At 41.2% G+C, this 116236-nt stretch overlaps 4 protein-coding genes and 1 long non-coding RNA gene across 24 annotated transcripts; 3 read left to right on the plus strand and 2 right to left on the minus strand.

The window, feature by feature from the left end:
* Positions 1-1240: 1240 nt before the first annotated feature.
* Positions 1241-2883, plus strand: LOC125772324 (enhancer of split mbeta protein-like). Its single transcript, XM_049443897.1, has one exon. It carries the CDS (start codon positions 1645-1647, stop codon positions 2371-2373), a length of 729 nt encoding a protein of 242 aa, XP_049299854.1. The 5' UTR covers positions 1241-1644; the 3' UTR covers positions 2374-2883.
* A 5211-nt stretch (positions 2884-8094) lies between these two features.
* Positions 8095-26493, plus strand: LOC125771605 (hemicentin-1). 15 transcript variants are annotated; one of them, XM_049442392.1, is made up of 20 exons: positions 8095-8474; positions 12412-12789; positions 16296-16619; positions 16707-16874; positions 16937-17095; positions 17159-17235; positions 17302-17400; positions 17477-17636; positions 17774-18064; positions 18132-18949; positions 19033-19162; positions 19242-19496; positions 19661-19921; positions 19994-20134; positions 21128-21185; positions 22785-22912; positions 23291-23518; positions 23859-23953; positions 24877-25674; positions 25779-26493. In XM_049442392.1, the coding sequence occupies exons 2-20, from the start codon at positions 12726-12728 to the stop codon at positions 26451-26453; spliced, it is 4929 nt and encodes a 1642-aa protein (XP_049298349.1). In that variant the 5' UTR covers positions 8095-8474; positions 12412-12725; the 3' UTR covers positions 26454-26493. The 15 variants fall into 15 exon arrangements, with proteins under 15 accessions (XP_049298349.1, XP_049298340.1, XP_049298347.1 ...); XM_049442383.1 differs by having other exon boundaries at positions 8095-8468; XM_049442390.1 differs by lacking the exon at positions 8095-8474 and adding an exon at positions 8836-9202.
* LOC125771607 (uncharacterized) lies at positions 10339-10703 on the minus strand. Its single transcript, XR_007419330.1, has 2 exons — positions 10612-10703; positions 10339-10444 (listed from the first exon to the last, which is right to left on the minus strand). It is a non-coding gene; the product is annotated as an uncharacterized LOC125771607 (long non-coding RNA).
* A 6209-nt stretch (positions 26494-32702) lies between the features above and the next one.
* LOC125769365 (UNC93-like protein) lies at positions 32703-35171 on the plus strand. The gene is made up of 7 exons (XM_049438060.1): positions 32703-33389; positions 33460-33752; positions 33834-34065; positions 34152-34311; positions 34387-34651; positions 34737-34899; positions 34983-35171. The coding sequence occupies exons 1-7, from the start codon at positions 33136-33138 to the stop codon at positions 35074-35076; spliced, it is 1461 nt and encodes a 486-aa protein (XP_049294017.1). The 5' UTR covers positions 32703-33135; the 3' UTR covers positions 35077-35171.
* A 982-nt stretch (positions 35172-36153) lies between these two features.
* LOC125769359 (POU domain, class 6, transcription factor 2) lies at positions 36154-100586 on the minus strand. Of its 6 annotated transcripts, none has more exons than XM_049438046.1 (11): positions 99216-100585; positions 91888-92145; positions 43488-43722; positions 43114-43392; positions 42218-43025; positions 41698-42137; positions 40546-40726; positions 39740-39796; positions 38539-38622; positions 38171-38307; positions 36154-38104 (listed from the first exon to the last, which is right to left on the minus strand). In XM_049438046.1, exons 2-11 carry the CDS (start codon positions 92077-92079, stop codon positions 37968-37970), a joined length of 2550 nt encoding a protein of 849 aa, XP_049294003.1. In that variant the 5' UTR covers positions 92080-92145; positions 99216-100585; the 3' UTR covers positions 36154-37967. The 6 variants fall into 6 exon arrangements, with proteins under 6 accessions (XP_049294003.1, XP_049294002.1, XP_049294000.1 ...); XM_049438045.1 differs by having other exon boundaries at positions 38171-38319; positions 91888-92142; positions 99216-100584; XM_049438043.1 differs by having other exon boundaries at positions 38171-38319; positions 99216-100582.
* Positions 100587-116236: the final 15650 nt, after the last annotated feature.

The raw sequence follows: 116236 nt of genomic DNA on the forward strand, positions 1-116236 counted from the left end.
GACATCCGAGCAAAAAACGGGAAGCTCGTGTCAAACACACGCTTACGGTAACGGGGGGCCCAGGAGGAGGGTTGTTTGGTGTGGGGTGGGCTTAATGGTGGTACGGAATGGATGATCGAAACGGAAAATCGTGTGTTGGTTCCCACCGTTTTTCAAGATCGGAAACTGGCCAGAAAGAAGCTAGCTGATCTAGGCAGGGCGAAAAGGCATAGGCAGCAGAAAAGGGTGGCCCGCAGTGTCTTAACGCGCACGCGGAGAGTTTTTGGCCTGTGCCGCCTGTGCGCCTCGGCACTTCCTTTTTTTTTCGTTGTTGTTGTTGTTTTGCTCCTTCCCCATCCCACGGAGTAATTCAAAGCCGCAGCAAACAACAACAACGGCAACGGCTCACTGCAGCAGAAGAACGGCAAAACAGCAAAAGGAAGTTGGGCCGAAAAGAAACCCCGCGCGGGCGCACAAAACTGATATGAGAAAAAAAAACGTACGGCCGGGTTTTCGGCTCCCACGGTCGAGGCAATCGAGCACGCACTCAACGTGCCCAGGGGGGGTTTGTTGTTTTGTACGGGTTCCTTACTCGTTCCTGCAAGACCCGTGCGCACATTCAGCGGACGGCCGACGGAGCGAGAACGGACGAGCAACTGATACATATATTTCCCTTCCACCCCTCTATCCCATCCCCCCGGACAACAAACCACCCCGTAGCCATAGAAAAAGGGGGTTGAAGAAGTCGGAGTCCGAAGAAAGCATAACCGAGAGAGAGAGGGAGAGAAAGAGAGAAAAAAAAGCACGCATGCATGCATGCATACATTCATGTCTGGGCTTACCGACTCTCTCACCCCTTGGGTAACCACCACCACCACCACTGTTACACCCTTCCCGTTTTTGGCAGTCCCACAAACAACGGACCCGTGCGAACGAACGAGCGTAGAATGAGAGGGACCCAAAACATAAAAGCGACAGATGGTTACGATTCCACCGTGTATATACACAGCAGCAGCAGCAGCAGCAGCATAGCAGCAAGCAACACATTTGCAGGTGGTGCCGTTCCAGCGTGTGGGAACGACGATGCGAGCGAGTTTCCCACGGATCCGAAAACAGCTCGGGCACAGCAACCGGGACCGGCAACGGAGAGGGCGAGAGGGGCGAGCGGGATCGGAGCAAACGGTCTGTGCCGTTCGTTTCCACCGTTTCCACCTCGTTCGTTCGTGCCTTGGTCTACGAAACCGTCGGCAGTATATAAACGCTCGGTGGTGGAAATTTCGATATCATTTCCATTCAGCCCGTCCGCACAGAGAGGACGCAGCTCAGCTTCGATTTTTTTTCTCAACAGAAAGCTTACGAAATCTTACGATTGCAAAAACGGTTCAGAACGAAAAAAAAAAACAAAACCGCATCAAAACAAACTAGTGATCGACACATTTTAAGGCGCGCGCATCGATCCGTTGACAATAAGAGTTTTGCAAATAAGAAGTTGTTGCGTGAATGTGCATTTGAAACCAAACAAAAAAGGAGTTGCAGTTGATGCAAAGTGTTTTTTAAAAAGAGAACTTTGAGTTTTAAACAGACACTTCCGACCATCCCAGTGAAAGTGTCCGAAGTGCAAGTGTGTGTGTGTGCGTGGAAAAAAAAAAACAAAAGTAACACAAAATGGATTACGCAAATATGGTGTCCGAGTCGGCAGGACTTAACGGCAAGCTACAGTCCTCGCTGGAACCGTTGTCCCGTACGTACCAGTACCGGAAGGTGATGAAACCGATGTTGGAGCGTAAGCGACGAGCCCGCATTAACCGTTGTTTGGATGAGCTGAAAGAGCTGATGGTTTCCGCGCTACAGTCCGAGGGTGAGAATGTGGCCAAGCTGGAGAAGGCCGACATACTGGAGTTGACCGTACGGCACCTGCACAAACTGCGCCGTCAGCAGCGTCTCGCCGCTAATCCCGTGCTGGATGCGGACCGCTTCCGGGCCGGATTTACCCATGCCGCCAACGAAGTGTCGCGCTGTCTCGCCTCAACGCCCGGCGTTGACATTAAGCTCGGTACCAAGCTGATGACGCACCTCGGCCATCGGTTGAACGATCTCGACAAGGTATCGCCGCTCTCGGTACATGTGGAATCCGGTGCCGGTTCACCCGGTGCCTCCCGTAGCCCATCCGCCTCGCCACCGATCTCACCGTTTTCGGCCGCTTCATCCACGTCGGGCGATGTGCCCATGTACCAGATGCCCCTAACGCCCCAGTCGTACCGCAGCGAAGAGTCTGGCCTGCTGGCACCATCTACCACGCCATCGCCGAACCCGAGCGAATGTGACGATCATCACCATACCGGCGGTCTGCTCAAGATCCAGCAGTCCGGCGAATCAGTATGGCGGCCGTGGTAGTTCACATGCAAATAACCTCCACAACACACATGGAAAGGACACCAAATCACTTCGTATCCATCGATCTCAACCTGGTACCGGCGTGGCAAGCGGCAGTCGGACGTTCTTTTTCTTTTGGCGCAATCAAGCGGACAACAGCAGAAAGACAGGAGTACAGCAAAAACAAAAAAACAAACAAACAAACGGTTTGCAGCTTTAAATAGTGTTTTAGGGAAGTTTTAGTGTGTAAGTACGGTAACGCGATTTACTTAGGGCCAGTGAGAAAGTGTTTTTTTTTGTGTGCTTTATTTGTATCTTCGATGGGGTGTTTTTTTTTTATTAAAAGCATTTTGTTCTTGTTAGTTGAATTTGTTGCGAAGAACAATATTCATATGTGATATTAATGTGTACAACAGAGGAGAGAAAAGAAGCAAACGCAATGAGTGGCGAGATGTTTGTTTCTGTTTAACGATGCATTTAAAAGACGTTAACGGTTGCGATCGACGCACAAAAAGCCCCCAGTTTAGATTTAGAGGCAGCGAAAAAGAGAGAAAGAGCGAAAGAGAAGAATTAGACGAAAGACTTGAACGGAATGATAGGAGAGTTTTGTCTTTTTTTTGTAAACTAATGTTAGGATTGTGACAAAAATAATTGCAAAGATTTCCCTTCCGAAGTTTGGTTAGTAGGACGGCTTCGGAGTATGATGCAATTTCTGTGATTTCAAACAAACAAAACAAAACAAATCAAAAGCAAGGAAGAAGGAGTGGCTCGCAATGTCGCTCGAAATCGCAGCTACAATATGATGTTGATCAATCTTTAAAACGAAAAAAATAATGTTGAAAAAAAATACATTGCTCAAAATCATTCTACAAAACTTAATTCAATCTTGTTGTTGTGTTGTTCTTTTATGGGATAAAATTGGGGGGAAAACAAACATATATCACAAATTTATTTAGCCGAAAAAGGATACTATTTGGAGAAGAAATATGGAATATATATTGGGAGAAGAAATATGGAATTTGGAGCTACCTGTTGAATAGATTAATATGTCAGGGTGAAGAAATTCATCTTTGGAGAAGGATGATTGATTTTGTTTGACATCGTAATTTAGTTATCAATCTTTTTTTTCTATTCATTAATTTATTTAAGAGACGTAATTACTTATCCGGCGCTATAATTGCTTACCTTTTTCTACTTTAGCCTACTGAAGGGGTCCTGCGAATCGCTGGTGCGTTGGAATTCTTCAACTCCATAAACAACCATCACTCCCCATGGGCCTTCCGATGAGTTGAATAAAAAGATAGTTTAAATCCCAATTTTAAATATGACCGATGAATAATTTGTTTTCTTGATGTACTATTTTATTTATTATAATTGTTCATACAGAAACAATATTCTTTGATGTATATATATATACAAATTTAAGTTTTCACTTTACAAGATAACTGATGAAAAAATGAAAGTTTTTGTTAAACACGTGAAACACCATTAAACCGTTACGCAAATAGATTTGTTCTTTTGTGGAACGAGCCAAGCTGATCTCTATTCATTTCTAAGTTTTTTTTATACGTTTTTCGTTAACCATAAAAATAGTTTTTTTTGGCTTCTTCAACAGAAGCTTATGAATATTTTATCTTTGTGTAAAAAATATTAAATTCAAATTTCGCAAATTCGTTCCAGCATAAGGCTATTGCAGCGCCATCTATTGGTGTTCCCAAGACACAAACCTTAAACAATTGAAATTGTAACGTTGAGCGATTCTCTTCGTTACGTCGTAACAGTGCCTAGCATAAGTTTAAAAGCGTAACGTTGTTTGAAAAAATAGTTTTACATCGACCCATATTAAATTATGGATTAATAATAATTAATATGGATTAATTCCCGATTCAATATCGGGAACTTAACATATTTATCACCTTGATCGATATAATCGAAAATGGTAACAAAAGTACTCAAAATATGTAACTTACTGTTGTATAAACCAATTGTTTATTTATTGAAACAGTTGCAAGTTCGATATCTAAGTTTTATCATTAAGTGGAGTTTTTTCCTTTCATGTAAGCTAATTTTAAGACGTCCGTGCATATAAATATGATTATAGTTGTATGAGAATTAGTGAAACGACTTTAAAAATGTAAATAAAAATTATTTTCAATTGTGTCAGTAAAAAACACCTTTGAATTTTATTTTTACAGTCTTGCTCGAAGTTTATTCATCCTTGATCACATGTTCATTAAGTCTAATTTTATCGATCGGTCGATGTTCTTGGCTTCATCGATTTTCGCACGAGAACGATACGCATAGCGCCCTCTATTGCTAAATACACGAAACAAGCTATATTACACGCTATATATCGAGTGTTTAAATTCCTCATAAACATGAATAAAATGTTAAAATGGGTATTTTGGAATTCTTGTTTTAATAATGAGTTGTTTTGTTTATTCATTTCTTACTATTATATCTTACTATTATATCTTCAAAAGTATTATTTGGACTACATTTTTGATTGCAATAATGCAATCTTATGCAATTACAAAATAATATGGCGCAATGCGGTCCGGTCGTTCTACGCGAAATTTAAAAAAAAAACCTAAAACATTCGTCCTTAAAGTGGTGGCTTTCAGCATCAGCATTCATCTACTTCCAGCAACTTGCCTCTTTTCCTGAAATGCTTGGCCTTAGTCTAAAAGGATTTATTACAATCATCAACTTATAATGGGAAGAAAAATAAACACTCTTTCCCCTTGATTGTTATTTTAACCAACAAAAACCTTATCTGACCTGTACAAAATAAAATAAATCGTGCTACGTGCCGCCGGTTGGTGTAATTAAAATATCGGAATTCTAATTGCAGAATGGTTTACTTTCACGTTTGTACCGCAGACAGCTAAGCTGTAGCAGAAATTCGATTGAGAGAACAATATTCATTGATAACAAACCGAAACACTGATGAGTGGCGTGGGGGTGTTCCAACAAACCCTCCACAGAGAGTGACGCCAACGATCCGATGCGAGCGTGAGCTCATCCAGGCAGAAAAAGGCGCGCGTTCGTACCGCCAAAGACGGGCTGTGTTCTGTGTGTGTATTTTTCTTGTAGTTTTACATCCCTGCTCACCCCACCGTTGGCATTTCGTATGAAGTGTCCAGCCGTCACTGTTTTTACGTCAGCGGGTCACTGTTACGGTTGGAAGGATTCCAGAATCTTCCCACGCGATAATCGTACCCAAAAGAAAATGTGTAATAAAGCGAACCGAACCGTAGCAATTCTGTTGTTTAATACTTCCTTTTTTTCCAATATGATGCTTAATGAGCAAAGTCTAGAATAGAAGAAGGATGATTACCCGCAAGAATTAAATCCATTGTATTTGGATTTGGAATGAGAAGTTTTGCTGCAAGATGGCAAATAACTTCTCGACGGTCGCAATCAAATAAACGGTCGTTCGCACGTTCGCTCTCCAGCAAAGGTATCGCCCAATGCACCCATCGCTCAAAGTCGTTGACATTCCAGGTTGGGATTTTTATTTATTGGACTGTCTCACCTTTTCCATTTATGCGCTGGTGAAGGTGGTGTACCAAGGACCGATTTTCAGTCAGTCGATCAGCGTGTCAGGCTGGCTTCGAACTTTGGAGGCACACTGCCCTGCCCTGGTCTCGTTGTCCTTTTCGTGTCCTTTTTTACGTGCTGCGACCAATGAACCCCCGGTGACCGACACGCCATAACCAGACTAGCGGGCACAGTTGCAAGGTGCGGAACAGTAGTGTAGGGACGTCGTGGAAAAAAGGGGGGGAAAAAGAGCATTTAAACAGCATTTTGGAAGGAAAAGCGCATACGAAAAACAACAACGCGAAGCAACAGCAAGCGACGAGACAAAATAAAAGCAACGGTTCGGTTGTTCTTGCGCGCGCTGCCACCTGTAATGAGGGGAGCATTGCTTGCGTGAGAGAGCGAGCGAGCGAGCGAGAGAGTGAGGGTGTTTGTTCCAAACTTATGCTCGCAGGATGCGATATACTAACGTTTGCTCTGCGTTTAACTCACTATGGGCTGATCTGAATATGGATAGATTTGAAATAAAATAAAAAACTGTACGTTATTCATTTGTACGATCATTCATTTGAAGGGCGAAGATTCTTGTTCAAAAGTATAAAAATATTTCATTATTTAATAAAAAAAATAGTTTCATTGAAGTTATATTGGCAGCAATCAACATTTGAAAAAGGCTAATAATTCGAATTAAACGGTCAAAAACGATCGATTTTTAGTTGTGGTGATAGGAAGGAGAAGGGCGGTCCGGTGGTGCATGTGATAAACGGCGCCAGTCCACACGGCCGGACCGGGTTCAAATCCCATCCGGACCGTCTCCCCGTAGCAAGGACTGACTATCCGGCTACGTGGTAAAATAAGTCTAGTAAGCCAGAAATGGCCGGCGTGACCTGTAAAGTCGTTAAGCCAAGAAGAAGAAGAAGATAGGAAGGATCTTTTCGGAAAACGGTTACAGTCAGTAAAAAAAGCGATCACGACAGGGTTAGGAAGGTCAAGACAGCTTTTTTTCCTCTCCATCGTTAGTGCTTGTTATTTTCCACTGTTGTCTCATCTGACTGGCACATTTAACAGCTTTAGCAGAAAAGTGAAAGACAATCTAGATTCTAGAACATCTTCAAATGTAGGTAGGTGCCTTTTTACTCGTAATACTTAAAAAAAGTCCGGGGGCGGCCCGGTGGAGCATGTGATAAACGGCGCCCGTTCAAACGGCAGGACCGGGTTCAAATCCCACGGATGGTCTCCCCGTAGCAAGGACTGACTCTCTGGCTACGCGGTAAAAAATAAGTCTAGTAAGCCAGAAATGGCCGGCGTGACCTGTAAGGTCGTTAAAAGCCAATAAGAGAGAGAGAGAGACTTAAAAAACTCATGGGACATGCAAAAAATGATGCATTGTTCAGGGAAATCGTGTCTACTATTGCACTACTACTGTGCAACACCGGTAGTCCTCTACGGGTGTTGGTGTGTGCAAGCAGGGCGTGTGGAGAAGGAAAATGAACCACGAGCTAGCTGAACTGTTTGCCGATACAGATATTCTGACGGTTGTCAAAGTTCGAAGCATACGATGGCTGGGATAAGTCATGAGACTGCCGGACACATGTCCCACCAGGTAGGTGCTCGTCAGCGACCTGTTCGACACGAAACGTAGAGCAGCACATCGAATTCGTTGGCTGGATCAGGTGGAGTCGAACCTGTCCGAGATCGAATGCAGCTGCGGATAGAGGACAGCAGTCCTAGACCGAGTTTCCTGGAAACGGATTGAAGACTTGGCGATGTCTTCGCGACGTGCTCGTCCCTGATCATGCCGAAAAGAAGAAGAAGAATATGTTATATTTTTTTTTTCGAAAAAAGTATAGTATATTTAATTTTATTCTACGCAAGTATAGTATATTAACGCAAGTATTATAGCATTTTTTCAATCATTTTTTACTTTAAAATTCATCAACAAATGACACCATTTCGACAGTGTGCCCATAGTGAGGTGCGCGCTAGGGCAACACAGGGGAGAACAAAAGAGCACAAAATGCAGTGTGCTCATTGAGGCATGATTTTCCACGCGCACTATATCTAACTTATTCGCATTTTCCTTGGACCATTTCTCCCCCATTTGTTTTATACCCCTAGTGCCCACTAGTGTCAGTTCCTATTCTCACGGCCCATACTCTCTCCCTCGCTCTCTCTGTTCTATGCTCACGTTCACACGGTACACGGCCACCCGTCTACCGAACCGTACAGAGACGGGACACGAAACCCGACCTTTTCGGTGCGTGCGTTTTCAGTTTATTTTCAACAGTCGATTAAAACGAAAGTAAAATATACATGCAGCGGGCCACGGGCACTGTACTGCTACTACTACCACTGCTGGGATTACTGTGAGGGTCTGCGAAAGCCAGACCAGTCGAAGTGGCGTTGTGAAGTTTGAGAACGAAACGAAGAAAAGTCAGCGCGTCAAGCTAAAAAGCAACAAAAAAAAGGAAACAAAACGAAAAACCGTGCGTGCGGTGTGTGCAAGCTATTTTCACCTGTTTTTTTTCTCCTCGCGATAGTTACTTATTGCACGAAAATGTTCTGTGTTTAAAGTAAGTGTAAGGATATATCCTTCGTTTTCTCTGTGTTCTGCTTATTGGGGTGTGAAAAATGTTCCGAATGGATTGTTCTGAGTAGCGTGATAACAATGGTTCTAGAATGTGTGTTTTTTTATCTAGACTGTGAAAAATTGGCAACCCAAGCTCGAGAGCGCCGAAAAAGGTGTATCCTGTTTCAAGGGACACTAGCATCAAATAAAGCTCCACAAGGGACGAATATCCGTTATACAACAGTGAACTTCATAGTAGATCCTTGCAAAAATGGCAGTACTTTCGGGTAGTTCGGTACATCAAAAACCCTAGATGAGGGCACCACAAAGTGAGGTCGTGTGTGAATTTTTGATGCTCATAAAATCAATACCGAGCATGGAGATCTTGGAGATAGGGAGCTGAAAATTGATTTTATCTCAATTCCGTACTCCCATAGCGCGCGCGACAGGACTACACAAACAGCATGCACACACAAACACACATACCCACACACACACATACATTTCCCACCGAAACCAGACTGCTAAGACTGTAACGCTGAGCATGAGCACGAGTGTGGGAAATGAGCGCCATTTTCCGAGAGAGTGTGAGAATGAGAGAGTGAAAGCGCGATGAAGCGAAATGAAAGTATTTAGTGTGCCAGTGTACAGTGTACCTAGTTGGAAGGAAATTCTGATTTTTATTCTCATTACCACCAGCTTACCCGACTTCACCCCACACCACACTTGTTCCTGGGGGTTTGTTGGAGTTTTACTCCCTGTTTTTTTTGCCAGAAATTTTTTAGCAAATAAAACAGGCTGGAAATCTTTGGTCGTCTGGCCGCATTTCTTTACCCGCGAGGGTTCTGGAATGCGTAAGTATTCCCTCTCCTACAGTGGCATAGAAGAAAGCACCAAGAAAAAGGTGATTTCCAATCGGAAAACCGATTGCTACGGCACCTAGTGAGGAAAGGAAATTTGATTCGAATGAAGCGGATGTGAGGATTTTATTTTTCTTCCTTTTTTGTACCTAGTGAAGGGAAGCGAGAGAGAGAGAGGAGACAGAATGAATGGATTATTTAGTAGAATTTGCGTTCAACACCAACAGTGAAGGAATGTGCCAATGTGTCTAACTCTATGTCGGTGGCCTTCAAGATGTGCAATTTCCTCGTGCGAATGATTGAATCAGCATCACACGTCGATAGATTGTGCGATCTAAGCAGGACATGCAAAAAACCAAACATGCACCAATCCACACACCAAATTCTCACAGCGTGGAAATTCGATCTTATGTATGCTTGCGAATAAATAAACTCGCGGTACCAGTAGGCCAGTGAGGAGGTTTGGGGGAGGGGGGGGGGAGGGGGAGGGAGAAATAAAATACACTCATCAACCGATTTAGCGCGGTGAGGCAAAAGCCGCTGGCGACATACAGTATAAATAGAAATTTTCTTTTTGCGCGCCGTGGACAAAACAAAAAAAATCGGAAACGACGATGAGCTAACCGTCGCCGCAGCGGCCTCGCGTGTGTGGACACCGGTCCTCCTGCATTCAGTGCAGGGAATGGTTTTCGGTAGTAGATGGCGTGCGTGCGTTATATTTAGACAATCCCGCTAACTTGGTGAATAACCCGTGCGTGTTGTGGAGTTGGAAATCATTCGGAAAAAGGGAAAACCAAAGGAAAAAAGATTCAATTGGAAGAATTCCCTTCTTTTGTGGAGGAGAAGAGTTCCGGCGGACACGTCCCCCTGGTCAGGCTGGTTAGGCAGCTAGGATTAGGCACAGCATCCGGTCGGTTCGCGGCTTCGGGTCATGCTCGGAGTTCATGTGCGACCAAAGTTCGTGAGTGGTCAACGCTGTCTAGCGCGTATGACAGTTGGGAAGATTCGGTACGATACCTGCTATTTCTGGTCTGTCCGTCTTGGACACTTTGTCGATACGTTCTGTTTTCCGCAGTACCGTTCAATGACCGACGATTTCATTTTCCTTTACAACATACCACTAGGGGGTATTCAAAAACATAAAAAAGATCAGTGATAAAAAAAAGAAAAACAGAATTAGAAACGTCAAAAAGTATGAACGTCTGCAGTAGAGAGGATGTTTTGAAGAAATGACATCCTTTAGGGCAGCAGTGCGCGGCGAAAGAAAAACAAACTTCTACTACTCACACTACTCTACCGATCAGCACTAACTCAATCTGTCACCAGCGTACAACGGAGAATATTAGTTGATGTCATTTACATGTCGCCTGGCCGCTAGCGGACAGCCCTTCACTTCACTCCACTTAGTAGACTAATGTTAGTCGATTAGTACCGATGTACTCGAAGAAAAGAAGAGGGAAAAAAACGAAGCATAAATACTAGCCTAAAACCAGAACAAGTGTCTAATTCGGATTAAAAACTGAGAGCGCTATAGGGACAGTGCGAGACAGTGAAGTCGTAATCCTAAAGAAATCCTCTCACTCTCACTCTCATCACCTGTACACTTGTGTGTGTGTATGTGTGGGTGTATCGTGTATGTGTGTGTGTGTGTGTAAGGTCAAAGAAATTCCTGGTGTTTTGTGGCCTCTTGCTAGTAGTGTGTCGAGAAACCTTACAACTGCACCACGGCACACAGTCCGTGCGACATAACAACGAAACGAAGAACACGAACGAACGATCATCCCGTCAGCGTAGAAGAGAAACCCGTCGAGAAGGTCGGTTTGCTTCGATTGGGGACATGTTTGCGACGCTCGCGATATAGCCCAGTGTTCTTTGGCAAAACTGATCGAAGTCCCGGTTCTGATGTGGGCCAACTGAAATATGATACTGTACGCATATGAGCGGAAGTGTGGTCACATTCTTGATCGTGTTGTGTTGTGAGTGCACTGCAGAGGGCGAGTAGTGAATTCCGGTGACTTATGGACATCTTACCCTGAACAAAAACCAAAAAAAAATGTGGGTTTTTGACAGATGCGAATGCTATTGTTGAGGCAGGTGATGACCATGGTCTTCGATAGTGCATTCAAATCGAAAAGATGGAAATCGAAGCAAACCATGTGCGGGTGGGAAAACAATTTTCCAGTGACCATGAGGCTACATAAACACATCTGGCGCTACCAAACGAATAGTTCAAATCCGACGACACTCGTCCAGCTTGGATGTTGAGGAGACAAGTAAAAAAAAACAAGTGAAACGGCAATGGGGAAAATGTTTCTCAACAATTTTCCTCACCTGTATATGTGTGTGAATCGTGCGTTCGTGTGTGTGTGTGTGTGTGTTTGATACTAGAAAATTGGGTGAAAATTGGGAGCCAATGTCTCTGTGCTGTATGCGGTACGAATTTTTCCCTAGCGCGTGAGAGAACAATTTTCCCAACTTTTCCGCCACATACGTGGTAATTGTGCAGTGTGCGAGGGAGCCAAAACCGAAATTGTGTCCGAACATTTGATTCCGAATTGATTGTTGTATGTGTATGATTTTTTTTAAATATCGTACCATTTAATTGTAAAATGTTCCTTCAGTACGAAACGAGTGTATAAAGGTTTCGTCGCGTTTCGATTGCAAAGAGCACCAGCGAGAGAGGGAGAGAGAGAGAGAGAATAGAAAAACGGATGAGAAATGAGAAAAGGAAAATCACACTGCAACCGAAATGGGGAGAGCACCCAATCTCAATGCAATTCATCAGAACATTATCCTTTTCGGAACGGAATTTATTTCATTCGATTTGTCATGTCCCTCACTCTCCCTCTTCTGACTGCCTTCTTTTCCCTCAAAAAACCCCTTGTGCTACTCTTTCTTCGTCATCGTACCACATTGCCACATTATCCTTGAAATTGGTTTTCCCCCCATTTGGGTTTCCGACAGCCAAATCAAAACATCGTTTCGCCGTTTGGTCACCATCTGGGGAGGACGCTCGTTATAGGGTACCGATTTGTGATAATTTATTTATTTTCTGTCATTTTTTTTGCCCCCGGTCCATTCTGGCAGCCGTCGGTCGCTGCTAACGGCTGATTATTTTTAGGAATGACAAACTACTGCTACAATAATTACCACGACGAGCGCAGCAAACAACAACAACTACTACTACTACTGCTACTACCAGTACGGTCCACTACCGCTCAAACAGCAACAGCAATAATACCCGTTCACTAATCTTATTCGTGCGTGTGCCGGAAACAATAGTGTGTGCGTGCGTGCGCGTGTGTGTGTACGTGTAAACCACGGCGCAAAGTGCAGTCGCTAGCGCATAGATGTATTTATTTGTTATAGATTAAATATTTGAATTTGAATAGTTGGTAGATATGAATAGTATTGTTATACTGAGTTTATGGATACTCCTGCACATTAGCAATACATCTTGTCAAGGTAAGTACTCACTCGGGGAAGGTTTATCTCACTATAAAAGCTCTTGTCCGTTTCTTGTCTTGATAGTCTTTCTTTGATGTTTTTTTTCTAGTCTAAACTAAAACAGTCTTGAAAAGATTACATTAAAGTCTTGATTTACCGGATAGAGTTTTCCAATTTTGGAGGATGACGTTTAATATTTTATAGTTTTGCATCCTTGTGTTATTATGTTACCTCTTTGACGATTAATGGATTGCAACCTCAAAAACCTTGGAAGTATTTGAGTCAATTCAGTTGAATATTCAATATTTGGTCTCTTTGTAAATACGAAAGTCATCAATACGGCCAGGCCGTTCTATCTGAACAAAAAAAAACCAAATTGTTGATAATTTTGTTTAGAGAGTCTTTAGGTATTCGACTTCCCTTGTCTCTAGAAACGAAGTAACTACTGGAACAGGTCAGTAGGTCTTGGAACTTACTGTACTGACCTCAAGTTTTGACCAAGAATGTTATAGTTCACCATTTACAAGGAATTCTTCTTTTATCATTGATCTCAATATTTGATGGAGATCTGTTGTTACGATTTCAGCAGCTCATAATAGAATACAACAAGTTGATCCCACCAGATACACAGTAATACCCAGGAGCTATGTATTTTTAAGTAAAGTCTCATGACTTTTTGGTCTAAAATGGACAGATGGACTTTAACATCTTAGGTTGTACTTCACTGTATAAAAACCTTCCTTACACCTCTTTAGATTAGCTTTATAGGCTGCGTTGTAGATTAATCGTAACAATGAAGAATTTTTGTTAGATATTCAAATCCGGATTGATGCGTGGCTAGAATGACACCGATAACTAATGGGTTTTTCCAGTGGCATCTATTCTACTAGATATAAAATGCCAACATTAGCGTTTTTGCTTTGATATAAACATTCATAAAAGAAGCTCTCGACTGTAAGCTATTTTCTATTGACGCAGAGAGTTTCGGTTGAAAAAATTAAAAACAATTCGAAGGGAAGTTACGTTTGCATAATATTATTACAACACTAGAACTTGCTTACAATGAAACAAAAAAATGCATTTAGAATAGAAGAGGAAACTTCCCAAAATAGTGACAGGTGAAAGTTTGTATGATAATTCTTCATCAACAAAAGCACTCAGTTGGGCAATGAACAGTTATGATCATCACATTATTCACCCTCGGGTTTTAATGGTCGGTGCTATGTTACTACAACCTGTTTACACCGTAAAGGGGAACCTCCCTCGGGAACAGTTAAGCGAGTAAAGTCCTGTGACGGATTCATGACTCAAACCGGGTAGGAACGTTTCCTTGTCCTTCTGCCTAGGGGTGGAGTACCATTTTCGGTCCGGTAGTTAATTATTTGAACTGTGGCAGTAAAAGGTGTCGTGGCAAAATAAAACGAAATAACCCACAGACGACGAGCGTCAGCATGAGACACTAATGTCAGGGGTCCAATCGGCGCGTATGTTTGTGGGTGTGTGTGTGTTGCAATGGTGCAATCGAGACTGTGTGTTGGCTTCTATTGCCACTCGACTTACTGGGATGAGTTGGTGTTCCTGTGTTACCATGGGTAAGAGCAGCAAACAACGCAACCCCCTCCGAGCCTCGGTGATCAGTGGAGCATAAACGCGCTCTTCCCTCACTGCTCGGGCTGTTCGGTTGCCGCTTGTTGCTAATGCTAAAGAAACTGTGGGAACTTGGGCGACGCTTTTGCGTGACCCAACGCGAGCACGTCTTAACGAGAAGGTGGCCGTTTTCTACACAGCTAACAAACAGACCAAAAAAAAATACAAGTCAAGAAAAACAACCCTAGTGGGTGGGACCGTGGTTGGAAAAGCTCCCACCATTGCATTGTCTTTTTGGCTAGCTTAAATCTAGCGTTGGTTGGATCAGTGCTGCGTGGATATCCGGAACAGTGGATAACTTCAACAGCACCCGCTCTCGTTGGTGGAAGATATAAGCAAACTAATGAGTAGTGCAAGCAGAATTAAGATCACTTGCAAAAGAAAAAAAATAACATCCAAACAAACGTTTTATGAAATGGAAACACATTGATTTCCGGTACGAAGGTATTTCCAGGAAGGTATTGAGCACATGAGAATTCGCTCGAGGACAATAGCCACACGCATATTCAGATGCAGATATGTTTTAGCTAATAAATAGTGTCCCACTCTCAATCTACCTGCAAAAAGATGGGTTGAGAATTAGAAATGGGAACATACATATAGTAATATGCCTCCATTCCACACATGAATTACCATTCCATTGGGGGGCGAAAAACACACTTTCCATCGAAATTGCTCAGGAAGCTTTCCCTTTTGTTCTTCTGTTTTTTTTTTGTTTTGCATTACCCTCCCGGGGAATGGGCCTGATGATGCGTGGTCGTGAGTTTGTGTAGCTTCCGCTTTGAAGTTTTCCGAGCTGCTTCCGGAGCTCCAGCGGAAGCGAAGTCGAAAAAGGGCTTTAATCATCTGGAGGCGTTAGGGCTTATCCGGGAGTTTGGCTTCACTATTTAGCAGTCAAAATTTGGTACGAAACGTGCAAGTTGTGCACGAGGATGTGAGAGTGTTTTTGTTTGCGCTTAGTGGCTGGAGCACCACTTGCCCCACTGTCTAGGAGCAGGTACGTGATTCGAAAACTCCAGTTCCCCGGGACATGTCAGCTGACGCTTTGCTGGAGGTGATGTGAGAAAAACGAAGTGTGCTCTTGACAGGTTTTCCTTCCCCCAAATTTTGCTGCTAGGGAGCCTGCTAATGCCATTAGATTTCCTGTGCTTCTTGCACACCTTGCACGGAAGCTTGTGGGGGTAGTTGTAAAGAATGAGCCTTAATCACGTTCTCCGGCTTCGCATGTCTTTGCATCCCCCAACCTGTGCCTTTTTGTATGGAAGCGACAACTGAACGGTACCACCTTTAACACTGTTGACGAAAGCGAAACCAACGCCACCGATACCTGCCACACAAAACGCCAACAATATGTTGACAGGTCCCGGAGACTAACAGGGCTCGTATTACGCGAGAACCGAATGTCGAGCTATGGCATAATTTTTGATATCCTCACGAATACCGCTTGAAGAGTTTTGCTCTGAAGGGGGAGGTTTTGGGGGTATTTGTGTGTGTGTGTGTGGGTTACCGGTTCCACTTGACGTGATATTATTAATGCAAGGGCGTTAAGGCTGCACCTGAGACGATCAGTCCAGTGGAAGTCTCGGTTATTGCCCCAACGGCATCGGCCGCTGAAGTATTCGCTGAAGTACTTAGCAAAGAATCGCCCGAAAAGATGTATCTTACACCCGAATAGACTAGCGTTATCTGAGAACTTAAAAGCTTACCAGATAAACATATCCATAACTCTCTCTCTCCCCCCCCCCCCCAACGCGTTCTACCCACGCGTCTTCCAGTTGCGTTAACCTTAATGTACCGATTATATGGCAAAATGATATTGATAATATATTCCACCCACCCACGGGGCCTTTACCTTTCGTTTCGTTTCGTTTCGACAGATGAAAAAATATCCGTTCTAAGGGGCGAAAAGGTGGAGCTTGCCTGCCCGATCGATATAGCAACCTGCGGTGAGCTGCACTCGCTGAAATGGTTCAAGGGAACCGAACGGATAGCGGTCGTGTCCGGTGATGGCGAGGTGGCCAAAGTCGAGGGCAGCTACAACGATCGGCTCTCGCTGTCGCACGAGGCACAAACGAGCCGGCTCATTTTCCGCAGCGTTGAGATTGCGGACGAAGATACATATCTGTGCGAGACCACGTTTCTCGAACCGTCGGAGCTGTGTGAAAATTCGGGCGCATACAGCGTGGCATTAAACGTTTACGGTACGTACCCTGAAGATGCATCAGGTGATGTGTGCAAATGGCATTCATATTGGAATGGTGCCTTATTTTTTGCTTATTTTATTACAGCTGTGCCATCGGTTATTACGCTGCAGGATGGCAATAGAAATAGTATTAAAAATGGTTCCCACATTGGACCGATGCGCGAAGGACAGGACCTTCAGGTCGTCTGTGAGGTATACGGTGCCCGTCCAGAGCCTGTGATAAGTTGGCATCGATCTGGTCGAGTTGTTCGAGGTAAGTGCCGATTGAAGTCATCAAATTTATGCTCTCATGCTAACAAATATCCTCACTTACAGATAATCTGGTTGTGGAGGAACATAACGGACTGTACACAGTGAAGTCGACGTTGTCGCTCACGCTGTCCCGACAGGAGCTGGGCGCTACGTACAACTGTCGTGTGGAGATGAAGGATCTTCACCTGTCCGTAGACAACCAGTTTCACATCGATTTGCAAGGTGAGTACAACTGAAGTGAAGTGAATTGCAGACAGTACTAATGAACTTCTATTCCCACGACAGTACGACCTACGAAGATCAACTTATCCGGTGTCGAACATCACACGGTTCAGGGGACGAAGGTTTTGCTTCAGTGTCAGGTAGATATGGATGCTTTGGATGCAAAATCGGTTGCGATTATTTTACTGACCGTTCTCCTATTACAGGTCAGCGGAGCAAGACCAGCAGCTAATATGACCTGGTACAATTCATCCAAGCTCATCACGGAGGAATCCAGTGAGATGACTTCAATTAATACCAAAACAGTGAGTACATCCCAAAACTCTACCGTGTGATTAAAGACTTCATCACCTCTTCTCACAAATTGAATCTGTTTTGCAGTATCTTCAAAATGATGGAACGTTTGAAACGATCAGTCAAATGATCTTTACTGCAACGCGCTTCGAGAACGGTGCTTCCATGCGCTGTGAAGCCGACAACATTGTGATGCGTGAGGATATGGACCGGCCATTGCATGACACCCTCACGCTGGAAGTGATGTGTAAGTGTTCCGGTAGTGCCTAGCCATCGGAGTCATCGTGTCACTAATGTTTGTTACACCTTCATTTTTCGTTCCATTTTCGTGCTCACGCTTGTACGGTTCCGTTTCCGTTGGTTGAATTGTTGGAACATCTGCAGATCCACCGGTGGTGTCCGTAAAACCGGAAAACATAACCGTCAACGAGACGCAAGATTTTCTCATCTTTTGCGATTACGAGGCAAATCCGGCATCGCTCGAGAGCGTCAAGTGGTACCGGAACAATCAGGAGATAAAGCTGAACAGCGTGCGTTACGAGGGTGGCAACCCTGAACAGACGGCACTGCTGATAAAGAACTCTACGCGGCATGATATCGGTGCTTACACCTGCGAGCTTTCGAACTCGATCGGGTTCGATGTGTCTGATAATGAAGTTTATGTTGATGTTATATGTACGTTTGCTTTTTGTTTTGTTTACATGAGTTAGAGATTTGCTAATATGTTTATATTATATTGTAGATAAACCGACGGTCATGTTAACAATGGACCCGGATGCGCCAGTGGTTGAGAATGATCAGGCGAACATAACGCTGCTTTGCAATATTGTGGATGGGAATCCAATGCTCCTAACAAGGGTCCGTTGGTTCCTGGACGGGGAGTTCCTGAAGGAGCTGCCAGAGTGTGAGGAAGAAACGCTCGGAACCGATGAGAATCTGTGCGAGGTAGATCCGAGCAAGATGCTACTGCAGAACGTTGGCCGAGAGTTTATCGGCAACTACTCGTGCGAAGGCTTCAATGCTGCTGGCTGGGGTGATGTGAGTGATGAAAATCCGTTGGACATTTACTACGAGCCGGGTAATGCGTCCATGGTGCACTACCCGTACATTGCGATCAAACGACGCAGTGTGACATTTAACTGTTCGATCGAAGATCGAGGAAATCCAGCCGCAAGTCGATATCGTTGGTTGCGTGGTGGCAAACCGGTGCTGGATGTGGTCACTCCTTCCTGGACGGTGGACCCGGTAGGGTTGGATTCACGCACTACGTTCTCCTGCTTTGCATACAACGAAGGTGGCGAAGGTTATCCGGCGGAGGTAAACCTGGAAGTGCACGCACCGCCAGCTTTCATCCAAAAGTTACAACCCTACACGGGAGCCCTATTTTCGACGACGAACATGTCGCTGTCTTGCCGTGTGGAATGCGTACCTTCGTGCACTATCTCGTGGTTTAAGGATGGCATTGGAATTGAGGAGAGTGATGAGCGGTACTACATCACCAACACGTATCTACCGTCGGAACCGGCAACGGGTGACTTTGAGAGTGCATACTCTGTGCTGGTAAGCTAGCGGGTCTTCTACTTTGTTCTTATCGGAGGTTCAGGCTAATAATTTCAACATACCATTGTGTGCTCTCTTTGTAGCATTTCAACATGTCCGCCTGGGCGAATGGAATACTGGATCGGATTAAGGACAGCTCGAACTATTCGTGCGTATCCACAAACAACTCTGCAGGACCGGGAGTTCGCAGTACAACTTACTTTGGTGTTGAATGTATGTAGTTTTCTAGTTCATTTGGGTGTTGAGGAATTTGGAGCAGAAGTTAATCGTTGCCTGACTTCTCCCATTACAGATCCACCCGAGAACACGAGTCTTTCGAGCACAACCATTTCTGTGGAGGAAGGCAAAATTCCTCCAAAAATTGTATGCTCTTCGCGAGCCTATCCCGAGCCAGCTTTTTATTGGGCACGCAACGGTGAGATCATTGCCAAGGGTAGTGCGCTCATAGTGGACGAAGGTTTAAGGCGTTCGGATGCTGGCAAGTACACCTGTACTGCATTCAACAAGCATGGAAACCATTCAACTGATGCGTACATCGATATCCATTGTAAGCAGAATGCAGAGTTCGATCTCTTAGTATAACGGATCCGTCATTTAATACGTAACGCAACATTCAGCAAATTCTCCCTCTATCAGCGTTACGTATTAAATGAAAGGTCCTTAAGAGAAGATGTGAATTGCTAATGCCTTTTTCTGTGTTACCTTTTGCAGATAAACCCACGTGTCAAATCATGCGGAAGGAGATCGAGGACGAAGAGGTGCTAATCTGTGTTGCTACTGGTAGTCCACGGGAGTCCGAGTTTGAGTGGAGCGTAAAGTATGCGAATGACAGTTTGCAGAGTCATCGCATCAAGAGTGATGCGTACGAAAGCTACCTTACGCTGGACGATGCTGTGTCGGCGATGCGCATTTACGTGTGCGTCGCAAGCAATAATGTCGGCATGGGTACACCGTGCGAGATGGAGGTTGCCGGTAGGTAAAGGAATGTTGTGTGATGGCAATGACGTGTGTACAGGCACCGCTTACCTTCCGTTACGTTTGCAGGGTACGTCGCCTGGTGGCTTAAGGGAGATGTACTCACGCCGTACATTTTGATTGGGGCCGTCGCCGCGCTGCTACTCGCGGTCATACTGGTCTGCATCATCATCATTTGCATCTGCCGAAGGAAGCGACGACAGGAGAAGTGTAAGTATAGGCAAATTACTAAGCGCTACACTACAAACACACGAAACAGATCCACATTGGTTTGAGATCGTAAAAGAAAATTCAGAAAACACAAACTGGCAACGAATGTGAACAGGTAGTACGGCTTGATTTTCTTTCCGTTTTATGGTTTTCCAATTATTTCGTTGGTACGAAATTTGCAATTTTTCTTAGGGCTTTGTTTTCTATTTGAATCACTTACTAATCTAATGTGTTAAGGAACCAACATTTGTTTGTAGAACGATTTCCCCGAATTTCTCGTTCGGGGAAATCCTTCCAGGCAAATGTTCCACCACGTAAAATGGATCAGTCAAGCGTCAGTCAAACGGGGAAATTTTGTACACTCAGCCGAATATTTACTTCACGAGCCGGCCGTACAGTGGATTCCGTTTGACAGACGCTTGAAACCAAAAAACACCGTACATCTTGATACCTTTTACCTCTAAATGTCTGGACCACTTTCGACTGCAGTCGTAGTAATTCTCAGTTTTGTGCTTTGTTCACTATCAACCATTTCCAAACTAGTCAGTGTTTAGTGTAAAAAAAAAGTATTTCGTTTGCCAATTATGGCTTCCCGTTTTCGGTCCACGTGTTCTGGCTGTTTTTGTATACAATTTCACTACCCTTTTTTGTATACTTTTATTGTTGTAAATTTGAAACAATTTTTCCTTCTTTCTTCATTTCCATAAACTTTGTGCTGTTCATTCATTTGGGAGCAAAAATCAAAATGAAACAAAAAAAAACGTTACATGCTGTTTGTCTTTCGTTTTCTCTGTTAATGTTATATCGTTTCTTGTTTTTTTGTTTTGTTTTGTATTAATCACACGTTTTGAATCTCACGCCTTCCTGTGTTTTTTGTCATGTGTTGTTTTGTTTTCTTAAATTGATATTTATTTTTCATAAATGTTTGTTAACTTCTTTCTTACTAAAACTTTCAAACCGTTCGTTTACTGTGCGCGCGCCTCTCACTAATAGCTTCTATGCACATGGAAGAAATCGAAGATGCCGAATTCTCATTTATGAAAGATCGCAGGTAAGAGGATTGGACATTCAACACACTGGTATTATACATTGGTATCGCTATTTGTTTTGGTGCGTAGTTTGTAGTAATGATGTGTAGTAGTATCGTGCGGTTGAAAGAATTCGACCGATTCCATGCGTTACGTAACGGGTAGATGCTTACCTTGTGTCTAGTTATGCATGTTGGGATATATGGTGCTAACTAAAAACAATGGAGACAATGGTTCAACGCAGCAGTTATAACATCAATTGGCAGAGTTCATTAATTCCGGCTAACACTAACGTCCTTCATCGTCCTGCCTTCCAAATCCTTCACTTTGGTATACATTTATATGTTGGCTGTTGGTGCTTGGTTTAATTTTATATTATTATTTCTATTGCCTTATTTACACTCTTTATTTGAATGCTTAGAAAGATCGTACCTTTTGGAGTTGTTTGGAGTCCCACGATTCAATGCTGGGATATTTTGTTCTACGGCATTGAATACGGAAGACGTATTCCTATTTGACCGAACAATAATACACGGCTGGAAATAAATATATGGTTATGGTCACATTATTCTATGCTGGTATTACTTTGGTAGTAGTAGATCTTATGTTAATCTGAATTGGAACTCAGTAACAAGGACTGTATAAATCCTATTGGTCATGAAGATACTTAATCCTTCCGTATTCTTTCTTCAATTTGGCTGTGGATAACATACTGGCTTTTAATGATATGAATGTTTAGAACCGGGTTTGTAGGCTCCGATGAATAATGAAATGAAATTACTTCGATGAAATTACATTCTCTAACTTCTGGTAAAGCTGTTAAGAAATATGAAACAAATGCGACTAGCTAATCTTGTATCTGATTTTAATTCATTAGATTTATATCTAATTGGATTTACAAGACAAAATAATCGGTCAAAGGAGTTTTCTTAGTATACGGTTTATTTTTTCAATTTTATAAAACTCTCAATAAATGCATAAATAATTCCGTAATACTAGAAGTAATACTTAGAAAAAAGGCCAAATAAACATAATTTATTGGAACTTTCGCACAAGTATTTTAAGTAAATTTGTTTACATGATTTGGTGTGAAGTAATGTCAATAAGTGGAATATTTACTGAAAATAACAGATTTGCTTCATATTTATTGCTATCACTGTATGTGTTCATTTTGTACTAAGTAAATGAAATGAACACATTATTAATTTCCGATTCGATAGAAAATTTTGAAGCTAATCTTACAAAAAATATTCAAGTATAAAACAGAAATAACTTTCTCAGAAATTAAACAAAATAACATGGAAAAGCAAATAAATCTTTTTAATGCATTTGCTTTAAACTGTTACGCGTTACGAAAAGTTAGGTATTTATTTTTCCAAAAACAAAAAAACGGAAATCAATTATAAACAATAGGAAGCATTGGTGATGGAGACAAGCTTCATTGGTTCCAGTAGACGTAGTTACCAGTGGGGGTTAAAAAAACAGGTGGTAAAATGTATTAGTTCCGGTTGTGGGTGAAGATCCCCGGTCACCGGTTGGAATGGTTTCGATATTGGAAATGTGAGTTTTTTGTTATTTATTTCTCATCTTAAAACTCCCCCACCCTGCCCCCGCTTCTTTAGGTGTCTGCAACGGGAGGCGGATGCTTCCGAAAATATCCGGCACTACGATCAATCGCTCCGGTGGCGCATTCGACGATTTTTCGAAAAACGTAACAGTATTGATTTGTTGCGCATCTCCACGAGCAATGGTACAGTTGGCTTGATTTTTATTTTTATTTTTATTTTCACCCTTTATGTGTGCGTGTGTGTGTGACTGAGTGAGTGTGTATGATTTCCTACTTTTCCCCATTTGTTTCCCATGTTTGTGTCGTTTTATTGTGCCCTTCCTTTAACTACATTCCCATCTCATCTATCCTTGTTTTGTTTGTTTTAATGTTATCGATTGTTATCTCATCTTGTCATGTGTTTTGTTTTCTCATCATGCTTTCTCGTTTTCTTTTGCTTATGTTTTTCTTTTACTTAATATTTTACGCTGGTTAACTTTTACTTTAAAAAAAAAACCTTACTGCATTTGTCGCTGAAATGGCCTCGCTTCTGTGTTTGGAACTGTTTATTTACGTGTTCAGTTATTACGTATGTTAAAAAGCCTCAAACCATACCCACCGAAGACCCGTCGTCCCCCTCGTCCCCTTCAGCAGCAAACGATAACAACACTACGACCAACACAACCACCATCGGCACCACCGCAACCACACCAGCGTCTGCTACGGCCCCAACGGCAGGAACAGCAGCGCCAAGGGGGGTCGATGGTGGAAATGCAAATGTACCGGAAGCTGGTACGGCTGTAGGCGGAGGTATGGAACAATCGCTGAAACATGTTTTTCTTCCTTCCGGCTGTGTGTTTCTTTTTGTATTTTTAGCTTTTTTTTAGCATTTGTTTTGGTTGTTGTTGTAACCCGCGCTCTCTTTCGCGTCTCGATGATGGAGTTGCTGGTGCTTTTACTACTTCACCGGTTCGCCACCGAACAGCCGGGGTGAAGTAGCACATCACACCGAAGATGATATATGAAACACTTAAAACATTCTCTTAATGGGTTTTTTTTACTTTTGTTTATTGGAAGACACAAACACTAACGTCTCGTTTTGTGATTGTTTCTTTTCAATCTGGCGCGTTGCGGAACCTTGAAACATCAGTTACTGGAGAATCATCGACTGCTGGCGGATCCCAGATCGAACCAGGAGAATATGAGAACCTACCGTTCCATGGATTGCAAACACCGCCGAAAAAGGTAGGATTGAGACGAGGTTGCGCTGTGGAATGTGTGTAGTTGTTTTTTTCTTGTTGAAAACCTCAAAATGTGTAGTGTTTACCTTACTTACTTGTAAGAAGATATACTCGAAGTCTCAGTAACAAATTCTTACAAATTTAAAATAAAAAACAGACCAAAAACGAAGTAAGAGCTCAAAGATTGAACTCATGTTTATTGTGAGATGTTTATTCTTTGTTTTTCATATACATTTTCCGCTCGTTCGCTACAGATTCGTTTAATCTGTAGTTTTTTAAGCCAGTACCCAGGAAATTGTAAACTTCATTTTATTTGTTTAAAGTTTTCTTTACACTTGTACATTTATTATTAGTCTTTTTAGATTTTCATTTTTTTTCTTGTTTTTTTTTCGTTCGATTTTTGTAAATTATTTTTGTTATTGTCAGTAATTCCTCGTTTCTATATTTTATATTTTACAGTAAAAAAAATATTTAAAAACAATATTCTAGGCGTTTTTTTACATTGTTTTGGGTGAATTAGAGTTTTGTTAAAAGGGGTTTTATGAGAAGATACTTTTCTTTCAATGTAATGAATCACAACAGCCATACATACTATTCGGATTAATTAATAGAATTTAGGAATAAAATCTTTAAAGATTAATGAATTTTTATAACGCACATTTTTTCCGGAACGGAGTCTGCATCAGATTCATCTTAAAATCATCGGAAATTTAATATAAGTGTCTTTTTAGAACAGGAAAAATCCTTGATTTCACAAATTTGGAGTGTATATCTCCGTTTAAAACTACACATTTTGAGGTTAATTGTTGGCATTTGTATAATTGCATTATATTGTGTGATTATGTTTTTACAAACCCCGTGTGTGTGCGTGTTCTATGTTGTTGCGTCCTATTTTTTTGTGTTACAATTTACACCCCCTAACCACAGGCTATGCTGTGTAAATCTAATCTCGCGCCATCGCTGAAGCATCATAACAAAACGCTCACCCCGTCCTGCTTCCCAACGCATCCGTACAATTACATCAACTATCAGAAGGACAGCCAGAAGGGTGGCTTACAGGCACCCCTACATCCCACCCTCCAGCATTCCGGGCTCCCACAGCCTCCGACCGGTGAGCCACCGAGCATGGACGATTCGTGTAAAGGGGGCAAGATGGCCACACTGGACAACAGTGACACACTGTCCTCCCACAGCTTCACCATCGGTGGAACGCGTTCCACGAAACGTTCCTCCGAGAAGAAGCTGATAGATCTGGAAACGGTAACACCACTGTACGAGAACTTGACCGACTCGATACAGATACATGAGGCGACCACACCGACACTGCTCCCAGCAGCGATGGGAGGAGGTCCAGCACCACTCATTCCACCCGGAAAACCGCTTATCCTCGAAGGTCCCCACCAGGAACGGTATCGGATCAGCTTGAAGAAGCCGGGTCGTAAGGGAGGAAGCAGTCGCTCGAACAGTGCCGTCTCGAATAGCTACTACGATTGCATCAAGCCAATACCGGCACCGCGACATCGAAAGTATGCCTCCACTAACTCGCTTGTATCGAAGACACATTCCGCTAGTGGACATGGCTTGAAACCGTACGGTGGTGGTAGTAGCACCCGGCTGGATCCGATCTACATGAACCTTCCGTTCGGTAATAAGGGACACGAATCGTCGCTCAGGCTTCACTCGGACACGGAATCAGGCTCGGAGGGTCACCGGGGCATCAATGAGGTAGGTATTACCCCGTGTGACACTAACACACTGTGTTCCATTGCTCACTAACGCCTTTCGTTTGTACATCCTTTAACCGACCGACAAACCGACAAACCGTAAAGTACCCTGGGGCACACGATAATCACTATCTGGAGATAACGCAGCACCAAACGCGGATAGTGATCCCGCGGGAACTGTTCCCGGTGGATAGCCGTGAGCAGCAGGCCAAGATTAATCAGCTGCTCCGCAAGAGTGGCGCACCGCCCGTACCACCTGCCCTACTGGCCGCTTCGCCCAGCACCAACACACCTTCATCGTCATCCTCCAGCAGCACTAACAGCCGGCGCCACATTAAGCTGCCTTTACAGAAACATCATAGCTTTAATTTCCAGTCGTCGCAAACGGTCGAGGCAACCGTGCGCGATCTCAAGATCAAATCGCACTCGATCAGCTCGAAAACGTTGCGCGACTATCGGGGCAGCAATCAGCGACAGAGCAATGGCACCGGCAGCAGCACACTGAACCACCATCATCACCATTCCCATCATGCCGGCATGCTTCACGAGCACGACAGCGAGAACGAATACTACGACCAACAGGAACAGCAGCAGCAACAGCAGCAGCAGCAACAGCAACAACAGCATCGCCATCGTGCGGCGTCACACTTACCGTACGACACTAGCACCGTAGCCTTTAAACCCATAACTCCCGTGCCAACGAGTACTACAGCAATAATAACTACCACTAACAGAAAGTCGGTTAATATGTGTAATAATGACAAATTTGCAATCAAATAAAACAACAAAATCACCATCACCATCTTCTCTGACTTCAAAACTGGTCTTGGCCGTCTGGTTTCGATTGTGTGTTTGTTTGCTTACTAATTAACTAATCCTTACTGCATGTCTATCTATTAAGCATGGAACAAGAAAATTTGGAAATGTTGCGTCGACTTTAAAACAAGCATAAAACATTTGGAACAAACAAACATCGAACGCAAGACAGTTTGGGTTTTGACGGATACATCTCTAAGATATAGGATAAGTGAAACGTAACGCTCGTAACGCTTCGGAACCAAGCTCATTATCGGCTACTTATATTCTAATGATTCTGAAATGTTAGATAGATTTTTATTTTCTTTCATTGCAACTAAGCTAGTCAAGAAAGCAAACACTATTTTCATCCTTTTTTTACTGTTGTTTGATCCAAATTGAAAGGATGTAAAGTGAAGCGTTACGGAGCGTTACAATTTAGTAATTTCGTCAGGATATGGGTTATTTGGCTAGTTTGTTTTTGTATGCGTTACAAGTGTGTAAATTAAAATTACAGCAAGACGTAACATTAAAATTTTTTTTTAATTTAATGTTAAAATTAATTGTCTGACAGACATCATCTTATTTTTTTTAGCTTCTTAACTTTAGTCGTTATGAACCCCAAACAAAACAGTCGAAGCTTGTTTTGATTCTTCTATGACAGTTCCATACAACAACCGACTTTTGACAGAAAACTCTTCGAACATACTAATGTTTGTGTTAAATGTTCCATGCTTGATAGATCATGCCATCACTAAACGGAATTACAAATGTAGATTAGAGAAAATCTTGAATGTTTTCGAATCGTTAACATCCCAACAAAAGGTAAGTGTGTACAATGAATGTATTTTTTGTTTGTGGCATACAATTGGCTCCGCTCCTAATAATCGCTTTGTGTGGTTGTCTGTGTTTGATGCGCCTCACGAAAACAACAAAACAATTGCAGAATAAAAATTGTAATTTTAGCCTTTTAAAAACACTGAAACTCTTGAACTGTGGCATACCAAAAACAACAAAAAAACCATAGCTGTGTGCTGATTTTGTCCTGTACTAAACTTCTGTGTCTCGACATCCTTTCTCTTTCCGTTTTAGGCGAACGATTCGGTTACAGCCAAAAGCAATACGTACATTTTTTAAACGGACGGTGCACATAAACTTTAAAACTTTAATTGTTAAATTTAAAACATCTACTTACCTTCACGCAAATAGTTCAATAACCAAAAACCCGTTAAACGTAAGACAAAGCAGTATAGATTAATGAAAACGTTACGCTTGCAAGCAAACAAGCGAGCAAACGAAACAAGTGAGAACACGTACAGCTTCCGTGCTGCCGAAAATAAAGTTGACAATTTTTATTTTGCAATATACGCGTACGCAACAGAGCTATTTCGAAAAAACCCAAAACTCAAAACAAAAACCCAAATAATGGATACTTTCCGATACGATGACGCAGAAGGAAAATGGAGGGGAGGTAAGTATTCTTAAGGGGTAAAAAATCGTTTTTTTTCTTTTCATTCACCAAACTGTTGCCGCTTTTGTGTCTGCGCCCTGGATGATCATGTTGTTTACACTACTACTACCACTATTACTACTTCGGGTGAATATGGTTTATGGTAGAGAGTTGAGTGCTTGTCACTTACTCGTTTGCTCGTGAAACACTAACCCGAATGTGAGATGTTGTTAAATGTGTTGATCTGATGCACCACACAAAAAAAAACAAAACGCGCGCGCCCAACGTTCTACAACCCCTTTGCCGATCGATCCCCTTCATCCACAGGACGGTATCGTTTATCCGGAGGACGTGATCTATGCGGATCTGGAGGAGAACAATTACGGTCCGATCAACTATAAGGCTGCTTCGATCTACAATATGATGAAGTTTAAGCGCAACAATGAATAAACATGTGCGTCAGCTGCTACGCTACGTTGGATTGCTGCTTCCTTTACATACACACACGTGCGCTGTTTTTCTTTTCTTATATTCAATGTTTACGTTTACGATACTATTCACCATGCAGAACTGCATCTGTCATTTCGTGTAGTATACGCGCTACTTGTAAGCTGTTGTTGTTAAGGCGAGCTTTCTCCATTATTCATCAAATAAACATGATAACATAGTTAAGCATATATATCGTTTTTTATAGCAAAAAAAGAAGTGATGGTCTTTTGTTTCATTACTTTTCTAAAGAATCTATTAAAGGACACAAAATGGGGGGGTAAATACTGTCACTCTGATGCTCACCATATGGCTGTTGCAATTGTTGTTTATTCGAACGTGTGCAGCGACAATTCAATTTGCCTTCTCCTAATGACTTCTAATGTACTGCACAAGTATCTTGCTTCCAGGGACACTTGTTTCGATTTGCTTCCCAACCCTCACAATCTCTTTCACACACCGAACAAGGACACACTTGTTCAATTACTTTCCCACTTTCCAACGTGATACAGTTTTCCATTTCCCTTGAGGGAAAGAACACCAGATACGATCAATCTCCGCCCGTCTGTTTGGCTGGGTGGATGAGTACTGATAGAGTTATAATACGGCACCCAAATGGGAAAAGTGTGCCGTCACCTAGCGTCAAGGAGGGTTCGAAGTAGCCGTAGAGTACATTACCACAATTGCAGATTTGTTGCCGTCGTTGTTGTTGTTGTTGTTGTGAAGCAGAAGGCTCGAGGAACTTAATTGAACCGGCTTGTATAAAGTGATGCTGACGTGCCTGGATGGAGTGTGGGGTAGGAATTGGCTTTGTGATGATATCTGGCACTCGACTACTTTTAGGAGGCCATTAGGGGATTTCTGGCTTTTTGGAAGTGTAATGAGATTAGCATGCTTAAAACTACCGCACTTATGGTAAATTTGCATCAAAACAAGTTATTATCAAGGTAGGAAAAGCGGCCTCTGGCCTTAACGAACATGGTGAACGAGAATTCATTTTATATTATTGGTATTTTAAATAAAACCCAAATATTTAGATGATCTGTTATAAAATAAATAAAATAGTTGTAGTTCAGTTGGATTTGCTGACAATTTTTTTTTCTTACTCATTCTCATCTTACTTACACAAAATTGTCTATTTTATCAATTTATTTTTATCTTTTTTTCCTTCTTTAATTTATTCTCCCTTCAAATATAATTAGCTATCTAAGCTAATTTAGTTTTTTTGTTGAATTAAAATGTTTCATTCAAATTATTATTTATTTTCAAACAAGTTACTTCATTCGAATTTATTACTTCCTTACGCACCTGATAAGTTTAATTTTTTTTTCATTATTTAATTCACCAGGCGATACACGATTCATTACTTTTTAATTTACTTTGATTACGCTCTAAGATTGTTTATTTTCTTCACATATTTGTTTTTGAGTTTTTTGTTCTTTGATTTCTACTGATACAATTATTTCAATTTCAAATTTTGTCTTTTTTGTTTGCTTTTAAAAGGTTATTCGTGTTCTTTATCAATCACTATATATCAATCAATCACTTTCTTATTCACTTATTTACTTGTTCCTGTTTGATTCCTCCTCCTTGATTTTTACCTTTTTTTAACATCTTTCATTTTTTTTACTCACTTACTTATAAATGCAGACTACATCCTTTTTCTATTTTTTCTATTATGTTTTACTTTTTCACTTTCTCTCTGTTTCTTTTAAACTCACTTTTTCCACTCGAACCATACATTTCTTTATATTTAATGTATTAATCAGTTCTGGATGTTTTGAATTTGTTTTTTTTTTGGTAATTGAAGCCTTTTGCAAGGAAATTTAATTCACTTCTGCAAAATGGCACAAAAAATTTAACTAATGTTTGCTGAAGCCCTTGGTTTTCCCGTGCCGCAATCGCGAACGATAAGCGACGACGAGAAGTATCCAATTGCTGGCGGGTTTTTGAGCTCGACTCGCGCCAACCCTGGTGCTTTTATACTACATCGAGCCGGCCAAGGATAGTTAGCGCGCAGCCTGGTCGGGCAAACCAGTGCAATTTCTTTAGGGCGCAGTGACATTTGTAATTTTTCAGTCCGCCCCGTTTCTTAACGGTTCGGTGACAGCAGTTACATTTATGTACCCATTGCCTTGCAGAAGAGATTTCTCCGGGGGATTCCGGGCAAAAGAGCAGTGCCGTCTTATTATGCACCATATGTCCATGTTTTTTAGATGTTTCACGAGGGTTAGAGACAGACAATTCTACCGCTATAAGGGAATCCACTGTTTGACTCTACTGCAGGGACGGCTTGATACCGGAAATGTCGTGGTGATTTCGGATCGTCCTTTAAGTGACCAGTGTGTTTGAGAGCGAAATTTCATTGGCTGTTGGGACGAACAGCTCAATAATGGATAGGCAATCGATAGGCAATTTATTAACCCTAGCACTTAAGGAAGGGTTTGTATTGGGGTTGGAAAATATGGGAGGACAGGTCATGAAGTGCTTAAGGTTCGATCTTTGTGCGCAATAAATTCTTGGAGATCAACCATATCGAATCACACACTTGGAGTAGCGCTTAGTGGGATATTTAATTCTTAATATCCAAGTTTTATTGAGATGATTTTTATTCTGGTTTAGAATAATTTTCTGTGTAGACATATCTGGATGGTATAATAAAAAATTCAAGACAATAATATTTCTTGAATGTAACTAGTTTTTAAATAAAAACGAAAGAAACCAAAGTCAAGTCTCAATCCCAACCCGCGACAAATTGGATCTCCGTGACGAAAAGTCACTTCCATGTTGCCAAGTTAGCATTATCACCACCAGAACGTTAATAATTGTAAAGTATCATGACAAAAAAAAATAATTGGAAAAGAATTGCAGTTGGATTTGCGAGGCATTTTCACCATCGAACCCAACACCAGCACGTCAAATCCCTGAGAGGATCCATAGCACCACCATCATCTACCATCGCTGTGGTATAATATTTTGATCTCCCTGCCAAAATGGAGAGGGTATGCATGTGTCTCAATCCATTAATCTTGGCGACGACCTTCGCCCGGCCGGAACACGCAGTGTACATCCTGTGGTAAGGTTAATGCAGAATTATTCACGCAAAGCGGCGGCATAACGCCAAACAAGAGAAATGTTTTGCCCGCGCACGTGTCCGAGGCTTTCCTGCGCTACCGTTTCCGGGTAGATGTGTCAACGTGTTGGGTTGGGATTGAAAGGATGTTTTTGGGGAAGTTTTTTTTTCCTTCCTAAAGAGGAAGTTTTGCTCTTTCCAGAAAACTTAGGGCTTCCTGCGTGTGCAGCAACATTTATCCACACCACATCCGATCGATGTTGTTGCGTGGCGTTAGCAATGGTGCTAGAAACGGTTCAACGGTTCGGATTTGTTGGCATGAGTTTGCGGAAAAGTGGGGATTACAATAATCAGTATAAAAAGCTTAATGTCCTTGTCTATAATATGGTTCAAACATATATTTTTGTCGTTTAAGACATTCTTTGGAAAGCAAAATTTATATGATTTAGATAAAGAATTATATTTTTTATGTTAAGCGTAAATTAAATCCCAAATTGATATTTTTAAACAATCCTTTACAGCATTTATTAATGTATTTGAAAACGATGCTCGTATTAGTTCGTAAAATTTGTTGTAATAAAAAAGTTATTCAAATGATTATTTTTTTTTGAATGAATAAAAAGTATGTATAAATTGATAACAAATTATAAAAATGTATAAATTATCATCTAATGATGAAAAAGAAAACTTGAATGCTATCGAAAACATAGCATAAATTGCGTGAATATCTATGTTTACGGCCAATTGTTTATGCTTGAGAAGTGGGCGTGGCTTAAAGATTTCAAACGAACTTATAGCACCGACCACAAGAGGGCGCTTTTCTTTATGAAGGGATGATTTTTGTTCAAAATCGTTCAAAGAAAGGATTTTGCTAACGGATTCAAATAAACATAAGTTAGTAAATATAAAAATTTTATTAAAAAAAAATTTAAAATAATTCAAATACAATTATTACCAATAAATAAATGCCTTCGAATGATTGTGGCATAAATATTTGCTTTGTAACATTAATTAAAACTCAGTACATTAACGGTACATTCAAGGCATACCTTGTAAATGAATGTAATTGAATTAAAATCACTCTCGTGCAACCGTATAAATAATCACGTCAGGAAGTATTCCGGTTCGATACGCGATTGATCTTGGAATCGGTTAATATATTCTAACGCTACTCGCTCTCGTCGGTCGAGAGCGTCGTCGTCCAAGTTCCCGAACATAACAACCTGTTTGAGAATATATTTAAATTCTTCATCAATCGAAGTTGATTCAGTTTCCTTTTTCCCCTCGTCCTCCTAACCGGCTACGAATATCGCACGAATTTGTTTCCACCGGATTAGTAAAAGTCAAGTTGTACCGGCATGACCTTGTCTGGTTTACAAACCCCCGAGAGCGCCAGTTGGTTCGGGAGACCCTAAAAACCGGGCCGAGAAGTTTTAGAAACCTGTTTTAATCAGTTGCATAACGTAACGTGACGGTCCCCGGGACGAACGACGGATTGGCTGCGAGCGAAGAACTTAAGTTAGTACGATCTTAACGCTGCCTCCGGTTGGATGGTAATTAAAGTGACTGCTTTGAGTGAAGGCCTGCTTTGAGTGCGCTGAGGCTTAGGCTAGTGGGTGGAAGTGTTTACCTTTTTTTTGGTTTGCTACCAATCTGCCATGGAGGAAGGTGTTGCGACGGACAGTGTTGCGCTGGAAGCGATGGAAAAGTTAGGTCCGCGGGAAAAGTGGCGCATTATGAAGAATATTGCAGTGCTTGGGATTGCCTTCATGATACACTTTACCGCATTTCACGGGACATCAAATCTTCAGAGCTCGCTGCACAATGACGGTTCCCTGGGAGCGTACACCTTGGCCTGCATCTACGGATCATTGATTCTGTCCAACCTGTTCCTGCCTGTGTTGGTGATAAGGTCCGAATGAAGGGTGAAAGTTTTGGGAAGTACTTTTAACGAGACAATTCTTCTCCACAACACTTGACAGGCTTCTGGGATGCAAGTGGACGATCGTGGTTTCGTTCGTTGCCTACATGCCGTACATTGCGGCACAGTTTTATCCGAGCTTTGGCACACTCATACCGAGCGGTTTGGCCGTAGGATTCGGTGGTGGACCACTGTGGTGTGCCAAGTGTACGTACCTTTCGATCATAGCGGAAGCCTTCAGTATCTCCACCCGGCGGAAGGTTCGCACGGACTATCTGATCGTGAAGTTCTTCAGTCTGTTCTTCGTGTTCTACCAGCTGGCACAAGTGCTGGGCAATCTGATATCGTTCACCGGTACGTTTTGTGGTTCTCGTGATTACCTTGAGCCAGAAAACAGTCGCAAGTACACCCAAGTAATTCCCGCTCTCTTTTCAGTACTTTCCTACGGGGAGGTTGAATCGGTGGTGAATGGAACTGTTGACGCGAGCATTAATATATCGGTTACATGTGGCGCAAACTATGCTGCACCAATTCACCAGCAGGCAAAGAGTGCAATTGACCTCAAACGACCCGAACCGGAGCAGCTGAACCGATTGACCGGTATCTTCCTGGCGTGTATGGTGGGTGCGTGTGTTTCCGTTGCGTTGGGTGTTGATTCCCTTAAAAGGTATGGCAACACTAGTAAAGAAACTGAACTCTATTGATATTAGGACATACAGTACATCTTCAAACCTATGTCTCTTCTCACCTAAGATACAATATGGCACGCAAAGGGCCCGAGAATAGAATATCCGGTATGAACACACTCGTGATTACCTTGCGGCAGCTTAGTCACCGATATCAGCTGCTGCTGCTTCCCATCGTAGCGTTCATCGGCGTAGCACAAGCCTTCATAACGGCCGATTTCACAAAGGTAAGTCTTACCGCACAATTCAACGTTACCGTCCCAATAATGAGTGCCAATTTTATAATCTTCCATTCGTTCCAGTCATTTGTGGCCTGTGGGCTTGGTATCAGCTACATTGGTTACGCGATGATAAGCTACGGGCTGGCGAATACGGCTGCAGCCGCTTTAACCCCGTACGTCACGAAACATTTGGGCCGAAAGTTGCTCATTCTGCTGACGTTCGTTTTCCACGCGGCTCTGATCGTTTTCATGCTGTTCTGGACACCGACGAATGAATATTACAAGTATTCCATCATTGTCGCCTGCTGGGGTTTGGCCGATGGTGTCTGGTTGATTCAAATTAATTGTATGAAAATCCTTCTAAACGATCTTCACTAGCAAAATTTTTCTTATGACGAGAGTTTTCTTTCCCTTACACCGTTTCGTTGCAGCACTGAGCGGTATTTTGTTCCCGGGAAATGAAGAGGCTGCGTTCAGCAACTTTCGACTGTGGGAAGCGTGCGGTTCCGTCGTGATGTACTCAGCCAGTTCATTTTTTCCCACCTTCCACAAGCTGCTGTTTGTGCTGGGAATAATGACTGTAGGCACAATAGGGTAAGCAACAGGAAACGCAAAAAGGATTTTACGTGTGGTTTATTGTAAAGAAAAATGTTTTCTTTCCCTTTTTTACATTGAAGATATGGAACGATCGAATTTATGGAGTATCGAGCGAAGCGCATCGATCAGGAAAAGCGGTTTGAAGTCGTTAGCCAAGAACCGAACGACAGTTAAATAAGTGAATTTATTTTGTTCCCCCCCCAAATTGTTCCTCCTTTTCCTGTTTAGGCAAGTGCAGAAAATAATAAAGTTAACGATTTACACGAGAATTTAGCTCTGCCTAATGATTAATGATATCAAATGGCTGCGTGCGTGACAACGTGCGATGCAGCCAATAATATTTGAAATCACCCGTACGCAGCCGTTTGCTATAAAATCATTCTAAATTTAAAAATTTTAACGGTTTTTCTAGGATTGCGGTTCTAAAATAGAGTATTTGTTACTATTCAAGCAAAATTTAATATTTGTGTAAAATTCTGTCTGTTAACACGTTGTGTGCCACGCTTATTTTGGTGATGTTTCCTAGCAGGCCACGGCGTTTTTGTGTACAAATTGACTGTCTATCATTTTTGATAGACATGGCCCCCCAGGAAATGTAAATTTCAAACTGTTATTTCTCCGCGGAGATACCACATTTTTACAAAAAACCTTCGGCAAATATGTAGATTAGACTTTAATGAACCTAATTATATAGTTGGTTTTCGAAAACCCTTAGTCAATTAATTTATAAAAGTATATTTTTGGGATGCCTTTTTTCGAAAAATCTGACGTTTTGTTCATATTGCTATCTCTTGTGAAGCGCCGTTCCACCGTCTGTTGTTCAAGCATATATTTGTCTCACTCGCACTGCAGACGATCAAACGGCGCGGCATAAGAGATAGCAATATGAACAAAACGTTAAGATTTTTCGAAAAAAGGCATCCCAAAAATATACTTTTATAAATTGATGGACTGAAGATTTGCGAAAACCAACTATGTAATTAGTTTCATAAAAGTCTTATCTTAATATTTGCCGAAGGTTGTAAGTAGAAAAGTGCACCCACCGCGGAAAAATAACACTTTGAAAATGACGACTACTGTCTATCAAAAATGATAGACATGGCCCCCCAGGAAACTTCACTGTCTATCAAAAATGATAGACATGGCACACAACGTGTTAAAGGCTTACCTTAACTAAAAATAATAAAAAACGGTATATCCCTTCGGACGCGTGTTCGGTTAGCAACACAGTACAGCAATGTCTCACAGGAATTTTACAAAAATGTTGCATTGCAAAAGTGTATTTTTCATAGTTTTCGCTTATTTACTCTCGTACAGGGGGTTTTTTTAATACCTTAAATATTACATTATAACGCTCGACTTGATATGACGACCCGCCCAAATGACTGTTGTACACCGTGCTTTTATTTCGCGTCACCCATGACAACGGTACGATAATAATGGGCTGTACCATAAATTCTCGCCCTCTTTGATTGGTATGTGTTAGAATGTGTGTGTGTGTGTATGTGTGGGGGGAAATTTTACTTGTTCCTTTATTTAATCTTTTGCGATAGAATTAAATGCATTTTGTTTTTGTTTTTTCCTGTTTCCATTACTGTCTGACCATTTCAACCCCTTGTCCGTTCGCATGTGATGTGGTTTTTGTTTTTTAAATTGTTAATATCTTTTTGTGTGTATGTTTTGTGTTTAATTCACATCTTAACCTTATTCGGTGCTTTTAGCTTTGTCTCTCATTCTAATATGGTGTGCCTGTGATTGTTGTGTTGTGTTTCCTCTGTTCCATTAATCTATTTGACACTCAGTTTTGGTTTTGTTTTCCTACCAACAGATATAGATTCTTCACGTTGCACGGAATTCGGGACGAACGTTCGTTTAACATAAATCCATTTACATTTACATGCCTTTCCACTGAGATATAGTGTGTTCGATAACTGTTCTATCGGGTGATTGGTTTTTTTGTTGTTGCAATAAACCGATGCTATAATTTCGCGCACTGACTTTTCTTGTCGGTCCACTACATAAATGTCTCTCTCTCTCTCTCTCTCTGTGTATTAACAAAACAAAATGTTGCTTGTGGGCATAAAATATTCGCAATGTCGTTCTCACTAAACATTTAGACGATGAAAGGAGCTTCTTGTACAATCTGTGCTGTGCTGCTGATACAAAACAATATACACAATTTGTATGTGTTACGATTTGTCCGGTTTTTTTTATACAATTATTACACACTCATGGCTATGGTTCGTTATCGTTTAAAGTGTTTTTGTGAGCATTATTTTTACAACGAGGATCACTTCCAGGGGTAGAAAGGGGAAAGTTCAGATTGATATCCTGTAATTTTATATCGTGTTTTTTTGTAAGTTTCCTGGGTGCTCTTGTAGGATTTTTTGTATTTGTTCAGGGTTTTTGTTTTTGCGGAAAATTCAAAGGATGTGTTTGCCTTTTATTTTATTTTTTTTGCTTGTGTTTGTGTGCTGGCTGTCTTACTATAAAGATTAGGAACTTTGGTTTCACGAGTTCACACAAGATGAGAAGCAATTATTCGAAAAAATGAACGCTTGGTAAAGTTTGTTTCCTCTAACCAAAAAGTCTAGTTGGTTTTGAAAGGGAATAGTGTTTAAAATTTTATCAAAAATAGAAAATAGTGTTTTAAAAAGTATTTAAATTAATTGCAAGCAAAAGAGCATAAGAAAACATTTAGCTGAAACACAAACTTTAATTCTATCTTCACCTTGTTCTCATCCGCCAACTCGGAATAACGCAAAACAGAAAAACATTTTTCTTAACAAGGATTTTACCAATCTCCTACACATACGTTTCGTACAGATGCAAAGCTATTTGTCAGTGTGAGGGGTCGTCGAAAACACAAAAGAATATGAAAACAAATAAAACAATCCTGCCTTCACAGTATCTCACCATACATCGTTACGGTATCCTAGTATCATGCTACGTATCCTACATATGTATACATATTCAATATCGGAATGGCACCTTATTTTATATGGCTATGGGTTGGCGCGAATGAAGCCGTGTACGTTCCGCGCCACACTGCTGCTCGTATCGGTTTAAGTATTTTCCATCTTGAAGCTTTTCGACATCATACGCACGGTGTTTTTGAGCGCTTGGCGTTTGTTGCAGAACCAGATGCGTATGACTTCCCGCTCGTAACCGAGCTGATGGGCTAGGCCGGTTATTTCAGTTCCTAAAAAGTATATTTTAAAGCACGATTAGTTGGGCTGCAGTGCTGTAATGGCTCATGTCCACTTACCGGAAGGATGTGTGTTTCGTTCAAAGTGACCATTTAGCAGTTCGAGCGCTTGCGGTGTAAAGGATGTCCTTCGTTTCCGCTTCTTGGACGGTTCCACACCGATAAAATCTGGCACATGGTTTTGACCCGATTTGTACCTAGATGAATGACTGAACGGGTTTTAGACAGGTGGGAACGAAAGGTAATTTTTCCCCACAAAACAAGTAAGCAAACACACCACACGCAGTTGATGGTGAGAGAAAGAAAATGGAGACAAAAAAAAGAAGAAGAAAGCGTGCAATTAAACATTATGCAGTTTTTGGCAACACTGTTCCGCTGGATGTACCACGTGCGTTCGAACTCTAATACGCTAACAAACAAATTCTTACCTTTCTTCCGCTTCCTTCATCCAACGCTCAAGCACTGGTTTAATTTTTTGTGCGCTTTTGGGAGTTATGTCTAACTTTTCAAACCTTGTGTGTGTGTTTATGTTTTTTGTGTGTGAAGAGAAAAGAATAAAAAGTAAGAGTAAACAAATGGTATAAATATACAAACAAATTGAGTCAAACGGAATGCAAAAACGGAAACGAAACAATAATACCATACCATGTACCAGGTATCAACCCTAATGTTTAGTTAATTTAAAGCCAATCAATCAAACAAACAAAAAAACTGGGAGCAACAAGGAGTGAGTGATAATAGGAATAGCAGAGAGGAAGAAAAGGTACAAAAGATTGCCAGGACATTGATCAAATTTGCAAAAAGTGTTTTGCCTTTTTTTATATTACTGGTGATTGAACGTTAAAACAAAACAAAAAAACAAAAAAATAAAGTAAAAAAAAGAAAGAATAATTAAAAAAAGACAAACAAAAAAATAACACAAATTAAATGTACAATGTACTGGCCAATAAAAAGAAAAAAGAGAAAAAAAACATAAAATAAAAAAGGAGGTAAAATAGTTAATAAAAAAGAAAGGAATTAATGCGAGAGGAAAAGCTTACCTTTTTTGTTAGAAAGTCAGACAAAGTTAACAATTTCTACACTTTTGTACAAACAGCTACTAAACTACAACTATTTTAAGTATCTTTTATTTTACATTAATTTATGTAAGTTTTGTAAGGCTGTAGCATCGTTTGTTCTGTCTTCCCTATTTATTGTTTTATTGTTTAACAGCCCCAGAAGGACCTTCAATTGACAATTCATGGTTTAAAATTAGAAACATTAGAATGTTAATGGTTTTTAATTTCGTTCGTTTAAATGATCTACAATGTAGGGGTCGGTCATTGTGCAACTACTGGAAGGGCACATTGGTTGATAATTCTTACCTTGGGGAATGTCTCAGTGTGTGTATGTGTGTGTGTGTGTGTGTTTCTGTCCATTGATTTCTAGACGCATGCTTAACTACTTCTACTACTGTACGTGCACGCATAAACCAAAGCCAATTGAACGGAAAGTAGGTTAACAATGAAGCAAGTGTTGTAGTGCGGGCACGGGGAAAACAAAACGATGAAGCAACACAAACAAGAAAAACAAAGAAAAGAAAACAAATAACACAATATTGCTACCATATTGATATCAATTAATACATACATTTGCTGCTGCTGCGATGAAAGTTGCGCTGCACAATACATCTGGGCCGCAAGAGCGCTGGTTTTTGGTGTGTTTTTTTGTTTGTTTGTGTTTAGGCACGTGTATGTGTGTATGTGTGTGTATGGAAGGCATTTGATTTTGTTTCATGATGTGTAATCATCATCGGTACCACATTCGAAGGGTTCGAAGTTTTTAGTTTTTGGGCAGGATTGGCAACGATCACGCGATTTTGTTTGGTGGCAAAAACCGAAACCGAAAGAAAGGAACCAAGAAAAAGGAAGAAACAATGGTAAGAAACAAACGATAAGTTTACATGAAACGGAAACTGTGCGTTGCCAAGAGCGGGTTAATTTATTATGCTTGATTAACCCATGAGATGGGGCTTTATGGTTGATCGTGTCCGAAACGCGCTATGCGAAACGAAACAATGTCCTGGCAACGTGTGTCCAACCTTCGTTCGTTCATATGCGATTTGGTTGGTAAATGGGGGTAATTTAGAATTTTGCAAAGTGTTTTTTTTCTGTACATGAATATTTAGGAATTTTTCTTTTATAAAATTTTTAATAAACATTCATCATCAATATCGCTACCGTGAGAAGGCATTTAATCCTATTAATTCTCTCATTAAATTGATTTTCACTAAGCTACTAATTCATCTCAATCATTTTTAAATCCAATAAAGCTTTATAGCTCGTTATTTAAGTTGAAATTTAAAAATTGCTTGAATTTAAATTATAAACTGTTTTAAGATTTTCTTGAGCAACCCCTTTTTTTATTGTAACTAATCCGAAAGAAAGGTATATTACCTGCAGATCGCACTCTGGCTGTAAGCAGGTCCCTCGGTTACCGACAGCGCTTGGCCGACCTGTGTTTGCGTGAGTCCGAGCGACAGTCGCCGCAGTTTGAACGCCTTGGCGAACTCCTTGATGTCGTCCAGATCGATACCGTCCACCACGTTGCAATTAGTTTGATTGATTGTTAACTCATCTGCAGCACGGCATCGGGAAGAGACGAGAACGAGAACGGGTATAGAAAATTAAACCAATATAGAAAGACTGTTGGCTGAAGTCAATAGTTGGAGGCTGTGACAGAATGACCGGGAAGCGGGATGGGGGAGAGATATTATTGAACTCGCTTTTATTGGCAAGATGGCAGGAAGCAACCGGCAACCCACCACCATTACCCATCGCACGGTCAGACAGTTAATGTCGACCCGCTGTGCTTCAGCCTGGACCCGAAAGCAAAATGTTCCAACAATCATGTATAATGTGCAAGAGGCAAAGCGTGCGCCGTCCGAAAGTACCAGGAACGCGACTAATAAAGCACATTAAGGGAAATGTTTAGCGTAAATTAAGCGTTAATAAAGAATGTCAAATTAATTGACTCGAAGAACTCGGTCGGTAGTATGCTGGAGCGAAGAGAGAAAAAAAAACCCCAGAAGTGCTGTAAAGAATTGAACACGAATGACATATGCTTCGGTTGAGTATGAGGGGCCCTTGTTGCTGGGAGAGGGTTTGGTGGAACGAAAGAACGCGAGGAACTAAATCTTTATTTCATACCCAGCACGAATGTGCGTCCGAATGGAGTAAATTATGGTGGTTAAAGTAGGGAGGACAACAAAAAAAAGGTTCGAAAAGGAATTCGTCCAGAAATGGTGGTTGCTTTGATGTGATCCACGCCCAATAGTAATGAGGAACTCCGATCGAGATTGACGATCGTGTAGTGTAAAAGACGTTGGTTCACTTGTCACCCTATCTCTGATTATGATTGATTGCAAACAAATACGGATGAATGAAGGGATCTTTAATATTTTTCAATTTTTCAACTCAATTAAGTTCACCAATATCCAGTTCGAATATCCCCGGGCCCAATGCGCCTCCGAAGAGTTGAGCAAAATTTTCAACATAAACTTTAAACAATTTACAGCTAAAATCAGAAGAACTAAACCTTTGGCTTACTTGGATGCTCTTCCAGAAATTCGTGGTTCGATGCGTCATCATCATCGTCATCACTGTGCGATAATCGGCCGGCAGAACCAGCTGGACTTAGTTTGGGCGGTGGCGTACTGGCTGCACTGTGATGCGGGCGCTTTTGTAGCTGATGTACCGTACCGCTGCTACTGCCGACGGTGGATGGTTTGTCTAGCTCCAGGTCGTCTACCGAAGGTGCTCGGTGATGCTGCTGCTGCTCTATAAGTTCCAGATCGCAAGAGCCGGGTCTACCGGTGGATCCCGGTGCAGACGGCCCGGAGGAAGAATGATGATGTAGCGGTGAGACGGACGAGTGTGTATGAGTAGACGGTTGCTCCTTGGGTAGTGCTAGGCCAGAACTGGATGAACCGGCAGGTGATAGCTTTGACTTGGATGTGATCAGTTCGCTGCCACTCGGTAGACCAAGTCTGATAAAAGAGTTCCAAGAGAGTACACATTAAAGAACGTCCCAAAGAAGAATGATCATATCCTGGAGAATGAAACATACCTGTTGATTGCACTGTCCGATGGAGAGCGTGGACTCGTTGCACTGATGATGGCACTGTGGACGTTCACCTGCAAATGGCCATTGCTGGAATGGCCACTGCCGCTACTGCTGCTCGGCGTGGTACAGTTCATGGTGGCCGGTGGCGAGAGGGTACGTTTCAGGGGCATCGATTTTTCGTATGGTGATGACGAGCAGGAAGCATAACTAGCCGGCCGGCTGAGTGTTGACACGGGTGGAGAAGATGTGGCCAGCGAGATCCGCTTCGGCGATTCGCCAGATTGTACCTTTGTCCGATGCATGTCGGGTGTCATCCGACCACCAGTCCCATGTCCAAGGGAGTTAGAGCCGGCGGAGGATGACAGTGAGTGGGAGGATTGATGCTGCTGCCGATGGGCGTCGTGCACCGAGGGCAAACAGCTCGAACCAGACACCGAGCTGGCCGAAGCGGACGTGGAGTTCGGTTTAAACTTCACATCTCCATGGTGATGGTGGTGATGATGGTGATGGTTGGCGTAGTGCAAACCTTTGGGGGAATGTTGTTGCGATTGCTGCAACGGATGACCGCCGGCGGATGCTAGCAGCTGTGTCGAAAGCAACCCACTGCTAGTGGATCCGGTCGTGTCACGAGGAGTCGCGAAAAGACCTCCACTAGCGGCGGCAGCAGCGGCGGCTGCTTGGGCCGCCTGTGAGTTAAGCGTTTCGCTGAGAGAGTTATTAAAGTTCAACGATTGTAGCAGGGCCTCACTACTCATGTTCGATATCACCTGCTGCCCGACCGGGATCGTGAGGATCGTTTGAGTGGCGATTCCTGTGATCGGAAAAAGGCGTACAATTCAAATTAACCATAACTACGTCCAGTAATCGACGCGTTTTCAAAGAAGAAACAACAACCTTACCTTGAGATGTCGGTATGAGCAACTGAGCACCTTGGATTCCCTGCATTATTTGTCCCGACGCTAGCAGCAGCTGTGGCATCTGGGGTGCGGCCGCTGCAATTGGAGCAGCCGGCCCTAACCCCAATACCTGCGGGCTGTGATTTTGACCCGACAAGCTTAAATTGAGTGGTGAATTCCCCAGCAAGGGAGACGTTGGCAATCCCAAACTCGGCCCTAAAACGCTTGCCCCCGTTAGCTGTGCTAGACTTTGCAGTTTCTGTAGATTTAACATGTCTTGCACTGGGAAAGGAAACATGCAGAGAAAGTGTGTGCTTGCGTTAGCTTCACCGCTTGTATCACTGCTACAATCTGGATGGTGTTCGATATGTACTCACTAGTTCCATTCAGGTGTACTTGGGCGGCAGCTACGGCAGCAGCGGCAGCAGCTGCCGTCGTCGAGGTCGCGCTCGGACCGGTAGGCATCGAGAGGGGAGACATCTTGTCCTGAGCTGTCCGCAGGATGCCGGCCGTTTTGTTACTGCTGTTACTGCACCGACCGTCTAGTTCGGTCGGGGTCGGTGTAAGGAATGGACTGTTCGATCGGCTACAGTGATCACTTCGTCTTCTATTCTGCGAAGTAGAAATATCAGAAGAGTTGAATGAATTAATAAAATTTCTGACAAGAACAATAGTTAAAGCTAAATAAAGTATCACTCCAATTTTGCGGCAACATTGCATCTTAATGGAATTGACATAGTCACTCCTTTAACTATATATATCTATGCAAGCATCTTGCATATAGCAAATAAAAAATTATCAGTTGATCTTTGACTGCCAGAAGGCAGAACTGCCGATTAAGGACATTATTTTATTTCAAGCTAACTCAACAGACATCTCGTTATTTACAAAACATACAAATTTCTTGGGAGATATTTTTCTCTTGTACAAATAACTTATGAATAATCACCTCCATAAAAAGAAATTTTTCAAAGTACTAAGAAATTGAGGCTTCGGCTAGCCCGGTGTTGGAGATGCTAGCGGCGATGGTCTTTACACGATAGGACCAGTGATAAAATCCAGTCAGGGCCAAACACCTGTAGGCAGGACTGACTACTCCTACGGGAAAATAAAGTCGAGTAAAGTCAGTAATGCAGACCTCTTGAGGTTGTAGTGCCACAAAGAAAGAAAAAAAGACCGTCGAGTCACTGATGGAGCCCGAGTTGCGAAATTAGAAGATTGTCTTTTAACTGTCACAAACAAGAAGCATTGTGAAATTTGACGCTATAGCCATATACATTGGAGTTAACCTGTTATATGAAGGTATAGATGTGCGCTTCATACGAAATAATTGGACGTCCTGACATCTTTCAAACGATTCAGTGATCTCTACAAATGTCTTAAAACGAATACCTCAAGGATAGTGATCATGTACAGTGGAGACTGATCATGTACAAACATTTTTTAAGTACCTTCATTTAAATGCTAAAGATCCAAAGTTCTTCGTCTTTTAATTGTGATCTGTCTCTGGTTTTCCATGTTTATTCCAAGGAGAAGACAGCTAAACAAGATGTTTTGCTTTACGATCTTCAGTATTTCTTTCTCCAAATAGTGTGGACTCTTTAAATGCCAGTGTTCTTAGTTCTTAGTGAAGTGTTTAGTTAATCATATGGAAAGATGCATCCGTACAATCACTAAATTCATTTGCAAATGCTAACGGTTCAAATATTCATCATTATTAACATCAATTTTGAAAATTTGTCCTATACTTAAGACTTTCAGAAATAGATCTAGCTTCCTCTCTCAATGAGTTATCTCCATAGAGAACTGATTAAGATCAATGCAGCAGTAGTAACATTATAGAATTTCTTTGACTTTGAATTTATGTCCTATCGTTTGCAGTGTTTGACAATTTACAATCACCAAGAGATATACACCCCACACGAATTCTACACTAGTTTCACAAAAAAATAATTCATTTTGTGCAAGTGTTTTTTTTAACCAGAGACAGATTGCACATAATGTATTCCTCATATGTGATGGGCGAGAAAAAGAACAGTGCTGCCACTTGACCTGTCTCTAATTTTCGACTTGCGCGATGGAAGGCGTGACTTCATATATTATTTTCATTGTGAGATAGTAAAAAGCCGCCTGTCTCCTACAGGGACTTGGAACGAACACGAACCTCAATGATAATGCACGATGCAGAGTATTTTATTTATTTATTTTAATGATAAATATATTATTCAACCAGAAAGAATAAATTGATTGAGAAATTATTAATCACATTTTGTTGATCTACAAATTGCACTTTAGAAATAAAACTTTTACCAATTTCAAATAAAAAAAAGTAAGATAAACTATAAAATTTTTAAAATTGTCATCCATACAGTATGATTTTCATTTCATATCCTAATATCGATTAAAATCGTTTTAAAAATCACAAACAGCAAAAACAACCTTCAACGTGCTTAAAGTCGATTAATTTTTATTTCCAAATTTTCATAACCTCCCATCCACAGAAAGCGGAAGAGACACACCAAAAAAAAAAAACATACACAAATCCAACTACCCCATAACGTACACAAAGTGCCATATTTGGTTAACACCGGGACGCTGGGTGCCAAATTTTACCCCGAAGGCACACCACGAACGGGGTCGGTCAAGATCCATGCACCGATGTGCGGTGAAAACCAATTGGTGGAAAGTGAAGGAAAATCTGCAATCAAACGTCAGCGAGCAAACACTCATTTGAAACGCGGGGGGTAAAAAAATGGAATCGGTTCGAAGCGATAATATTATTGACACACACAAACTCGCTCCCTTCGGCCCTTCTTTCTTGCTCTCTTAGAAATAAATAGATTTAAAAAAATACACACACACCACTCTCATATTCCAACACATAGAGCATAGCTCACCCAGAACAAGCACATGTTTATCGACCTTAGTTAGTGATGAGTTGATTTTTAACTTCAACGGTCATTCCCTACCCTACCCGATCCCGAACTTCCTCCCGGAATGATCCTTACGCCTTGCTTCATCCCCTCCTCGCCATTACCTCTTCCCTTTGTCACCTACGCCATGCTCGGATGACGATGGTCCAATCTATTTTAATTATTTCACCAAATTAATGAACGAACTGGCCGGGGCCGGACCAGTTGAAGTGAACGGACGACTCGAGAGCTATGTCCAGCGGCAGCATTATTAAGTCTCCGGTACGTCTCGCCTTTCCCCTCCCTCTAGCCCCTTTCTTCCCCCTAACAGCATGTATGTGTGTGTGTGAATATGGGGATAATTTTCCTGCCGCTTTTTTGCAAATTTGCAATATTCCTGTTTTTTTTTTGCTTGTTTGTTGTCCATTCCCCTTTTTCTTTCGTTCGTAACCTCACGCGATCAGCATTTGCATTTGGTAAAAGCGGGAGTTGATGGAAGGGTTACACAAACTTAAGCCGCCCACGATAGCTTCACGATGCATGGTACATGGGCCATGGACTTCTATTGCAAGGATACAGCGAAAAAAAAACAGGACGAAACGGCCAAGGTCTATACTGGATGCATCGCTGGATTGCAAAACATCGATAAGTTGCCGATGTAATAAGGGTGCAAAAAATGGAAGAGTTAAAGGGGGGAGGATAGGAGGGGTTAAAGTGGGAGGAATGAGGGATGATTGCCTTCAAGCAGTGAGCGGTATGTGTGTGTGTGCGCATGTATGTTTGTGTAAAATATTTTCGCAGCAGCAAGCGCCTAGAGAAATATGATTATCGTCGGTATGGCGAGAAAATCAAACTTCAAGTGGGAGTGAAAAACAGAGAGAGAGAGACAGAGAGATACAAGAGAACGAGAATGATAAAGGGTGGGTGGTTTTTTTTGCGCTCGTAATACTCCCACTCCCAATGAGCTGTCTTTTGCTGCGAGTCAGGAATCATGATTACTGGCTCAGTGTATGCCACTGACGATTTTCGTTTTGGATCGTTGTCCCTGCCATCCTGTGGATCCTGGAGGTTGTTATGGGAGAAGTTTGAGGATATCAGGGGAAACTGTGTGTGTGTGTGTGTGTATGTGCAAAACCCCACTCCCCCCTCCCCCCTTCCCCGTTATAGCTATCGGCGGTATATTGATGAACGATGAAGGGGACGCGATTTTCTCCCATTCCCTAATCGCCAACCCTTTCCCTATTAACCCAGATGGACACCGTCCATCTACGGTGTGGAAATGAGGTAAGCTTCGAAAAGATCAGCGTACAAGATACGGAACATCGAAGAACGGCAATGGTAGAGCGAAAGAGAACGACTGCTAGTAGATGTAGGGAACGAACCTTCCTTTACCCCGCTTATAGCCGCGGCGCGCACCTGTTCCAGTCGCCTTTTATCCAGTCGCATAATAATCGCCATAATGATATAAGGCGTGGGTGTTTTAAATTCAGTTACCAAACGTCTCTCTTCACATACGCGCCTCTGTGTGTAGATTTTTATTTTTTCCCTTCTTTTCCGTCTGTTTTTTGTTACCTCTTTTTCGCTTGCCACACGAAACCCATAAGCTAGTGAACACACGAACGGAGGAGATGAGTCGATGTTGATGTTGATTACGATCAACAATAAAGTCGAACTCAACCTAGCTTGCCAAAGCATGTTTGGTGGTACGTTATGTGAAGGTGAACCGAGCGGACGGTGTCCATATGCCACCCGAGGGAGGGAAGTAAAATGAACGCGCGAAATTACGCGCGCACATTGAAGGCAATTGGTGAAGGGAACAAAAGCGAGCTAGAAGGAGTGTTTTATTGCCCCAAAAAGGGAAAGCATGGGGAGAAAAGTACGAAGAGAACGAACAAAAAAAAAAGCAGAAGAAATAGTGTCGTACATAGAGCACGGGAAAGAATAATCATTTTGCTTGTGCAGGGAAAAATTCAAATGAGTAAATTAACCCTTGATTGGGGATGAGACAAGGAAGGTGAAAAATAAAGTGATAGATGGGACGGGTAAAATAAAATTTTGTTATATTTATGCTGTCCGTAACATAACTATACTACTTTTTGTTTGGAAAATAGAAAATATTAAATAAATAGTAAAACACTAAATTGTAAAACAGATTTATTTAACATAACTAGATAAATTATAAAATCATTGTATCTTTCTAAACCATTGTTTTTTAAAATAACTTTTAAAAAATGCTAGTGGTTTACACTTTAATGTGGTTACACTTTAACTGTAGGCATATTTTGGAACATTTGATTAAATACCGGCAATTATTAACCCCGATGAAAATTTTTATTTATTTGCATTTTTAAAAGTAGAATGGAAATGATATTCAACTGTTAGGTGAATCTGATTCAGATTCATTTTTTTCAGCCTCAATCCCTAGATTCATGAATCTGAATATGTATCTCTGACGATTTATGAATCTCGATTTGAATCTGTTACGATTCATTCAACTTCATTTGAATCTATCACGATTCATAAATCTCAATTTGAATACCTAGCGATTCATGAATCTCTTATAGAGTCTCTAACGATTCATGAATCCCAGCTTGACTCTAAAGATTCATGCTACTCAGCTTGAACCTCTAACGATTCACGTATCTCAGTTTCAATCTCCAAAGAATAATTAATTGCAGTTTGAATGTCTAACGATTCATGAATCTCAGCTTGACTCTGGCGATTCAAGAATCTCAACTTTAATCTCTTACGATTCAAAAATCCCAGTTTTTATCTCGAAAGATTCATGATTCTCAATTTGAGTCTCTAACGATTCATTATTCGCAGCTTCCTAAGAAATTAAAATTTTAAACACTGACAGTGTATGAATCTTTTGACAGTCGAATCATGATACACATGATTTATTGCCAAAGATTTATATGAAATTATAATCACAAATGATTGATGGAGGACAAAACGAGTTAGCACTCGATGTAAATCGCTGTAAATGCGTCGACTTAGAAAACTGAATGTTAAAAATGAACCAATAATCTGTTATAATTATTTTACGTCTTAAAAATTAACATTAAAATCATATTTTAAAGAGTTGTTCCGTAGACTTAATCATGAAATAATGAAAAAGAGACGCTTTTCTAACCTTCAAAACTTTGTAAATTATTGATGTTGTAAATGTCGTTTTAAATTATTGCTTAAAATGTAACTAAATGAGAAATGAGAAATTACTAGCATTTTGATGCTAGTAATAGAAAGGATGGCATCTTTCAAGCTGTAAATCAATCAACAAATCGTACAGTTGCAATAGTGAATCGTTTTCAAACGATTGAATGTTTCAATTGAAAACACTTGAGGGTTAAGAATAATAAAAAAACACAACCCCCAGAAGAGTTAGGGATGCCCGGGTGCGAACAGGGACGCGATTTACCTTGCCATCCATCTGGTTGGTTTGACATTCGTTTGTTCGCTCGTCCGTTTCGATGGACGACGATAGAACGATGCGTTTAGTCTGCGAACCAGGCAGCCAGCTCCGATCGCAAATGACCAGATGTCGGACGGACATCGCGGACACCGTTGTCGCGAAATAGCAAAACTCTCCCCATTGCAACTTTTCCACGTTTTGCAAACGAGTAGAAAACTCAATTCAATATGTGTTCCTCGGATGGGGTAGACGAAGACGATTAAAAAAAAAGAAACAGAATCCTCCACCCGTTGACAGGACACGTCCATCCGTCCGAAATGGGAAATGGTCGGGGCCGCACCGGTGCATGGAAGGGATGAATTTGACTTTTTCATTCCATCCAAGGGTGCCGGAATGGTCACCTCTCGTACGCTTTCCTCGGGCTCGATGTTTATAATGTGTGCAATGCTAATGCTTTATTACGTTGACGCGTTTTTTGTTTTGCTTTGTTGCTTTCTCTTCTACCTTATTTTCCTCGCTGGGTTGCATTTTTCCCTTGTGTGATTACGCTTTATTCCCTTCTAGTGACGCTTTTCTATGTTCTGCTCCACCACGGGACATCGAAGCGCAGTGAGTGTGGCCGGTATAATGTGTTTTTCTCTTTTCTACTTAAAAAATACCGGACATATTACAGGAATGAAGCGTTTGCGCGAACTTTACGCGACCAAACTCCACGCCGGGGACGACTATAAGGGGGTGATAGTCAGGTGAGTGTAATTGTATGTACGTGTGGAAGAGAAAAAAAGGGAGACAGGTGGAAACGGGCTGCATAGCAAATCACTTCAACCTCATCCCATCACATTACACTTCATCATCTCTTTCCAACGTCGAAAAACGACTTAGTCGATATGAACGATGTTGTAAAATGCAATATGGATAGCACGATCCCTCACACCTCTGCGGTTGGGACAATGGCACCTGAAGACCATTGGGTGCTGCTTCGAAAACAAAAAAATGTCCTCCTCCTTCCCCTCTTCTACCGATACCCGATATGTGTATGTGTGTATGCAAATAATAATAAAGAACGAAAAAAAAATAATAGCATCATCAGTCTCTTATGCTTGTGTCCCTCCCTTCCCTCTATCAGCATCCCTCCCTCACCCTTGATTTCATGTGAATCGATTCTTCGCATTTTTCTCTCTCTCACTCTCTCTGCTTTCTTCTTTTACATGTACTACCTTTTTAGCGTGGGGTGAAAATTCCGCAAAAGCAGCAACAAACCAACCCGGCCACGTGGTTTTAGTTTTCTTTTGCCCGCGCGCGCGTAAAGAGTTATGCGCGATGGTGTTTTAATTTATATCTGCATTTTTTGTTTTGTTTGGAGTTTGTTTTGGTTTTGTAGTTTGGTTTGTGCATCGTCCCATTCCGGTCGGGCGTTACTGTTTTTCACTGTATGAAAGATGGGTTTTGGGATCGTAATTCCATTTTTTCTCTCTCGCTCCATAATTTCTTTTCGGCTGCTCGCGCTTTGTACAAAAAACCATCGTTGCACCTTCGAAGGGAAACTGTTGGCTCACGTGTGTATATTATTTTGGGAGTTTTTCTTTTTTCTTTTTGGTTTTGTTTGTCTTCTCATACGCTAGACAGATTTTCATTCGATTTTCCAAACCCCGATACCATTTTTCCGAAGAAGCAAAAAAAAATCCCTTACCCCGTCCTACAGGTAGGGAAATGGGATTTTGCCATTTTTTCTGCCATGGCTTGTTTGTGTGTCCTTCGGCGTGTCCATATTTCACGCCTGCAAAAGGTGTGATTCGGACAAAATATTGCAGCCGTTATCAAATTTTATCCCCCTTCACCCTCCTCCTCTCCAACCCACCAAAGGTACTGCAGTTACCTGGTTTGAACTCGCTGGGTGGCTTAGAAGTTGTTTCCAACTCATGCCGTGCGGAATGCTGTTTAAGTGTGTATGTGTCCGCGAATATTGATGGCAGCTTAGATGCACCGTGTGGGCTAGATCGTTTGGCTAGAAGTTTCAGCATCCATTTTGTTTTTTTTTGTTGTAAAATAAGACTATTTTTTTATTCCTCAAACAAACTGAAAAATATAACCTCCAAAACCATGCAATGTGCGCGAGTTTGATTGGATTGGGCTGTAGTGGGATTTTGGCTGTTTTTTCCACCATTTTTGGTCCCCATTTCCCTGTAGATGCTTTGCATGAATTAATATCTTCGTACGGAAATTTGTGCCCCTGTAAAATGTAACATCGTTTGCATCGTTATGGGGTTGGAAATGTGTGATTTTTTGTTTTTGTTCAGGCTATTTGAATTTAGAGTATATAGCTTGTGTTATGGGGCACGATAAAAACGAACACAAATTCTCTTCAGGTTTAGGTAGTTGATCGTGTTTAATGGGCGCAGTTCTTGCGCATGTTTTGCAAGCGAAAAACATTCGTATGCCAAATGTGTGCCATTTTGGTATCAAAAGTATGGAAATGATCATTAAAACAAATGGTATATAATTTGTATTAAATTGTTATTTACCTGAAGTGGCTATATTAATTTCATTTCTAGAGACTCTTAAAAGATATATGTCAAATAAAAATTTTAAAAATAGATCACTTTTGAATTTATGATTAAAATGAGAGTTTATTTTTATGTTACAGTGTATCTTATATGAATTAGGTTAGTATACGATAATTAGATTAATAAGTCCTTGATTATTTTCTAGTTGAGTGGAAACATCTTGAGAAAGGAAGCGGAATTGTCAGGAATTTTTCAGACACTATTTGATATGACGGATGCGTGTTGTGGGAAAGATTTTACTTCTACGTCTAAAAATTTGACTTCAACTTGAAAAACTCCTAAAAATGGATCCAACTTTAATTATTGGTGATGGTGATGGCAGATGGTGATCTTCACGCAAAAACTATATTACTCTAATTTTCATGGTTGACACGTTTGAAGTTACTTCTTATAACTTCAACGAGGGTTTCTACGTGAGTGTGTTTGCCCTTCAAAAATTCTCGTTACTTCACGACATGCAAAATTCAAATCTAGTGTAATAATAAAAAAGAATCTACGGTTCTGCGACGTTACAGTTGCTTAAATATGTCCCAGTCGTATAACAGGATGTTGAATCTCAATGTCACAAAAGAGTTACTTTTTGTACCCCAATTTGAATTAGAAATGTTTTATTAAAAAAATACAAATTGTAAAAGCAGTTGTAAAAAAATATTTGAAAATAAAACTAAAAAGCGAATGTTTAAAACATATCTAAAACAAAGCATCTAAAATGTACCACAAAGTATCCAAAAATAGACTGTCTATTTAGTCTAGTGTTTTTAAAAGCAAAAGAAAAAGTTCAAGACTTTTAAACAAAATATTTTCAACCAAGTTGGAAGATAAGAAGATTGTTTTTTCATGAGTTTTGAAGTTTACGTAGCAAGAAAAATTCATATTTTAAAAAAGGGGTTTTTTAGATGTTTTCGTGTTCCAATTGTATTTAACTAAAACGATTACAGAATTTTGCGAGTCATGCAATAATAAATGTAGTTTAGTAAAATAAAAGATCCTTAAGTATTGCTACATTGGTGATTCGAAAATGTGATGTACATTTCAAGTCAATCAACTCACAGGTTTTGAGATAAATTCAAAGTACCGATTAAATAAAAAAGGATTTGGAGAACTTGTTTGAACATGGAATAGCTATTCATTTATCGGATTGTATTTACTATAACCTTATGTTTTGAGAAAACTAATATTATTAATTGTTTTTAACAGTTTATTTGTATGTCTTCTTTTAGATTAAAATATTACATTATTTTCTCTTATGAAATACACAAAAAATACGATTCCATGAAAACCAAATTCGCTATGTGCCTGGAATAATATCAACACTGTCGCTCAGCTTGCACAGAGACCTCCGTGAGTTGATTTACCGTTGGGTGGAACTGTAGCCAACTGAAGCCAAAAGGGTGCAAACACCACGCAACGTGCAAGAAAAGGAAAAAATTAAATCGCATCTCATTGCCTGACGAGAGCTTTGGCTTTGTCGGCGGGGGGTGGGTGCGACTGTTTCGATAGGTCCTTTAGCGATTGGACACTCGCACATGTGTGTGTATGTGTATGCGTATGTCCAAACACTATCATCCCCCCAAAAAAAACCGCTACCGTTTCCCGCTTGGCATCGCGTTGTTGATCGGAATCGCTTTTTTCCGCAATTTCCGCGAACCACATAAAGAAGGAGAAAATCAACTCGAACCCTCTCCCCCTTCTCGAACCCTCCCCCCCCCCACTCCCTGTTTGAATAAAAAAGAAAACATACGAACGAAGGCAAACTGGTGCAGGATGGACACTCCCCACCAACTCCTCCAAAAGACATGAAGAGGAACGCGGAAGCTGAGAAAACGAAAAATGAAAAACGCATACACACAGACATGGTGCTCTCACCCTGCCTTGGTTTTATTTTCTCACCACAAAAAGAAGTCGACGGGCACGAGTAGAACATTCCCTTTGGTTTTTTGCCTCTTACCCCACCCCACAAATTTTTCCCCGACCCCCCGAAGCTCACCAGTCATGGTGGAAAATAAAAATCCGCGGCACATCCACTGCTCGGTTGATATATTTGCAGTCCGCGCGTTTGTTATGTATTTTCTCAACCAGATACTCGCCCCCTCTCCCCTCTCCTGTGTGCATTGGGCAGAGAAGAGAAGGAAAAAAAAACAAGAAAACACCATTGGAAAAATGGTGAAACTTCAGAAAAGCTGTCCCCTGGACATGGGAGTCGCAGGACATCGCAACAACACATACGCGCGCGATGTGGAATTTCTGCCCACCCCCACCCTTGTCTGCGTGTGTGTGTGTGATTGGTGTAGTTTGAACGTTAGAATTTCATCCCTATGCACGACCGTTTGCGTATTTTTTCCAACTCCTTTCCAGCGCCACAAGCTACGGGGACAAACGGACAGGAAAAAAAAAACTCCTCTGCATCCCCTATTTTGGGGATGGAAAAGATGACCAATGGATCGATGGATTGGGACACGACTAGGAGGATGAGGCAGTATGAGAGTGAGCAAGAGCGAGAATGAGTGAGAGTTTGCATATTTTCCCGATCTCCTTCCCGAACCCATTCCCACCCCACACACACATCCCAAACTACTAGATGCGGTCATATGAGCTTTTCGCGAGACCAAGACCATTTGAGGATTTTATATGTGTGTGCGGCTTCTTTTTTTGGTTGTTGCTTATTTTATCGTACTTTGATAGAAAACCGGGAAGGGGGTGCACCTTCTATTCGTTTCTCAATTCCACCGCTTATGCTATCCCCCCATCACAGGATGCAAAGTCATAGAACGACATGTGTGTAGGTGTATTTTTGCTATACTTTTCCATTTTTTTTATTTCGATCACCGAAAAGTGCAAAGTTAAGCGCGTATGTGTGGGGAAAAAAATAAAGCGTAGTACGTGGAACCAAAAAAAAAACACACACAGGGTGGAATGTTGCACAAAAAACAGCAACAACCAAAACTAAAACCTCATACAAGAAAATACACAATCGAGAAAATGAGAAAAATAAATTGAGAAACGAATAGAACGAGAAAAAGAAAGAAACAAACGAAAAACTAGCAAACAGTCCCAAACGCTGACTGACACTGGAAAAGAAAAACAGGAATGTGAAGATAAAAAAAAACAGAATAACACACACATAAACACACATACACATGTATGTGAATGAGGCTCTTAACTTTGGCGTTCGCGATTGGGTCCGTTCGAGGGGATTTGGTCTGCGAGAAAAAGTTTCGGTTGGCTGTGTGAGTTAGGGAACAAACTCCCCCTATTCCCCACAAAAAAAGGAAATAATGAAAGATAGCCCTGGTACGGAGAGGCTAGTTTTCCCTTGTTGAATCGCCGAAAATTACGCGCAATATCAGAATACCATTGAACAGGAATAGGTCCTGGCACCTAGGTGTCCTGCTGCATGGTATTTTTTGCTATCAAACCCTTCCCCCCAAAACCCCCACCATCCCTCCTTCTGCAAACACTTTGCTCACGGATGCTGTTTAGTCGATTTCGCCGTGTCCTTTTCCCGGGAAAAAAAGAAAACCCGGAATGAATAGGCCGTACCCAAATTGACGCACAAACTGAACGACGAACCGTTCGGTATTAGGTTCACTGTGCACTTATCTGTACGCGTGTGTGTGTGTGAGGGTAAATTTAGCGAGGCAATGCTATTTTTTATTGCGATTTTCTTACTCTTTCACTATCGCGAAAAAAAACCCCACCTCGCGCTAAGCCCGGACCCGAGAACATTGGATGCATTTCGTCCCGATATGTGCGTGCGCGCGTACGAAAAGCTGTCCAATGTGTATGGCCATGTGGAATGTATTTTTCCATGCAGCACAAGAGAGCAAGCAATAATCATCTAGCAACATATACACACATTTGCGCACGGTGTTCCTTTCCTGCTACCGACGATAGAGCAGCAATAATATTTTTATTTTATTTTTTTTCGTTAGAGAATTTTAGGCAACAAACGACGAACCCCATCGTTCGAGTGGTGGTCATTTTTCCAAGTGGCCGTTTCGCATCTGCACAAATTCGGTGAACAAAAAACAAAATAAAACGAGAGAAAACTCGTTTCCTATACATACACCCATACAAATATATGCATTAACAATAATGGAAAGCAATTCCGTTGCTTGGTGTGGAGGGAAGAAAATAAAAATTAGAAACTGCAAGCGACGAAACTAGTTCTCATGCTTTCTGGTGTTTTTGTGTGTATGGTCTCGTTCGCTCCACCCTTCCAAAAGTGCATTTATATTTAAATAAATGTTTATATCGAAATTTCTTCCACTTCTTCACTTCCAAGCCCCCTTGGAAACATCCTGAACACTGACCACCACCATCCCAAAAGAAAAACCAAAAACTTGGTGCTTCGAGTCTGGAAGTTAAGTTCTCGATTCTCTCGGGTAAGGATTTTATGTGTTTTTTTCCCAGCGGTTGGAGGTTGGGAATGTGTGTTTTTCAACGAGACCTGAGAGTGAATTGAGCCACACACGTATATGTGCTGTGGGTAAAGTGGACTACAATTTTTTTGCGCTGGTTCTCTATCTTATGAAAAAAAGGAATATCGTCGTTGCATATATTTTGCACCACTTTCTATTTTCTATACCAGTGTATATTGGCGCTTTCGTAGCATTTCCATCGACAAATTCGAACTGCTATCCCGATCGACGCTGTAAGTATGATGGGTGGCTAGTAGCTTAATTCTTTTTTATTGGATTGCTTTTTTTGCTGAACCGGATTGGTTTACACTTTGGTGGAAAACGTGGAGGAAATAAAAAAAAACGGAGCATCGGAACTCTGTATTGAAATTTTGGACCACCAATTCACCCCATTCCTTACCGCTTTGCCTGACCCAGGGTGTGAGGAATAAATACAGTTTGATTTAGCTTTCCAAATGAAAAAAACCCTTCCCCTTCTCCTCCCTCCAGAGTGGACAAAAGTGTTTTTCGCGAGACAGGGGAAAAAAACACGTTCCAGCTCCGTTTCAGTTTCGCGGAAATTGTCCTGCAGAGTATTACAGAGTGGAGCGAACTTCAAACTTCGGTAGGCGGATGAGCTTTCCCAAACAAAAAAAAAATCACCCCCGTTTTCCCACTTCGATAGTCGATCTTTTTCGAGAAAAAAAACAGGGGATGTAATTTTAACATCGCGACCATCGCGGAAAATTGAGGAAAACCCGAGGAAGCAAAGCAGACTGTTGTTTTTATTATGCACACTAACCGATACGCGAATGTCATTTTTGCGTAAGGATACGTTGAGGAAGAGAGCAACAAAAACCACTCCTGGGGAGTTGATGATCATGCCTTTGCTAGCAGGGAAATCCTGTAGTCGCGCTCGCGTATGCGACGAGATGCATCACAGTTACGCTTTATGGCGAATTTCGCGTACGACATGGCGCATGTATTTAGATTAATCTTGGTGTGGGGGTGAAGGGGGGGGGGGGGCAGGTAGGGAATGAAAGAGAGGGTGCTAGTATAAAGAAAGAAGGGTAAGGGAAGTACAGAACCGTGCACATTTTCGCGGTAGTTTTTCTTTTTGTTTTCCACCGGAACATTCCATTCCACCCACCCAAAAAAAAAAACCGTATCAAAGTAAGTGCTGCAACGTTTGAGATACGTTATTCATTTTGCTTTTTGGTGCCCGTTTCACCCTCAACTCACCCCCCATCCTCTTCCTCCTCCTCCTCCTTTTATTTTTTCCAACCACCAACTTTAGTGAGCTCGTACGCTTGCAACATTCGTTCAACTCCTTCTCTATCGTTCTTCAATTTTGCTAAGGGTGATGGTCACCATGTACTGACCGTAAATGGCTTTTTCGCGAAAGTGTACTGGAAGTGGCCATCGATGAGCGTTTGTTGTTTCTTTCTTTTTTGGCGTTATTTTTTTTAATTTTTTTTGGATTTCTTTTTCACATGTGTACCATCCGGGAAAATGACACGAGGAGCAGCATTAGGGGAGGGTGATTTTTTATTTTCCCCCCATTTGCAAGCGGCAATGGCAAAATAGATGATGCCGGGAATGGAGTTTTGCACACGTTTTGGATTTAATTTTAATTACTACGCCATCGCGCTGGATTGTATTCGGTTTTACGTGCGGCATCGTCCGTTTCCGTACCGTGCGGAAGGGGTGAACCGAATGTTCCGCTCGCTCGTAGAGCTTCCCTCGTGCCCGCGTCGTTCCTTTCGCATGTGGACAAATCTTTGTTCAATAGACAGTTTCAAAAATTCTCTGCAGAAACACCATCACCTACCTCCCCTCCCGCAATGCCGTTTTTTTTGGCCAATCGGAAAAAAGAAAACCAAAACAAACTCCCAAAAACCATTTTGAATGTGTGTGCATTTTTGCTTTCGTTCTCTTCAGTTGATCTCATATCGCGGATCCCGGAAAAGTTAGGATCTCTTTTGCCACCTCCCTCGTATGAGGGAAATTTGCCGCGATGAGGCGTTCATTTCCCAATCCCCCTGCCCCACTCACCACCGTCATTCTCCCCTATCTTTCCCCATCTCCAGTGGATCGCACCTGACATCGGGCACATGGCACTTGGGAACCTGGGTGGAACTGGCTAGATAATAGAATGAGTTTTCCGAACAAAAACCGGAAGCGTCATTGTGCAGCATTTATGAGCATTTAGATTAGGATCGATATTTTTCTTTTTTTTTTTTGGCCAACTCCATTCGCACTTTTATCCATCGTATGGCACATTTCGGGGAGCGTACGAGGGCAGCAAGATGGAAACAAATATGCGCAAAAGACTGACTGAGTTTGCCAAAATGTAGAGAAAAAAAACACATATCGCCAACTGGTTCTATTCTATCGGCCGCATTTGGGGGGAGTGATGGAGGCGCCCGGTGGGGGTGAAATAGAACAAAATAAATGTAAAAGCCATTCGGCGAATCCATTGTGCATTATTATTTGCGCAAAGTGGAGCATAACGGATGAAAGATTTATACGCGCAAACATTTTCCCGACCGGGTTGAGTCCATTTTCCCAACAAAAAAAAACCCTCATGCTAGAGATAGTCCGGAGTCTGAGTTTACGGAGAATTTTTGCTGGTGCTTCCTTTTCGATGGAATCCCGTTTTCCCGCTGCTTATTCCATTTTTGTTAAATGTATTTGCAAATCAATGATTTACGTACGTCGGGGAAAAATGAAATCGCGAGTGACTTTGTGTTCGCTTCCATACCGTTGGTATGGTTTTTAGAAATAGTTTATTAAGCGCGAGTGCATTTTGCGAAACCGAAAAGCAACCATTAAAAGGTAGCAAATTAATTCGATTTTGCATGCAGATGGATTGTCTAACGGTGACATCAAACCCGTACCGGGTATTGAGCAAATATGGAGAGGTTTCGTGGAGGGAATATCTTGCTGGCATATGGGGAAATATTTGCATACGGTGAGTGTAGCTAATTTTAATCGAGAAAAGATGTCACTTTTGAGTTTTGTTTCTAGTTTGTTAATAAATTATGTTTTTTTTTTATTTTATTAAATTAATAATCAATGATGACGGTTTTTACCCTTTGTTAAATTATTTCAATCTCTTCTTGGTATGACGAACTCTAACTTCTTACAGGCCATTTTTGGCTTACTAGACTTAGTTTTGCCAAATAACTGGATAGTCAATTCTTACGTATCAAATTATACATTTTGTTTAAATATATATACTCATGAGAGATTTTTTTTATTCGTATAGAACGGCCTGGCGGTATTGATTATCATGAGGAAATTATTATAAATAAATTATTTTGAGCTTCTCAGCTGCGGAGGCCATATATTTGTTAGTAATAATAAAAATGCTTCAAAAATTTCTATGAACATTTTGAAATTAGCTCTTCAATGCATCGTACAAATATATAATAAATAATTTAGAAGAACAAGCATTTAATTAACAATTGTTTGAATAACTCTATAAAAACATAACCAATACATTGCATGTAGAAATGTTAAACCATTAGAACATATTTACTCTTACTAATTGCAGAAAACATAAATGCAAATGAAGCACTTTTGCAATATAATTCATGATAAGTCGCTCCGCTTCTCACGTATATTATCAACATCTACAATAAAAATCGTATGTTTTTCCTCCCCGCAATAAGCTAATGCACATCACATCTGGTGCAGCCAACAATTTGGTTTATGCAGTAACGTTCACATTTCTTTTTTCCTCGAGAAAGCAAAAAAAAAATGGCAAAAGCAAAACCACAGAATTACAGCCATTCGCCGAAACTAAACTATTCCACGCCCTGCCTGTTAAAAGGATACAGATGAAAGTGCGGCAGCAAAAGCGAACCACAATTCCAGAAGACTTTTGCGCTAAAGTTAAGTAAGCAATTCATTAGTGACCACCTACTTCTGTACGGGTCAACTGGTTCCGCGCGTGGCAATAGCAAGTGTCCAACAAATGCCCGAATCTAACCGTGTTCTTCAAGTAGCGTGAGCGAAAGAGCGAGAGCGACTAAGAGCGCGCGCAAAATGAAAAATGCGCCCACCGATACGGAGAGCGCGATGGAAAACACGTGGACGGGTTAGAAAAACAAAACAAAGCAACAGAAAAAAAAAATCGTTGGTTGGGGAAAAAATACAACCGAAGTAGACGGAAACGATTTCGCCGTCCCGTCGCCATCTCCATTCGTTGGGTTGGGTTTGGTTAAAATAAATATGAACCATTGGCATAAGCGGAGAGATGACAAATCATATCGAAGCCTCCGTTCTTCTCCTCTAAAATAATACTTTCCCAAAGCGACAGCAGTCACTTCGCGTGTGGCACTCATCCTTGGTTCGGCAACAGCAACAGCGTGGTCGTTTTTTTTTTACCTCGTCTGTTTTGTTTTTGTTTTGCCGTGTTGCCGCATATTATCTCTCACCAGTGCACTAAATGTGGGGGAGAAAATCATCACACATATACAGCGCATGTATGCATATATTTTCCATCCCCGTTTTCTCAATTTTCCCGTTTTTTTGCACATTTCCACTTGCTAGGTTTTTTCCTTCTCTATCACACACACACAGTTGCATAGAAAGATGGGGAGCTTTTTGACATGTGTGTGAATGCTTTGGTTTGTGTTTTTTTTTGCGAGGAGGATTGTTGTTCAGTATGTTTTGGGTCATTGTTGTTTTTCTTTTTACAATTTCTCCTCCATTTTTAGTGTGCGGCTTTTATGTACGCGAACCCGAAACATGTGCTCGCGAGAAACTTTTTCTTTGCGCTATTTCACCGCCAGAGAGTGAGAAAGAGCACGCGAGTGAGTGAGTAAATAAAGTGCCCGTGTGCCCGTTGGATGCTGCGCTCGTACATAGCCGATGGGATGGCGTGGATAGCGAACTCGGAAAAGTGAAGCGCCGCGAAGATGAAAACGGAATCTGACGAATCATACCCCACCGGGGTGTGGGAGCGAACTGTAGGCTGAGAAGCCGGTAACAAGTGTGGGGCCGTGGGGGGATGCGAAAGGACGGAACCGTAGCTGTGGGAGGTTTTGATAAAAAAGACTTCAATGCACGGTATGTGACGAAATGGTGTTTTTAGATTTATCGCGTTTTTTTTTGCATTTTTAAGTGAATTTGATTTTTTTTGTTGGTGCACAGGATGGAAAGTGTCACATGTGTTTTCTAAAAGTGAGCATTAAGTCAGCACCGTGGGTGAAAATGTGTCCATTTTGAATAGTGGGTTTTAGAAGTGGGCTTTGTCCGGAAATTGACCTTTGAGTGTGGAGAATAAGGAATAACCCTATTGGAAGGTGGAAATGTCTGTGTCAAATATGTGGTGAAACACCTACTCGTTTTAGTTATTAATATTCAGATACCAATAGATAATATGATCAACTCAATTGAATGTAGCGGTTAGGGATGGACTTCATCATCATGTTCAGAAAATCTTCGCACTAACGATATTGTTTCTGGCGAACATGCACTGCCAGGCCGTACATTTTAATAAAGTAAATTAATACTTATTTAAATTGCTATACGAACATTAATTTAAACAATTTTTACTTATTATAATTTGAAACTAGCACAGGTGTCAATCTAAGAATGCGTTATGTGTAAGGGGACCACGATTCTGTCAAGATTTCAGCCCGTAAATCGCGTTTTTTGACACTTGCTGAGTACTATACTTAGTATGTTAGTAAACGTTCTTGAGCTATTTGTAGCTGTGTGATCGAAAACGAATCAAATAAATCAAACTTCTAATCGAACATTTGTTTTCAATAGGAATCGTTCTCAGAGTTTACTAGTTCCAAAGAAAAGTTTGATACCATTTCTGGATTCTTTTCAATTAGAAGTGGAACATGGAGTAGTAGGAACTTCGGAATTTCTGTACTTTTCTTTTAAACTTTCTCAAATGTCACTCTGGTTAGAATGTACTGCGGAAGGAAATATGTGCTGATTGTTTTAAAACATAAAAAATGATATTTCAATTTTATCCTCTCTTAAAAAGTAGCTTCACATGCTTAAACCTATTTCATTTCTCTAAATTCTTGTTATTAACAAGATCATACGCAGGTTGTTCAGCTGTCGAAGCAAACAATTCCTTTAAGAAAATGTTTACTAAAAATCATGCAAAAATGGTCTAATGTCTATAATAAATAAGTAACAATATCATAATAATATAATTAATTTATCATTTTACGAGCAATGGAAATGATAAGGAACTAATCTTAAAAAAAAGAGTAAATAAAATAATTTTCGCGTGATTGTTTTGTTGACTCATTAGAAGTATACAAGGAAAATAGCTGTACCCGATGATTGAACCAAAGAAAAAAGTGCAAAATAAAACTATAAACATATTGCCATAAAAATCCCGCCAATATTCTCCGCTGCAAAAATATAACAATAATATAATTCTATCTTTAAAATCACTTCACTCCGTTAAAGACCGTATCATTCCGTAAAAAAGCCTAGTAAAAACATGCAAATGAATGTCTCTATAAAAACGATACACTTCCACAAAAGCCCAACTCCACTTGAACTTTCCCAATCGGAGATGGGATTGAGCAGCGTCAGCATTCCTCCGTCACTAATCCAAACCAGAGGTCGTACATCCAATCGTAGATGCGATAAAGCTTTGCTCAAACGCATCTAAACAACCACAATTCGACCCGATGACGACGACGACGACGACGACAACAAAGTGTTCCGTTTTCCTTCTTTAACCCAAAAGCCGAAAGTCGACAGTGTATAGTTTTAGGACGTTGATATTCGTACTGATTAGTATTGATTTTATATATGAGCTCCTTTATTTATATGCACACCAGGTACGGTGGGGGTTCTCTCTCTCCCCTTTCCCCCTTCTTGATCTGCTGCATTGATGCCTTCTGGAAGGAAATCGTTCACTTCGGTAGAATGCAAAGCCAACCAAGGCAAGGACCATGCAGATGGTAGGACATGGTAGTCCCCTCCGCATGGTACTTATATATTATAATTTCAAATAACGTCCAAAGAGTGCCCCAATGAGCATTCTTCTTCCACACTTCTCTGCTGCTGCTGCTGCACGGAGAATGAGACCGAATGAAATTGGAATATTGAGGAAAAAGGTTAAGTTAATGCATATGCACTCGTACGGTCGCCTTACTCACTCGTACACACGCACACCACCTTCCGTGGTGTGTCTCCATCGTCGATCGTTGAAACTCATCCGTTTTGCCAAACCCGATTCGAAAATGTAGAAATATTTGCTCTCTAATTGTACACGAGCTCGAGCCCGCCTACCGTGAGGGATGGAGATGAAGGTGAACCTGCTCCTTGCACCTTCGTTCGCACCACAGGAAAATGGTACACAGAATCGAAGTGCATATAGAATGCAAGAAGGAGCAAATACCTCCTTTCACAAACCCGTAACCGGAAGCACCGGCTTGGCTATAGCTGTAGTTGTTGTTTATGCATTATTATGTATGACCAGCGGGGGGTATGGGGTATGACCCCACCGAAAAAAGCGATGGTGGGAGGTAGGCATTTCGGGGATGGATTTTCTAATTCTTACACTTTCAAGCACCGCACCCTCCCAATCGTCAACCTACCTACCAACCCGGTATCCATCCATTGCAAATTATGTACATTTATAATTGCACCCATATCTGCAATACAATGCTAATATCAATTTGATTGCATCTGTGTGCAAGTTTGTGCTTTGTGCGGTTTACGTGTGTGTGCGCGTGTTTGTGAGACGTGTCTCTGTATGTTCAACACCTCTACTACCCCTTTTCTGATGGCGGGTTGGGGGGGGGGGGGGGGGGGGGGGGGTTGTGTTGGGCAATTCGTCTTTCGGAAAAGGCTCCCGTTTTGTTCGGTTCGGGCGTTTTTTGCCGGCAGACCGAATGGCGCAATACTTAATTACGGTACCGTATCGCCGTAAGAAGTGAGTGCATTTCATAATCAGAATAATAATGCAATCGATGTGAGAGGAGATGTGTGGGAGTTTTTTTGTTAGTCGGCCATTTTTTATTATTTATTTGTGGGATGCGTTTTATAATTTCCCCAAATACGATACAGCCGGTGCTGGCGGCGGAAGGATTGCGTTGCATAAAACACATCCGTGTTACGATAACGGATGAAATACTAGAGGAAAGGATAAGTTTTACATGTATTTAGATTTTTTAAGAACATGCCACATGATAGAAATAATAGATTTTGCTCATTTTGTTTCTTTGTCAACATAACAAGAACTTATAGAAGCAGAGAGAGACAGAGAGAGATATTATATATAAAATTTGTTTATTAAAAGCTCATTGTCGCCACGTACTAATAAATTTATTCATTTTTTATTTTTAAATAATATATTAAATTGTTTTGCTCACTTCATCCGTCAAATCCGGAATATGTCGTCTCTGTCCGGATAAGCGGGTAACCCGGATAAAGGGTTTGCTGGTAAATATTAGTACAAAGTAGAATGTTTAATCGGGTGTCATTTGAACTGGTGTCGGATTATTGGTGCAGCCTTCAGAAATGATAGTTTGACATATTAACTGCAAAATCGATTGTGGCAAATTGTAAAAGCCTTAATAGTGCATGATAGAACTTGCTCAAGTTCGATCAAAATTTACATTGTTTTGCAACCATGCATTACACTTTACACAATAATAATTATGGAGAAAATGAAATGTATCTAATAGCTGTGTGATCTACTTATCCTGCAAGAGCTATGTAGATGAACTACAATTTAAAGTCACTGTTTAAATTTATTCAGTGCGTTATTGTTGAAAAAATTCAAATATGAAGAGTGTAATCGTAATATGTAAAATTCAATAACAGTACGGATAATCCGGCATCGGGTTAAAAGTCACCTGGATTGACGCTGTTCTGCTGTATTAAGATTTTTTTTAAATTATTTAAAATAATGTTATGATACTTTATTATTTATTTAAATAAAATATTAAATATTGATTAGTTTAAATTTTACAAAAAAAATGAAAAAGCTTACAAAGAAACATAAAATAAAAAGAAATATTTCAACAAGATAAATGAAGATAATAATGATTAATATAGTTGTACAAAAAAATACTATTTACAGCAAACAATTTAAAATTATTAAAATATTCCAGACTGCCACTAATATTATGCGTCCACTGTTAATTAAGAAACATGTCTCCGGCCAAATCCGACACAAAGTATTGTACCGTCGGGGTTGGGATTCTTATTTAAAATAGTTTCATTATCTACAGTCGGCAACTGCCAGTTGCAGCTGCACAAGTACGTGCTACATCGGTGCATCGAGTGCATCAAAAATCGCAATAATGAATCTAGCATTCGAAATCAGGCTGTGGGACCTCTTACTGTGTGCACTGCCAGTTCGATGGGTCGTCCACTGTTCTCGCCTGCTTGCATTGTACCACCAAGTGTGCTCAACTGTGTGTCTGTGTGTGTGAGTATATGTGTGTACACACACCCATACGTTCTCTCATTCCATCCTTCCCCGTGCCAAGGATGGTTGCCCGAAGACGCAAAATGCATCTCTTCCAGCAGAATCCGGGAAAGGAGCTTTATGCTAATTTCACAACACATCCTGTAGTATTACCCTATCCACTCCACCCGACACCCAAAAACCGGGAGGGAAAGCTCCGCACAACTATCGCATAAAGAGTTGGCCACTCACAAGCTCCACTGAATCCCTTCATCCCCTTATACTACCAATCGATATGGTCATGGATGTGGCAAAAGATATATTTCGCATGAAAAACGAGCAGTTCGATCTTTCCACAAGCTTGAGCACACACACACATGCAGATGGCATGCTCCATCGAAGCATCGGGAAAAGTGCGCGACGTCAGCTAAAAGGATGGAAGAAAGGGGTTGCAAAGTGCAAGTTGTTGTGGCGATGTGCGTATTGTGCGATTGTAGTTTATCCCCGGCACACATACAGTGTACGTGTACGTGCTTCACGATAGCGCACCGTCCACCGTTTGGTCTGGGCCAAGAGCGTCGTACGAAGTCCTGTCTTGCAGTACGGTTCTGCTTCACCAGCGCACACATGAATGAGCGAAAGAAAGCGCAATATACGTAGGAAAGAGAGAGAATGAGAAAGAATCGACTATAGAGGGGAAGGGAGGGGTGGAGGGGGATGGAAGGGATGGAGGGAAGCAGTCTCCATCGTCGTAGATATAATATTGAACAAGTTTAATAAGCTTGTTTTCTAAACATAATTAATGCATTATAATTTATATCGTATTTTGCAACATGCACACATGATGGGGCAGCCATGTTCTGGGGGCCTGAGGTTGACCACATACATACACATAAGGGTGGTTCGATCCCGGTACCAAAGGGGTTGGGGACAAGCGATGTAGAAGTGCCGGAAGAAAATTGAAAACTCACCAAAAATGTTGAGCCACCAGCTATCAAGAGGTCGTTCAAGTGCGGAAGTGTTGTGTCCCTGACGCTACAGGGGTGGAGGGTGAAGGGTGGAAGAAAGGAGTTGGAAGATGCAGACCAGAGGAGAAGCTGACTGGAACTGGGCAAAAAGGATAGTGTTTGCCGATAGTTCCCACAATATAAGGGGGAGGATGGGGGTGGAAGGAGTGGGGGTAGGGGTGGAATCTGAAGCACGGCGATTGGGAAGGGTTAAAAGTGAAAAGCAAGAAAACCATACAGCGAAGACCAAGTGACCGGAACTCGGGGAGACAGTACCACGTTTGGGTGAGTGAGAAGGGAGAGATTTTCCGCATCCCCCATTTTATGCACACACACACTCACACACACAAAGCGCCCATCAGGTATTATCATGGCGACTGTATTTCTTGCGCGTCCAATGAATCGAACAGGTCGAGCTAGTTTTGGGGCAAGCTAACTAAGGGGTGGGCCAGAAAGCCCAAATGCATCGTGTGGAAGCATGGGCATGAGAGGGAAGTAGGAAAATCCCTGATGGAAAACTATGACGAACATCGACGACGACGATGGTGGGGTCGAACTTCTGGACTTTTGCTGGGTCTGCCCCGGTGCGTCGTCACCGCCGGCAGGAGTATGGAAAATAAGTATTTATTCGCCAGGTTGTCGGTCTATAATTGATAGGGAACGAAAAATACATGCGTACGAAGATACATTTCTATGGCTTTTTCTGCACGTGCACGACGGCAGACGGAATTTCGCTCTGTTGGTCGAAATTGGTGGTTTTGCATTGAAATGAAATTTATTAAATTCGCCTATCAAAATGGAAAGCCTTGATAAATTATTTGTTTTTTTTTTTTTCAATAAAATGTAGTATTTATTATAATAATGGTATTTATTTTTCTTTTTTATCTTTCCGATTTGGGAAAATAATAAAATTTTGGGATAATATAAAAAATAAAACTTGTAATTTTTTTTAAATTTAAATCACAGTGTTTGAAGTAACCCTGTACTGTTTGTTGCACCATATCGTGTTGGTTTCATTAAATAATACTAAAATAAAAACACAAATACAAATAACAAATTTAAAATAAGTAAAATTGAAGTAAGATTTCGTTCGATAGAATGAATAATTTTGAAACAATGCAATTTTCAAATGTTAATCAACAATTAACTTAAAAGATAATATTAAACTGAAAAAAATATATAAAATGTAATACTGAGCTTGAAAATAATAATTAAACTTATGGCAACTGTTTTATTTTAAACTAACTAATGATAATAAATTGTTCTATTATTTAGGGACTTTTTGAAATAAAAACGAAAGTAAAAAGAAATTGTAAATGGATTTACAACATCTATAAACCACACCAAAACAACCATAAACAAAACAACGATAAAATGCTAGGTGTAAAATAATTTGTCAGTCACTGTTTAACACATTACAGCCCGCCGAGCGATTGCATCGGCTCAGTGCTGCTCCCATAATCCCACCAAGCACCGCCCCCCACCCCCCTCCCTCCACACCCCCGTCAATCCATCCCGGTGTACTGTCTTCCAGAAACCAGCAAGGCATCACATTGTAGCATATTAAAATGCCTAACCGGATGTAAGGATGGAAGGTCAGCACACGGAAGGAATTGTTTAAAACCATGCAAAACGTGCCCACCGTGTGGAAGTGGAATTTGAAGAAGTGCATGTACTACTTTCGCAGTTGTTTCACAATACCACAAATGCTGCACAGAAGTGCACGCAGATGTCCACGGCGTCGTCCGTCCACGGACCGTAGATCTCCGTTTTGCCAAAGGAAGCCCTCCCATATACACGGGCACACGCACAAACACATTTGGAGAATGGTGCGTGTTTCTCCACCTTTTCTGCTGATGAGTGCCGCACCGCACACGTACGGTAGCTGATCTATAAAATAATTTTGTGTTTAATTTTAAAATCGTAAGTAGTAATGTCCATCCTCATCAGGTGCAGCACGATACCAACGGGAGGATTTTCGTCGTCGGCAAATGGCAAATGAAATTATAGTGTGTGTTCGGTTCCAAGACCTACACTCGAAGCATATCGAACGTGGGTGGAGACGAAGGGAGGGGGGGGGGGGCTGGCATGCAACGGTGTTGCAGGGGGAATCATTGGCAACAACCACCTTCACAACGGGCATCCATACGGGCGTTAGGAAGGACGCATTGCACGAGGGACGACACGTTGTCGGCTGTTTTTAAATGCAACACCCTTTGCTTCTGCTGTTGCAACCCTCATTTATCCTTCTCCACCCTCCCACCCCACCCCCGCCATTAATGCAGTAGGGAGTGACAGCAGAAGAAGAGGGGGGGGGGGACGAACCCCGGTAAGCGATGGTGTGGAATGCATGAAAATACATAACACTCCAGAACGGACACTCACACAAGAAGAAGTGCCGGAGCGCTTGTTCGAGACGGACATGTTCGAACGACTCCTGTCAGTGTGGTGCGGTGGGTGGGTGTGGTACTGAGGTGCCTGGAAAGTAGTGCGGGCCAATGCTCGAATCGAATCGAAAGGATACGGCTGGCCACCGATGAAGCCCTGGCACACGTACTCCGGTCACACACACATACACACACACACACATACACAAGAAATCGCTCACATGGGGCTGTGTGTGTATTTGTGCATGCAGGCGGCTTCTCCGTCGTCGTCGGATGGAAGGACTTGCCTTTTGGAGGACTTACCTCCAACTGCTACACATAAAATGTACGATGAGACATGCACACAAACACACACACACACACATACACGTGATAGCTACACACGAAGGTAGCATTAATATTTCGAAATGAAGCTCATTTGCATTTAAATAAGGTGGCGAGGGTTTCGTTCGAATGCGGACTTCTCGATTCGTGAGGCCGGGAAGACCTTGGTCCAGGACGGGAGGCGTAACACTCCCGTGGACGTGGCGATGGGAGGGAGGGGAGGGGGGAAGAAATGGATCGGCAGAGTGGTGGAGGGGAGTGGAGAGTTGGAGTGTGGCGAGAGGTAGACTAATTACTGTAACAGTATGAAATTTAGGGTAAAGATGGTAAAAGATGTGTTGGCTGGTCGAAACAGGGACTGCCTGGGAGTGGTAGTGAGACGAATTGGTGGAAAAGAAATAGGTGGCAGGGAGTGGGGGTTTCGCATAACAACATAAACCATGCATCGATTCCGGAAAACCTTCCAGCACCACAGCCACCACACACCACCACCGGAAACCCGTTCGACCATCCTAGACCTAATGTCTAATCGATTGGGAAAAGTTGGACAGCCAGCTGGGTGAGTGTGCGAGCACCCACAAAGCAATGAGGAACTTCCAACCAACCTTGTGCCCGTGTGCAACACTTGGTTACTTCTTCCCTGAATCCTGCCACGATTGTCCGTTGATGTGTACGAGGGTGTGAGTGTCTGTGTGTGTGCGTAGGGACAAATTCTTCGGTCGGAGTTTTATATCGGTGTATGTGGGAGAAATTATTGACCGGCGCCTTCCATTACTGAGAGCACCTTTTTCGGGGGCCGAATGCACATTTGCATTCCCATTTCCCCGGGAGAGGCTTTTGCGAGTGCACCACACTAATTAAAAACTTGTACCTTTTCGGTTGGTTACCTTGTTTGTGCTTTCGAACCGGGATGCTGAAAAGGACCACCAGCTATGGTGCCTGCTTCTTCAAAGTGAAGATGTCTTTCGACACCCCCTTTTTGTTTGATAAAATAAGAAAGAAGCCTAAGGAATTTCTGGGACATCCACAATCGCTACTCACGTCTCTGGAAAGGAATACATTAACCATTCGGTTGTCCTCTCTCTGTTGTAGTTCAATCTTCCATCAAGTACTCGTCAATAGTTCATCTCCAAAAAACGAAAACAAAAGGAAAAAGAACCCAAACGATGCCCTTCGCGGCAAAAGCGAGAATCTACCTCCAGGAAGTCTTAAAGCTCCGCTCACAATCAGAACCATCAGCAGCCAAGCACACCAACACGGGACTCGAGCGACTATTTATTTCGATTTATTTCACTCTGTTTTGACCTCTTCGCCATCTCCAAAACGGGCCGGGTGAGGGGAAGCTCAATCGCAAATCGTTCGTGGAGTTTTCTCTTGTTGTGTGATTCGGAAATTTAAACATTCAAATGAGAACCAAATCGCTGTACCGCGTTCTCCGGATCGTACGGCCAAAAAGGGAGGAAGGAAGTTGGGTGTCACGGTGCACTTCTTCATGAGCGGACCAAGAAGATGAAGAACCCCAGGTCCACGAATATACAACCGGAGCTTGGGGCAAAAAATCAAACAAACTTTTATTCCAATTCGCCCTTCCGTTTGTGGCCCTTCTCACACTGAAGCCCACGACGTGCCATTCCAACCCATGCTTCCCAATCCTTCATTATGTTTGAGGAAGAATAATCAATTTTATTGAATTTTAAATGAACTAATTAAAATTTTAAAAGTTGCTGCTCGCTCCAGCCCCGAATGTGTTTAGTGTGCATGTCTTTATTTTTCCCTTGCTTTCCCCCAGCACTGCAACGTCCCTCTACGCGATCTCAGTGCTGTGTCTACCCGGTTCCCGGTTGGGTTGGTCGCGCTAACTTCTGGGATGCTGGGTAGACAGACAGACGAGGGAAAACTATGTCTACCGTGGGTCTCCACACCACAGATACAGAACCGAGAGGGGCTTATCTGTTCGCCTTATGATGCTGCTGGTTTTTCGCCGTTTGCGACTGTAAATCTGTTTCCACCGATCGGTACCATTCGGCTGTGTGGTACCGTGGCACCCTCCACAAAACCGGGTGTGTTTTCGGACTCGTCGTCTTTAGTCTCTTGCCTTCACTCATTCTGCATTCAGGAATCAATTTAAATTAAATCAACCATTGACAAAACAGTCACAACACGGCAATGGTAGTAGCAGCAGCAGTGCCAGAACATCATGACTTCACGATAATTCTTCATCTGTAAGCGTATGCGGCAATAAATTACCCTTCCATACCTCTGGCGAACCACCGATGTTTGGGGAAGGGATGAAGTTGCGGTGTGAAGTTTTCGAAAACTGGAAGTTCCTCCATCATTTTGGTTCAGATTCTCGGATCGAATCTGCTCACGTGTATGTACATCTTTTGCCTGAAGCTTCACCATACCAACACCATTAATACTCCGCACGCTTTCCTCAAGCGTTTCCACACACCTTGGCCACCGGGAGTTGGGGTGAAGAAACTTTAAGAAATGGACCATACGAAGTAAACGGTTCGATATGTACACATACACAAACTCAAGACATCTGATTTCCTTCCTGCACTGACCAGCCACTAACTGGACAGGATGCAAGATCTGGGAACTACATTGGTTCTGCGGGCCGGATCTCTACACCCATTGTTCACTATCCCATCCCTGGCGTTGCTATATATATAGGAACCGCAGCTAAAGTTTCAACGCTTGCTGTATTAGAAAACTGCCCCAGCAAACTATCAACTCCCAGCGTTATCTGGGCAAATGGTCGAACCCCGGGAGAGTGAGTCCAGAGCTGCGTCCAGTAAAAGGCACGACGGCGGTGGGAAACCCGAAACAGTGAGGGGAAGGGGAGAGGCCTATAAATTGAGACGAAAATCAAATTATACAAAATCGTAAGAAAAGGAAATTTTAAGGGGGATTAGTATTTCTCATTAATGCAAAACTATGGCTTAATTGGAAGCCATACACAATATTTCCTCGGCCTGCTGTGTCACACATACACGTGCCAGGCCTGCTGTATGTGTGCTGCCTGTGGCATCGCTTCCCTTACCTTCATCCGCTTCCCCTTTTACCGGTGCTGCTTTATGTATTATCGTTATCATTATTTTCATTATTTCCTATGTAGTACACCGTCCAGCGTTTAAGATAGTTCCCATCACCTTCCGCATCATCATGATCATCATGCACCATCATCGTAGTCATCGTCGTCTAAAGTAGGAGAACTCTAGAAGAGTCCGGTGTTGTAGTCCGGTTCGATTCCTTTCACCCCCAGAACATGCATCTCTTGCCCAACCCATCTTGCCTTGACTTTCGGGTGAAGATTCCAAACAAGGACGACGACGACGACGACGACTGCTTCCTCTGTTGCCCTACTCCGGACTCCAGAAAGACTCGACTTGGTTTCGGGCGAGATCATCTTTACTCTTTCCCAAACTCCCGCATGTCCTGGAGTCTTTGCGGCGGCAAAGGGAAAGCCCTCCGCGTCCAAGTGAATCCTAAACTTTCCATACCAACATTCCTTGCCCGATTTCTGTCCGAAATATCTCGTCGCTTTTCGGAACAGTGGTCAGAGTCGGAGTCCCATTCCTGGGGACTCCTGCTTCCCATCCATCCGAAGGACATTGTCCAGCTAAACACACTTCCTTGCGCTCCCTTTCCCTGCTCTATCGCCCACCGGTCGTCTTCGAAGGAACCAAAAACCCGGCAAGCGCCACCTTTTCGCTTGAATGCTTCCGTCGTCTTCGTGACAGCCCCCTGTCCGAATGTGGGAGGCGGAGGGAAAACATTATCTAATTTCCAGATTTGCTTTCGCTCTACAATAATAATATGTAAATCTGTTTATGGGCGCACGAAAGGCCCCTCCCGCAATACCCAGAGGTTCTTCTGCCTTTTGCAAAGTCCAGGAACGGGAATAGGGGCACCAACCAGGTTCGCCTGCAAAAGCTTTGCGGTTTTCTCGAGAAGAAGGTTCGTATCATCGTTCGAGACGAAGGTTCATTCAGAGTTCAAGGGTGAGAAAAGTGGTGTGATGGATGTGGGGGAGAGAGTGATGGTGGTAAAGATTCTATGATAACACTCGTCCCCAAGAAGGCGAAGGAGCCTCGAATCGCAACAAGGGTATGGGAAACACAGTCAGACAGACCGATGCCTGGCCGTACCGTTGGACGAAACGAAATCCTGGTACAGGGCAAAGTACAGGAAATGCTTCATGTTCTTCCATCTTGGTACCAGTGCGGCCAACATGGGCGGCGTTGGAGGTGAAGCGGGATCCGGGAGTGGAATGGTGCAGCGGTTGCAAATGCTTAAAACCCCGAGACAACGTAATTGTATCACTGATTAGTAATTTAAGGAGGAAGCGCACCGAATCGTAGACGCTGGCACTCACCGTTAGCACCGTTTGACAGTTTTATTCATTCGGTTGCCCTTTTTTCACCTGGCAACGGAAAGGAGATTTATGCATCACTTTACCAGATATATGCTTTTAAATCTCGCTCACAAAACAAATGAAAACATTTTGTTTAAAACATTCTTAAAACAAAGGACGAAATCATATGTTCTTTTTATTACCGTCTCTCTTGAAAATCAGAAGTTCTTTAAATTATTTGACGATTGATTCTACTTCTAATCTTTGGAAAGACGCAGTAAAAAACTCCAGAAAAACGGTTTAAATGTCTTCAAAAAAGCAATAAAACTACTTTTAAAAAGGGTTGTTTAAATGAGAAAACTGTTTAGTTTAAAAAGAAAATTAGCTTCCTTCCTACGCTTGACCGATTTGAACAATCCAAATGTAACAATAAAAATAGATAAAGTGCACTGCATAACTATTCAGAGCTTTATTTGAATAAATTACAAGAAATCAAATATTTTTTGGAGTTTGATTTGTTTTCTCATACGAGTATTGATTTATTTTCGCTTTAATCAAATCATATAAAAGTCCTGTTGGTTAATCGTTCGCTAATGAGAAACAATTCGAATGGGAGTATCTCGCGTAAGTTGCAACAGAAATTTCCAAGAATAGTTTCATAAATATCTTTCAAACATTCGAGATGCCTAGAAATCTATTCGTATTTTTTTCACAAATTCTTAAAAAGTTATGTATCTAAAAAATCGTTTTTGATTTATTACTAATAACAGTTCTTTGGATTGGTTTTTAAAATGAAAGAAGTGGATTTAACTTATGAAAAAATTAAGTAAACCTATACAAAATCATTAAAAAGAATTTCCCAAAGACATTAGTTTTAACCATCTTCGAAATTATCAAAACAGAAGAAAACATTAGAAAACAGAAGAAAAAGGAAATTTTAAAATAATATAATTATTGTATAATTATTGTCTGATGAAAGAAGACATTCGTCTTTGAATAGTTTTGCACAATAGTATGATAATTAATATTAAGAATGAGAAATTTTCTTATGTTTAAGTTTTTGTACTTCTTTTTCTCTAACATTCGATAAATACCCAAAGAACGTTTTTATTTACAGTACGATCTTAATCTTAATATCTTAACACAGCACAAATTCGAGTCAGTTCAGAGTATAATTTATTAGGAAAAAAATAAATGTTGAAACTAATAGGTAGTTTGACATTATATTACAAAAACTTTATACATTTCATTCTATTATTGCAATATATTTGAATAAAACATTTATTACTATTAACTTTAGAATTTTGCATAACTATTTTAATGGTAAATTATTCGGAAATTTAATACTTAACACTTGAATATAAAATTACCACAAATGAATCGTAATCGACAGTTACACAAATCCTAACGATACAATTTCCAAAACTATTAAGAATAAAAAAAGGCAAAGCAAAAGAAGAGGAATATATAAATATAGCTAATAACTCGCTAATCATATGCTTTGTAAAGACACCAAAGATCAATCAAGCCCGAAACCCTCATTTCCATTTCACGAAACGAATGGGCATAAAACAAAAACCGATTCCCCTTACCAATTCTCTTCCTGCGTACGAACGCGCAATTACGAGCTCACCAGAACTGTGTCAATCTTATCCATTTCGTACCATCATCGAACGGTTTCTTCGTCTAACTTAATCCTGCACATCCATTGATATTCTGCCCATGAGCATAAGCTTTCGCATCAACACACGCAAACACGGCCGTAGCTCCGATCGGTTAACCCCGAAAACATATCAACCACCGTGGCACATACAATGTGAATATGGTAGACAACACGAAATGACTTGATCGAGTAGCGTGTTAATCGTTCGGCAAATACACATATATGCATAATAAATAAAAACAACCGCATAAACTCGGGAGCAGCAAAACCGGAGCGTAAAAAAGGAGCGATTTTAAGATTCCTTTCCACCGTATTGCGTTTTCTAGCTGTCAGTACAGGGACAGAGAGAGAGAGAGAGAGAGAGAGAGAGAACAAAAAAATCAACGAAACTGGGCTTGGCTCTGGGGCGTTCGGTGTGTATGTGTATGTGTGGTAAATAATTAAAGCACCCACTTACATTCCATCGATGATCGCGCATATAAATATGTTACATGCACCCTCGATTTGGCAAAAAACCCCCAGCCACAGCAAGCATCACTGTTCGCATTCTGTCCAGGCCGTGGATATGTTAAACACAAAAGAAATAAAATCCAAATTATCATACAAACCCCCTACTCTTCGCCACACACGCACCATCCCCTGTTCAGTTCATCCCCCTAAACAACCACACCTCGTGTCAATCCATCGTCGTCGTCGTCGTCGTCGCTGCATTAACTGCATCTTTGAACCCAGTGCAAAATTTTCCACCCTTAAAACCCCTCTCGCGAAACCATTCTTTCGGCAGTAAGTGCCGCTCCCACATCATGCAAAACCGCCCCCCCCCCCCCCTTCATTCCCTTCCAATCGAACGGTATCAGGCTGCATAATTGTTCCCGTGAATGAAATGCAGCACCGGCCCCAAAAAACAAAATCCCTTTTGCTCGTAAAATGGCTTAAAAATGGGGCCACAAATAAGAAGGTGAACCGCGAGTCAGAATGAATTAAACAAAACAACAACAACAAATAAACGGCTCAGAAAGCACAACCCCGAAACGGTCGGATCGTTGAGACAAAGCGTTTGTAAAACCTAAATGAATACAGAACGAAACAAAAAAATCACAAAACCATCGCACAAAAAAAAACGGACCAAGTCGCGCCTTCGCGAGCTTCGCCAGTGCTCGAGGAGATCGAGCAAATGCGAACATATTAAATAATTAATTTTCTAGAGAGCAATAAATAATTTGAAAAATTCGCCTGTCAAACGATGGACCTCATTCGGCAATATTCCCGGGTGCCCCGCCTCGGCTGGGTGTCAGAATTCATTTCTCGGGCCCGAGAATTCGCTCCTCGGTGTGGTGAAGTGGAATGGACATTTTGGCCGCGCACCGTCTAGGTAAAGCCAGCCGATTTTGTGCGATCAGCGATGGGGAGGATGAATCCTGTCCGGATGACAGGATGATGCGGACGACGTTGTGGAGTTGAAAGAGTTGAAGCAGCAAAACAAGACGGGAGAAGGCAAAACAACGACTTTAAAACTTCACAAGACAAAACATTAAATCATCAGCCCAAGAGGGAACGGTCTGCCGTTGGTATGGCTGTGTATGTGAAGCTTATTTAATTAATACTTATAAAAGTTCACCTATAATAATTACTAATTATATTAAGCAGCCTTCCCGGAATCCAGCTTGTGTGCCGAAGACGAAGCGAAATGGACGGGCATGAAAGGCAAAAAAAAACGGCTGAAGAAACATAAATCGCAAGAATGGCCATGCATTTATAATTACATCAAAAGCGAGAAAGAGAGACACGCACGCACGGTTTGCGTGCATTGTGGATTGCATTCGCGCGACTTGCATTTGCTAACCCTTTAAGGTGAGGCAACGAAAAACAATCATCATCACTATTGCTATAATAAAAATTATGCATTCGAATGCATAATGATACAGAAATTATTTATAATTTTTATATTGGAAAATTGATAATTAACTAAGTGATAGAAATTGAATTAATATAAATATCTCGTCGCTACAAAATTACTATATTTAACCCTTGTTAAATGCTTTGTAGATAAGCACTACGCAAACTAAAGTTAGTTATTCTATATATTAAGTCTTTAAATTATAATACAAAAAATCTGAGTTCTACTCCCAAAATCGCACGGGTGAGTTACACGAGTAACTCAAATCTCAAATTAGACTTCAGTTGGAGTTCCCCTCAAATTAATTTAGATAGTTTAACTGAATATTAGAGTCTCCTAAACACTTGAATAAAAAGGATATCTTAAAAATGTTGTAATATTTTAATAGAGCTTAATTTGATCTATCTATTTACTGATTTTTTAAAAATTATATATACTTTTACATAAAAATTTAATTATTTAAACATTTTTAAAATATTCTAAATATACCGTTTACCAATGCGATCACCTTCAAATCATATTTGAATTTCGTCAGCCTGTACATACAGGGTGTACTGCAAGTACAGCCTACAAGATAGTTTCTATTCACGAATTGTTTTCCATATTTGGTTAAATTGTTTTAAAAATTGGAAGAGTGAATGTTTATATGTTTGGCATTCATTTACCTTCTCCAGAAACAGATAAACATGGTAAAAGCAATATGTTTATAATGTTGGGTTTATATTGATTTTAATTATAGTATTGAAATTTTAATGTTTCTATTTTAAACATTGCTGTCAATATTAGTGGAATAAATAAAATTAAATTCAAATAAAATTAATTTAGAAGAACCTAAAAACCAATTTCTTTTTCTAACTTTAACTGAAAGTATTTATAAAACATTTATGTTGAATAAGGTGCACACTGTTTATTAAAAAGTATGATGCATTTCAAGTTCTTCTACCAGGAATCCAATATATTGCTTCAACATCTCTGTATATTGTTTCATACCGGGCTCAAAATTGTGAACAAAGCACAGAACAAACACACAGCCCATCAACAGTCAATCGTTGCACTAACCCCCATACTTCCCCCCGCTGGTTACGACACAACCTTCATACCCGATGCATCGCACACCAAGCACCATCAACGCCATCGTTCGCTCAATCATCACGGCAAACACACGGCCATAAGCTAATAAAAGTCGTCTGCAGAAACACTGCACAGCCCTACCTGTTCATCTGCACGGTAACGCATCGATTGAAAAGGGGAAAAAAACATTAAACGAACAATACACGAAAATAAAAAGTAAGAAAAATCTCTTTTAATACATATAACTCAAACACAACAACATCGAAAAGAAAGAGAAATAAAAACACATAGAAGAAAAAGCATCAATCTGTTCGAAAACAAAACAAAAGTTGACAAATAAAAATCAAAGCAAAAACAATACGCACCAAAAATAGAAAACAATCAACCAGAACAAACAACAAAACGCGCGTACACACACACACATATATTCGCATCGTTTTCGATTGGTCGGGTTCATGTGCGATCGGCCGACAAGGCCGTGTGTGCGTCGTAACGTGGGTAACGTACAGACTTGGAGCGCTAGAGAAATACATTTATGGATATTATATTTCTACCAAGGGTGGAATCAGCTCGAGGATATCCTTTGGTTACAAAAATGGTGCTGAATTTGGAATTTTTATTCGTCGCGTACATTTGTTTCCTTTTGTTTCCGGCGAGAGTCTTGCAATGATGAGGTTTTTGGTGCGGTAATTGGTGGAGTTGGATACAAATTGATTGATTTTTATAGAAAACACAGAAAATGCATTTCAGAGGATTTTATATCGTAGGCAAATGCGTTTGTTTACTGTCTTTTGGAAGTGCATTTCTATTAAGTTAACACCCATAAGTATGGTGCTGGAAAAATACATTTTATTGGAGGGGGAAAAAATTCAATTTCGACGCCACCAAAATTATCGTAACGAAGGTAGTTTACTGCATTAAAAAAATTCCCATTGGACAGAGTTAAAAACAAAACTCCACAAAACTTTAGTGTCCATCTATACACTGCGAGAGGAACAGAAAAATGCATTCCATGCCCTTCCGGAACACAAAAAAAACACACAAAAAAGACACAAAGTGAAATGAAAGGGAAGCAGAAAAGGAGAGTACAATATGGTACGTTTTGCAGTTGGACTACAGCTTCCTTCTTCGGGCGTGGAAAACTGCATACTTTCCACCGTATACAGACTTGACGATAGGAAAATTGGTTTGTTTATAAAACCGAAACGCAGCAGCAATAGAAGTGGCTCGATTTTCGAATTCCATCCACCAAGTACTTCCCATCCCATGTACGTGTGCATGTATGTGTGTGTGTGGGTATGAAAACTCGAACTGGGAAAACTATTTCCCGAAGTGAATTTTACGCTGTGGTACGATAATGTGCATTTTAAAAAATATATACACAGAAACACACCGAAATACGGAGCCACGTAAGCGCGTCCTCTAATGGGAACTGATTCAAATAATAACTCGTGTGTGCATCACGTTTTCAGGATGTGTACAGCGATCGCAACGATTGTGAGATTATGAGTACGCGTGGAAAATTGCCAAGTGAGAAAGTGTATCCATTTATTTTGTTGCTGTTCTCGTTCGGCTGCCGAGTGGTTTGAGATGGAAATTTGCATTTTAATGTCCTTCGATTATGTTTTCCCGGAAGAAGACGAAGTCATGCAATGTTGTAACAAAAGATTTTAATTTACTTGCCGTTGTAGAAGTTGTAGAGGAAAACGTAGCGTTAAAAAAAAATAAAAAGATTTTTTTAACACCAGAAAAAGGTTAGCATTTGAAGCAATTAGTGATAAACAAACTATTAAAAAACAGGTCCAAAAATTGAATATTTTTAATAAGTTTTAAGTTGTTGGTGCTCAAGTTTTTCAATCATCTATCAAAAAACTTTCCGATCAAAAAACGTTTCCGGTCGAAAAGTAACAATTAGTTAAGTATTAATTCTAATCTAATTGAGTTAATAAACATACATTAGTTATATATTAATTTTACTCTAATTGTTTTTTTCCTCATTGCGACTAAATGTTGATGAACCGAAAAACAAGCGTTACATAGCGTTACATGAAAGGATTTTGTCAGCGTCAGCATCATGAAAGGAGGAAAAATTAGATTAGATAATATCGAACAAAGAATAATCTGAACATCCACATTAACATCTTTCCTATTTGTTATATGAATATTTTTCATTTATAATTTACTGTACAGAATTGCTTCAACGGCTACGGATAGAATGGCTAAAATTAATTATTTATTTTTTTAACATGAATATTCCAGTCTTCCGTCATGTTTTATTATCGTAGAATGCACAAATGTATCCCAGAACAAACAAATAACCAAGCTTTGTTGTCTTTTTATGTTCTAAGTAAACATGAACCTGGTCAGGTAATTGACTGATCGGATGGATAGAAATTATTCTATTTCACTGATGAACGTTCCGACAGGCTATTTTATTTATTTTCCCAATAAATGCATCTCGCTATTTTCTACCGTTACGTGTATTGTCTGTATTGGCTGCATCCATTGGGGTGAGGTAGGGTGATTTTTTTTTCACCGTCATTTCATTTTCAATACTACAATCAAACGTCCCGGGCGCTGTAGTGCCGAGTTTTTGGCCATCAAAAAAACTCTCCTACTGCCCTGCCGAAATACAATCGATAAAAGACAAAGAACCCGAAATTGGAAACAAGTTATATACTGCCTGTTTGTTCACGCAGCAACAAAAAGAAACAACCGAATCTTCAAATAATGCCCCAAAACGTTCAACAACAAAACGTTAAAAACGGAACCAACAAAAAAACGACAAGAACGACAAAATAAATATCCAATTTCAACGGCAAGCGCGATTTGTCGCCTGGACTGGTCGCCTTTCCTCTAGGAAAACTGGACTCTAACCCCGACCACTGGGCCCCACCCCACTTTCCACTTTTCGCGGATGCCCTTATGCACATTTGCTAACGAAACGCAAATGTTCCCTCTCGAAGCTTGGCCTCAGAGTCAATCAGTCGTTTCACCGGGACAACGGAGCACACACACACACGCGCTCTTGTACGTCCAGTTGCGTAGTAAATCAAACGGACCACTGTCCAGCGAGAGATGTGTGCATATCCTGACGCCCAACCCCAAAAAACCTGGCGAGAAAAAACAACCAGTAAAAGACAAATGTCGGTTCTCGATTCCGCATTCTGCCGATAAGGGGGACTGAAATGATGAAAAAAGAGGGAGGAAGAGTGAGTTGGGTTGCGGTGGGGGTGAGGTGGAAAATAAAGAAAGAAAAGTCCCGAAAAATAAAGGCTCCTATACCCGGTGGCCGGTATAATGCAAAGCAGTTGCACTCCAACACACACACACACAAAACGCACACACTCCAAGAGCATCGAGACTTCGATCGGGCAATATCGACGATGAATTGATGAAGAAAATAAATGTGCAAAAAAAAACACACACACATTTTTTAAGCACCCAGCACATGCAAATCCGACGACGAGAGACTCATCCTAGAGGCACACACGTGGAATGTACACACATACGTACACTTGGCCAACAAAAAAAAATCATACGAAAAGAATAACGCCATTCGCGATTCTCCGGTGCACACGCGTAGGGTTACTGGAGGATGCAGACGAATATAAAAAAAAGGAAGATCAACTCACAGCAAGTGGACACCACTCAGGTCCACTGGACTGTCGTCTCTCGATTGTGTGTTGCTTTGGCACATTGGGGGGAAAAAAATCGCTAAAATCCACCCCCACCACCCCCTGTGTTCTGTTCCACCCTGTCCAGTTTTGCCATTTGGTTGTTTTTTATTCGCGCGCAAAATTTTAAACCCAGCCCAGCTTTTCGCTGTCCCCAGACATTTTCCACACACACACACACACACACGTGTGCTCCTGGCACAGGGGAACCATTGTTAGCCTCCACCTGCAACCATGCTCATCGTACTCATCCGACGAATGAACGAGAGGGTTACGGACCTTGATGACGAGTACGAAGCCGGGCCCGGAAAATACATAAATTTCTAGTCCGTGGAAAACAAATGCAGTACCTAAACATACACACATAGAAAAACCCGGGTTGTTTGAGGGGGTGGGGGGTAGGTGGAAGGGGTAGAATTCCACAATTTTCACCCAAGCCAAAATATGCGTGTTTTGTGCTGCATTCCGTTTCATTCTTCCACGTTCCACCAAACAATGCCTACGATCGACCTTACGGGATGACTTTTTTGACCGTTCGACTAGGCAACCGTACACGGGTCGGGTGCCGAAGAAGCAAAAGCAACACAAAATAAACCCTCCTCCCTCCCCCACCCACACACTTCTCTCAAACGCATTTAAACCTCCAGCCGTGGAACAGTTCGAAAAAGAAAATAGAACAAATTTTGGTAATCAGTCGATTTTCTTTTCTTTTTTGTGTGTGTGTATGTGGAGAGCAAGTCGCCCAGTACCCGATTGGGCGCTTTATTTGCGACCCGGTCATCAGGCATCTCTATCGGAACGATTTTCACCGAACACCAGGACAGTTTCGGTGTTGTCCATTCTGGTTTGCATGAAGAGAAGATATGTTGCGTTTTTTTATTTTTGGTTTTGTTTTTTATTTTTTTGTTTGCACTTCTTTGCTCGCTCCCGTGCCTTGTGTGCGTGCTTTGAGCCGATATAACATCACCACTCGCACCGCTGCAGCTTCCTTTATCATCCCCCTTTTTGGCAGATAAAGCAGGGTGGAACGGTGGCGCGGAAAAGTCAACTGTCGGTTCGGTCTATTTTCTACCCAAAAACTCGAACCCCACGAACCCGCACTGCACTGTTGTGCGCAGTCATATATAAATTGGAAAAGCACACATCGAAGGGAAAAATCGCATTCAATCGAATGAAAGACTAGGAGGGTTGGATGGAAAGGGAAAGAAGTGTGAAGTAAAGGTAAGGAAATTGAGTTACGTCAGGGTGAGAACACTCAGGGTGGGTTGTAAAGGGGGGGCGGTTGGGAAATGAAATCGAAAAATTGTACATGAATTCGCGAAGAAACGAAACAAACAAAACATTGCAAAATCGCCAAACGCATTCCACCCCTTTTTCCTTTCGTCCCCGCACACACATACACATACGCGCGCGCGCGAGTAGCAACGATGAAACATCATCTGCGTTGCTGCGTTGCGTTCGCAATACATTTGCCTACTTACATACACACACAATTCTCCAAATCGGGTAGATTGTGCATTTCAAGAATGGGTTGGAAAAGCGGGAAACCCTTTTTCGCGAGAGAAATAAAAAACCTCCCCTCCCCCATCCCATTGCACAGTTTCCACCACCCGATAGAAAAGATGGTTTGAATGTAACGGGGATGGACACGTAAAAGGGGTTGATTTTTTTCTTCTCCCCTACGCTGAACCCTTCCCCACACGGCGACGCTCTCTGTCGCTCGCTCAGTAACGGTGTTGAGCGGTGGCGAAGTTCCTTTTTACCATGTGCTCTCTTAGGATGGGCAAAGGGTTTTTTTCCTGCCAGCTATTTCTTTCCCTTTTTTTGTTGTTGTTCTTCCCCACCCACACTAGATGTCGGTGTGTGAGCGTTTGACCGTACGGAGACACCCGCGAATGTGTGTGGTCATTCGTGGTGATTTTAATGCTAGATAAACATTTACTGGGGAACGCGAGAAAATTTCGAATATTTTGTTTTTTTTTGTTGCGACCAAAATTTCAAGTTGATTTCCTGTTTTGTGTTTTGTTTTTGCATCCTCCAAAAATGGATTCTGTGAGCGATTTTTTTTTCTGGCGCCATTCGAAAGGAAATGGAAAAATAAAAACGGGAAATACGGTGAGCAGAAGATGGAGGGAAGCTGAAGGACGATACAGGCGAGTAGTTATTATCCTCGTGCTGGTGCAATTAAATCTATCATTATAAATAATGTTTAGACGACGTGGGGCCGCTGTTAAGGATCGGTTAGGGTGGTTTTTTTGTTCGTTTCAAACTGCTGCTGGCGACAGTTCCGACACACCGGTGACCGTATGTCGCCAGACATTTGTGGGGAGTATTTTTTTTGCATCTTTTTTTTCTATTACGTTACATCGCATTTACACACTTCAGCGTGGTTTATCGGGAAGGTCAATTTCAGCAGGTTTCCTTGGAGTTTATATATGTAAATTGATCACGAGATAGTCACCGTTTGTTGAAACTTGCACGTATGGATAATAAAATTAGTTTTTTAGCAACCCTGTTACTAGCCACATTTTGAGGAATTTATCATTGGCTGTGAATACACATTTAATCTAAAGGAAAACATTGCTTGTTGCTTGTTGTGCTTTTTGTGTAATTTTAATATTGAACGATTTTCTGATTTAAGGTGATAAAGATGGAACGATCCTGGGGATTTACAGTTTTACAGCTGAGAATTTACAGAATTAAGACTTAGCCAGTTTTCCTGGACCTTAATTGCTGATACCAAGGTATTAATTTTTAGGTAACATAACGCAACATTTTTCGAAAGTGACAGTTACATAAGAAAACTTTCGAATAAAATTAAAATTAAAATATTAAAATAAAATTATTTCTCCTAAAATTTCATCATTCCAAACAAAGAGATTGTAAAGATGTAATACGCACTTGTACGTAACAAAATTCAACAAATCCAGAAGTTATGATTTATTGAGCTTCTGCATCCTCAAGAGGTTGTTGGGGTCTCTCATTTTTGGACATTATTTCCCTATTAGCAGGAAGAGGTACCTTCTTCCCCGGATCCCCGGATGGGATTTGATACCCAGTCCTGTCTTGTAAAACCTTCCCCAGATGTACCATTGACTACCAGATGTACCATTGGGCCGTCCCAGTGTTACCTTACTAGAATTCTTACGACACTTCTTCCAATTTTGTCCGTTCGATCCATTATTCAGTTCCTTGAAGCTAATATCCCTCATCGGATATATGGTTATTTGATCGGTTTAGCTATCAGTTGTTTGGTTTTGTGGTTAATCGAAGGTGGATTGCTACTGTGGGAAATTGACAGACAAAAATTTCTTTTTTCCAAATTCTCTTTAATATCCCTTCTAGAATCCTTTGTCCGAATTCCAATACCACGAATTTCTTCTCAGTTTACACGTTATGACTTATTCGATCTTTTCATTCGTCGTTAGCATGAAGCCTGATTTGAGTGATAATTCTGTGATTTTATCGATGATTTCCACGTATTGTATTCTCACATTATTGATACATTTAAAAGAGTTTTACATATACATATTTGAACAGAATCATTGGGCAACCAAATTTGAATTATATGTAAATGGATCATGATCGTACGTTTATGTACTCAAATTTGTCAATGTAAAGTCTCACATTCTACTACATTCACAATACCCGAAAAAGAAAATCATTACTCTTGTGAAAATCGATCGATCCCTACCAGAAAGCAGCCCTGTACCACACCTCACATGAGCATGTTATGTGACGTTATGTGAACGTGTCGATCAAACAAGCACAACACAAGCCTGAAATAGATGCATACAATGAATTAAAAAATACACACACACACACATGAGCGAGAGGCCAAGTGTATGTGGGTGAGTGTGCTTAATTATGAGTAAATTAGAAGACACAGTATATGCCAAGTAATGCCAGTTTGCCAAGTGTACGGTGAATTGTGCGCACACGTACAAAACTAGACCGCCATTCCTTCGGACCCTTCAACGTGATGTGCACACTAACGTCCCTGCCCCCTAAAACTGAAACGAGATGGCCGAAAGACATAAGATAGATAATATGCAGATAACTCGACTCTCGGCCATATTTCTTCTAGCCCGCATACACACAGGCACAGAGGCACGAACACACCCTCGTGTTTGGCCTCATCGATCCACAGTGCACAGGCGAGCGGATAAAATGATATGATTCGAAAGATTGTACAGTTCAGTTCTAAAGTGAGTTTCTCTCTGTGTATGCGTGTGTGAGTGTGTGTGATTGTAATGTTGTTAAGCTTATTTAAATTTTAAATTAAACCCAACGTCGCTGTCGTCATCCGTCGTCTTCCGTCCGTCCCACCGCAGCCTTGGCCGACAAATGCACTCCAGCTGCAGCACCGTGCCCTGGTGTCTAATGCATTGCCGATGCAAGCTATAGCAAGCGGACCGTCCGGACACTAGATATTGTCGTTTAGAGCAAGTTTGCTGATCTTATTATCATGTACCGAAATCTGCTAGATATTGTTGGCAGCAGCTTTCTGCTGCCCGACCGTAAATGGATACGGCGTTTAATGTTTAATTTGCTGTTTTCGAGCGGCGAAAGGGGGAGGGGGGGAGGTCCGGTTGGTGGAAGGGAGGAAGTTATTTCTAAAGCTGAAGAAAGGTTCACATTCTCACTCATTGCAATAATAAATGATAAATTGTAAAGCAAAATGGTGTCTGTTTTGGTCATTAATGTACGAATATCTATAAATATAGCTTCACTTAAATTGTGTCTACAATACTTCATTTTAATTAATAAAATTATTATTTAAGTTAATGAGATGAATTTTAATTGAATAATTTCTTCAATCTAAAATAAAATTTGAAATGAGAAAAATGAAATTAATTATTGATTATTTAATTGCGTGCAGGCTTCGCCTGTATCTCCACCGTGAGATACAGACGAAGCGGGAAACACAACACGTGGTACATGTTTAGAATGAAAATTCAAACCCGCTACACCCATCAACCTAGTTCTTCGGAGCCTAGGGTGTGTCACGGTGCAGAACAAAAATTCCATGACACGGCGGTCCACGGCAATGAGGCCATCAACACCCAATCGAACGGACGGACGGTCAATTTTGCGACTCGCTTATGGTTATTTGCCATTCCGTACAGCTACCTTGTTACGAGGTGGCGATTGGCTATTTATTTTATGCTGCGCGTACCACCAAATTCCCATTCCACACATCGAAGACGAAAGCATGTAAGGAGGAAGGTAGGATAAAAATTTTAAAAAAAGAAACCTCCACGAACGGGTTAGCGACAATGTATAATTCTAAAATAATTTAACGTACCCATTTAATTCATTACTCATTTTCTTCTCTTTCTTTTCATTATTTATTATTTATTATCGTCGTGTATAATTTTCTTACCGATTGCAAATCGCTACCTTCTGCCCGCAGGTTTCATCCCTTTTCCGCTCGGATCGCGTTCGATTCGCGTTTTGTTTTCTTTTTTGTTTTTTGTTTTCCTCTCCCAGTTTTGCCTTTTGTTTTGCGGAGTGAGATTTTGCCGCGAGATCTCGATCGCGATCGCGCAAAGAAAAGGGGGGGTTTGGTTATTAACTGTACCAGCGCGTTTCATTACATTTCTGTCGTTGAATGTAATATGGCAACATATAAATTAGCTATCGCACGGCGAGGGTCAAGGGGATGGCAACTGGCAATACCGAAACCCAACCGGCGACCTCTACGCAGTTGCAGTGCCAATGTGTGGACTCCCAGTAAACCCGATTCGCGCAACACATCGAGACTCGCAACTCTCGCAGTACCGAAACGGAACGGAATGGACGCGCGAGTGGGCTCCCTTTTGGAGCTTTTCTTCGAAAACCACCCCATCAAAGGGGGGTGTGGAGGGGTGGAAAGATTGGAGGAAACTGCACAAGAAGCAATGAAAACAAAATACCGGCCCAAGAAATGACAGCAAACATCGGCACTGGGGACGGGACGCGTGTGCCGAAGGAAGGAAAGCATAAAAATTATTTAGTGGATGAATTAAAATTATATACATACACACTCACTTCTGTTCGCGAAACGAATGGCCCTTGCACTGTCTACCCTTTCCCGCCCTCCCCAACACCTCCCGACACTCCGTTGCCACTTCTCTGGCTGGTTTGTGCGAAACGAGGCAATGAAGGAGTAGCCGTATGTTGCAGTTATAAAAATTTATTGAAGAAACGTAGGCGTGTGTAATTTGTAATTAATTATTAATGAGATGCATATGACGTTTGAAGACAAGCGTACGAACGATGCCGGACTGCGAACCGAGCCAACCGAACGCGTGAACGAGATGGAGTGGGTAATGACAAAATAAAGAAGAGAAGAAAAAAAGCACAAAACATCGACTAAATGAAAATAACATTTCCAACCGGCGGAGGGGGCTAGTAACGCTATTCACTAATACCGTGATATCGTCGGTAACGCTCGTGAACCAATACCAAAAAACCATCCAGGTCCAGATCCGAATACAAACTTGCGTATTAAATTATATCTTTCGACGCGAACCCTCGCGACAACCCCCAACGGCAACCTTTCTTTAATTGTCCCGCCCGTAGTACATCGAGCTATGTCTACCTTCCCAGTGCCAGCATACATGGAGCATGAGTCAGACATGTGGCAGAGTGTGTGTATGGGTTAGATATTCATTATGCGACTTCAGTTCTGGTCCGTGGGTCGCATTTAAGCGGCTTCAAAACAACACATTTTGTCCTTTCTTTTCACTTGCCAATCGGTGAAGCCAGAAACGATCGGAGCAGGCACGAAGAAATAAAAGTAATTTGTCATTTGACACGATTATCGATTAACGCGCTTACAACAACCGGTGCTGGTAGTGCGGCCATCATCGAAGTCACCGATCGTCGATCGAACCGAGCGGTACGATTAATTGATCGATCGGTTTTTGTTGGTGTGTAATGAAGGAGCGAAGCTTTACGGGCGGAATAGTTTTAAACGCGCTGAATCAGCGGAACAGCGAAACACGTTACTTGTTATGTTCGCTACTTCATTTCCGACAATGTGCCGGAATCGTTAGCGTGATATGAGTCGTTGAAAGTGCTTGGAATTGGGATGTGCTCATTGCAGCGAACATTATAAACTATAATTGAAGTCTCTTTAAGGTTTAATGGAGGATATTCTACTGAACTCTTATCACGAAACGTACTTGTTAAGCAGAATGCGTAGCTCAGACATACACGATCGATTTAGTACTTCTTGCAAAGATTACGCGAAGACTAATGTGGGATCAAACTAGACACAACAATCATTATTCATAAGGTCCTCCAAAGATAGTGGAAGGTTTTGCCTAGACCCAGTTCACTAACCAGAGTTTGACAGCTGAATTCATGGAGCCGTTCAAAGATATACAAAAACATGTTGGGCAAAATGGCGTTGGGATATTGGGAAGTATTCTGCACGGTGTCAGAGATTTATATTAAACGAATCATTACTAATGTTACTATTCATAAAATGTTTAAGTTCTCTGGGTTCTAAGTAAATTCATATGCCCTGTTGTTAGAATTACAGCTCGCTCGAAATAAAACACGTTGAAATTCAAGAAATAAGAATCTTGAAGACAACCGGATTTGAGTTTTTCAAAGTTTGATTCGTATTCAAAAGTTTAAGTATATAAAATTTGAGTCCCACAAACTGATTGCAGCCACTCTTCACTGAAACTAGAGAGTACCTAACCTCTTCTATCAATGGTTTTAGACTCAGGCAGGCTTTAACTCAAGACATCTACATATGTTATTTAAATTTTGAAGTTCCATAGCTCTCATTAAGAAGATAATGCTTAAACATATTTTGCTATGTATAGAAAAGAAGAATACACGAGATCTTTACACTATGTAGTACATCGTCATCACTTCAGTAGTTAAAGTAGGATCTCTCGCTGAATGAAAATGACACCAAACGGTCTTCCTTGCTCTCTTTGCCTTATTTAGTATTTTATTTTGACCACATAGCTGGACAGAAAGATCATCAGACTTTGAAACGAATTCCCGATTCTGATGAGACCTTCTCTCTCTCTTGTTGGCTTTAACGACCTCTAAATGTCACGCCAGCCATTTCTGGCTTACTAGACTTATTTTTACCGCGTACCCGAATAGTCAGTCCTTGCTATGGGGGGACAGTTCGGATGGGTTTTGATCCCTGGTCCTGAGGTGTGGGCTGGCGCCGTTTATCACATAAATTATTTGCATTAGACCGAATGAAATGACATTACACCATATGAAGGATAAGGTCCACAAAGTTCTTTTATGACTTTCACAAGCAAAGAGACCCAACACAGTATTTCAAAGGAAGTAGGAAGTTTGAATAATACTGAGTAAATCATGGTTGTAGAATGTCCTGACCATTTAGACTTCTAGCAGTGTAGCTTAAATAACAAGAAATAAGCTTATTCTTCAATAAAACTAGTTAAAAATCAATAAATCTCACAGTGTCAAATGAAAATTCTTGTGTTACGCTTGATTAGAGCTGTTTTACGGGACATCGAAGTTGTGATTTCCATCTCTAAAGGTGAGTAGTTAGAATTCTCTTTACTTCTTTCGCCTACTTTCACCTTAAAAACTGCTTCACTTTCCAAGCTTAATAAGCAAACTCGATACAGTTTAAAAGTGGCCAAGAAACACATATGTGTAGCTAAACACAAATGCGCTAGATTATATAAATTCTTCACAAAACTCCGCACAATGGGAGGTGCTCTCCGCATTAGCCAAGCCACTTGCCTACATCATCGAGTGCCTGCATATTATCTATTATCTATGGCCAACTTCTTCGACTGCACCACCGTTACTCTGCCGCACCAAAGTGCTAACTAATGTTTCTTCTTATTGATTTGCAAAAACTTTTGCGATACAGACACAATACGGCGCACACACACACACCACAGCACATAGACACGCACAGACGTGCGCTTGCGGGAAGATAGTTTATCTTTCAAAATTGCAAAGTATAGTATAACATTTGCTGTTTTAATTATAAATCAATTGCATTTTGCTCTTCACTTTACATGCACACAACAGCCCGGCCCGGCCAGAAACCGAACGATACCTCGCTTCCCTTCAACTCCACTCCAACCCACCCTCCCTTTCAAGCATATTTTAGTTGCAAAGTTGCCACACAAACCGTTTTCTGATGTGTGTTGCATACAGGCACCAACGCCACAGATACATATATTGTTTCTCTTCCGGCTTTGGCCATATGTGTACCGTTTCCCTCTCACGGTGTGTATGTGCAGCACAATAGGTTGGGGTTTTTCCGGCTTCCTGTTTCCAGTGTTTTACTGTGTTTCTTTTCGAAAAAACACAAACCTCCTGCCACCCGCAACCCGAACCCGAGTGGCATTTAAAGAAACGAATGGAAATTATTTACTTTTCCAAGTGCCATCGTCCTGCAAAAAGTGCAAGGCTTTTACCTACTGTTTGTGTGTGTGTCTGTAGGGGTGGAATGGTGCTTTGAGGAGCATGTTCTAATTTTGTGGTAATTTAATTTTTAATGAAGACCTGTTTTGCCGACTGAGCGGTGTGTGTGTGCTACCAAAGAAGGGGGTAATTGGAACCTATTGCTTCGTTATCAACGAACATTAATGAACCGAGCTTTTTTTTACGATCAATACGACACAAAAAACAAACTTGATACTGTATCCATTTCGCTAGGAAAATTCATTCAACTTACCTCTATTTTATAGCTAATGATGCGATCACCCTTTTCCGTCGCACCGTAGTGGGCGGCGATCGCGTTCGCGTACTCCAGCTCCTTCCGGACGGTGCTAAAATCATGACCGGCTCCTTCGCATGGCATGCTGATTCCTAACATTCCACAGTGGCTACTATTGTTGTTCTCAGGGTCCGCTCCACCGTCCTCCATATTCCATCGTTTCGTCTCAGCAAAGCATCGCCGAAAGTGGGTACATCATCGCCAAAGGAAATGCTGCTGCAAATGGGATCGAAAGGAAAAGGGAAAAAAACATTGATCAGTATAGGTGAGGAATAATAAACCAAAACAAAAAAAACTCTTTTTAAGAAAATGATCTTAAATAAAGCAATTAATTCCACAACTACCGCACACAACCGTGGACCAATTTTCGCTTACATTCACAGTGTACACGGAGGGTTTTATTCGTCCCAAGAGACATGATTCGTAACTCGAGCATAGTGTCTCAACCGGACAAAACATAAAGCAAGCGACATATATATGTACACACCTCCCAGAATGCGGTCACCACGAAACTGGACGTTAGCGTCCGTACGATGTTTGACCGACGACGCGGTGGTGGCAATCAGAGAGCCCTTAGCGAGTGCGCTAGAACGACAAAATAAAATGCAAAATGACACAGGCCAGTGTCATAAGCGTGTGGAACAAATAAAAAAATAATACATTAAAACCAAACCAAAGAAAAACAACGAAAAAAAAGCCACACATACTCAAGCAGGAGTGAGGAGACTCCAGTTTTAAAATTAAATCACATTAACGGTTGAACATGCGAACAGAGTCGCGAACGCACACACAGACAGTGACGCGATAGGCAGCAAAATGCACAGACGTGGTAAGCCTATGCACACGCGGTCAGTTGGTGTTTTGCGCGTGGGCAGTCCCGGGGTTTGGAATGAATTAAGAATATGTGATTTCGTGTAGCACCTTCTCATGCTACCCTTGCAGTCGGTGACTTTCGCGTCACCGGGCTACAACTGCAAGCTTCTGAGAAATGGCCCATGCTAATGGGAGAAGGGGGTGGGTCGAGAATATTGCTGCAGTTGCACGTAAAATGGCAAATTAAATTAAGAGACAACTTTTGCTTCCTTGTCGATGCATGTTTGAGCTGATGAGAGGCAGTAAGTAAGAAGCTACTCAATGAAAGTTACTGTGTGCATCGGGTAAGCAGGTCGAACTGCATAATGAAGTAGGAGTTTGCGGAAAAAAAACTTCAATACATGGAGACTATTACAGAGGACTTTACATTGTAACAGACTTTGAAATATTTTTGATAAGTATGACAAATCAACTAAAACCCACCCCCAAGGGGGGGTTTGCAATGTTGCTCTCCATAAATCAACAAACCGTAATTTAATGTTGTCCTGTAGGACACAACGCGTTAGATCGAGACGCTTGCAAACATTCGCTAACACTTGGTTGTCGAGGACACACAACCCCCCTCAACCCCCTTCGAACGGGCAAAAAATCCAGCCCGAGATTACTGATCAATAAATCAGCGGCTAATCACATGGAAACAATGTGCTAAAAACCGGCATTCCGAAACCGGTAAAGATAGCGAAGTCTTTGACGCACACGCGAGGCCAACGCTGCACTTTTGTCGTCTACCCGGGCGTATGTGCAGCTGTGCTGCATTCATTTGCATGGGGTTTTGCTGTAATTCGATCTAAGAATGTGTACGAGTGCGAGCGCCCGTGCGTGTATGCGCTTGCGTCAAATGTATTGCTTAATTACGCATCGTCGTACGTCACCGTAATGAGCTTGGATTGTAAGTGATTAATATTGTTTTACCGTCCAGTCCTGGTTCTAGAACGAACCCCGACAAAACTCGACAGTCGATAGGTGTGCCCATCGTCCAAGAAGGGGTTACTGTTGCTTTGCAAAAACCAGTGGGGTTGTGAAAGAGAGAAAGAGAAATAAAAATAACACTTTACCAAAAACCCAAAAGAGGGTTGAAACAGTACGCACAAACACACACACTGCTGCATGGATTTGGAAGAGGCGTTTGAATTAAGGGAAAATTCGTTTTAAATACGAAGGGTGATATGTCGGCATGCCAAGTATGGAAGGGGTTTAATTTTTAATACATTTCATACCTTTTACTGGCGATGATTAGATTAATTATACGATAATGTATAAATATTAGTTAGGCACGACAAAATTTATAATGATCTATTGCCAGCTGTCGAAGTGGAAGGAATTTAAAATATATATAGCTAGATATGGTTTGATTTAAATTCTCATAAAGTTGTAGAACTGAAAAACTGTATTTAAATAAGCAAAATTAATATAATATTAAAGTGCTATGAAAAGAATAAAAAAACATAAAAAATTATACAAATCCTAAAAATTTGAAAATTTCCTAAGGCTATAGCCTTACCTTTTTTGAGTAATTTTGTAAAATTTTATAAATTGATTTATTTTACTGCCAATTGGTTGAAATAAGTTTCTTTTCACTCGAATAAAGCTTTAAATTTAAAAAAGGATGAAAAATAATTAAAAAATGATTGGCGAATGATAAGATGATAGATAACAATTTTGACATGAATCGAGTAAAAAATCATCTGAAATATAAAGAAAGATCTCTATTGATCTGGTGTCCGTAAGATAATACATATAAATAATAAACCAATAATAGCTTTCAATGTTTTCGAATATATTTGCAATACACAGAGGAATTTGCTCTAAAAAACCACGAAAATAATTTAGTAGAAGAAAGTCCGATACTGTTGTAAAATGGTTTTTAAAAGTAAACACATCTAATAACTTTAGTAAAAAGTCATATCACACCTGTTCAACTATATCGAAAAATTATTTTGTATAGGAAATTAAAAATAAATGGCATTTTATAATCCGTTGAGAGGGTTGTTTGACCGTGGGTTCTAGGGTTGATTGTACATGATTTTTAAAAAGTTTTATGATTTTTTTCTACATATGGACCGAACTTTTCGAATACCAAATTTTAAACAAACAGATTGTGTTGGAAGGGCTGTAGAATTGTCTTGTTTTAAAGATATAAATAATTTAGAGTCTTCTCAACAATTTTAAGGACATGTTTTAAAATAGACCACTAAAGACTTGAAGGTAATAATTTTCCATAGATTTTTTTCAAACACCGAAAAATGTATTTAATTTTATTTAAAAATATATTATATTACTGCTGAATGTGTTCCACTACGTTGTTGTCGGATTTAAACCATTTGCTCATACAATATCCATGACAATAAATTAGTATTCCTTAATATTCTTTAGTTTAACTGGTTATTTTTAATTAATTTTTATTCCCAAAATAAAAGATGTATTCAATGTTTAAACTATCATTTAATGGGTCAGTTTTTTTTTTTACATTACAGCATATTTTGACGGTATTGTATCACTGACGTACTTTCATACTGATAAAATGTGGGAAAGGTAGTTTCATACAGCAGAAAACTAAGATGAAGATAAGTATCAAGAAGTATTAAGACAAGTTCAAAAATATAAAGGAAGTCATCAAAATATCTCAGAACAGATTTAAAAATATATGGGACGCCGTGAAAAATCTCCGTGCAGATGCATATCTGGGAACTTGTCTAAAACTCTTAAGAAATCGTCAAAAATCTTCGAGAAACGCTTTTTAATTTCTCTGTGTAACAGCAATCACTCGACACATCATGTGCAAAATTAAACAGACAATTGAATTAACATAGAGATTAGTTTATATCTACAAATTTCCCCCTTAAAACAGTTGATTAATTGCCTTCAAGCACTTTCCAGTAGCACTTAATGCAATGAAAGCTGTACCTTTAACAAGACAACACAATCAACTTTGTTTTACAGCACTTGAACAACATTAAATTGGTTTTCTTCCAAATGGCCAACAAGATACACTGTCAATTGACAGCAGTGTTGACAACGTACAACATCAATCCAACATCACTTTTACAACAAACCACCTTGAATGGCGCCGATCCGCCACGTCCGTCCGAATGTACGAAGCAGGTCAAAATGACGGATAATGACTAACTAATGATTGGAAATAAAGACTGACGTGCGACTCAACCCGCTCAATCGTTTCTAAAATAGGTGGAACGATTTTGCTCCACTGTTTTTCCCACACCAGCAAACGACTATTACCAACCAGGATAAAACACCGGAGGATAAAAACAAATTTCGTTTGACCACCGTAGTATTACCTTTTTATCAGGCAGGCATATCATGAAGCAACAACCAGGGGCCACCCGCTCTATACACTGATCGTCTCAACATTGCCCACTCTTCACCCATTGGTTTCACCGCTTCCAATGAAATACCAACCCCATTAGCCGATAAGGTACCGGGACTAGTGGAAAGCCGAAAGTAAGAGATTGCTACTAGTTTTATTTATTTATTTGTCTTTTGTTTTTTAATTTTTTTATTTCGAAACAGATACTCCTTCGGGCAGCAGTAGATTACGGCGAAAACAATCCGAGACAACAATCAGTGGCTACATGCAGAACCGTCGTAGCCGGCGTAGTCGAGGAAAAGAGGGCCAACATAAATCCTACACGTGCTGCACATAAGTCCCGTCGCTGAACGAATATTTTGCGAGGGATGAATAGAGGGGCGAAAAAGGGGTAGGTTAATTTGCACGCGCCCTGCCCTGTCCACCAGAGCCGGTGTGGGGTCTCGATGCTGAGATACCCGCGTTTTTCGACCGGACACACGAACACACTCAGCCCGAGCACTGTACCGTGGGCTATCTAATCGGGAAGAGATTCAGCAACATCACACCACCGACCGGAAAACCCGGACACACACACACCCGGGGAAGTGTGTGGTCTCTCCAAAACTCCAAACCTGGAGGAGAGAGGCATATCAACATCAGTAGCAAAACCAGCACCCAGCATTAATTTCAATTCCATGTTTCGGTAGACAACGCGGTCACCGGGGTTATCCAAATCTTAAAGGCGTACCTACTGCACTTAATCGGATGCACACAAACCCTCCCCTTCCAAAAAAAAACTGGCCAACCGTTCAATCTGGTGCGTGATGGAGACGGGTGTTTGAAGGGTGTGCAGGGAGAAAAGAATTTAACACAAGCCGCTGCATAATGCAAAAGGTTGTAGATTGATCATGGTGTAAGTTAGAGCGATAATTTCAATGCAAAAGTAAAAGCAACGCTTCTGCTGAATATTATCGATAAATGTTTGCAATTAATTGTTAAGTGGTCGAATATTATGGTAGAACGTAGTTTTTGGGTTGTACTTTTTATTGGTTGTATGCAGTCTTAACCGGTAGAGTGATTGGTGGTCCAGTGGTAACCGGCGTGGGTTTTCACACAATAGTGTCTGGGACAAAATCCTATCCAGACCGATCGCGTTGTGCGTTTTTCTAAGCTGATACATAGGACTTTGAAAACAAATTACCAACTACGAGTTAAATAATGCAAACAATGTATAAAAAACTACTCAAATTTGTATGTAAGAATAAGAAGAAGATGAAGAAAGAAAAAAAACTGCCACAATCTTAAATAACAAAGAAGATGAATGTTTTTCGAAACGCGAATAATCGTGGTTTGTTTATTGGTTTATTCCATTCCACAAATAGAACGATCGAAAGCGCTAGACTTTTCAATTTTCCTTTTATTTATTTAATTATTATTTCTGATAGGTTAATCCTAATTATCCCTAATAGGATATCCCTAATTAATACTTAAAATGTTTTTTAAAAGCCTGCAAGATCAAATCGTTCTTTAAATAAATAAACAATTTATAATGGCATGTAAAATTTTAAACACAAAAACCACACTTTACAATCATGTCAACGGAATGTAATGTTCGCTCATTAAACATTTTCACCAATCCTTCCTAACTTTGTGCCCAAATAAGCATTTAGCCAAAAACCTCTTTGTGGCTACGGTGTGTCTTATTATGCCGGGTGAATTATGACGCTCGTATCGCATTAGAATCGCCAAACAATTGATACCTCCCCCTGTGGTCCATGTGCAACACCGGTGCAAGTGTGCAATACTCCCGAAAAACAAAAGGATAACACAGGGGGTTAGAACACGTAGCATTCGGGCGGCAAAATACCATACACCACACGCCGAATAACGATTAGAAGGCACGTGTTAGAAACGTTTGTAAGCGCTGCGTTCTACTCTGTGTGTTTCTTGCCGTTAAATCGAACTTTACCATTCTTCGGTTTTCGGGACTAGCATAAATTATTCCTCTATTGTAAGTGGGTTGGAAATTTCGGGTGTAGCTTCGGAGGCTAAGCAATGTAGTTTTGTTACAATAACTATAATTGGTCATTTTAAATGGGCCACCTTTTTGGGGGGAGGAACGTATTTAATTTTCACCCGGTATCATTATGAGGAACAATGAAGATGGAGCATTTTTTATAGATTAAAATTAAATTAAAGCATTTTAATGCATTAAATTATATTACTTTTAGTAAAAATTACGATTTTGAAAACAAAAACCTTTAAATTTATTTCCTAAAAATATCACGATACGACATAAGGTGTCGCATAAAAAAGGACCTCTAAACGTTATTTTACATCTTATTTTCTTCGCCAAATTTATTTTCACCACGTGGATGATGGGTCCGTCAATCTGTCTACTAGAAAGGGAGCATTTTAGCGCGAAACCCGAAACGATGCGAACGACCGAAAACGCCAACGAGTCGTACAAAAACATACAGAGCAAAAGAGCGAAAAAAACCCCGAGATTCCTGAAAGGTGCATATGGCCGGGAATCCAACAGCAGCAGCAGCAGCACCATGCCGGGTGAGTCACTGTTTTTATATACTTTTCCTTGCACGTGCTGGCCGTACTGCACGCGTGTGTGAGCGCAATTTCTATATAGTGCACATGCATACATTTATTATCCGCAAACGTCAAAATTTTGCACCCTCCACCCTCCACGCCTCCCCCTCCTTCAGTGCACGTTAAATATGTTTTTGCTCGTCCTGGCGCGCACACCGGAGGAACATTTAAAATGTGACAGCAGCAGCAACAAGCTCCACAAGCCGGCATTTCAACCGGATGGAATCGCAGCCACCAGTCGCATGGTGCTTCGCGAAACCAGCTGATGTTGGTACATAGTAGCCCACATAGTTATCCCTCTTCCTTCCCTTCCCATTACCAACCCCCCCACCACCCCTTCACAGGGCAGAACATTGGAATTCATCCGGCACTTGTTGGAACGCGCGTTGTCATTTGACACTTGCGAACACTCGCTCACTCTCACTCGCTCACTCGCTCTCGCTTGCTTGCCCCCTTCGCAGACGCAGGGCATTCTTCACATTCCATCCTTGTTAAAACTCACCTGCTGCAACAAGAAGGGCTGGCTGCATCGATGACACACCGATCGTTCTATCTTCGCACCTCGTATCTGTTCCACGTGCAGGAACCCAAACCTCAAACACAACCCAACACCACCACCGATTCAATCACACAAAAGCGGGATACGCGTCCTTTTTTTTGTTGTTGCTCCCCCACTGTATCAGGTGAGACGGCGCGCGTTAATGCTGACGATGTGTGAAAAATACTCCTTCACTGCGTCAGCTTCAGCCGAGAAGTAGGCGACGATATTACACCAACGGAAGCGTTAATGAGTGAGAACACAACGCGTGTGCGACACATTTGAACAATCACATTAGCATCGGTTTCGTAGCGTTCCTCTGCCAAGACACACACGCTGTCGTTTATGTGGGCGAACCATTTCTTTGATGATGTCACTAGTTTAAAGAAATTAGCGCAATTATTGCATTAAGCAAATCTGTTTAGTACTTGATTTATTTTTTTCACTTCTTTTTTTATAATTTTTTAAACACCATTTATATTTCACTTGCACATTTGAGGATTTAATATTCTTTTTTATTTAACGACACATTAACTATTTACTTCCAAAAATTGTGTGTTTTTCTCTTCTGTTTTCTTCTGTTCCGTTCACCTTCCACGATTCATCCCAACGGCCGGAATGTGAAGCACACTTTCACTAGTCAGTACAAAGTAGTTACACTCGAGCAAAATTCCACTCACTTCGTACCGTGGCGTACAATTAAACAATCAACAGACATACCGACCGAATCAGCTGGCAGGGCCCTTCTACCCTTTCGCAAGGACACCGGTCCGGTGTTCCGTAGGTTTCGCGTGACATAAAGGATACACGAGCCAAACAGACACGGCACAAACTTTCGGGTAAGGTTCTGTCCATATCTTAACAAAACAAAAACAAAAAGAAACCACCCCGGAAACACGGAAAACCGGCCGCCAACAACACACGACACAAAAACACACAACAGGCTGTAGAACGGGCTGCAAAACGATAGAAATGCGGCGGCCTCTCCCGGCTGTGAGACACAACGTGGTGTGTGCGTCAGCTAGAGACTAAAGACTGCGACTAAACTAACGGTCGCGTTAAGGAGTGTTATTATGCTGGGTACCCGCTCAGCTGCGAACCGAGCGGCAGTTGTTCGGCTTTCCAAGTGACGTTTGGTTTTAATTTTTCGCCCCTTTCGTCGCTCTAAAGGGGTTGTATTTAATTTTTGTTTTGTTTCGCACTGTGTGCGGTAGTGTGCCAGAGCGGAGGAGGGGGTTGCGGAAAAATTGGGCGAGGGGATGGATGGTGAAGGGATACACACATGTGTCTATTATTCCCTATCAACATCATCACAATAAACGCGCACTCGGGTTTTGCGGCCTCGTCAACATTCGATCCGAGTGTATGTGAACGCTTGGCTCTTTGCTCAGGGACGGGCGAGGTATGTGTATTAGTCATTTTATAATTATAATACATAATAAAACACGAATAAAATACCCGTACCCGGTGCTGCCCGGTTTGCGGTTGCGCGCCTATGTGTGTGTGTGCGTGTTTTGGGTCGGGGTAGCAGTGTTGTGTATGTGTGCGGAACTGTTCGACGACGCATACAAATTGAGCAGCACGCATGCTACGATTATTATTTCTTGCTTCGGTCGGTTGTTTTTCCTTCCCTACTGCGTACTGTAGCGGGTTCGATTGAGTTAATTTAACCGAATGGAAGAGGATATTTGTGCAAATTATACAATTTTGAAGGTATAGTTTTATCGTTTTTAAGAGTTTGCCATGCTTTTTGTTACTTTTATCTAAATAACAAAATAATACATTTATTTTATAATAAACACTAAACTGAAGAAAACATTATCCAGAAAAAATAATATAAAATTGATTATTTTTTCAATGTATGGTAAAATTAAAATATTTTTAAAAGTAAATGAAAATTAAATTTTAACAAATCAAAATTTATAATTCGAATAATAATAATAAAATAAATTTCACACTGTAACACATTCCAGCATTAAAAATGATCAAATAAACATTCAACGCTGCAACAGTGTTTAAATAAATAAGTATATGTAATCAACTCTCGAAAAGCCGAAGGAACGACGAAACCCGAACCGAATCACGCATACACACACGGAAATGCATACTTACTGACACAATAAACTGTTCTCGCGTCGCACCCCACCACCACCACCACCCATGCACGTGGGCCAGAATGGGGTGCGTGCATTAATGCAACTGCTTACTCATTCATACAAATTCGATGCACAATTTAATTTCTTCACCCCCTTCATCACACGCTAGAAGGGATGATTCGAAAGAGAGCGAGAGAGAGTGAGCTGTTGAGAGAAATAAACATAAATGAGAGATTGAGCGTGTGTTTGTACCGCTCTCTCTCGTGTTGTTTTTCTTTCATTCCTATCTTTGCTCTCTTTCACCGTCGTGTTGTTGCTCTCTTGCTCATCATTGCACGAAATGCATTTGCGTAGTGCAACTGCAATTTGGAAGTTGTTAGTTTGATGTGTTGTTATGTTTGTTTTATGTTTTTTTTATTACTTTTTCTTTCATTTTGCATTTTTTTTAGTTTCTTTCTTTTACATCTGTTTTGTTTTCTTGTTACAAATATTTTTTGCTTCATTTTTCATTTCTTAACTATTTTTTTCTATAACTTTTCATACTATTTTTTCTGTTGTAAATTATAAATGTAAATGCTTTATTTTGAGATGTTTTTTCTTATTTCTTTTTTATTATTGCCCTCCCATAATTCATTCCAATCTCACAAGTAGCGATACAAGCTTACAACGAATATGAAAGTGTGTGTAATTTAAAAAAAAACAGCAAAGAAAAAGAAGGCATATTATTTATCGTTCTCCCAGGTTGCAACTCAGCCCATCTTTTCTTTTTTTTTCCTTCTGGCAAAAAAAGCTCCGTTGCAGTTGATTACGTTCTTTCGGTTAGGCTTTACCGAAGTAATGTTTCTCCTATTTTCGCTTCTGCTCACTACAGCGCTGTGATGCTTTTTTCTCACTTCACGAACCGAGCGATGATGAAGACGATGATGATGTCTAGTGGTGGTGGTAGATTTCATTCAGAAAAAGGAAAATACAACCGAGCATATTCACCTACATAAACCTCAACCCCAACAATCCCCCCTTTTCCCCCTCCCGGGGGGTAGGTAGGAGGAGGTTGCTGCATACATAGAAATGAACCATTCTGTCTCTGTTATTCTTTGCAAGTGTTATCACTCTTACTCTTGTAGTGATTTTAGACTGTCTTTTCCGGAGATGATGTTTAATTGCCTCGTTCTGTCTCATTTGCGCAACTGTGCACCAACACTTTCGCAACCCTTTTTGCGACCGATACAAACACACACCAACACAGAGAGACAAACGCCACCAGGACGATGACTATGAAGAAGCACACGTGGAAAGGCGCGCGCCAGAAATACGGTGGTCAAGCTGGCAGATCTTGAGCACGGCAGGCAGGCAGACAGGCAGGCAAGGCAATGTGCTGCATGCGAGCATGCGCCGGATCGTTTGTAAACATCGCGCGGTACCATCGGGGAAACGCAAATTAAGAACGAAAGCATAAATTCAAATTACGGACCTACTTGTCCGAGCGTTCTAACGGTTGCGCTAGCGTTACCGACGGGTCCTTTTGCATATTAGACGGTGACTATCAATTAATTGGGCACTGTTGGTTCGTGTTTCTTCCGTACCTATGGCAGCCATGGGTTGCATTATCGAATGGCATTATTATTAATAGCTACTTACCGGTGCAATAGTACCATACATGCTGGAATGGTACGCTGAGAAAAGGACACCTGTGCTGCTAGGATGGTCCATTCGGATGGATCGGATGAAAATTAACGGGTTAGAAAACGGCTCCATTTAATTGACCCATGCTAATTGTGTAATTTTGTTATTTAGCAACAAAAAAAACTCTAAAATATTCCTAATAAAGGACGTCACTAACGGTTCTCTGTACAGATGGCTCATTCCTGAAGTGGCATGTCGTACATTTGATGGATTGAGATTTAAATAATATTATCTTGAAAATTGGAAACCATATTGTCATCCTTTCGTTCGGTTGATTTAACTGCCTAATTGAGAAAGTACCTTTCCGTGCCATTTCGTAAGTGATCGGTGATTGAAATAATGTATGGTTGAGTTATTGAAGATTACCTTCCAGAGTATCTGAGTTCACACCGATATATTCTTCCATTCATTCCGCAAACTGACAGCGGATGGATCGTTATCGTTTCGGTCATGGATCAAAATTCTAAAATCAACGCAACTGTCCCTCCTCGCCGTAGACGACGCACACACTTACAGCGGAGAGCAAGCTGAAGCGGGTTTTAAAACTAAAGATGCGATAGCAGACGCGACCATGTCTATGCAACAATCCTTATCCACTGCACAATGGCATCGTCCATTTACCATACGTGTGCGTACAACCCGTTCCCGGCCAGTCGAGTTACACGAGTGTTATAATAACTGAATTTGAATTATACGAAATGGAAAATCTCTGACAGCCTTTCCCCCGTTTCCGCACAATACCGATCCGATCCGATTCTCCTTCGAGCGATCGTCACCACAAGAAGCCTAGGCACCGGGAGAACACCGGGCAAACACACAGAAGAGTTAATCCCATACCATTGGTCCGTACCGAACGCTTCCCACCTTCTCCTTCACCTCAGTGGTTTGCGGCACTGCTTCCGGGGCTTTTTGTTCCCACAAACCCCGTCAATATCGGGCTCGGCAAAGGGCAAGTTTTCGAAGGCGTCCGGTCTGGTGAAGGACGACACAATATACCCAGGGTAGACGCTCACCTAAAAACACCCTCAAAATTCTATTAAACTGTACACCACATTAGCATATTCTAATTTTGTACTCTTCTGAATTTGAATATAATTAATTAATTAAAATAGATTTACAATTCTGGTGACGGTTACGGGTTGGGTTCGCGGGACTCCCGGCCGGGACCGTGAATCGTCTCCTACGAAAAGGGGTTATGTACAGACACACACACACATACACACACGTACATCCGTTCCATCTCTTGTATGTGTGCCCATACAGGTCAGGATGGTACGTTTTGTCAAGGAATAAGGGGAATGGGACATACTTCCGGTTTCGCTCCAGAGTCCAGATTCAGAGTGGGTACGAGCTTGGAATTCTTGGCCATATCCAACCGAACACCACAAGGATCGAAACACTGGAGCATCTTCGTCTTCACCCGGTGGCTACTCTTCGTGTGTGTGTGTGCATCTGTAGTCGTTCAAAAACAAATCTCCATCCGTTGCGAGAGCTGGAGGCCCAATGTATGTATTCTGGTGGTCAGCTTCGTCTTCGTCGTCCAAGTCCCTACTCCAGATACTCGTCAGCTCGTCTAGCTGCTGGATAGCTGCGACACACTGCTGTCGAGCTGGAACCACGATACTGTTCCTCATTTTAATCGCATCCTTCTGGCCGACTCACCTACCCACCACCAACCTCAGAAAGTTCGGTGAGGGGACCCGGTGGATATGATTCTTGCTCATCGCAGTCGAACGGAACATTGAATTTAAACTTCTATACTGTGTAGGGCAAGAGGAATGGCACGACGGTGAAGGACGGATGCAGGATGGAAGAAATTATAAACAAAAACATCACCCGTTGCCAGCAACAATAGGAAGGAATACGGAAGTTGGGCGAAGAGAACTAGTGGGTGAAGATTTCACCCATCCCCAACCCATCTTATCTTGCTCTTACTATAATGATAATGATGGTCCGATAGGATGGCCGTTCGTCCGTTCCTTATGCGAAGTGTAGTATGTATCACACAGTGCCCTGTTTCGTCTTTTTCGTCCATCCATCCATCTAAGCGAGCAAGAACTCTCGTCATCCTCTTACCCTTCGCGGGGAGCGGGCGGATTGCCAAGAGGTTCACCGAGAAGGTCCTTCCCATGTTCACGTTCGAGTAGTTAGGTGCGGGTCCACTTCTTGTGTGCAAATTATGTGTCCATCGGGTAAAACCACTGCAAACCAAACACCCAACAAACACCCACCCAAGGCAAGGAAAATCTAGTAACGGGTGTGCCAGTGGAGGGAATAAATATGCAAACGAGGTGTGCTGCTTCCGGGTAAAGTCGGGATGTTTCTTTATTTTTTTTGTTTTGAGAAACACACGTACACATTCTACCAAGGATGAAAGATGACCGGTGCTGTAAGATTAGAATAATTTCTTGTGTGACGAAGTTCCGGTCCGGGGCGTTGTTTTTGCATGCCCGGGTGGGGTGGGGTTTTGGTTGTGATAAGGAGCAGGCAGGCAGGAAGCTCGTTTCATTAGCCAACTATGCAAAACACATTATTAGCATTATGCTCGTCTGGTGGTGCCTTTTCGGAACGGGGGGAGAAAACGGGATGCAGAGGCTCATTACAGTGCGCTTAATAGGAAAATGTGTGGAATTGTGTTGGAAATGAATGTATGCAAAGGTTATGCAATGGACGTTAGATGCTATCTTGGACAAATTTTCGAACAATAAACTTTGTAACAGTTTTCTAGAACCGTTATTAGAACAGTATTCCCTCATTGGGTAGAATCAAACGGCGAAAAGGCTTTAATGGGTGCAATAAATTTTTTTTATTGATTCTGTAGAAATAGTGTACAACCATTTAAAGTCATTTTATAGACCGGAAAGATTTCACCCCTTAAACCATTTATTGAACAGTTAATATGTGCATTGCATACCTTTAGGCGTACACACCAAACAAGCAACCTATCGATGCCCCTTGACCTGTTAGAGCGAGTTGATGAATAGTAGAAACAGATAAAAAAATTATAAACGTTTTTTTGAAAATTTTTGCGATAAAATAATATATTCCAATGTATGCGATATAAATTATTTATATCAATCAATTAACTGCAAAAATAAAGTGTTAATGATCTGTTTTCTCCTCAAAAGCTGTACGATGAAACCTTTTGCAGAAACGAATCCTTTACTGACTACATAAGATTTAAAACTATTTTTTATGCTAATTTCGTTTCACCAGCACTATGTATTTAAATCTCCTTTCTCACGAAGGCTTGACATAAAAGCTCTCTTTACTACGCGGTTGCATACATTTAGGCGAATATGATAAAATTGCTCGATACTAATAGTAGGGTAAGGAAATTTGACCTTAAATAAATCTTCTCACATTTTTCACTGATACAAATACACCTACAAATGCATAGAGAGATAATTTAAAAATAGTTAGGAATACAATTTCCATTTTAAAAAACATGTATTTCTAATCAATCAACACTCGTGTAGCAAAACAGCCTGGTAGGATTACAAAAAACTACGTTTAATTTACTGATATCGTTCACAATTACGATTTCAATCAGTCTACATTAATCGCAATCGTGTCCATAAAGGAACATAATTGAAATTAGTATCACCACCCGGCTATGCATTACGCGTGCCCTTCTACCGCTCGAAAATGGCCAACGTCCGGCAGGAAATCTGCGAAAACAAATAATGAACATCGCTTACAAAACACAATGATAATAGCTATCATAATCACAATAACGGTTTGCACTACAAGTAATAACTCATTCGGGTGTCCTTTGTCGGGCGTTAATCAAATGATAAGTTGCATAGGTGATTTAACTCAAAAAAAATCCCCCCACCCTCTTTCCGTCATAATATAATGTGTGGCAAGGACGAGGGAAGCGAGGGGAACAGGGTAGAAAAGGTCACCGATTGGTATGCAAAAGATTTACATTGCTTTTCGCAACTAAAAGGCCGACCGAACAAACCCGATGGGACATTAAAAGGTAGAAATTTGTAAACGAAAAAAAAGGTACAAATAAAAACCCCCCAAATGAAGGCCGCTTGCTTGCAGAAAAACGGGGGACAACAACAAGACCGGGGGATTCGGTGCCCTTCATCGAAACTCTTTCCTTCGTCTCGCAATCATAATTGATTCAGAGCACACCACATTTTTAACAATACGATTGACCACCCATTCACGGACGGTAATGCTTTATGAAGGCAAATGGATGGTTTATAGCAATTGCAATATAGTTTGCTCGCACATAAAAGGTATCAAATCGAACCACGCGTCCCATTATGTCCATATGTTAGCATAATTCGATTACTCTTTTGTTGGGTTTATGTAACAAATTGATGAAAGGGTGAACAAATGAAGAATTAAAAAAAATGTATACTTAACCGATACGTTGTGTAATTTATCCCAAAAATTTGCAGAATTTTGCTTCTTCACTTACAAAATAATTACCAACCACACATTTCGAACAATTCGATTTCATTCGTGGAATTCGCTTAATCTTATCGCTTCGACATTGGATCACCTCATTAACCACAATCATTCACCGGCACGATTAACTAGGCCACCTAAAACTGTGAACGTAGTGGTGTGAAAATAAGCGCACATTTTCTTCTCTCCCGGATTTCTAATCCGCTTTAAGCCCCGGGAACAACATTAGCATTGCCATTCGATGCTGCTTTTATATGTCGAGCGCCTCCTTCTCGATCAGGAGGGGGGACGGTAGTAGAAGTGGGTGACGGGTAGGAAAGTCAGGTTAAACTCTGGTGAACCAATTTGCCTTATCGAACGACAAGCTAACATACTAGGGGATAAATGATCTTTTCAAAGCAGGTCACAGAGTATTGAGCATTAATGTTTCTATCAAACAATAAGTAGTATATAAGTAGAAAACGCAAAATAAAGTATAGTGATAAAAAAGAAAACTTAAAATATAATAATAAACCTATATTAATCACATGTCAGATAAATCAAAGTTAAAATACGTAAAAGATAGCGATGAAAAATAATAGCAAGTAAATAAAATATAACTAAAGGTTACGATTTGAAGAAATATAGTATAAAAAAAATTTAAAGAGTATAAAAATTTAAAGAGTGAAAAAAGAAAATAGAGAACTACTGTAAACAAAAACAAACCAAATATAAAAACAAAGCAAATATGAAAAAAAAACAAACAAACAAACAAATTAATAAATAAACAAGTAAGAATCGGTCATAATATTTAATAAATCAAACGGTAAAAAATAAAACTATTTATGGAAAATAAACAATAACAAAAATTCAGATGGAATTCAGAGGCGCTAAAAATCCCTTAGAGAGCGATTTAAAGTCTAAGCTTCCTGGTTCGGAAATGTTAAAAATGATGGAAAATCTTCCGAAAAAATAAATTATAAAATCGAAGTTACTCCACTTCCACCGCTTAAAATTGGTAAACTAAAAGTAAAAACAAAAAGATAAGACAAACGAAACAAACCATCAAAACAGGATCCTAAACGATAAAAAGAAAACGTACAAGTAGCGCGAAACAAGCAACATTAATTCAAAAGCTTAAGAGAGCGCATTAAAAGTCCTATGCCTTCCTGCCGCGGAATAGATCCCACCTGGTATTTGTAAATCAAGCAACAAGAAGCATCATAACATAATTTAGTCATTCGTTGTAACGCTCGGCGCTTAGTTTTGCTCGCCCTTCGGTACAGCCAACCAGCCAACCGACCGAAGAAGTCGGAACGTCGAAACAACCTCCAGAAGGTGTCAATGGTGTCCACTGCTACCAAGCTACCGTTTGTCGAAGTGGGAATGGTTTGGAATGATGGGAATTGGGGGCTTGTGATGAAGGTGGCTACCTACCCGGTTTTTGCTACACCACTACTACCTAGCTGCACCATAATAATTCAATAATAATTATAATTTCTTCTTCCATTTCTCATTTCTCATTAATAATAATTCGTTCGCTTAAATGTCGCGCCCGCTTCCTTCCCTCCATCCAGGAGCTGGCAGGTGCGGAAGGGCGTGTATCAGGACGATAGTGTGAGGTGGCTTGGTCGACCCAGATAGGGGATGTAGAATGAAGTAGTAAAGCTTTGCCTGAAACGCATTCGCAATTCGAATGGTAGGGGTGTGTTAAGGGAACAGTGATAGTCCATTTTTATCACCAGGTTGTGAAGCAATAAATTTTGCATTAACTGTAAAGGATGAAAATGTTCTTTTGATTAAACTATTCCTGCCTGTTTCCAGTTGTGACATCACATCCTCCTTGGTTGTACCCAAATTCGGTACAGCACTGTAGGCACAGCAGGGTAAAGCAGACAAAATTAAAACGCACCCATCGTTGGCACCTTTTGGTACAAACGTTTGCCGCTTTTGCATAGCATTCGCGAATGGGGAAATATTCTGCATTCATTTCTGTCCCGTCCTTTTTTTTTTGCGCCACATTTTCCACCCATAGGTTACCACCCCTTAAAGACGACCCTCACCAATATGGCTCCCCGCAGTAATGTGCTCCCTCTGCCGCCGTGTCGGGCACTCCGACACCGACAAGCCTGGAACGCGTAATATTTTTCTCCTATATTTAATTTATTTATTTCGATTCCTTTCAAATGTTATAGTCACGTAATTAGGTGATTAAAACAGAAGGTGGCTGTGTGTGCTGGTAGAGGGCCTTTCGGGTTTCGCTTCGGCAAAACCACTCCACCAGCCTCCACCATCCATCCCCCGAGTAGGGGCAGAAACTCAATTAGCAATTAAACGTGGCATTTTTCTTAATTACACGATACTTTTTCACTAATTAATAGGCAAAGGGGACAAGGCACCCATGAAGGGGGGTGTGGGCGAAGTGGACCAGGCGGGAAAACAACTGCTGAGGCGTACGGTGGCTTTTCATTCGATTTTCTTCGTTCGGTCTTTTTGTCTTTCGAATCGGAGTGGTTTTTTATGTGTGTGCCGTTGCTGGAGGTAGCTTCCGCATTAAATGAGGACTTCTTGGTCCTGGATGGTGGTCCTCATCTAAATGGGGTAGTACCCTTTTACGTACTCGATCGACATTCGATACGATGACTTATACTCCCGTATATTTATTCTGAACATTCATCCCAACGTATTCGTATTCGCATTCGATGTGTGTTTTTTTTCTTTCTCGTCTTTCTTTCTTTTTTGTTTGTTATTTCTTGTTTCTTCCCACTTGTACCGAAGCCAATTTCGCTCGTCGATGGTTTTGCATACATTATGAGACGGTTTTTTTTCCTTTTTCTTCTCCAGGAGACGACCGTATCAAGGCTGATGGCAGAGCAGCGACGGGTGCAGGACAGAAACAGCAACCCATTACGATTACGATTCTCATTTGGCTCGCGCGATGTAGGGTGAATTGGGAAGGATGCCTTCCCTCTTTCCTCCCTTTTTGGGGGGTTTCTTTCACGTTTTGTCTTCTAATGTGCTAATTTCACGAGTCAATGAAGACTCTCGGGTGGCATTTTAGCTGGTAGCGGCGACATTTGCCAAAGCGGATTGTTTCTACGTGCATGAGATGAGTGTTTTGTTCGTGGAAGGTGTTTATCGCGGCTAATCGCGGCGGGAAAGAATGGACCGTAAGAGGAAAAAAACGGGAAATGGTTGAATGGCAATAAGAAAAAGTTGTCGCTTCATGTAGTGAGGTGGATTAAAATCGATCGCTCTTGATACTGATGATGTATGCTGAAGAAGAAGGAATTAATTTAATTGAAGTTTTGTTGCTTTGTTTTCTTCATATTAGCAATGTTTACGTGCATTTAAATATATTGAATGAACTTAAAATTTTAATATTTTTTTTATTACACCTTTACACCTGAAAATAACAGACGCAAGAAGATTTTAAATTATTTTGTCAAATTCGACTTACATGTAACAAGATTGTTCTCAAGAATGAAAACTATGAAAAAACAGAGAAATGGTAGGATCAAATACTGGAAGGTTATTGAATCTCATGAAGGATTTTAGCACCAGCCAGAGAAACATTTGACTTTGATCCATGATCGTGCTTGGTATGATTAGTCCTCGTGTACGAATCCAACAACAGGTTTCCAAATACCACTCAGGAAGGAAATAATTACCAACAATTGCTTAGTAGTTCAACTTAGAAAATCAAGGTCTACGAAAGAGTAGAAGGGAAATTGTCCTCATTGAAATATCTTCGGAACTGTTATCAGAAGATCATCTTATAATCTGCCCTAGATACGCTCGTCTCAACCTAATCAGAGCTCTGAAGCTTTAATAGAATAGATAACAATATGTTTTTCTTATCTGTAAAAATCCTGATCCTCCTATTCACAAGGTTTTAAGAAACCATGGCAGATCCTGCTGTTGTACCTATACTAAACTTAACAAGAACTTCCAACATCCAAAGCGTACAGTAAACGAGTCAGCTATCTTCTTCAAGGAAATCTTCAAGGAAGGAGAAAGTCCTATTGCAGAGGACTTCAGTGTGACAGTGCAAAACGAAAGGTCTATTTTAATATCCTCTATTTCGAACAGTTGTTGACCTTAACCTACACCCAAACCTACACCTATATAAAAGAAAGGAATAAAACAATACAATTGGAAATGGACATTTTAATTCGATCAACATAGATCTTAAGCCTAAAGATCTGATGAAGGATTTAATGTCCTGATAATACATACATAGGGCTAACGAACGATATAATGTCCTGATTATAGCAGTCACGCGATCTTACCCTGCTGCAGAAGTCCTCTAAACCTGTCACGATCGAGCGCTATCTTCTGCCATTCCATTTTCCCGACCTTCCTAGCGAAAGTCGTTCCATCTCAGTTTGAGCCTACCATGCTTTCTCTGTCCACGTCTGGTGCCATTGGTGTAATATCACCAGTAATATCACCAAGCTTGGCGAGTGTAATTCGCTGTGTGATAGTGAGTTCATCATACAAGTAATAGCCAAAAATCCTTCGGATCATCTTCCTCTTGAACGCGGCTGAGAGGATTACTCAGAGACGTATGTGAATATTAGAACTATATAGCTTCTGTATAATCCCAGCTTCGATCTTTGCGACAGGTGTTCCGAATGTAGATGTTTCCTCAGACTATAGAATCACGCATGATCACGCTTATCGGGCAATAATTTGCCATAAGATACCTTTGTCAGATTTGAAAACAACTCTAGAGCACAAATCACTTAATATAATTTAATATAAAGGTAAAAACATACTACAAACAAGTATTCCTTCCTAAAAAATCCAACTTTGAACATTTATTCTGCGAATTTGCATACTTGTAGGCAAATACCCGAAGGAGGCGATTCTCGAAAGTATGCAATGTATACATTTTGAATGAAAGTATCATCTTTAATTCCGCTTAAAACAGCCCGCATCGTCCAACCACGACAACAACGAGTGAATCCTTACTGTAAGATCAGTTCGACAAGAGTGTTTCCTTGAAACTGCCTACACGATCCCGAGAGGAAAAGCTTCCAATACCACCATTGTTTCAGCGGCACAAAAGGGGAAATTGAATTTCAGTTTTGTCGAACCAACGGACAAAAGCAATCACTTCATTCCATTCCTGAAGGAGTGAAGATCAATGAAATCATAACAGGCAAAGAATACCGGTGTACCATCTCCAGCCAAGTAACGGCAGCAAGTAACCGGATACCACAATTGCCGGCAAAGGAACCGGTAAAAAAACCCCCGACTCCCCCGACTTCCAGCAACAAAAAAATAAAAGAACTCTTCCTTTCCCTGAGTGGTATCTTGAGATGAGACCCGTATGGCCGAGTTTTTTTCTGCTTCCTGCTGCCATTGTATTGCTGCAACAGCTCCAACCTTCATCTGGCTGTGCTTCCACAACCGCCCAGCAGGCGGAATTCTCGTGAAAAGTGAATTGAAGTCAAGCGCAATTGCAAAGTTAGCGTACTGCTTTTACACCGTGGCCTCTCCAAATCTTATTACGGTTCTGCTGGTATGAGCTTGCCGTATTGTTGTTGCGTCTACCGGACTGATTTCATTCGGCGCATCGCACCATCCTGTAAAACCAGCCAAACAATAGCAATACCTCAGCACCAGTAAGGGATGATCGGGGTTTGAAGTGTGTTGACATGCCGTCATCACACAAAAGGCTCAAGAACGCACACTTTCAAGTCACACTTGGAACCGGGCGCCAGAATGTGTAAGTGTGCGCACACATGAAGGCAAACATTTATGCAAATAAACACGTGCTATTAACAAGAATGGGAACTAACCTGGCAAAAGCTAAGAGATGCAAAACAACTAAAACAAGTGGAACTTTGAAACAAAACAAGAGCAAAAGAAGAAAAAAAACGGATGCTCTTAGGACGGTTCTTTAGTTCGACAGGATTCAAAGAAAAATCGCAACCAGAAGAGAAAGAGACCTGTACAACTGCAACAACAAAAAAAGGAAGAAAGAAAAAATGGACGGTCCTTGTAAAAGATCGCTTCCGGGGCAGCCCTGGGAATCAGATAGCGCCGTACCGTAGATGGTGTCTTTGGGCGGAAAGAAAAACACTCCCCCGGTAAAGCATGGGCAGAAATGAAACTTGGCAAAGTGGGACGTAAAAGTTGACCCCATCATATGGGAGCAGCTGAGATTGGATGGAACGTTCCCCCGGTTTGATTGAAGTGCAATTGCCTTTGTTAATTTTATTTCTTGCGGGCTCTGTGTGCGCGCCTCCATATTGTGTGTTTCTAATTGTGTTTAAATAATGGAGCAAGTGTGTCCGGAGATCCGTCGGGTGTTTGGATCTTTGTATTTTTTTTTTTTGTTCAAGAAAAAGGATGCAGAACGGCAGCAACAACAAAGCGCCGGCTTGCGAGCAGGTAGAAAACTCACAGAAACACACAAAAAGATAACGACGAGAAAGGTTCAACGCGATATCGCTTGCAGTTGTCCCGCCGTGCTAACCACTGTGTGCGACCGGGGCAAAAGTGAACTTCCTAGGTGAGTGGCTCAGTAGTGACATGAGTTAGTACATCGCCTCCGGTGACGAACTCCATCGTAGCGTTCAGAACAATGGAAATGGAGGGAATGCAGCACGAGGCGATGTATGTATTAGACGACATCGCATCCTGTTACTGATTTTCGTTGCTAAGATACATGTGTAAGATGCATAGATGTAAGATGTTTTTTTTTCCTATTTTTGAGTGACGCCATTTTTCCTATTGTTTTAGTTGTGTTTGCAACGCCTAGGCCGCTTTTGCCTGCGGGCGTTACATGTGCGTTACAGGTGCAGCGTCGTCTTAATGCAAATAGACTGCAGGGGAAAACCGGTAACGATGCAGCTAACGATGCAGATAATGAGACGGGATATTAGGACAATGAGGCGTGTGATAAGTATGGTGCGAGCTATAACAATGAGTAATTGTGATAATGAAAAAGAATACAATTAACATGCATAACGCTTGATACACTATTTGCATGGAATTGGTACATTACATTGCATACATTTTGGCGTATAAATACTAAAAGTCAGTTCACTCCTTGAGCCGCAACTTTAATCGATCTTTAGTATGTTAGGAATTTTTATCATTAATTAACACTAGTTAATTTCTATTATCAAAGTTTTTACAATTATGTGCAGAATTTTTTTGGAGACAATAATTTAATTATAAATCACAAGAGCACATCTGGAATAAGGTGCCTTTGAACGGTTCGGAGAATGGAGAAGGAAATGTCTCTCAATCAATTCATAAAAAAATGTTAATTTAAAAATCGTTGAAATAAAGAATTTTTTAAATATTATTTTGAATGCGAATAGGAGGAAAAAATGCACTTCACATGCATAATAAGTAATCGTTTGCCGTACACACAATCCGGAAAAAGAAGTTTCCACGTTGTAATTTCCACTATTGTCCTGCTTTGTGTCATCAAACCGTACAACATGGATGCCAATCTCTGTATTGATGTTCGCCAACATTAATTATGAAAAGAAACTATACGGGGACAGTTGTAAAATAGTACGACCAGCAACGGGTCGATTTGAAATCCAAGCTTCGCGTTCGCGAGACGCCTAAATGTATGCAAAATTAGCATTTGTTCAACGGAGTTTCGGGCATCATCCAACCAACGTCATCTTTATCTTTACGGGTATTTTTAATTGTGATCACCACTGGCCACTCCATTTCCTGGGGAAGAAATTTAACGAGACAAAACAAAAAAACATAGCATAAATACAACCCCGCCGCCCTCCCTTCTCACATCCACCGTGCGCTAGGCTTTCATCGCAGCATTCTTATTTGGTGGTGACGGTGGTTGCATAAAATTTGAATACGATTAAAACTCGTTTTAATTATATTTAAAGGAGTAAAAGCTGTAAATACTCTAACCGGGCACACCGGGCATAGAATGTAATTTTATAATTAAACCTCAATTAAGTTTGTATGCAAATCATTTCCATATTTCATGATTTTTAGCCCACCCAACCCAACACCCCTTCCCAATCAGTTACACAGGAAGGACAAAAGCAAGGGTTTCACTTGGTTTCTTTTTTCTTCCTTTTTTTCTGTTGTTGTTGACCAGAAAAGTCACTGCTTTTCCGCTCCACTTTTCCACGGCACTTTTCGGTGTGTGTGCGGCGGAACAGTGTGCAAAAAAGCCACGCGAAATGCTTTGCCTTCTGCGGTGAACCGGATTGCTACTTTGTTCCTCAAGCTTCATGTGACGTTTTGACGGGTTTCTGATCTTCTCATATTTGTGCTATACTTTGGGACGGGGGGTTTGTGTTTTTTTGTGGTTCTATTTGATTTTCCATCCATTTTACTTCTCCGGGAATGGGAACGATCCTTCCAAATGGTGAGATGCCCGCAGCATGTAACTAAGTGTTACAATATTTCATTTTTGCCGTTTCGCCATCACTTCCTTTTTGGTCTTGCTAAATTATAATGAATCCTTTTTACATCGTCATCATCACTTTAGTTAACTTTTTTTTTAACTTTATGATGACAAGTTCCCCGTTTGCAAGATAATTAAGTGAGTGTGTATGGGGTAATATTTTAATTTTTATTAGATAAAATCCACTCCGTGCTTTTTGGTTTTACCCAGCAAAAAGGGTTCATTTGCACTTGTTAGTGAAAGGTACTTTGGAATGAATGATAAAAATATACGATTTCTTGCACACGGAACAGCTTCTAAACGTGAGAAATCGATTTATTAGTTGATTATTAATTGCTATTTTATGGTTATTTCAGCTTAAAAGATACTCGCGAAGAAGAATC

The sequence above is a fragment of the Anopheles funestus genome, chromosome 3RL (assembly GCF_943734845.2).
Source record: "Anopheles funestus chromosome 3RL, idAnoFuneDA-416_04, whole genome shotgun sequence".
Lineage (NCBI taxonomy): Eukaryota > Metazoa > Arthropoda > Insecta > Diptera > Culicidae > Anopheles > Anopheles funestus.

What these genes read in the sequence shown, in the direction of transcription:
- LOC125772324 (XM_049443897.1), top strand. Translation starts at nt 1,645, where the DNA reads ATGGATTACGCAAATATGGTGTCCGAGTCGGCAGGACTTAACGGCAAG.
- LOC125771605 (XM_049442392.1), top strand. Translation starts at nt 12,726, where the DNA reads ATGAATAGTATTGTTATACTGAGTTTATGGATACTCCTGCACATTAGC. An exon ending in CGTGGCATTAAACGTTTACG is followed by an intron (nt 16,620 to 16,706) that starts GTACGTACCCTG and finishes ATTTTATTACAG; the next exon opens with CTGTGCCATCGGTTATTACG. An exon ending in CCTCACGCTGGAAGTGATGT is followed by an intron (nt 17,637 to 17,773) that starts GTAAGTGTTCCG and finishes GAACATCTGCAG; the next exon opens with ATCCACCGGTGGTGTCCGTA.
- LOC125769365 (XM_049438060.1), top strand. Translation starts at nt 33,136, where the DNA reads ATGGAGGAAGGTGTTGCGACGGACAGTGTTGCGCTGGAAGCGATGGAA. An exon ending in TAACGGCCGATTTCACAAAG is followed by an intron (nt 34,312 to 34,386) that starts GTAAGTCTTACC and finishes CATTCGTTCCAG; the next exon opens with TCATTTGTGGCCTGTGGGCT. An exon ending in ATGACTGTAGGCACAATAGG is followed by an intron (nt 34,900 to 34,982) that starts GTAAGCAACAGG and finishes TTTACATTGAAG; the next exon opens with ATATGGAACGATCGAATTTA.
- LOC125769359 (XM_049438045.1), bottom strand. Translation starts at nt 92,079, where the DNA reads ATGGAGGACGGTGGAGCGGACCCTGAGAACAACAATAGTAGCCACTGT. An exon ending in ATGAAGGAAGCGGAAGAAAG is followed by an intron (nt 38,320 to 38,538) that starts GTAAGAATTTGT and finishes AAACCCGTTCAG; the next exon opens with TCATTCATCTAGGTACAAAT. An exon ending in ACGAAACACACATCCTTCCG is followed by an intron (nt 38,105 to 38,170) that starts GTAAGTGGACAT and finishes TATACTTTTTAG; the next exon opens with GAACTGAAATAACCGGCCTA.